This window comes from Dermacentor albipictus, unplaced genomic scaffold (assembly GCF_038994185.2).
Source record: "Dermacentor albipictus isolate Rhodes 1998 colony unplaced genomic scaffold, USDA_Dalb.pri_finalv2 scaffold_19, whole genome shotgun sequence".
NCBI lineage: Eukaryota > Metazoa > Arthropoda > Arachnida > Ixodida > Ixodidae > Dermacentor > Dermacentor albipictus.
The window spans coordinates 4,804,465-4,948,643 of NW_027225573.1; the positions used below are offsets into that span (position 1 = coordinate 4,804,465).

General features: G+C 45.7%; 1 protein-coding gene, 2 long non-coding RNA genes and 1 pseudogene across 13 annotated transcripts; 3 read left to right on the forward strand and 1 right to left on the reverse strand.

The window, feature by feature from the left end:
• The first annotated feature begins 4,011 nt into the window (after positions 1–4,011).
• On the forward strand, positions 4,012–40,688 carry LOC139052115 (uncharacterized). The gene is made up of 3 exons (XR_011509713.1): positions 4,012–4,124; positions 5,828–5,978; positions 32,905–40,688. It is a non-coding gene; the product is annotated as an uncharacterized lncRNA (long non-coding RNA).
• On the reverse strand, positions 28,407–77,933 carry LOC135901290 (uncharacterized). 11 transcript variants are annotated; one of them, XR_011509710.1, is made up of 8 exons: positions 77,760–77,932; positions 71,628–73,753; positions 71,222–71,315; positions 69,404–69,691; positions 54,100–54,161; positions 49,365–49,691; positions 42,659–42,721; positions 28,407–29,554 (listed from the first exon to the last, which is right to left on the reverse strand). It is a non-coding gene; the product is annotated as an uncharacterized lncRNA (long non-coding RNA). The 11 variants fall into 11 exon arrangements; XR_011509707.1 differs by lacking the exon at positions 28,407–29,554 and adding an exon at positions 31,018–31,883; XR_011509709.1 differs by lacking the exon at positions 28,407–29,554 and adding an exon at positions 40,773–40,910.
• Positions 77,934–79,340: 1,407 nt separating this feature from the next.
• Positions 79,341–87,268, forward strand: LOC135917084 (putative nuclease HARBI1). The gene is made up of 5 exons (XM_065450581.1): positions 79,341–79,612; positions 79,969–80,104; positions 81,143–81,284; positions 81,793–82,142; positions 87,185–87,268. Exons 1-5 carry the CDS (start codon positions 79,341–79,343, stop codon positions 87,266–87,268), a joined length of 984 nt encoding a protein of 327 aa, XP_065306653.1.
• A 47,339-nt stretch (positions 87,269–134,607) lies between these two features.
• Positions 134,608–135,988, forward strand: LOC135917083 (uncharacterized; annotated as a pseudogene).
• Positions 135,989–144,179: the final 8,191 nt, after the last annotated feature.

The window sequence follows — 144,179 nt, forward strand, 5'->3', positions numbered from 1 at the left end:
CTCACTCGGAGAGCACTTTGAGAGTGTATCAAGCTCAAATCATTATACGCAATCCTTCCTAAAATATAAACAAATAGAAGAACGTAAGCCACTAACAAGAAAAGGTGGAGAGAATGAGCCTTACAACCGTCCTTTCTGTATTGCCGAATTGAGAGCTGCCTTGAGCGCATGCAACAGCTCCGCACCAGGATCTGATAGAATCATGTATGAAATGCTCAAACACTTACACAATGACACGCTGGTTACGCTACTCACACTTTTCAACACCATTTGGGATGCAGGGTACCTTCCAGCTGCATGGAAGGAAGCCATTGTGATCCCTGTTTTGAAACTAGGCAAGGACCCTTCCTCAGTGGCAAGTTACCGCCCGATAGCCCTCACAAGTTGCATTTGTAAGGTGTTCGAAAAAATGATAAATCGGCGACTCATCTTTTTCCTTGAACAGAGCAAAATTCTTGACCCTTATCAGTGCGGCTTCCGAGAAGGACGCTCCACAACTGACCACCTTGTACGTGTAGAAGCAAATATCCGGGACGCATTTGTACACAAACAATTCTTCTTATCCATATTCCTCGATATGGAGAAGGCGTACGATACGACGTGGCGTTACGGAATCTTAAGAGACTTGTCAGAAATGGGCATCCACGGTAATATGCATAATATAATAGAAAGCTATCTGTCAAATCGTACCTTCCGAGTAAAAGTCGGCAATGTACTTTCACGCCCTTTTACGCAAGAAACGGGTGTACCCCAAGGAGGCGTGCTCAGCTGCACGCTCTTTATAGTGAAGATGAACACGCTTCGTGCTTCATTACCACCCGCCATCTTTTACTCTGTCTACGTGGACGACATTCAAATAGCTTTCAAATCTTGTAACCTCGCAGTCTGCGAGAGACAGGTACAGCATGGCCTGAATAAAGTCTCAGTGTGGGCAGACAAGAATGGATTTAAGATCAATCCTAACAAAAGCTCTTGCGTTCTTTTTACAAGAAAGAGAGGCCTGGTTCCGGATCCTTGCTTAGAACTGTGTGGACAACGAATACCTATCAGCAAAGAGCACAAATTCCTAGGTGTCATACTTGACTACAGACTCACTTTCGTCCCCCACATTAAATATCTAAAAGAAAAATGTCTGAAAACAATGAACATAATCAAACTTCTATCTCAGACTACATGGGGTAGTGACAGGAAGTGCTTAATGAATCTCTATAAAAGCCTCATTCGATCGCGACTAGACTATGGCGCCGTTATTTATCACTCTGCCGCCCCGAGCGCGCTAAAGATGCTAGATCCTGTTCACCATCTAGGTATCCGGTTAGCCACTGGTGCTTTCAGAACGAGCCCGATTCAAAGCTTATACGCGGAATCAAATGAATGGTCCCTCCATCTACAGAGAACTTATATCAACCTTACACATTTCCTTAAAATACAATCCAATCAACAACATCCATGTTTCAACACTGTTAACGATATGACCTGCACTACCCTTTTCCATAATCGCCCCTCTGTAAGAAAGCCTTTCTCGCTACGAGTGAGGGAGCTTAGTGAAGAAATGCACGTTCCACTCCTTGAGCTTCGCCTAATGCATCCAGCCAAGCTGCTACCTCCTTGGGAGTGGCAGCTCACACAATGTGATATATCTTTCGTGGAAGTGACAAAGCATGCTCCAGAGATTGAAATCAAGATGCATTTCCGGGAACTCCAGCACAAATACTCCTGCACGGAGTTCTACACCGACGCATCAAAGTCACACGACGGGGTGTCCTATGCAGCCGTCGGTCCATCCTTCTCGGAATCCGACGTACTGCACCCGGAAACTAGTATCTTTACGGCTGAGGCCTACGCACTGCTCTCGGCCGTAAAGCATATAAGCAAATCACAACTCCCGAAATCAGTTATATATACGGACTCCCTCAGTGTTGTGAAGGCCTTGATGTCTTTCTGTAATCACAAAAATCCAGTATTTGTTGAACTCTACTCCGCACTGTGCAAAGCATATATATCTAACCAACATGTGATCATATGCTGGGTGCCTGGACATAGGGGCATCGAGGGAAACGTTCTAGCAGACCAGATGGCCACATCAATCTCATCGCATGCAGCTAACTCTACTGCTTCGGTCCCTGTCACAGACCTGAAGCCTTTCTTAAGAAGGAAACTACGAAACCACTGGCAACGCATGTGGGACGAAGAAATAAATAATAAACTGCATGTAATAAAGCCACAATTAGGTTTCTGGCCTCCTGTAACAAAATCCCGCAGGACAGATGTCCTATTCTGCCGTCTAAGAATAGGACACACTTTTGGCACACACAACTTCTTACTCACGGGAAACGAGCCACCAACCTGTGGTAGATGCGGGGAGAGGCTGACCGTCCTCCACGTCCTACTGGAGTGTCGGGAAGCCGAACCCGAAAGAAAAAAACACTTTCTCTTAGCATACAGGCACCACATCCCCCTTCATCCTGTTATGTTACTTCGTCCAGAACCACTCTTTGACACCAACGCCGTCTTAGGTTTTTTGGAAGATGTTGTGTTTCATGTTATTAGCCCCACACGTTCGTAGCACTTCCTCTCTTCAGAGGATGCTGCTGCGATAATTATTTTGAATAAGCACATGCCTCTAAGCCCTTGTGGTTCAAGGGCTCTGGCGAGGCTGTAGTGCTGTAAGAAATTCAACGTCTCGCATGTTTTAAACAATGCATCATTCTTTTACGATGGATTTTAATCTTCACAGTCTTAGTCATTATTCATCGCCATAATTTTATAGTACATAGATTTTACGCATTTACAGCGACTATTTTTAGGCCACTTTACAGCCAAGTCACATCTTCCATAAGACGTCATTAACACTACCACCAGTCATGGCGCTCTTTGGCCAAACCTGGCCCTTGCGCCACAAAACAACACACATCATCATCATGAAGTTGTCTCTCTCTTAAAACGACCATGAAGCACAGGGACCACTGCTGTCGAAGTGTGTTGCTGCCGTACACTCTCTCGAGTTGAGCTGGAGGGCTGAGGGGAGGAACGTTGGAATGAAGGAGCGTGGAGAATACGGGGTAATGCTTACAGGTCATAATATTTCACCAGCTATCACGTCAAGGGTGAAACCCATTTTTTTGTGATGCGGTCTTAGCCGACTTGAGATGGATTTGGTGTATCTAGGATATCAGTATCTTAATAATAGTAATATATGGGGTTTTACGTGCCAAAACCACTTTCTGATTATGAGGCACGCCATAGTGGGGGAACTCCGGAAATTTTGACCACCTGGGGTTCTTTAACGTGCACCTAAATCTAAGCACACGGGTGTTTTCGCATTTCGCCCCCATCGAAATGCGGCCGCCGTGGCCGGGATTCGATCCCGCGACCTCGTGCTCAGCAGCCTAACACCATAGCCACTGAGCAACCGCGGCGGGTAAATATCAGTATCTTGCAACCACTTCTAGAAAGAAACGGTTGGTTAGGTCACCTGTAGATGTCGTATAAACATGACGATGGCAATAAATGGCACCTCTTTAAGCCGAGAATATTTAGCCTTAGTCAGCAGCTAAGCATATATAAAAAAACGATTGCATGTAGCCGTAAACGGAACGGGATAACAGTGTCTATGTCGTTGTTCCCTCGGCGGTGCCACCGACAAGTGCCATCTAACTGCCGCACCATCCGCCAGATGGTGTGGAGGGCCCTAGTTTGATACCGAGGTTTATTTTCCTTTTAAAATATAGGCAGGGCATTAGGCAAAATAATAAGAGCGTGGTGACGCAACCCACGACCCCGATTCAAAGAGGACACTCATAGCATCCATCGATCCATCATAGGGTGCCTTGCTGCGTGCTCGCCTCCGCACCCGGTGGTTCGACGAGACGGTCATTTGCGGAATCGCCAGCTGCGAGAGAGAAATTCTGGGGGCGTTTGCGCCCTAAGTTTCTCCCTTTGCCTAGGTACCACGGAGGAGAAGTTTCTATGCTCGTTTTGTATGCGTTTGTCCCTAGGCGAGCCGGCACTCTGCCGTGTGTCGGCTGGCGATTCCTTCACGTCAATGTCTGTGTTCTTGACGAAGCCGTGCGTGCCGTGCGTCGTCCACAAGTTCTCCTCCTGCGTCTCCGTGGATGTTGCTGGTAGGTTTGTTGCACTTTTTGTCGCAACGGTAACATGCGGAACGTGCGACGGGATCAGTGAATCATTGATCAGTGAACCTGTGATATCGAGGATCAATCGGACAACTTTAATGCCATAGCATTTCGCCGTGTCCATCATGCGTTGGTTGTCAGTGCATACTGTACCCTTCAAGAGATTCGCGTGAACATGCATGTCTGCATGTTGAAACATATTTAGCACCCTGTAGCTAGGAAAAGCGAAAGTCGTTATGCAATTTATGGTCGTAGACCACTCTAAAAGGTGATGGCGGCCGCAGTGTTCCGACTGGTGTTATAGAAGTGGCGGGGTGCTTTTTTCGTCCCGACGATATAATGGATTTTCACCAGTACTGCGATAGGACGGTATACGTCACCGGCAAACGGAGCCCTCACGAGAGCACCTGAGCTTACAATGACGATCTGTCTAAATGTACGTCCGATCCTGGCCACGGCGGCCGCATTTCGATGGGGGCGAAATGCGAAAACACCCGTGTGCTTAGATTTAGGTGCACGTTAAAGAACCCCAGGTGGTCGAAATCTACGGAGTCCTCCACTACGGCGTGCCTCATAATCAGAAAGTGGTTTTGGCGCGTAAAACCCCATAATTTAATTTAATTGTACGTCCGACTTGCCTGAGCACGAGGTCGCGGGATCGAATCCCGGCCACAACGGCCGCATTTCGATGGGGGCGAAATGCGAAAACACCTGTGTGCTTAGATTTAGGTGCACGTTAAAGAACCCCAGGTGGTCAAAATTTCCGGAGTCCTCCACTACGGCGTGCCTCATAATCAGAAAGTGGTTTTGGCACGTAAAACCCCGATTATTATTATCCGACTTGCCTGCTTTGCTTCCGTTTCGCTAGCTCTGCGGCTCCCGCTTACCGATTTATTGCACATGGTTTTGCTGAAGAACCTTTATTTATATCGAAGGGGACCATTCAAATATTCCATTTAAAAGTCAGAGAGCAGCGTACAAAAACCGTTGCACGAGCGAAGGTACTGCTCCAGGAGAGCATGCCTGGTCTACAGTATGGCCCCTACTCCTCGCCCGGGAAGAGACACAAGACATCTTTAATGAGACGAAAGATGGCTCATTAAATCAATAATCCGCCATCACCAACTCGGCACGAGCGCCGCACGGGCGAGAAAGTCTTTCCGACGTACACCCACTTTAGCAGTACATTTCAACTCGGCATAGGTCACAGATTTCCAGAAGCACAGGCTGGTACACTTGGCTCACTGTAGCCCAGTACTGCCCGGTACTGCCATTTTTATGAGACACCTGCTGCTGCTATCCCTTGCCACAACTGTGCGTTCACTTCCTTAACAGTGCCAGGACTGATGCTTGGCATCAGTAGCATTCGTGACAGCAAATGCTTGCTCTTTGGCAACTGATGACCCAATTAATTTGCTACTTTCTTCTGAAATTTGTGCTCATAAGTGCTGCTCTTGTTGTCACTGTCAAACTGATCTCCTTTGTGTGATCCCTTGTACTTTTTCTGTACCCTTCTCCCTGCACATGCTTGATCACTTTTTGTTGCTCTTCCCTGTCGCCATTCCTCTACAGTGGCACTGTCTTTTGCTATATGTGCCTGGCTGTCTATTGCTTATGCCGCATGTTCACTGTAATGATTTCCTTTGCCAGATACGTGAATTATTAATTGCTAAAAAAACTTTTATCTGCAGGGTCTCCTGGAAATTCATCCACAGCTGGAAACCAATATTGTGCTTCATCCCAGACCACAGCTTATCTCCACATCAAAGCCTTTACATCTCCAGTCTCACTCACGTTCGCTCTGAACAGAAAAAAAAAAGAACAGTTGCTGCACTTCACAAGGCAAGAATCCATCTCGTCATTTTCTCCTGCTGGGGGGGGGGGGGGTGGGGTGGGGGGGTATTCTGTAAGAGTACACCTAGTGGGCTGTCCATTTCGGCCACTGCTGATTGGATTCAGCTGTGAGAGGAGGAGACCAGCAGCCCTAGCCAATCAGTAGCGGCCAAAATGGACAGTCCACTAGGTCGGCTCTTACGGAATACTCCTCCCCACCCCCCTGCTCACCACATTTTGCCTGCTGGGTTTCTCTTGTCATGTATGACTTTGCACATACTTTTCGTTCATGTTCTCCTTTCTGCTTTGTCACTACACCTAAGCTTTTTTTGTCGTTGTTCAAGCAATAGCTCTTCATTGCCATTGCTATTTTCTCGGCCTTCACGTATTCTATTGCAGTCACTAGCGTCATACTTACTAATCAGTGTGGAAATAACGGAAGACACACAGAAGGGCACAGGACGAGGGCTTTCTAATAACTGAAATTTATTGAACACTAGCATCAAATGTCTCTTACCTTTGGTTGCTCCATATAACTTGCTAAAAATGCAATAGAAATTTTTATCATAGGGCATTCAATCTTGGAGCATATTTAAATTATAGCTATTTGCTTTGTGATGAAATATTGCTTTGGTAAAAAACAACTAATTAACTTGGCAAGTTGTTTCCAAAGACTGCATCCTTTGCATGTCCAAATGTCCACACCTTCCAAGTTCCTAAAGAACTTCACAGCTTCAAAGGCTTTTGCTTCATAATTTTGCAGCTTAATTTGGCATTTTATCCCCATTGTTCATCTCGTTAATGTGGCTGTTGTGTGACAGTACCGAGCTTATGACTTAGACCTTAGCATGAAGCAATGCTTAAAAACTGTTGTGCTCTTACACGCTTTATCAAATCACTGCTTTCTTTTAATGTTACTGGTGCTGTGGCTTTGGTGTTGGCTGCGAAACCCAAGGCCGTGGGATCAAATCCAAGCCCCTGCGGCCACATTTCGATCGGGGCAAAATGCAAAAAATGCTGTGCGCCGTGTATTGGGTGCACGTTAAACCCAGGTGCTCAGAATTAATCCAGAGTTTCTCACTATTGCATCCCTCATCATCATTTAGTGATTTTGGCATGTAAAACCACTGAGCTTAATTTTTAAGTATTGTCTTTGCCCAGTACAAATCTAGATTTTGGACGTCACTGCAAATGTAACCAATACACAAATTTAAATACTTTGTCATCTAAAGAAGAATGGGACACTATAAAATGCAATAATCACCATTATGTGCCTTGAAGCCAGAACAATATCGGCACGCTAGGAAGCACCATCGCTATTGCCTGTTGCTTGACGACTCCAATACACCTCCTCACGGTCAAACAGAACAGCTTTCACCTCCAACTTTTGTCCACTCTCCTTTGCCTGTTGTCTAATAATCTCGCCAAATTCTATGGTTGCTATCCTGCTCTCCAGCTGTGAATTGTGGTTGAACCACTTCAGACGTCTGTTGACTTGTTTATCTGAAACAGTGAAGTAAAAGTGTAGTGCAGTGATGTTGCAGTGATACTCTTGCCAGAATAACCTACTTTTCATGAAACCAGTGTAGTAGTCAGAAGACTGGCATTTATGCCAGCTGCATTGCCAAGCTCCTGCACAAGAGCAGCACTTAGCATCTGAGCATTCGCATCATTCTGAGTATTCTTGCATATCATTTGTGCTCGTTAAACCTTGCTACAAGACATTAATTTTCAGCAGCCAAGCCTGACAGTTCTGGTAAATTTTTTGTGCTCTGAGCTGGTTTGATGCAATACTTTTAATGGAATTTCTTTATTGCTGTTTATTATGTCGTCAGTGACAGGATTTTTTTTTATGCAAGAGTTAAATGGTTTCTTCAGTGAAAAAGCCGGCAGCATCTGTAGCAGCAAAACGGTGCCTAATTTCCCGTTGACTGTGACACCATGTGAGCACACGAGGCGCACTCATGACACTAGCTTGCACTTGCTGGCTCGTGTCTCAGCAGAGGAACGCGAGCAAAGGGGAACATCTGCTGCTGCGCTATTTCGCGAGGGGAGAGTGCATTGCTATGACAACACATCACCTTCCCTCTCGCAAGCCTGTGTTACCACCTGTTCCTTGTCTACTCAAGCTCTTGTGTGTGTTCTAACTGCGCCTCGGTAAGGCTAAATCAATATATGCCAAGCGTCTTAACGTGCCCGCTGGCCTGCGAGGAGTTCATATCTCGGCCTGCTCAGTGGCGTTCAGTTGGACATTAAAGTATTCACAACTCATAAGAAGTGCTTAGGTGTCCTCGGATTTTCTTCGTACTTAATGCACAAACTTTGAAGTCATTTTCCATGGCGAAATTAGTTAAATATCATCGTCCCTTGTCTGCTGTCCGTCCTTTGTGTGAGTCTTATACATCTTCGCAGCCACTCCTGTCATGCACAGTAATTTGTGTACTTGTGCTTGATTCTTCCATGGCATATGATTAATTAATGCATTTTATTTGCATGATCCAACTAAACATGATCTCAAAAAGCTTCACTTGACTGCTCACTTGTCCCTGTGGCTACATTGTGTGGATGTACTATCACCATCAAATGAAATGCAAACAGCACAGTGCGTGCCTGTAGCATCACTGAATGTATAGTGCACACACTTCAATCATCACCCTCACAGGCATGCACATCTGGTTTCACAACACTGTGCAATGATGTTCGCCCTATACTGAGATATTTTTCTTTCTGTTTTGCTTCTTGTTTTCTTAGATTTTTGGGTTTTTTTTGCTTTGAAATAAAAGGAAAGCATAACAGAAAGAAAATTTGACTGCATTCAATGTGTTAGAAAATGTTCACTTCAATTTTTTTTTCTCACACTTGAATCAAAAGCAGTGTGGCAACACTGAGTCTTGATGAAATGAATTGGCAGCCTCGGAAACTGTTCCCACTGGTAATCGAAGCTGATCTTGAAGGCCATGCTTTGGTCTACTGCAAAAACTGGAACTGATTTCAGGAGCTGGGAAATACGTTATGGCCCTCATTCATTGTTTTGCTTTTGCATCTTGGCAGTTTGCTGCTGCTATTTATAGCACAAGTGAAGGAATTGTAGCACAAGTAACACTTACACCTGTGCTGCCCTTTTTCGTGCCAGAGTGTGTGAAGGAAGGCTGCTATCTGGTCTTGAAATCCATCGAAGCAGCCTTATTCCCAGACATCACACAGCCTTGCCAAAATGGCGGTTGGCATGAAGGGTCTAGAGGCAGCGACTTCAAATAGAATTTTCGACTTGTCGTACCAGAAATGGTTTTATTTCCAACAAACTTTGTTGGCTGTCCTCCAGGCGAAAAGCTGCAACATACAGCTTTAATGTGCCTGAAGGCCCTCGCATGGCAGCAGTAAGTCTCCTATTGGCAAACATATAACATACGAAACATTAATCTATTAGGATATACATTTACAATGTAGCAAAAGAAATGTGTGAAATCTAAAGAAACATTCATCTTTTCAGATAATTATATAGTATTTATAAAATAAATTCTTAATGTGCAACAAAGCCAAGATGCATATTATATGTATTATATGTCCCAAAATATCACATTTCAAAAATAAGCACTACAGACAATATGTCTAGTATGTACACTTGCGCACAAAATATTACAGGGTGTGCGAACGTGTGGCAAAACGACCCTTCTCCCCTTCTAGCTGTGCACCCATGGTATCGAGTTTGCACGCATGCGCATCCCTCCGAGATTGCAAGCGTGCATGTTTCTGCACTTCCTCCTTGTGCGCTGGCAATATCCGAATGTAGCCGTGAGGTGCCTCTCTTGCGATGGGCGCGAAACTATGTGAAGCCTGAGCTTGCGTGTGCCGCTGCGGCTGCTTTTTGTCGAGTCACGAGCGCCGACGCATATGGCCCGGTGGCGAACCCAACAAGTAATTTTTTTTTTGAGCTGCACCATTTCGTGTCCAATCTTTGTTGTTTCTTTTTATGAATGGGGCATTCTCCCACAGAAGAGCGTGTCAGAAAATGCCCCTATAGAAGGAGACAGTGTCAACTCCCATTGAAGACCAGCAGTTAGGACACAGAGACAGAGAAGCTGCCGGATGGATCTGGGACAGCGACGCTGGCCTGTACTTTCCTATCGTCTCCATTATCCATGGCAACCTGGTATGAAGAGCATGTGTTAGCCATTTATGCTTGAACTACTTTTTCCTGGAAACAGTTAACAAAATGTTTTGCATGGAACAAAGAAGGTATGTTCACCTGCACAAGTATTGGCTCATAGGGAAGGCTGGCACATAGGCTGGAGGGATCAAGGTCGGGCATGTTGATCTGGACTGCACTTTTAACTCGAAGTCTATGGCAGCCTGAAAGCAAGAGTGCTTATGCTAATTTTCTGTTTGCCCTACGACATAGAATACACTGCCTACTTAAAGTACTCGGTAAAGCTGTTGAACAAGTCCATCTCAGGAGGAATTGTAGAAGCCCGGTAACCAGGGAAAGTTGGTATTATTTCACTGACTGACTGACTGAATAAACTTTATTGAAACCAGCAAGAGATGGTGACTGGGCCTAGGCCTCCCACGTGGGGACGTCGAGGTGTTGCCTCTTCGCCGCCTCGCAGGCCTGCTGGGTCGCCCAGAGTTGGTTGTCAAGGTTGGGGCTACGCAGGGCAGCGTGCCATCTCGACGAGAGGGTCGTGGTGTTAGTGTCGGGGTATTGGTGCCTACAGTCCCAAAGCATGTGTGGAAGTGTGGCTGGCTGTGTCTTGCAGATATGGCACGTGGGATTGGAGTAAATGTCTGGGTAAATCTTGTTATAAAGTTGTAATGAGGGGTAAGTATTGGTTTGTAGCAGGCGGAAAGTTGTAGCCTGCGCTCGGGATAGTTTGTTGTGTGGGCCGGGGAAGGTTCTACGCTCTAAGTAGAAGGACTTCACAAGATCATTGTAGCGTGTCAGGCGATCCCTACCGGTGGGGGCAGCCTCCCCTTCTCCCGCGCGGTCAACTAGGCCTCGCGCTAGGGAGTGGGTAACCTCGTTGAGGTTGGGGAGGTGCGGGTGGACGGTGCCTGCATGAGCCAGGAACCAGACGAGTGTAACCTGATGGTCGGTTGAGCGGGGCTCTTGTTGCAAGATGCGCAAGGCTTGGTGTGAAATACGGCCGTTGATATAGTTGATAACGGCGGAGCGGGAGTCAGAGACGATGGTATGGCATGTTGGGTCTAGGGTGGCTAGCGCGATGGCCACTTCTTCAGCTTCCTCAGCGTGTGGGGTTACTAGGCTGATAGCATGTTGGAGAGACCCTTCACGCGTGGTGACGGCTGCAAAGCGGGTACTGTGGGGATATTCGGCAGCGTCGACGAAACTCACACCGTCGTGGCGAGTAAGCGATTTGGTGAGAACCGTGGCACGTGCTGTGCGACGTGCGTGGTTGTATTTGGGGTGCATGTTTCTGGGGATAGGATCGGTGTGAATCCAAGCTCGTATGGTGGAGGGGATCTAGTGCTTATGGCCGTGTTGATGGTGGTAGGTGATGCCGTGCGAGGTGAGGATATGGCGACCCGTGGCTGTGAGAGTGAGTCTCTCCAGCTGAGAGCGACGTTGGGCCTCGATGAGCTCGTCCAGTGTGTTATGGACGCCTAGTTGAAGGAGGAGGTCAGTGCTGGTGCAACCGGGGAGGCCGAGGGCTTGTTTATAGACACCGCGTAGGAGGATGTTGAGCTTGGTTTGTTCAGCCTTGTACCAGTTTAGATACGCAGCAACGTAGGTGATGTGGCAAATTACGAAAGACTGGATTAACCGGAGCAGATTCTCCTCTTTCATACCCCCACGGCGGTTGGAGACCCGCTTAAAAAGTCTCATGGTGTTGGCTGTATTTCTCTTGATTTTGGCGAGGGCCATGCCATTCGCTCCGTTCGCCGCTATGAACAAGCCGAGCACACGGATATTGGTGACGAGGGGTATGGGGCTGCCATGCGTGAGATGAAGCGCAATGTCTTCGTAATGGCGTTTAGCGGTGGAGTATTTTGGACGGCGGCCACGGAGAGTAGGCCTGTAGAGAAGGAGTTCGGACTTTGCAGGGGAGCAGCGAAGCCCCGTGCCTTGGATATAGGTCTCGACTGTTTCAATGGCGGATTGTAGTGCCGTTTCTATTTCGCCGTCATTGCCTTTGTGGGCCCAGATGGTTATATCGTCAGCGTATATGGTGTGGGTGACACCGTCCACTTGCTGCAACTCCTTGGCAAGATCGATCATGACAAGATTAAAAAGCATTGGGGAGATAACGGAGCCCTGGGGGGTTCCCGCGCTGCCCAAAGTCTGGGCGTCGGAGCGGAGATCCCCCACCGAAAGGAAGGCCGTGCGATTAGAGAGAAAGTCTCTGACGTAATTATAAGCGCGCGCACCGATATTAAGGCGTGAGATGCGGTCAAGAATGGTGGAATGGGCTATGCTGTCAAATGCTTTTTCGAGGTCGAGGCCGAGTATAGCTTTAGTACTACGTGTTCTATCTTCTAGTATATGGTGCTTAAGTTGTAGCATGACGTCTTGGGTCGACAGGTGGGCCCGGAAACCAATGACAGAGTGAGGATACGCTGCAGTGTCTTCCAGATGGGTGTTGATTCGTGTGAGGAAGGCATGCTCCATAACCTTTCCCACGCATGAGGTTAGTGAGATGGGACGAAGATGATCGAGGCTAGAAGGTTTGCCAGGTTTGGGAATAAGGATGACCTTTGCTGTTTTCCAGGCCGGCGGAATGGCACCATTACGCCAGCAGTCATTGATATAATCTGTCAGGTGGGTGATGGTGGCATCATCCAGATTACGGAGGGCTTTGTTAGTGACCCCATCGGGCCCAGGGGCAGAACGGCTGTTTAATTTATGCAGGGTGGCTTGGATCTCAGCGACACTAAAGTCTTCGTCCAGTGGGGGGTTGGGGGCCCCGGTGTAGGAGCCGTGAGATTGCACTGGGCCCACGGGGAGATACTTGTTGGTGAGGTAGTCTAAGACTTGGGCGTGGCCCTGTTTCTTCCTTTCTGTATAGAGAAGTTTAGTGAGGCGATCTTGTTGGGAAGAGCGGGTGGCTTGACTATCGAGGAGGTGTTTGAGAAGCTTCCAAGAAGAGGGACAATGGATCTGTCCGTCAGCAGTATTGCACAGTTCAGTCCACTGCTGACGGCTCAGAGTGAGGCAATGGGCTTCGATTTCCTTATTGAGGAGGGCTATTTTAGCGCGGAGGCGCCTGTTGAGACGTTGCCCTTTCCAGCGGGATAGGATGGATGTTTTAGCCACGAGGAGATGGGCCAATCTACTGTCCATGCGCTCGACGGGGGCATCGGTTGTAACGGTGCGCGTGGCTACATTGGTATCGGAGTGGAGATTTCGGGTCCATGCATCAATGTCCTCTATGCGTTCCGCGTGCTGGTCAGCGGATCGATGCTTGCGAAATGCATCCCAGTCAACCCAAGTGAACTCACGGGGTTTGGCAGTAGCTGCAGCTATCCGAGGGATAAGTATGGCAATGATGGAATGGTCACTACTGAGATCATGTTGTGTGTTGCTCCATTGAGCGTTGGTGACGTTCTTGGTAAATGTCAGGTCGGGGGTCGTGTCGCGGGAAGTGGAGCTACCGAGGCGTGTGGGGAACGTGGGGTCTGTAATGAAAGTGAGGCCGAGGTCTTGGGAGTCTTTCCAAAGGTTTTGAGCCGCCGTCGTCGAGTAGCCATATCCCCATACCGTGTGGGGGAGATTGAAGTCTCCACCGATAACGAGGGGGTTGGTGCCAGCTACGTTAAGGGCCTTCTTGAAGAGGGTGAGAAAACGGCCTCGAACTTTGGCAGAGGGATGGCTGTACACGTTAAGGAGAAAAATACTTTCCTTACGTCTCCTGGTGGGGATAAGTTCAACGAGAAGGTGGTCGATGTTTCGGTCGTGGAGATTGTGTTCGATGGCGGTGATTCTCTTGTGGACGAAAGTGCAGAGGCGCGAGAAGCAGGTATCGGGATGAAAGGTTGGTAACCTGGGAGGGTGACCGAATCGATATGGGTTTCCTGAATCATGACGACGTCCGGTTGCCGGGTGAGGGTACGAAGGTGTTGACGGATGACTGGCTGTTTGCGGAGATAGCCTCGGCAGTTCCACTGCCAGATAAGTGTATCTCTGTTAGTGTGGGCCATGATGGGGATTGGGGGATGCCGTCAGGGGCAGTGCGGGGGGTTTGGAGGGTAGGATGAGCGGGCACGGGGAGAGTTTGTACGTGGGTTTCAATGTTTGTGACGCGCTGTGCCAGTGCGAGAACGGCGTGTTGCATGGATTTGACTGCGTTCTGGAGTGCGGTCATCGTGCTTTGAAGTGAGACTAGCATGTCCTTAACCTCTGAGCGCACTTGGCTCGTGGCTCCCTCTTGGAGGGCCCGCTTTTTGGGAGGTGGTGTCAGTGGAGCGTCGTGGCTAGAGGAGTGGGACGCTTTGGTGGGTGGTGTAGGAGCAGGTGTCTTGGATTGTTTAAGATCGCGAACCTCTTGCGAGAGCTTGTGAATTAGGTCGCGCATAATGGCATTTTCTTTTTTGAGGTGAGCTATTTCTGCGTTATCATTGGTGCTCGTGGACTGTGGAGAAGGTGTGTTGCGACCCTCTCGCGAGGTGCCCTTAAGGGCTTCTGCGAAGCTCACCTTGTTAGTAGGAGACTTGGCGGGTGGGGTATAGGTAGATCTGGATCGGGAACGGCGCTGTCTCGAACGTGAAGGGGTCCGGGAACAATGTTGCCTCGAGCGTGATGGAGTCCGAGATCTGGAGCGGGGCTTGGAGTTCAAGGGTGGGAAGTCGCTTTCTTGAAGGGTGGCTTGCATTGCAGCTCGGCGTTCCCAAATGCGCTTGCGAATAACGTATGGTGTCTTGCAGCGAGCCGTACGCGATTTGTCCGCTGTAAGATGAGGGCCGCCGCACAGTGAGCATTTGGGGTTACACGTGTGATCGGGAGGTGGGTTGCGGACTCCACAACCTCTGCAGATCTTGTTATTGGGAAAAGGGCAGACATCCATGCGGTGTCCGAGGCGGCCGCATTGGTAGCAAATTTCTATTTGCTTGCGGAATAACGAGCATGGGATTAAGGTAGCTCCGTAACAGACCAGATATGGCACGTCGGGGCCACTGAAGGCGATAACAACGGTGGTTGTTGTTCCAATGCATTTTGCGGCTAGTGCGAGGGGGTTGTGGGTATTGATGATATTGGCGTTGACTTGCTGTGGGGTATCGGAGAGGGGGATTCCGCGGATGACTCCCTTCGTGGTGTCCTCAGCGGCCGTCTCATACGCGTTAACATCGTGCGTGACCCCATTGACTTGAATTGATTTTATGCAGACATACCGGTCTGCGTTCTGCAGACTTGGCGTACTTACAAAGACAATGTTTTGTTGGGTGTTGGGGCACACCGTGTCTTGCTGAATATCTGCTGGGCTGAGCTGTGCGGCTTGGAGAACGGCTGTAGTCACGGTAGGACTACCAATTTTGGCAATGTTGAGGGCTCCCTTGGGGCGAATGATAATTTTGATTTGGTTGGAAGGTAGCGGAGGCATGCGTCCAGCCTTTAGAACTTGTGCCTTGACTGGTGGCTGGTCTTGGAACGAGAACGAGTGCTTGAGGTTTGGGTAGAGTCATTTTGGGGTGAAGAGTCGTCCCTCAGCTTCGCCGGTTGGCGAAGGCGAGTTGTTCGCCAGCCCGTCTCGGCGGCCACTTCGAGCTCCATGCTCGTTGCTGGGGCAGAGAAACTTGATCGGCGATACGGAGCTCGCTCGAGTGCGCGCCGCGCATCCGGTGCGCCCGGCGTGCACGCGCGGCGGCGGCGTGGGCGATTCACAAAAACGTTCGCAGCACAGGAAAATGTCCGTAGCACAGGGAAATCGAGTGTTCCACCTGAAAATGAGGCGTCTACGGAGTCCTGGTATCTTCACGGATCGACTGGTGTAAAAATTAGGCCACAATTCGCAAGAAAATGCTGCAAAATCATTTCACGAACACAGAGCCGACGCGAGCACGTCTACACTCCTCGGCAATCGCAGAGCCTCCCCTGATTTCACTGAGAGGGAAAATTAATTTGCACCCATTCAAATCTGAACTACTGGAGGCACCAGCACCTAAGCCAGAGAACCAGGGCTAGAGAGGCTAGCCAAGACTGCTTTCATCAAAACTCGTAGTAACATGATGGGAAGACGTCTGCCAGCCAATAACCGCTTCAACTAAAACTGTGCAGCATAATGTGGACAAAGCAAGACATAAAAGCTATAGAGACAAGCCCACGATAACTATGCTTATCCCTGTAATGTTGTTTTCCTTTTTCGACGATGCATGGCACAGTTTTACTTCAAACTCGTGTTTACAAAATGGCCTCATACTATGTTTTATTGCGGAGTAACTGTTTATAGTCACATAGTCAGCAAGATCATAGTCACATAGTCAGCGAGATCATTACAACAGTCAAGTGAAATGTTTACCTCTGCAAGCAGCAACAAGCTTTCAGCACAAGCTTGCATGGGCTGTGAATATGCACAGAGTAAGTGTACGACATGGCTTGTTGTGTCAGGTGTACTGTCACATTGGCCAACTGTATGAGGAAGCTGGGAGGTTCGAAGCTTGAGAGTACTAGTTATAATAATGGGAAGAATGTCATATAGCAATAATTCATTAGAATTGAACCTTGTTGTATGAAACAATTATAAATATAATTATTGCTTAAATAACAAGTGGTGAATCACCAAGAGAATTCCATGTATATGAAACTTCATACATCAAACTTGCTCAGACAGTAAATCGATATATTGAACTCCGCAGCATTGGACATTGGGACACATATTAAAGGCTTCACTGCAGTACATTGGCAGATCCTGGTGGCGCAAATAGGACCTACAAATTCTGCATGGGCTAAAGGGCAGAAAGCGCTGCTCTGAATGTATCTATGTAGTCAAAGCCTTGTTAACAAAGTGCTCGCACCTTCAAAATCCTTCGCTATGCAGGTCACTTTGTTTTAAAGGTTGCGCAGCTCACTGCTCACAATAGCTAAGCACTTTCAACAAAAGAAAATCTTTAACAAGAATTCAAGAGAGACTTAATGAAATAGACCGCTAATCTTTCTCTGCAAAATATCCTTGACAGCATGTTCTACTGTAGCCACGCTGTGCTCCATTGAGGTTCCCAGCTTGCTCTCCAAACAAATGCAGGAACCATGCAAAGCTAAGCCCCCGATTGTCTAGTGCCCCTAAGCCTCCCTTGCTACAAAATTTTTGGTTGCCTTCGTTGACATTGCCTATCCATGCATTCGTCAGCCGTTGGTCCGTTACAAGTAGCATATGAGGTGAGTGAATCCTGGGGCAGAGCAACAGAACTAGTAATATCAGCACGCTCTTCAAATACACTGCTGTTAGCGCTAGGGCACAGCTTACCCTGGTGACATCTTCGCGGGGCAGTGGCGGCACTGCTGCGGCATTCGTTTTATAAACATAAATAAGCCGCCAGGGACGCATAAGTTTCTTTGTTTTACAGGCAAATTAATTGTGGTCTTCATTGTAGAGCTGTTCGATTGTAATCTAGTGCTTATGCTGACGCTACTTGCTGCATGCAGCGGTTCGTTTTCCTCACGTGATAGTGTGTGACGCTGTTGTATCTCAGCTTTCGGACTTTAAAACCAGCAAGCATCTAAAATGTGCTGCATAATAGACAGTTTTAGTTTAGCGTACATCACTGCGCATGCGCAGAACGCTAAACGACCCATTGCATATAGCGTACACACACTATTTCTCAGATTTAGCATTAGCGTCTGTGTGGTTTGCGGAATTTGCGTGAAACATGGCGGCGGCCCCGGCTGCCAGCTTCAAATTGAATTTGGCGTTGCTTTTGTATATGGACTTCGTTCTTAGCAACTGACTGTGTAAATGGCTTTCGCTTAGTCTCAGGCTGCTACGATGACAGAGTATTATGGATAACCTTGTAGTGTTTTCGAGATCGCTTCTCGTTTCGAGTGAGTCGAAGCCTAACGAAAGAAACATCCGACATGTTAGCACCACCTATAGCTACAGTCGGGAGATAGCCGCAATGAAGGCACATGGCCTCTGAGATCTGAACATCTCACAGGCCAACTAAAACTAAAAAAAAAATGTGTGCTGATTAGCATACGCTATATATACTATGGCATACGCTACAGTTGCGTACGCTAAATTAAAGCTGTCTAATGTCGGACCCATAAGTTAGCTTCATCCCAATACAGTGGTGTTACGCATTCAACTATGCACTTAGCATTGTGATGAAGTATACCAACAGTGTGAAAGGGTCACAAACACTGGACATAGCAAGGTTACGCGGTCAAGCATACCATAGCGCTGAAGCATACTGAAAGTGGAAAAAGATAAAATTACATGCAGAGTATCCTGTCGGAGTTATCTAAATGATGCATAAGCATTTGCTACTGATCACCTACTGTTTTGTCATCATATGCTGCTGCGTTTCATATAATTGCGAGAAATGCCACGAAAAAATCATGAAATGGAGAAGCGCAGATGCAACACCAAAATGTTAAACCAAGACCAGCATGAGTATGAAGCAGAGGCCAGTAGTGGCACTGTTCACTCCTTTTATATCATGGTGCGTTTGGATGATGTTGCTGCTTCATGGAAGATGAGCACTGGCCAATGCGTGCTGTTCTACGTGACGTAATTGAACAGTGTCACGTTAGGTAGACGTCATACGTAGATGTGGTCAATGATGCTGCCTCCTCTCGATGCAAACCATTATCAACTGTACATCAGCGGCCGCTGCTTATGGCGCGGCTGCGCAGGCCCGATCTTACAATTCGCTCGCTCATGCCGGCCTTATCTTGAAAGCAATCATCTTACGTGACGGACAGGTTTCCTCGTTGGGTAAGCATAGAATCCTTTACGCATGTGTCTCTTCCTTTGACTTTCCCACTCCAGCTGCTAATGTCACACACGCCACGTCGGGAGGGGGGGGGGGGAGGGGGGGTGTTCAGAGTGTGTATATACATGACAGGCACAAGTAAGAGAGGAAAGGAGATGGGAGAAGCTTGTTTTCACCCCACTGCATCGAATGTGCACAATGCCCTCTGGAGCTCCCTGGCCGTTGTCACATTAGCCACCTGACAGCTGCAATTATCCGTGACTCCTTTCGGAAGCACTGAAGAAACTGCAGCGCTTACGTGCGAGGCGAGAGGGGACACAGATAGAACTGTAGAGAGAAGAGGGAGGAGAAGAGGCAGTTCCCGTATAAGATGGGGGAAGTGACATGAGAAGGCAAGGAAACTCCACTAACATACAACAGCGGTTGTGGGGTGCTTATGTTCAAGGCACAGTGCAATATGTTGCTGCTATTTCTGAAAAAATAAAGACCATGCAAATATGTCAAGCGGGCAACTCGCACAGGGCGTGCAGAAGCAGAGCCGCATTAATTAAAATGCACCGCAGCGTCCAGGAAACACTACAGAAGTGGTTGACCGTCAAATCAACACTTCTGTGCCTGCCGCATTAGCTCTGCTGCTATGGCATTGCGAGAGGTCATGGATTTGATCCCAATCGTGGGAGCCACATTTCGACGGGGGTGAAATAGAAAACCCATGTGCACTTAGATTTTGGGACACATTGAAGAACATCACGGTGTCAAAATTAATCTGGAGTCTGCCACTATGCCGTGCTTCATAATCTGAGTGTCGTTTTGGCACGTACAGCCCCATAATCCAATTCAAGTTTAATACTTCTGCCATAACGCGATGTGCCATATGAGGAAATGACAACACTCAACCCTCTCAGGGGTTATAAGATATGGCCCACTAAAATGCCTCATGCAAACACCTCTCCCTGTGTGTTCTGCCTATTACGCAGGCAAACAGCAGTGGTGCCCACAAGGTAACGTTTAACATCAATTCGCCAATCTCATGTTAGCCTAAACGTTGAAGAAATTAAGCTTTAGCCGTCAACACTGCTAATTATCATCAATCAGAGCATCCAGCATGGAAAGCTTCACTTACATCAATTCCCACAGGGTGTGGGATCTGCATAATTTTTCTCTTTTTCCTCATTTTTGTGTGCGTAGCATGAACAGGAAGATGTTCCAATGAGCTCAGTTTTGAAAATATACTATTATATGTGCAATCTCCGGTTACGGTAAAAGCACCGAGACCCTTAATAAGTGTACAGGCAGGGATTTAGAGCTATTTCCGGCAGGGTTGTGGTGATTTGGGTCCTTGCTTCGCCCATCTTGCAAGCTCCGTATACGAGACTGCAACACAGCCTTGCACATGTTCCCGACTATACATGCGCACATGTGCCGTCATCTGTCACAGTATGAGCACCGAGACATCTAATAACTCACCTGACACCCATTCAAAGCTGTTTCTGACGTTGCTGCAGTGATGGACCGCAATACATTACGGAAGCTCCAGTGCATAACACAACTGCATTGTGGTGAAGCTCAGTCTAGGGCATTGGCATTGAAACTTGTTTAAGCAATCACATTTCCTCAAGCCACAACCAGCATGCGTATTCGTGCTCTTAAACTGCACAAGGGCCATCCATATGCCGACGTGTCGGAATGTTAAGTCAGGTGTAGTTCCGACCAGAATGCACATAATGTTTGGTATGTCTAGAAAGTGTTCCTAAAGTCACCTCTGCCGCATTACAGTTGAGTTAAGCAAGGAAGCTTATGCAGTGTATTGCATTGAAGCATATTAAAAGCGAAAAATTGCAGTTTAATTGCTGTGGTGATTTAAGCCCCTTGTTTGGGGGGCCATGACCATGCCCCTCTGGAGGGCACAAAGGAGCGAGGAATCATGGTTGGAGAGCATGACACGAACCCTGGCGATGGAGAAACAGCTTTGATGACCTGCTCTACCGAAACTGCACTGCTTGTTCAGCAGGCGTTAATCAAGAAGCTAGAAAAATGAAACCTAGTAGTCCGGATATTTATTGACTACAGCAAGGCTTTTGACAATGCAACACAAGATTCTATTAACAGAGTTGACTGCCAACGGTGTACACGGAATGACACATTTTGTTGTGTTCGTATCTGCTTGATTGCAGGCAATACATTGTCATTGGAAATAGTATTTCCTCCGACAGGGCAATATTGTTAGGTGTCCCACAGGGCAGCATTTTAGGTCCCCTTCGACATTTACGTTAATGACATGATAGACATACGAGGGTTGATCCAGAAATAAGGTTCCCATCAGTTTTAGAAAAAGACAACATTGTTTATTCTCATAGAAATTTACATTATTGGAAAGATGAAACTTACATAATCGGCATCTTTTTCTACGCATTTTTGTATACAGTGCTCCAATTTCTGTATCCCAGTGTCATAGAAGTCTGCCGCCGACCCGTTGAGGAAGCATTTCACCTCTTCCGACTTCTTCATCGCTCCGGAAGCGTTGGCCACTCAAATGTTCCTTTAGCTTGGGGAACAAGTGATAATCACTAGGTGCGAGGTCCGGACTGTACGGTGGGTGGGGCATGACAGTCGACCCAAAGTTTGTCAAAAGTTCCTGGGTTTGACAGGAGATGTCAGGTCAAGCGTTGTCGTGAAGCAGTGTTACACTGGCTGCCAGTCGTCCTCGCCGGCAGTTCTGGATAGCTTGCCTGAGTTTTCATAGTGTTGCACAATAGCTCTCAGAGTTCATTGTTGTCCCACGTTCCATTAAATCGATCAGCAGTACCCCCTTATGATCCCAAAAAACAGTGGCCATGACTTTGCCAGCAGAAGGAGCTTGAACTTCTTTGCGACTGGTGACTCTGGGTGACGCCACTCTTTGGATTTTTATTTCATATTAGGAGTGAAATGAAACACCCACTTTTTGTCTACCATAAAAATGGAGTCCAACAATCCTTCCTTATCTTCTTGACAATTTTGAAGAAACTGGCGAGCACAGTCAAGGCGTTTCTCCTCGTAGTCTGATGTCAATAGCTGCGGTATCCATTGAGCACAACACTTCTGATACCCCAATACTTTAGTCAAAGCTCTTTCCACTGTACCGTAAGAACTTCCAGGAATTTGAGCAATAAGTTCACAGATGTTGATCCTCCTCGATTGAAGCATTTTGCGTTGGGCCATCTTGATAACCACCTTCGAAACTGACGGTCTTCCACTCTGTTCTTCATCGTGGACTTTCTTTCAACCAGCACTAAACTCCCTGAACCACTTTCGGACGTGTTGAACAGACATGCACTTGTCGCCATACACCTCTATCAACTGATGATGAATATCCACGGGTGGAGTCACTTTGGCGTGCAAAAAGCGAATTACGGAACGAATCTCGTACTTGGCGGGATCAACAATGGGAACCTCCATGTCGGACGGCTGCTGAGCCAAGAATGAGCGGTGCAGCGAAGCAAAGCGCAGCTGGGGGGAATGGAGAATGGGGGAACAGCTGCGTGCATGAGTGTTGCCGGACTTCACCTCGCACCTTCCTGTGGGGCTGGAGCTCTTTGGGAACCTTATTGCTCGATGAACCCTCGCAGAAACCGAGGCAACAACCATTCTATATGTGGATGATACCAGCCTGTTTGTCTCTGGTCTGGAGGCTTGCAATGTCATTCCTAAAGCGAACGCGCTCCTTTCCACTTCATTGGGATGGTCCAGCCACAACAGCCTTAAAAATATTATTTCTTTCCAGAACAGTTGAAATTACAAATTTACCCAGCACTATTTGCGTCTCACATTAACTACTGCATGCGTGTGTGGGGCACCACCGTGAACACTAACACAAGCTTTTTCTTCAGAAACGTGCTCGTCGGAATTATTGCTAACATTCCATACCTCCACACAACATCACCACTTTTCAAACTGCCAGATGTGAATGGCCTTCCTTTACTGTATTCATATTTTTTCCTCTAACAGTCTCTTCACTTGTAAAATTACTGTCGGGACTACAGCCAGGATAGATGGCTCGTGCCAAAAAGGCTAACAATTTATCTAATGCAATCGCTAACCTGTAATGTTCCTTAACTTCTTAATAAGTATGAAAACCAAGGCATTATTAATGTTCATGTCTTTATCCGGAAACGCGAAATAATTTTTGGTCTAGAATCATTCATTACATGATGCCTGCACGCGGGAACAAATGTATGGATATCTGTCACTGGAAGTTACTAATGTGCTGTTCTTTCTCTCTCTCTCTCTATATATATATATGTATATATATATATATATATACACACACAGACACACACACACACGAACATGACATAACATGAACACAGTGTATATATGTATATATATATTGTACACACAGTGTTCATGTTAGTTTCGGTTGGGACATACAGTTGCACTGTCCACCCCTCTTTACTATTTTATAACTGTGCAATTACCATTGTTAAGCACGAGCTAATATAGTATGTAGTATATCACTATATTGTCACGTGGTAGTGACGTTAAAGAACACAGCAGCAGTACTGTGAAAGACAAAACTAGCTTTTATTGGGCGAACCTGTGCACACAAAACAGGCTACACTTAAAGCACAATGATAGCAGCGAACACAGTCGGCAATCGTCGAAAATCTGATCAGCGGGTCCAGCGCGTCAGCTTTTATACAGTAGTCATCGAATGTTCCAGACTTGTTGGGGCTCGTGTGCCTTCCACAAAGTTCTACACCATTCGCGTCACGCGATGAAATCAGATAACACAAGGTTCGGCGACAACAGACAGCGGATAGAAGCATCGATAACTTTCCAGAAACTTCGGATACATGCAGGCGCGTGCCGCGCTGTGCGATAAGATTTGTTAGGCGGCGAAACGTGGTCGCCCGATAAATGTATGTATACACGTGTCAATATAGAATATATAATTATATGCGTGCTTTATTTTCTTCTACACTGACTGCTGTGCTGTCAAGCACTTTCAAGCTGTTTGCAACAGCTTCTCGCTTGAAGGACCCCAACAAATTGTAACGACTTCTTAGAAATAAAGTTCTGATTATTAGTTGTCTCCGTGCTCATACTGTGACAGAAAACTGGAATGCATGTGTATAATGAAGGAATTCGTGCTGTGTCCCCTCACAGTGGCCCCTTTGCATTCGTGGTATACTTCACCGCAGTGTATGATGGCAAAGTTGACTTTAAGGAACCGAAATTTGCAACGCTTCTAGACTCGTAGATTTTTTCATCGGTGCGTCTAGCCATAGCCACTATGGCCTAGTCCCAGGGAGCCCAAACAGAGGAAACGGAGGTAGAAATTAACGATAAAGGTAATCTAAAATGACGCAGGAACTAGGCAGCCACCGTACCTGCGGTTAATAAAACATTCAAATTTTGACACTTCACGTGCCAAAGCCAAGATCTGATGAGGCACACTGTAGCGGTGAACTGCGGATTAATTTTCACCTCGCGGGATTCGTTAACGTGCATTCAACGTACGGTACACGGGCATTGCATTTTTACCTCGTCGAACTCCGTCGAAATGTGGCCTCCACGACCGAGATGTGATCCCACAACCTCACTTTCGCAGCGCAACGCCAAAACCACTAATACAACATGGTGGGTCTACAAGCCATCAGGCTCTGGTAATGCTGGACCTTGCTGTTAAAGAACTCCTTTAATCAACCACAAGACGTCGGCTGTAATCGCAAACCAGACCTATGACAGCACCAATGTTAAACTATTTGTTGTCACCAATATGAGTTAAGCACATTTGTTTTAGAACTACACTGTACTATTTCTGTGTCAGTGATTACAGGGGAGTCCTTGTGTATCGTGTTAGACATAAAAGGATTTAAAGAGATGCCTACAGAGACATTGCGAAAGTACGTAGCTGGTATTAGTAGATTGCCCCAATGATTGGAACATCTTTTTGGAGCACATGGTATAAGCACATGTAATAAATAATGAACAGTGACACAATACATCCAGCGGTCAGATGCAAGTAGTACTGCTAAACATGACAACAGATCACTCTATTCACCACTGTCGGAGTGGCAAAGTTTAAAGTTCGTTTCCAAAAGCATTGCCTGCCTGGGTTACATGTCGTCATAACCTTCCTATGTTATGAATACGTAAAATTTATAGCAGGCCCATCCCAAAAATTTGGGGACGTCCAAAGCCAGTATATGAAAAAAATTCTTCTGTTTGATTCTACTCTAACCTTATAGTCCACCGATTTCAAGTGACTGGCCCAGCCAGTAATGCAGGTGGCATGCAGCTCTTAACAAGTGGGGCGGCTGGAATAGGAATACTTTATTGCAGCACTGGTGGCCTGAATTCAAAGCCTTTTCATTAAGTAACAAAGCTCAAAAAGAACAGTGCCACAGTTATTTTTGTCTTACTGAGACTTGGCTAATACAGCCCACACCCACAGTGGGTGGTGTGTCAGCATGCAGTGGTGGCCTAGCCAGTTAAGGATTTGGACTAGGAAATAAGTAGTCGTGGTGCATTTTGGAGCAGAAAAATTGGTCCTTTTGGAATAGTTGGAGTAGTACAGCAGTAATGTGTAGCCATTTGGTGCAGCTCATTATTACTGCGCACTCAGTAAATGCTGCTCAACAGCAAAGGAAGACACCAAGGCCAACAGCCAGCAGCAGCCAATTAGTACCACATCAGTATGTTGCAAATACTTTCCTTTGAATAGGTAAGAAACCTTCATAAACAATTGAAAAATTCATGCAGAAACTCCTCTGGGACTTAAGTACGCTTAAGCATTGTACCACTTGCTCATCTCCACGCAGCCGAATGTCATTATCAACCCCTTTTCAAGGATACGGCAGCCTGTAATGGAAAATTTCAGAAAGACATCCCAGGGAAAGTAAAAGACGTCCAAACGAATGTTACTGAACTTCTTTCCAAAATGGAAGGAACCTCTGGCGTCACAAGGTAATTCACATGCTTAAGGATATCCAGGACAAACTGGAAAGCATAAAATCAGGACAATTGCAACACGAGTTTGGTGGTAGACGACCTAAGTAACAGATTGCGTCACAACAACCTTATCTTTAAAGCAATTATTGAGCAAGACTCAGAGATGTGGCAGGAAAAGGAAGGGCTTGTAACTGAGTTGGTTTCTAAATATTTAGGCATTGCAGCTGGTGAAATTGAACGTGCCCATAGAATAGGACAGAAAATAGAAGGGCATACTTGGCTGATAATTGTGAAATTCCTAAACTTAAAAAAAAAAAACACATACTGAAAAATGCATTTAAACTAAAAAAGGTTTGAATCATCTCGTGTGGATTGATAAGGATTTTTCAATGAGGATGCAGTCCATTAGGAAGAAACTCCGAGATTTCGGACGTTCCAAACAAAAGCCCGCTGAAAGGTTCAAACTTCTGTTTGAGAAGCTTCTACTAGACAACACGATTTGTCTTTGACCATACCACTAATGAAGTAAGTGCCCTCCCGAAACGTCATGTCCTCGCAAAAACCCAGTGATGTAAAAATGAACGCTGTGATGCATATGTGTCAATTCTAGTGTCAAACTTCCGCAGCGTATTTCGTAAGCAAGATCACCTCTTGTTCTTATCTTGAATCCTGTTAAGTAGATGTTCTAGGCACCGAAACCTGGTTGTCATTCGATATTTTGGATCGTCCTCGTCTCGTCAGCCTTCATTATTTAGAAAACATAAAACTGAATCGAGAGGTGGCGGTGTGTTAATTGCAGTAAAATCTAGTTTGGAAGCTTGCGTTATTGAAACTAATTCCTGCCTCAAAATTTTAAGGGTTGCGCTCTGTCTGCCCACACATTCTACCTCTGTCATTGGAGTCTGCTATCGTCCACTTGATTCATCCCACTACTTTCCGGATCATCTAAACATGTGTAAGTTTTGTCCAGAACAAGTACCCGACATCACCAATATTTCTTGTCGGCGATTTCAACTATCCCAATATTGAATGGCATTGATGCCGACCCCTGTATGGCACAAGAAAAACGTCAATGCCTATGTTTTCCTGACATGCTCTCAACTTTCAAATTGCATCAAATTGTTTCTGTTCCCACTCATGGTGATTCACTCTGACCTCAGTACTAGCCACAGAACCAAATAATGTAACTGAAAATGTATTGGATGGTATCAGTGGCCACAATATCTTGCATTGTGAATTCATAGGTGCCCTGAAAAAACGTGAAAATAGAAAGAAAGTAATATTTGATTACACCCGCGTGTATGTCAGCAGGCTTGTTAGTGACCTTTCCACCTTTTCTGTCGACTTTTTTCAGTCATTCCCTCATTGCAACATAAACACAAACTGGGTACTTCGTGATGGGCTGATCACACTTAAAAGCAAAGCATATTCCAAAATTCAAAATAACAGCCTGCACAGAAAGCACTTGGTTTGTGACGCATGCGAAACCTTTATATTGCAGAGCTAAACTATGAGCATCTGTGGAAGATTGGAGGCCCTATCGTGAGCACGCACACTTATGCAGGACCGTAACAACAACAGCCAAAGATAAATTTTTCAACCATGACATTTCAGACATGCTTAGCAATGACACAAAAATTTAGGAAACCCAAATTATCGAACTTGACGGTACCGTTATCTAAGGATGGTAACATTCTTTCTCCGGCACGTGTTGCTATTGAATTCAAGTTTTTTTCATCTGTTTTCACAGATGAGACTGGTGTACCTAGAAGCTTTCAGGCCCCTATTTTGCATTCAAGCATGCACAACATTAATATCGCTTCTGAAGTAGTACAGTCCTGTATCGATTGTCTTCCAACTAACTCTGCTCCTGGTTGTGATGGCATCTGCCCTAAACTTCTGAAGATATCCAAACCTGCAATATGTCGCATTTTAGCCAAGCTTTTTCAGCAATGTATTGACACGGGATGCGTCCCAAATGATTGGAAAGCAGCTTGCATAATTCTCATATTTAAATCTGGTGATTCGTCTAACCCATCAAATTACAGACCAATTTCTTTACCAGCATGTGCTGCAAACTCATCATTTCATCTGCTCTAATGAAGTTTCTTACAGAACAAAACTTTTTCTTTATCAATCGGCATGGACTTTTACACGATTGATTATCTTTTTTATCGAATCAATGTAATATCTGTAGACTTTGCGAAGGCTTTTGGCAAGGTTCCTCAATTGTGGCTTATTCATAAACTGACAGATCTTAACATACATGTGAGAATAACTAGGTGGACTACCAACTTTTTAACTAACCGGTAGCAATCCGTTTTCATCAATGACCATTTGTCTCCATTAAATCATGTCAAATCTGGAGTACCGCAAGGTTCCATGCTCAGGCCTATTTTGTTTTTAGATTATATTAACGATATTAGTAATGGTAAGCGTTTATGATCATCGACTATTTGCTGATGATTGCGTGATCTAGTAACCCTGAGGATACCTGGTACCTTCTATCTTACCTAGACAATCTCTAAGTGGGGCAGTAAGCAAGCGGAAATCAACATTAATATTACAAAAGCTATCAGATTCAGGACTACAGCTAAACCCGTGTTATGTAATTACAAAATTATAAAACATGCCCATAGCCTTGGTATTCACAATATCTGGGTGTTCATTTGTCATTCAATCTGTCATGGAACATTTGCGTAGATGTGATTTTCACTAGAATGTTTTAGTTTAGTGTCTTTACAGTTCTCCCCGCTCCAAGTTGCCCCGCTTAGCCACATGGTGGAGTGGTGGGTGATTGTACGTTTTAGTTGTATGTCTAGCCTAGCGGAGCAGAGGGATGGATGGATAGGTGCTACGAGTGTCCCCTTTGGAAAGAGGTGTGGGTTGCGCCATGAAGCTCTTGTATTGCCTAATGTTCGACGTATGTTAACAAAGAAAAAAAAACCCACGATGACTTCCCATAACCAAACTTTCTGAACTTTGTCTTTGCAAGCCTCTGTTGTTTGTCGTTTCCCTACTTTTTGTCCACCAATCTTCCATTCGCTGCTTACCAATCTTTACTGCATACATTTTTACTTTCCCCCTGCTCTTGCTGAACCCAAGGGCTTCAAGCAGGCCAATGGTGTGTGTGTGTGTGTGAAAACTTTTATTGTAATGAGGTCCAGAGGCTTGACTTCTCAAGCCAAGGCGGGCCGCTCCCACGTTGGCACTGTCAGGCCAAGCCTTTCAGCGACATCATGGGCCCCCTGGACTGCCCTTAGTTGGTCCTGAAACAATGCGCTTTGTATCCTTCTCTCCCACTGTGTCCATTCTTCAACGAGGTTGGGGAGAGTCGCAGGACACCCCGCCAGCATATGTCTGATTCCAATGATGCCATTACAATCATTGCAGTCCATCTTAATCTCCCTCTCTGGATATATTTTATTAATGGTGTATAGGCCAGTGGTGCCTAAATCTACTGTTGGGGAGATATTTCACATTCTAGTAAAGCATGCTCTATTGTTTCCCTAGCTTTACCGCAGCAAGCACATGCTTCTTCCTTCTTATATCTTGCTGTATAAGTGCGTGTTCTAAGGCATCCTGAGCTCGTTTCAGAAAGTAATAAACTTCCCTTTGAGTTATAATAGATTGTTTCTTTCCCGATATCGTTATTTCCTCTTCAGTAGTTACTCGTAGCAGGTTTATTTTCCATTGCCGCCACCCACGAGATTATCTCGGCTTCTCTGGCTTTCCGCTTGATGTTCCTTTCGTATTTGCAGTGCCTTCTGGCCGAATTCAGGGTAATGAAACAAAATAAAAGCACCTATAAGTAAAACTTTTATAAGTAAAACGAATACATATAGCTTATTTGTCCATAAAGCATCTAAACATGAACTTGTAATGTGTTACGGGTCCATTTTATCCAGTGGAAAATAAAGCCCCATCTTGGGGAATGCCACGTGATAGCCAGCGAGCTTGCATTTTGCATACAATCTGATCCTTTCTGATGCTAACATGCTGCACAGCGTGCATCACATACTCCCGCGCTGCGAGGTTTTCAAATGGGTCAGCATGCGCACCTTCTAGCAGACATAAGTCTTCGTCTGTGCAAATCTATCTTGTAAAGAGCAAGGCAGGCAAGGTGCCTCGATGCACAAGCCAGAGTGGGTGTGTGCATCGACCACCTTGCTAGGAAAAAATGGCAGCAACCTTCTGTTCAGGCAGCTTGTAAGCGGACCGTGTTTCTGACTCCGCCAGCCCGCTTGCAGCTAAGCGGAGGGCGCATGTGCATTCGCACATCCGCTCCGCTCAGCTGCTTAGCAGAGTGTAAAAACGGCAAACTCTACTAAAGCAATCACATCTCTTGGCTTCATAAGGCACTATTTGCACTCGGCTAACTCCAAGACAAAATTTTTCGCTTACTTAATTGACTCTGACTCTAGTTTGTGTCTTAATTACTTAATTGACGCTGACTCTAGTTTGTGTCGAGGCCTACCTCGAGCACAAACTCGAGTCTTTTGCAAAATAAGGTTGCTCGCTTCATCACAAGAAACTACTTGCATACATCTAGAGTTACGGAAATCAAATATTAAATTAATTTAGCTCCTCTCAATATACGCAGGCTTCTGACACTATTGTCCTTCTTTCATTTACTCCAACCGGTTATCCCACGTTACTCTAAATATCAGACTAGCTTGTGACGTGTGTCTTGACGGCTTGATCACCAACTTAAAATCGCACCCATCTTCGCCCACACTAATCTGTTTTTCCACTCACCTCTCCTCCTCGCTATCTGACACGACTCATTTGTACATAATTTGAAGTTGTTCCTAGAAATCTGAACTACCTCTTACCTTGCTGTTCTGTTCCAGTTGCATTTCTTGATGTTCTTATTTAATATGCAATTTTGCTTTCCTGTTTAGTAATCTATACTTAAATTTTTTTCCATTGTTTTGTAATGTGAAACAGCTCATTGTGATAAGTATTTTAGGAACCTTGACCCTTGTCATTTCTATGTTTTTTTCACACATTGTATATACCCTGTAATAAGTCATTTTTTTGCACTAATTCATGTTGTTCCAATTCATATTTCTTGTTTAGTTGTGTACTTTTGGTATTTGTTGCTCCTTTCATTGTAATCCCTGTAAGAGTTGGTGTCTGCCATGAAAAGGGTACCTGGCCCATACCATTGTTCGACTCATTCATGCTAAGGATGTTGTTGAAGGGAGGAACTTGTTCTCATTAAGAATGAGGAGTAGGGGATTTATTTACAATATCTACATGAAGGGTGGAGAACATTACATCTGATCAGTCTAGCATGACTGAGATGCACACTGAACAGCCGAAAATGTCTGCTTAAACACTCTCTGTCCTTACTAGATCCCTAGGCCAGGAAAAGCTGCCATCCAACCTTCATCCAACCAAAGCGTCCAAAGTCGTCGAAGTACCCGCCTTTGAGGGCGAAGGTTCACACACTCTCTTGCACTTTTGTTTTACTGAACACACCAAAATAAGTGGGGCCTCATAGACAGGTGTTGTCACGCTTGACTCAAGCTGGCACGTCTTGGTTCCTGAGCTGACTCTGCAGTTAGCTGCTGAATCTGTCATGACTGTGACTTTTACCAGAGTACATGGGGGAACGCCATAGAACAAACATTTCCAGGAGTTTTCTTGCTCCAATTGGTCCCTGAAGGTGACAGCGAACCAGCTAACAATCCTGTCCGCCAAACGTGTCTAGCCTTACTGGCTCCGAAGGGGGCATGTTGTTGGCTTCACGAAGCGATTCATTGCAGCGAAGCCAGAAGGTCACTATCCCCGCTAGCCAATCGTAACATCCCCCACCCCTATGCCTCCTGGGCTCTTTAGAGTACTTGAACAAAAAAAAGTGTTATGGAAGTTAATATGACCGGTATAAACAGCAGCGTCGCAGCAACACGGACTGCTGCAGACGGCAGCGCCAGGTGTGCTGATGACGTTCTGATCATTATAAGCTGATACTGCTCTTTAGTGCCTTATCCATCTACGTCAAACCATTATGCGTTGCGTGAACCATATCTTGAACACCGTGTTCTCGTCGCTTTGCCTTGAAGAGCGGGCCCATATCTTGAAAGCGATCTGCGAAAGGGGCAGGGTGCGGTGTGTGCTGAGAGATTGCGAGCGATCTCGTGGTAGCGACAGGCAGAACAAAGGTAAAGCCACTCGCTGCTGCATGCTCTATCTATATTGTGTGCACTTTTCACTTTGTTTAGTGCTTGAAGGCTGTTCACCTCCGCCTTGGGTTGGCCCAGTATTGCACTATCTCTGGGATCGGCCCACATTTTTATCTTGCGTGATGGACGTTTGGTAAGCATAGAGATGCTTACACATTTAAGAAAATTTTAACACCCAGAACCAGCCAATTGGTACCATGCCAGTATGTTGCAAGTACTTTTATTTGAGTAGGTAGAAAGCCTTTGTAAATAGTTAAATAAAACTTTTGTGGGCTAATGAAAGCAGCTGAGTGAAAATTGCCATACAGTTCTGAACCACATGCAAGAATACATGTATGCAATGCAAACTGTGTGCCTTCCAGTGGTCAATGGGTCTTAGCGCATGCCATTGTGCTTGCTATGAATGCTGCTTTTGTCACCGTACCCTGTTAGCATTGCATATAGTAATTCCTTCGATTGGTGTTGACAGCCAGGACGAAACTTTTACTGAGAGAGGCATGCCTGATAATCAGATCGTGGTATTGGCATGTAAAAACGCAGATTTGTTTTGTGTTCTTGTTTAGAGACAAACCAAGTGCCCTTGAAATGCTGCATGCAATGCATTGACTTCGGGCAATCCATTGCATTACTGCAAATATTACTCAATATTTGAAAAGTCTAGTAGATGATCCATCTCAAACTGAATTACTTGCACGTTCACTATTTGTTTCCTATATTTAAGTCTCCTTCTCATACCTCTGCTGAAAACGCTGCGTTGCCCTGAAAGCGTGAAAATACCACACCTTTGCGCAGTTCACGTAGCCAGGTTTCAGGCAAGTTGAATAGTAGCTAAGTGGTGTAAATGGTGTAGTAGAACCACCATTAAGCATGTGTTGGAAGTCCAGTGCTTAAGTTAGAATAAACCACCCGGTTATCTTTTTCCACAGCTACAGTAAACAAAAGCCGAAGCGGCCTTCAAGTGTTAAGTGTGGAAAAAGATGTTTTGCGGCAATGGCTGTGACCGAAGACAACACAGGTATGTATGTGGTTTTCCAATTCAAGCACAGAGGCCACGACTTTGAACTGGGTTGTGTTTTTCTGTCCAAGTCGGAAAGAAACCGCTTTTGCTCTGCTTTATAATACATAAAGAGTGGTTGTTGAGTTTTCAACACCCCAAATACAAGGCAATACTCATGCCAGACCATGCAGTGAACTTGGAGCACATGTTAGTGCGCTTGAAATTCATGATTTCGACATCATTCGAGGCCACTTTTACTGACTGCAGGGCATTATAGTTAATGACATCATAAACATGTTTATCATTTTGCTAGATTGTATCAATGCCTGAAGAGTTCAGAGAGAGAGAGAAAAAAGGGAACTGTTCTCCTATTTCACAGTGCTAACAACTACCTTGGCACAGCCAGTGGCCTATATTTGACCTATATGGCTATTCTTATTGCAGGCAACGACTTTAGTTATACTTGTTTGCATCATTTCATGTACCAAGCAGGGAGGTGTAGTGCCTCCTGGTGCACTGTAGGCCACACAGCAGACTGTGGCTTTTTCTCTTTCTGCTTTATTTTTCAGGCTTGCAGTTAACTGGATTGGTATGACTTATGATCCTAGAGGGATTCAATGTCTCAAAATAGCAGTAAGCTGGAATAATTTCCACTTGGGATTACTTAAGGTGCATTGTACATAATTATGTCTGCCATTTTGCCGCAACTGATGTGCAAGTATTACAGACATCGATGAAACTGCAACCTCTCACCACTACTGTAGGTCATCCACAGCAGATGTGCTTTCCATGTGAAACTTTCATCAGCTCAAGTTGTATTTTACTCTACTATATGTAGGGCTCACAAACCATGTGCCGTACTTTCTGGACTATAATTTGAACTGTTGTACAAGTCACCCCCTTTCCCCCTCTTTTCACAACCTTCAAAGAAAAATTATGTGTATATAACTCATTGTATAAGATGCATCTATCTTAACTTTGGTCAGCATCGTGAAATGCGATTGTGCATGTTTATACACTTATCCTAATATGTCGTACTTACCTATTTCAGGGCACTAAACTTCAGTAAAAAAAAATTTCATGAGCCGCACATTCTAGCAGGTAAAATAAACTGCAAGTACATTGCTGGAGAAAAAGAGTGTCTCGTGTTGGTCTTGCATATATAAGTTACACTGTTGTATAATACGCTTGGACGAAAATGAAAAGAATAGTGGCACCTATGGTTTGGAAAATATGGTACCTAAATATTTTGAATGCTCATGAATCAGCTATGTGAATGAAACATGATTGGAACGATCACGATAATTAGGCTTATACCCGTCACACGGCAAACCTAATGTCATTTCCAACAAATGACATTTCTTGCGATTAATGTCATTATTGCAGCACGCTGCCACAAGGCGAAAACTGTCATTTGAAAATGATGACAATGATGATAGTAAAAAAAAAGACACGCCTCAAACTCACTTTTGTCCAATAATTATTTTCCAATATGCTAAATTCCACTAGAATACGTGATCGTTGCTTTCAAACCGTAGCGTTCGATCACGAACTTGTCGACATTGCCAACGAAGTCGAGTCGAGCTAAGGCAAGCAACAGGGCGAAGAGAATGATACGTGCGTCCGCTACATCTGCTAAAGTGGTAAGAGAAGGGCAGTTGCATGTCATCGCCGTTCTGATGTGCATGCGAGCTTCTAATATCCTCATTCTTGGCGCATGCCACAGGTAAACACGCGCACGCTTTTATGCCAAGTCAATTGAAGTGGCCGCGGCCGATGCTCCGGTGAGAACCAACACAACTGCTGCAGCGAAAGCTAAAGACGGCTGTCTTTTCACTGGACTGAGAGTAGTTTTCTGTATTTACGCACGTGATGGACTTTAATGTCGTTAAAGCAATAATTAGGTAATAAAATGGGTAGAATAACAGTGATTTTTTGTTAAAACAAAAAAGAAGCATGTACTGTTTGCAAAACACTGGTAAACTTGTGGTGTCGAGGATACACATTCAGTTCCAAACTAATGCAAATGAGTTTGGCGAACTCATTTGTTTGTAAATGTCATATACGAAAATGTCCTTACGTTTTACCGTGTGACACTAAAGAAATGGCATTATCAGCAAATGTCATTCGTTGTAAATGACATTAGATTTGCCGTGTGACAGGGGTATTCAGGGTGCCTACCAACTGGGAAAACTGGGAATTCTCAGGGATTTTGAGTAGTCTGGAAAAAGTCAGGGAAAACTCAGGGAATTTGGGCCTCTATCAGGGAAAATTAGCGGCAATTTTATTGAAAGGGTCGAAAGTCGCGGTAATGCTGGCTCGAATAGCAGACAGGAATCGTAATGACTCGTCGTTGGCAGGAGGAGTTGCCAGTGTACAGTCAACGAGCGACTTTCCAGATTCCTGATAATTTGGACGGCTTCGCGGCGCCACCTCGTACCCTATAGTGTCAACGTATCAGAACGTGTGAAATTTCCAACGCAAGAACTCCTTGCCGTCCGATTTTCCGGACGTTTTGCCGCGACCGCAGGTTCGAAACGGCATTAATCAAAGGCACCACCGCTGCCGTTTTCATTACTTCGCCGCCTCGAACCGGCACTCGCACGCAGATCCGCTGGCACCCGTTGCCACCACTGCGGCAACGCTAGGCCTAGCTGCTTCGACGTTCGCTACGAAGCTTCTTGCCATTGGGTGCCGAACTTTTTATTGAAAAAATTCGCTGCTGTCAGCAATGGCACGGACTCCACCTTTGTGGTCCTTGCGATTGGCTTAGAAACTTGGAAAACACGGTGCGTTGCATAATGCCGGTTCGTGAAAGTCAGCTTCGCCACTGTACAGAAATGTTACTCGGTAAAGCTTACGGAAAAGTATTGCAGTGAAGCATAACAAGCGTGGGAAGGGGCGCCACGGAATACAGTATGTATATCTTAATTATGCACGCGGGCACCCGGCATTTCCTGTCACAGTACGAGCACAGGTATGCCTAATATGTGTACCGACAGGCCTTCAGAGCGTTTTCGAACGTGCCTGTGGCGGTTTGAGCCCCTAAGGGCAGTAAATGACACGCATTTATTTTTTTCCAACTGGCCGATTTTTCGGACGTTTTCGTGGCCCCTAGGGAGCTCGAAAAATCGGTCGTGGACTGTGCAACTGATCAAGATGCTTCAAATGGTTCTTGGGGCGAACGAGTGGCGGAAGGCGGACAAGAACAGAAGTGACCTACGCATTGAGGAATAAATGAGAAAGGAAGCTTGTTGCCGCCGTTTTGAAAGAGCTTGAGCTCAAAAATTAAAGTTTTGGCTGATGCCGAGATGCAGGTGTCCCTCATCCAAACCAAAATACACTCTTTGAAGCAGTGCAACACAGCACTCTGGCGTCGTGCGTGGGCTGAGAGTATGTCAGGACTATTGAGGTTGACTTACGAGCTGTTGAGAGAGAATCTCAATTGTGACAGAGTTCAGGCCTCATGCCACTGAGGTTGCTATCAGTTGATAGAAATAGCTCATATTAGAAAATATTTGCCTTTGTATGCATCTCCTTTTTATTCGTATTTGATAATGTCCGACCTTATTTGCAATTGTTTTCGAAGACACTTTATTTGCTGTGCATTTTACTAACCCCTGCCGTCTATTCTCTCTTTGAATAACATAAACACTGCTCCTTAGTATTCAAATTGGATTAAGTTGCTTTTTTTTTTCATGTGCTTACTAGAGAGTGACAGCATCAGGCGATATGGTTTCAGCCCGTGTTGATATAAAACATAGTTCTGCATCACTCAGGGAAATTTGCAGTGGCACTCAGGGAAAACCTGGAAAACTTGGGGAATTTCGAAATGTCAACTTGGTAGACACCCTGGGTATTAGACGTGAACTCGTAAAACAGCTTCAAGTGTCCAGTCAGTACTCGACTGAAATAATACCTTTAACTCAAAAACCCACATGAGTGCATAGCCTTCAAAGCATACATTCACAGGTGTGTCTGCTCCGTAAATATGGATGAATGACTGATAAATCAACTATATAAATAATTGCTGAAAGCTTTGACAGTTTTTATATTGACATTAATCAAATTATGTCCATCAATGCAGTCAGTAACAGTGATGTTTATATTTAAGTTAATCTGGAAATGCTGCACGTTTTCGATTGCCGACTCTGTTTTGCTCTTCTATGGTGGCATGCCACTATGGAAGTGGCAATAACTTCTGCTATGGAATGTAATTGGAAAATGAAGTCCTAACTGAAGGATAGAAATTGTAAATAATGGCAATATTTAGTAAAGGAAATAAAAGTGGAAGACATTTTTGCCCTGGGTAGGATATGAACCACAATCTTCACGTGTCCAGTCCAGTGCAATGCTTTCACAATGCTTCAGTAATGTCTTTTGTGCGAACAAGGTTACCAACAGTGAAGGATGAAATTGGCAGCCCAGCTGTAAACTTGGTACACACAATAAATTTCTTCACTTACGTACCTGATAACACTGGTGCAGATAATCCCTATGATGGTTTATCAATGACACCAAACATTGAAACACTTAAATATGTAATCTTGCCTCTTCAAATGTAATGTAACCGTGTAGTGTAATTCAGAAATGTAATTTTGCCTCTTCAGCAGCTGAAGGCTGCATAGCACCATGTCCTTGCAAAGAGCTGGCCTAAAAAGAACAAAAATTGTGACAGCTTGAACTATTTAACACCCACCATTGCAAAAGGTTTTTGTAAGTCAATGTAACTCATTATTCAATTAAAGGAATTCTAAATAATGATATTAAAAAATGTTCATCAGTGCCCATTTGACTTCCTTGCGTGCTCGGTAATAGTTATTTATGCTTCAACTAATATACACTTTTTCTCTACTCTCTCAAGACAAGCTGCGAGAAGGCGTGTCCATTGATGCAGTACTGGATAATGTGCGGTCCAACGTGGATGAGACATTGCACCGCATCAACCTGTTAAGCAAGCAGGGTCTCCGCAACATAATGAGGGATGCCAGAGTCTCAAAGACCGAGCGGCTGCATGATAATGACTATGTGAGCGTGCAACTCTGGGTTGAGAGGATGCATAGTGAAAAGGAGAACCTATTGCTCTTCTTTAAAGGGAAGCTGAAGAGTCTGTCGAATTCAATAAGACGCTCATATACGGATGCGGGAACCTTATAAACCATGTAGGCCAAATTTGGGTTTTTTTTTTTCAAATAGGAGCGACGTAATCGTCGGTTGAAATTGCGCTGTAGCTCCGCCCCCCGTCGAATGCCGCGCGCTGCTGCTGACGCTGACGATGCGAGCGGAGACCGGAAACCGCGGTGTTGTGACGTCAACTTTAGTGTTTTGCTCCTTCGCAGCCTGCGCGACCGTGCCTGACCGTGCTTGTTTCTGCGTGCGTGCCGTCGTAATCTGCTTCGATCGACCCTGCATTTCTTTGTTGGTGCGTCTGTGTGTATGTAGAGTGGTGGTCAACGTGCGCAGCATCAACTGATGTGGTGGGCCGATCATGCCGTCTTTCTGTGCAGCCTACGGTTGCACGAACACCAGCGGCCGCGACGATGTTGTCTTCCATTGGTTCCCACAAGACAAGAAGCTTTTAAGGAAGTGGGAGGCTGCTGTAAAGCGAAAGAATTTCAAGCCCTCAAGAACAACACTGCTGTGCTCCAACCACTTCCGTGACGACGATTATCACCAGAATTTCCACTAGCAGGCTTTCTAAACGCAGCGCGAAAAGATCGGAGCAACGAAAACAAAGACGGCACGAGTGCGGACTGACTGATGATAACTGGTGTTGGAAGGCCTTATGAATACACGAACTCGCCCAAACCTGGATTTTGATTTACTGCGAGCTCCTTCATGTTAGTACGCTGAACGGAAGGTGCATGTTTATTTCCCGCCCTCGACGCAGGTTTCGTCGCAAAGCGCCGCGAATTTTCTATTTGCACGTGTGTTGTAAAACAGCCTGCACGCAGCTACCATAACGCAGTGCAAATGTAGAGTTTGCATGTGCTGGAAAGCCGGCGCACGCCAGGACGCTACGCTCCCCCCGTCTCTCGCGCACAGCGAGAAACCGACCGTCTCACGTAGCCGACGGAATTCGCCGCCTTTACGACTTCGGTTACGAGTAGTGTGCGGATGGCGCACAGATGAAGGTCACTACACGTACTGCATGAACCGGGAAGCTTTTCACGCGTTTGAACCGTATTTGTAGGTTGCCGACAGCTTTCGACAGCGCACAAATGCCGACGATCGCATCCCCGCTTACGTTCCACGAGGAGGCATGCAGGAACACAACACTGCAGTTGTTTGACCGGAAACGAGCTCACTAGATCGGCGAAAGATCGGCGAGATCACTAGATCGCTTTGCAAAAAACATACTCACCAAAGAGCATTTCCAACACGAGGAGATCCCAAGACTTTGCTTTCGTTCTCGTCGAAAGCACTGCTCGCACCAGCATCGTTTGCTTTTTCGAGAGGCCGGCTCTTTGCAATCGGCTCGTACATGTAGGGAGCAACGCCGAACTCTTCAGAAAAATGCAGTCTCTCTAAATTTTCTATTACCTCTGAAATTTCTATTGCGGCACCAAACTACCTGGCACCGCGCTTCATGTGGAGCGGCAGCGGCCGGTCGCTAAAGTTGACGTCACGGGTAGCCCGACCAATCACTGGCGGAAACGAGACGCGCGAGCTGGGCGTGTCCGCTGCTGCACTTTTCGTCGAAATAAAATATATTTGCGCTTTCTTTCGCTCAATTTCGATATGATATTCGAATTCGGGGGGTTGGAAACCATTATGTACACATGTTCACTCATTTTTTCCGGAAAACCTTTCAGCTTCCCTTTAAACACCAAAAAGTGACATTCTTTTAGAGAAAAAATGAGGACCTTTTGGATGACATATTTTATGCTAGTCATCATGACCACACCACAACAGGAGCTTTTCAAGAGGCTTGGAACTGATCGTGTATGTGTCGATGGAACACATGGAACAGCAGGTGAGCAGTACTATATAAATGCACTAATAATAAAAGCAAAAAAGAGGGAATGCTGTCTGAGAATAATTGCAATAGATATGATGAGTAGTATTCCTTCACACATGATTTTTCTCTTAATTTTTTAATTGATGCAGTTCTCGATTATCAGTAACAGAGAAAGAATGAATTCATCGCTCTGTACACTGGTGATATCATTCCATTGCTACTGTCCACATCGCTACATGCCCTGCATATCCTGTCTGTATTGGCACCACGCAGTTATGATAGGTCACATAATATAGCTCTTATCACATTTGTCTTGTGGGGATGCGCGACTGTCGCACGTCCCCTGATATGTTGTTTTTCCTGTATAGCTTCCGTCTCCTGCATTGCGGCTTCGCCGCGGGCCCCAGGCCATGCAAACGGCAGGGTTACTTGGGGGCGCAAGGGAGAACACGCTTCCTCTTTGGTTCGGGACGGCAAGCAGCGCGGACGTGCCAGGCGTGCGCCGATCCATGCTTCTGCAAGACCGTCTCGTGAGGCCTTATATGAAAGAGCCACCGTTCGCATGACCGTACACGCGAACAACCAGGCGTTGGGATCCAGCAAGGGGCGAACATATTCGCTCGCTATCCGGTCACGGTGAGTCGGACTTCCGCGATTTGTCGCGCGCCCATTGGCATGTTTTGTGGATAGCAACTTGGCTAGCAGGCATTGATCAATGAAAGGTGCAATAAATGCCTTTGTGATTGTTTGCACTACTGTATTGTCGTTCCTTTGACCCAAGAGTACGGGATGAGAATCCCACAGTCTAGGGTGCAGAAACAGTGCATTGCACTGTGTATTAGTGCCTTCTGTCAGAGGTACAGCTGTCTCGAGGCTGTTTGGCATACTGAACTGTTTGCCAATTAGGCGAATCACTGATTACTGCTACAGTCAAAGGTGCTTTTTCTTGGCGGCAAGGGGTGGTTCCCTGAGGACTGCAAAAACAAAACATTTAGAAAATCAGGCAGTCCAAAAAAAAATTAATGCATGCCTTTTACTGCCATTTAAAGGGAGGTGCTAGTCGAAAACATAAGAACCTAGAACTATGAAACCCCAGGTGTTTACATACTCTCTTAGGGTAATTTCAAATACTAAATAAACAAGTTTTATGGCAAGTTGCATAGGTTTCGTTCTGTACAACGACAATGTGTAAAACGTCGGCATTCTTGCCCCCACTTTTTTATCTCTAAACTTCCATAATTGCAGACCAGTGATGACGCATAATCCTCCAAATCAACTGCAGAATACTGAAATATGTTACCGAAATTAATACCAAAATCGTTATTCACTGTTATGTTTTAAGAAGTGTTAAATTAGAACCTGTGAAACCATTTCAAAATGTTTAGACAACCAGTAAGTGTTTCTTAAGATTTTATCTTACGTACGTAAGTGATGTTGAAGATCAACCCCTCAGTGGTGGTGGTCAAGACAGTTTAGGATTTCAAGCACAAAGTTGTCATTCTGGAGCAGTTTAGGAGCAGAATTTATTTTTCTACTTCGTGTTCCAAAAGTTTTTTTGGAACACTTGGAGTAGTACAGAAGTAATCTAGCCATTTGGTGGAGCTTGTTATTACTGTGCAGTCAGTAAGTGCTGCTCAAGAGTGAAGCAAGACACTCTTGAGACACTCTTAATCAGTGTACTGGCAGACCTTCAGAGCTTTTTTGGACGTGCCTGTGGCGATTTGGGCCCTTAAGGGCAGTAAAAGACATGCATTCATTTTTTTGGACATTGTAGCGGCCCTTAGGGACTCTGAAAAATCGGACTGTACAACTGACCAAAAGGATGCTTCAAATGGTCCATGGGGCGAACACACAGCGGAACGAGGACAAGAATAGGAAGGACCATTGCATTGACGAATGACTGGGAAAGGAACTGTGCCGCCGCCTCTTTGAAGGAGCTTGAGCTCAAAAAGCGAAGTGTTGGCTTACACTAAGATGCAGGTTACCCACATCCACACCAAAATAAACCCCTTAAAGCAGTGAAATGCAACACTGAAGCATTATGCGCAGTCTGAGAGTATCTCAGGACAGTTGAGGTTGACTTTCCAGTTGCTTGGAGAATCTGATATGTGACAAAGTTCGGGCATAATACCAATGAGCTTGCTATCAGTTGATACAAATAGCTCTATTTGCTTTTGTATGCATCTTTTTTTATTCGCATTTTAAAATGTTTGACTATTTGCCGTGAGCTAGACCACTTTTTTTTTTACAGTGAAGCTGTCTATTGCTAAGATCTGGCAGATCGCATCCGCGCATAGACCAACAATTTTTCATACGATGGGCCGATCCCGAAGAAAGTGCAATACCATGCCAACCCGAGGCAGAAGTAAAGCAAGCATTAAGCACTCCCCATATGTGGGCTAATCCCGAAGGTCATGAAATGCCAGTCCAACCTGCAGCGGAGATGAAGCAGGCTTTAAGCACTCCCCACACATGGGCCAATCCCATAGGTAGTGCAATACCAGGCTGACCCGCGGCAGAAGTGCAGTTCACCATTAAGGGGCCCACATACGCAGCTCCGCTGGTCAGCCTTCACAGATTAAAGGGCACCGAGTTTCTTTGGAAGATATTTTAGTAGCTGTGCATTTTACAAACCCCTTGTTTCAGTTTTCTATTTTGAATAAAATAAACACTACTCCTTACTGTTCAAACTGCATTGTTTTTATTTTTTTAACATGCTTACCAGAGAGTGACAGCATCAGGTGACATGGTGTCAGCCCATCTTGACGTGAAACTTGGTGAAAACCTGAAAAAAATCGGGGAATTTGAAAATGTCAACTTGGATACATTGTTCTTCTAAGCATGCAGTATGGCACATAAGCCTGGAGGTTAACTAAGAATCTCGAGAACACGTTAAGGACCGTACAAATAGCAATGCAATGATAAATGCGGTGTGAATCAGAGAGCAAATAGGGATGGTCGATATTCTAGTAGACATTAAGAGGAAAAAATGAAGCTGGGCAGGCCATGTAATGAATAGGGTAGATAACCAGAGGACCATTAGAGTTGCAGAATGGGCGCCAAGGGAAGGGAAGTTTCGCCAAGGATGACAGAAAACTAGGTGAGATGATGAAATTTGAAAGCACAAGTTCGCATCAGCTAGTGCAAGACAATGATAATTGCAGGGAGGCTCCTTCGTTCTGCATTGAACTTTAAGGTAGGATGATGATGATGGTGAACGCGTGCAACTCTTTAAAAAGAAATTTGGGCCGGAAATAGCTTGCACAGTTCACCAAGACACGAAACCAAATTCGTATGCTTTGCCACTAACACGGATGTATTCCAGCGAAGCTAACTTATGAAAAGCGGCCACCATTGTGTAATCATCTATTTAATTGTTGGAACAGCTTGCGAAACATAGCATGATGTGTTGGAAGGAGCCCCGTAACTTTTTTTTTTATAGCCGGCTATAATATGCACATGCTGAATTTTTTATAATTAATGCTATGTGATGTGCAAAGTAAGCAGCAATTTTATCCAGTATTAAAACGTACCTTAGTGTAACAGTACAATGAGAGACGTAATCAACAATTTGTATGTATGCACATCTGAGTGCGCATGCATGCGTGCTGTAATCCTTGAAACTGGTGCACTGGTCTTAGTGCAGCTTGGTAGCTCATAGTTTGTGAGGGGATTCGTAATGGCAGTGCTCCACCACGCCACAATGCAGCAGTCAACGCTGATGGTGTATCCACACGCCGGACGGCTCCGTGCAAATCTGTGCCGCGGACGCTTAATCCGCCGCCCGTCTTGCTGCGAAGCCCATCCAGACGACGGACGGACTGAGCATACGACCGCGCCGGAAAAATAAACATGGCGACACCACCCGAAGCGACTGCCGTCCGCCTCGAACCTGTCAAGTCGTCGTCGTCCACTGTGTGACCCGTAATTTTCAAACTGAGGCTTGTATTTGGTTTATATTTGTGCCCAGAAGCTTCGACAGCAATCTATTCGTGATGAGTGGGCACCGTTTCCGAAAGAGATACTCAGATTCTCTGCGTGTAGGCTTAGAGTGGCTGTATGGCTGAACATGGCCTCGACGATGTTGTGGTGGCCCGGGCGGATCTCAGTGGACGTAAGTTATTATGATTGCTTGTTTCTACTCACTCTAGATGGCGCCATCGGTGTAACAAAGACTTTGTCATACGTGTTTTTCACTCTGAATGAAAATGGCAATCGAAAGGAAACAACGGTTGGCCGCAATGGCTGTCGTTTTGTCCGAATTGGATGATGACGAGTGCTTGTTTCATCGAAAGAGGTCTTGTTACGCTCTCGTGTCCGCGTAATCGGTGAGAGCCATGTCCCACAACGCGGCGAACTGCTCCACGAGATGTAAGAACAAAGTTACCTCATCCACTCAGGTTCATTTCAGTCGCTCTTGTGCGAATCGCACGCTCGCGAACAGACACGAATGGTGTCAGCAGCGATGAAGCTGTTTCAGAAAGATCCCAAAGCCGCGCTTGTTGCCAGACTGTAGAGCATGCTAGGCTAAATCCGCAGCATTCGACTCCCAAAATCCGGATGCGAAAAATAGCACGGCATTTGTTGTCCGTGGGGGTCGCGGATGACGCGCGGACGGCACAAATTCGTGACGCGTAGTCACGTGATGCGCCGTCCGTTGTGTAGATCCACCATGAAGAGAGGAAATGCTAATCTTACCGACGCTGCACATTTATTTATTTATTTATTTATTTAGAAAACACCTTACAGGCCCTGTCGGGTATTGAGTAAGGGGGGCAATGTAACAAAGAACTGTTAAGTACAATGGAAACAACTCAAAAATAAACCTAAGACAACTGTACAGTGGCTGAACTAAAAACAAAACAAAGCACAGCATGATCAAGCATAGCAGATATATAAAAGGAAGGAGATTATGTAAAAAGCACGAACAGGCGTTCACGAAATATTTTACGATCAGTTATCGTGACGATATCATCGGGAAGACCATTCCAGTGGGATATGCCACGAGGTACAGCAGATAAATTGAAAGCAGTGGTTTTACCGAAAATGCGCTAGAAGCTAAAATGATTATGTAATCTTGAGGACGTACGGACGGGGGTTTCGAGGGGTAATATGCATGGCTTATCGGAATGAACATATTTGTGAAATAGACAGAGCAAAGCAATCTTCCGGCGGATGTCTAGGGGCTGTAAAGAAATATTGAGCTTGATCTGCGTTATACTTGACTTTCGATCAAAATTCCGAGTTATATGTCGGGCAGCTCTGTTCTGGATGCGTTCCAGCATGGTTATTGAATATTCTTGGTGTGGTGACCATACAGCTGATGCAAATTCTAATTGCGGGCGTACAAATGTCAGGTATGCTAATTTACGCACGTCAGCAGATGAATTTTGCAAGTTGCGCCTCAGAAAGCCAAGGGTTTTAGATGCAGTTGCGCAAATTGTAGTGATATGCGGAGACCAAGAAAGGTTACTAGTGAGGTTTACACAAGGTATTTGTAAGTAGTGGTACGTTACAGGTTCGTGTTATTTATGGTGTATGTAAATATGGAGCTAGTGCGCTTGCGTGAGAACGATATATTATTACATTTGTAAGGGTTAAGAGACATTTTCCATATATTACACCAGTCGGTAATAATGTGAAGGTCATGCTGCAAGGCAGTATGATCGTTAATAGAATTAATTTGTCGGTAAACAACGCAATCGTCGGCGAACAGTCGTATGCCGGAGGAAATGTTTGAAGGTAGGTCGTTAATAAATATTAGGAAAAGCAGAGGCCCTAACACACTCCCCTGTGGTACACCAGACGTGACCTCAGTGACAGGAGAAGGAGAAAAAGTTTCTAAGCCAAGAAAGGGTTAGTGAGTCGATACCTAGATGAGATATTTTAGAAATGAGCCAGCAATGGGCAACGCGATCAAATGCTTTTGAAAAGTCCAGGAAAATGGCGTCTATTTGTTGACTGTTGTTCATACTGCTATGTAGATCGGTGGTAAATTCTAGTAACTGTGTTTCACAAGATAGACCTTTCCTGAAGCCATGCTGTTTCTGAAAGAAAAAGTTATTTTTTTCTAGGTGCATGTAAATGTGCGAGGCGATTATGTGTTCAAATAGTTTGCATGACACAGATGTTAGCGATATTGGGCAATAGTTTTCAGGCCTATGTCTATCTCCAGTTTTAAAAATGGGGAAACCTTCGCAATCTTCCACTCAACGGGCAAGACACCAGACGACAAGGACTGCTTAAAGATATGATATAGGATGACACTTGAAGTAGATACTGTGTTTTTTAATAGCTTAGTGTTAATATTGTCAATACCACAAGCAGATGTGGTTTTAAGTCCGTTAATGAGGCTAACAATGCCTTCAGTTGAGATATTTATGGGTGCCATAAATGGGTAATCGTAATCCGGAACCACTGGAATATCGGAATGGTCTTCCCTTGTAAAAACAAAAGAAAAATATGCATTAAATAGTGATGAACATTCCCCGTCTGAAAGAGGTGGTTGTTTGTCGTCTAGCAGAGAAATATCAGAAGTGTGACCGGGTATTAACGGTTGCCAAAATTTTTGCGGATTAGTCTTCAGGAGAGAAGGTAAGTCGTGAGCGAAGTACTTGTCTTTAGAAGTGCGTAAGGCTAAAGTGTACTCACTAAGGAAATTTTTGTACTTGCTCCATGAGGACTCTCCCGATTTATAGCATTGCGGTACAGACGTTTTTTTTTTTTATTACGTAGTGTTCGAAGTTTTTTATTGAACCATGGTTTAGATTTGTCGTTCGCTGCCGAAACGTACGGAATATATTTGTCTTTGTAAAGTATCCAGTTTTCGTTAACGGAACGTTGGGAAAAAGACGGAAAGAATGAGTCACTGTTGATGAAAATGTAGTTAGCTTTGTTGTAATCCCGAATTTTTTTATGTTGGAACCCAGTGAATAACATGGGAATTCGGAGCGTCAGCTGAAGCAGCTTATGGTCACTGAAACCGTCAGAAATTAACACGGGACACACGGTTTCAGGTGCGGTAGTTAGTGCCAAATCTAAGAGGTTATTGTCACGGGTGGGTTGATTGATTACCTGAGAAAGATTTAAGTCCAAGGTTAATTCAATGAAATCGGTTGCGTGCTTGCACGACGATGACAAGCATGGCCAATTGATTTGGGGAAAATTGAAATCGCCAAGCAGATAAACATAACTACCGTATTTACTCACATAATGATCGCACTTTTTTTGTCAGAAAAATTGAAGCAAATTCAGGGGTGCGATCATTACGCGGGTTAAATTTCCCGGGGGAAAAAAAAATTTTTTTTTTCGTCCGCGTTTGCTGCGGGATGCGAGATTGCGGGTGCGGGACACCAAAACAAAAATGGCGGCTAGCGGAGCGAGCCGAACGCGATTTTTTTTTTTCTTCTCGTGAGTACATTACGTGCATTGAAACAGTTTCTTCCGTATTAGTGATGAATAATATCGTTAATATCGGCAAGTTTGCGGCAATAACGTAGCCATGTCCACTTTGAGGGGACAGAAATAGGTGGGCGCGCTTAGCTGCCAGTGACAGAAACACATGACGGGCATGCTGCGGAAACTGCGGCATCTGTCTTCACTACTTTCCGCTAATGGTGGGCGAATATCTTAGCTGTGTTACAAGCGTCGGCGTATGAATAGGGTACACTTTTAACGTATCAGAGTAAACGTGGCTACTATCATTGCCGCACGCGATTTGTTGCGTGCTCACGAGTGCAAAAGCAGATGAAAAGAATCGAAATGCGCCTTTACTGTTTTTGTTGACATCAGCCATTATAAAGCCAACCCATAATAAAGGCAAGTTTGGTTGTACCTCATTTTGTCATGGAAGTGCGGAAAGTGATGAAAGTAATGAAATGAGGCATCTACTTAAGAATGTTTAGTGCGTGCAGGCCGCTTGGCTTGTCTTGAAGAGTCGTTCGCGTAGCATTCGACAGGTGGTAAGCGCGATCATTATTCGCTAGACTTAGCACACGACATATCGCTGCGGCAAGTTCGGGGTGCGATCATTACGCGGGAAATAAAAAAAATCGAATTTTGACGACAAATTTTAGGGGTGCGATCATTACGCGAGTGCGATCATTATGCGAGTAAATACGGTAGTTGAACATTTCTGCATGGCAGTGACAATGCTTTCGCGTAGTTTATCAACAAATGGAAGGGACACTTCAGGTGGGCGGTAACAGACACCAACTAATATGTTTCCACAAATGGTTTGACAGGTAGCCCAGATAATCTCAAGTGATGATGAGGTGTCAACTTCATAAGAAGAAATCCTTTTATATATTGCAAGTAAGACACCACCGCCCTTTTTATCATTGTGGTCATGCCGATAAATGCTGAATATGTCACTTTCTATAAAAATTTCACTATCTGAAACATCGTGGTGTAGCCATGTTTCTGTTAGAGCTAGAACGTCGGGTTTGCTATCTTCTATAAAGGAACAAAATATATCGCGCTTATTTAGTATGCTGCGTATGTTAGTGTACGATATTGTGAGCAAACGAGATGATTCAGTAGAAGAGGGAAGTTTAGGGACCTGCGCCCCCGTAGATTTCTTTAGCTATCTGTTACATAATACGACGGTGTCTCTATCAACATCGTACATGTATTCCTTGTTGTTAATGCGCATCTTGTCAAGTGAAAGTTTGCAGGGTTTGTCCTGTGCTCTTGCATATTCTAACAGCTTTTTTCTTGCTAAGCGAGTGCTTGGCGCGAAATCCTCGCGGACAGATCAGCGGGAGCCTTTTAGCTTCCTTGCAGAAGCCAAAATATTCTGTTTGTCTTTAAATGTGACCAGCTTAGCGATTATTGGCCTGCATTTGTCATGAGCGAATCGACCAATTCTGTGCACTCGTTCAAACTGGTCGCTTGATAAAGTAAGCCCCAGCCTTTCAGCGCAGAGTTTGACGACGTTTTGCTCTGAAGTCGTCCAATCTTCACCGGACTCATCGCTGATGCCAAAAAACAGTAAATTTGATCTACGTAGTCTGTTTTCGGCGTCCTCGCACCTTGAAGCTATGGTTTTTAACTGGTGTGAAAATGACTGGATGCCGTCAGGTATGTCTGTCCCAAAGGTTTCACGTAGGCTAAGGGTGGACTTGAGAGTGGCGACTCTGTCCTTAAGGCATTTCACCTCAACGTCTGTGGCGTCCTGCTTCTCTTTTATCCCCTTAAGCTCCACCAAAATTGCAGTTTGGCCTGCTGCTATCCTGCGTACAATGTCTAAAACAGAATCTTCAGGTCCAGGATTAAGTTCGACATCCCCAGACAGCATCAACCGCAACAAGTCGCACAAAGCAGCAGAGTGCGCGTTTGACACTGTCATAGAGCTCAATCGGGCACGACACCGCTATTAGACAGCGATTATTGCACTTATAGCCACTGGTATTGTCCAGGTAACTAACCTGTAACAACAGAAGCGGGGAGCGTCCCATTGTCGTAGCGGCGTCGTGCCCAGCAGAGAGCAGTTGTGGCGGGCTTTTATATTGCGCGCCGGATCCGATGTTCATGCTGGTGCATTGCCCGCGTTGCCAGGTGATGATTCCGTCATCCGCCAAAGCTGGTGCCGCATGCCACGTAGGCGCTCCCTCGTTCTGCGGTAGATCGACGATACCATTGTTGACAGGGCTCGGCCAAGGGGACCACGCATGCGCGTCCAAGGTACGTGACACACCCATGGAGCCAAGTTCCAGAATGACGGGAGGCCGGCAGGTCAGCCCGAGCAGGAGGAACTGTTACAACAGAAGCGGTGAGCGTCCCATTGTCGTAGCGGCGTCGGCTCAACATGCTCAACAGGCCAATGAGAGTGCTGATACGCGAGCTTGAAGCTCGCCAGATCCATCTAACAATTTGTGCGTCGTACATGACAGCATAATCAACATTTAATCATCGATTTATTTCAACTACCATGTACGTCGACGTTGCTTCTTTAGTGCCGATATTTTGTTGACCCCCCCCCCCCCCCTTCTTCAAGGATACTTCTGACAGTGAAAAATAACACTGAATGTCCACATCAACAGGAACGGGCATAAGATGCAACCATTTGCGACCTTTTTAACAGAAGCTTGTATTGCCTCACTGGTGTCGGTGTTACCGTGCGAAAAAACCCAAGCTGCGCAAAAATAGAAATTGCTTATCAGGCTGCGGATTCGAACCACCGACCTCCGGATCGCGAGACCACCACGCTAACAGATTCAGCCACTGTCAGTTCATCAAACGCTGCCTTTAAGATGGGTAAGTAGAAGCAGCACAAGGCATGAGCCAATCACGGGCATCCCCTTCTTCCGGAGGAGGGAAAGGGTGTGTTCGCGTGTTTGCTCGCCCGACACCCGCAGTTTCCCACACCAGTTCAGGCCCAGCAGTCAGATGGGGAGGCCGCGTTTGGTCTGTTCTGCCAAAGAGCAGGCTGCATTGAAGGAATGGCAGTGGGAGCAGGCCACGTGTTGTGCGTTTGGCCAAAGAACAGGCAGTGTTTGATTGATGCCACCGGGAACTCATTCTAGATGGGGTCGACGTTGACGTGCCGCCCTCGCCGTGAGGCGTTACAAAGAGCCTCAGATCCCAAGCTTCGCTTGCACCCCGCTTCACAGCAGTGGAAGGGCAGTAACTTTTTTGGCCTCCATCCTTGTGTCATAGTCCAAGCATGCTCTTGCTAAATAGAATCATTCTTGGCAACTAAAGGTTAGTGTTTAAGTGCAATTAAAGCTCCTCATTGGAACAGTCTCCAGGACTTCAGAATTTCACAATAAGTAGAATACCATTTTGTTGGTAAGTACCACGGCAGAGATAGTGACCTATAGGTAGATACTGAAAGAGCCAGTATTCAGTAAAAACTTATAAATGTAAAAAAAATTTGGCCTAGTCTAATTTAGAGTAATTGGCAAAGATACCTGTTTTTGCAGTCTTATACTAGTGAAGGTTTAGCACTACAGGACTGTGCCAGTTCCATTCCAACTACATCTGCCCAATTGATGCCATTATAGATTAACATTACTGAATATATTCTGCAATCACATTATTTATTCATAAATTACACTTGCGCAGGTAACATGCATGTACTGTCAAGAAGAGTAGATATGAGAGATTATACAGCTCGCAACGCACTGCAAAAATGAAAGGTCACAAAGCAAATATGTTCTCGTTAAAGAAGCATAACATTATCTGCAATGTTGTTAGAACTTCAAAAATAAGTTTTTTGTTCAAAGGCACAACTAGTAAACAACTATAGTAAGAATTTCATTTAAAGTTGGAGAAATAGTACAACTCTTGGCATTCTGGGGAGTTAAAAAGAGTGGAATTAAGAAATCTCAACTTTGTCAAGTAGGAATGAAATGGAGGGCCCGCCCCATTTTGCAACTTTACTGTGGACCAGTGTATGCCAACATGGGAAGTAAGAAAAGAAATTTGGGTATTTCATGGTGCGTGTAGATCCATAGACTTTTGTTCCCAACGGTATCTTTTGATGACATGCCCAGGCTTTTTTTTCTCTAGTCACTTGTTGCACTTTAATGCGATAAAATCTACTTGAACCTCTTGTTGTCACAAGATCTGCAGGCGAGCTCGTTCCCTCAATCGGTTGCCACCACCCAGTCTCTACTCAACCATATCTTGTGAACAATATATACATCTTTTTTTTTTTGCCTCCTAGCATTTTGGGTGATATCCTGAGTGATGAAAACAAGCACTCCATAAAATTAGCAACATCTATCATTACAACAGATTCATAACAATAGTGCAGCCACTACATTGTTTTAGCTTTCCATACTAAATAAACTCACTGGGTCTGCGTTAGTGTGGGCAGGGGTAAGCTTGTACACGTAAGTTTTTGGTAACATTCATAACAAAGCAAACAAGCTTTCAGGACTATAAACCTTTGAGTCACATCAGCTACGTGGGAGCAAAATATACATTCAAAAAACAGGAAAAATAGGCACACTGTTATGTGCCACTAATCCTTTCCTAAAAAGCTGCAAGAATTTAGGCGGTTTTGATAGAACTATAGCATGGCACAAAACTGATGGTGCTGTGCATTTGGTCACTGCAAGCAGCTGTACATTGTTAACCTCTCTGGCCAATCATGTCTGCTGCAGAAGCATCCCTAGTATGTCTCCCAATTTCAAGATACTTGATTTAGTGCAGTATCACTCTTTGTTGACCTTTTTATCGGACTGACGCAGAAGTGGGAGCACTGTACACTGTTCACATTTTCTTTGTGCGCAAAAGATAAGTATGCGTTGCATTCACCACTAAGAGAATGTATTTAATGCTGTTCTTAAGTTTACAGCCTTACAGCACATGACACAGGTATTCATGACAAATCTGTGCATGTCATACAGACAGCTGAAACTTCAAATGAAACACCACTTTCCTCCCTCTTGAGAAAGCGCCACACCCAGCCAGAGTCAAGGCAACACAAACAAACAGTGCAATGCAAAACACAGTCTTAAAAGTGTCGCTCGCCATGATGCATTACTTCGGCAAATCGCCCAATTCAGGATGCGCAATGCCACGGTGGAAAATGTGCCACGCAACAAAACTGGATAAGAAAAAAAAAGCGGGTGGTGCTAGTCACGTGAACCCGATGTGGTTCTTCGGCTCAAGTATGTGACAAGGTGAGGAAAGAACGTCGCTCGCAGAGGCTACTCAAGGCAGAGGGAGAGTGTCTCTCTGTTGGCAGTTACGCTCACCTCATGGTGGTGTGGTAAGAGGGCATTCAATTTCTGCTGTCTCCTCTAATAACAAACCAGTTTAAAAGATTATTTCGATAAAGAAATGCCAGAAGTCTGAAGTCGTTACTCCAAACATTCATCGTGGATATGAAGTCTAATGCATGCGGAACTGTCGAAAGTGGTTCACTCATATTCTTCTCATCTACTTTCAAGAAATTTCACACTAAATTGATGTAGACCTCTGCATTGTCACAAACAGCAGGAAGCAACCTTGAAGTATGTTTTGAATTCCTCATTAATGCATGAAAAATCCAGGATGCAGCAGCCAAGTAACAGTCTACTACACATAACTCCATCTTCACCTCTGCGTTCAGGCAATGAAATGCAGTTTTTACCATAGCGAGCATGAGATGTTTACTTGGAGATGCAGCTCTTAGCCTGTCTACGTATGACTGTGATATTTAAAAAAGGTGCCAGTTATTTAAAACTATGTTATTAAAAAAACATCTTTCATGTTTGAAACATGCCTGGAGGCAATAATAACCAGCTTGAAAAGTAATTATGTCCCATGGCTGTATTCGGGTCTCAAGAAGCTTTAAATTGCAGTGTAAACTAATAGCGTCCTCGATCACCCGCACCGGGGCGCCTTGGTGCGCACTTTCATCCTCGATCACCGGAAGCACACCCCTGTTGGAGCGGTTTTCCATTGCCCCGTCTCACACCGAGAAAAATCGGCGGTGCGCCGGGGTGCAATCCCCCAGCAAGCACTGCGGGACGCGCGCGCGCACTGCCGACTGCAGAACCGTGGATGCTCTGGCCCGATAGCTGCGGTTGCAACGGAGTTAGCCAGTGGAGATGTCGGCAATGAGAAAGGAAGCGCTGCTAATTGCCGCAATCGATGAGCTTTTTTTTCAAGTTCTTCTGACAGCGAAGACGGCATGCTTATCAACCTCGTCCAAAAACAATGTGGTGAAGAGCGGCCGAAAGTGGACAGGTTCGTTGAAAGGGTCGTCAGGAACGGGTAGTCAGGATTAATTATAAGATCCATTGGTGTTTGCTTGCAACCAGGTATGTCAGAGCACGCAGTTTGACAAGGTTCGAGCGCTTGCCACAGATGCTCAGCACCTGCAAACAACAAAACGTGCGCGCGTGCGTGTTCGCGCACGTCTTGCGCGCCAGGGGCAAAAATAGCGCTGCATGCAAGCACCCTGCAATGGGTGCAGTTTTGTCCTCGATGTTGACCCTTTGCAGTGCGCCACCACAGCGGTGCAAGGCGCATCATTCTGGTTTCGGGGCAACCCCGGGGCAAGGTGATTGAGGACGCTATAAAACTTGCTAGGGGGCCTGATGTATAAGGCCCTCAAAAAAATAGGCCAAACAGGGGGCTAAATGTTTCTTCAATAGGATAGAAAGTTTTGCGCTGGAAAGTTAACACCAAATATAAATGAAAAATATATTACTTCAGACTTACCACCAGACTTTCACTATTCGAGTCTTGTTCTCCAAGGTGCATTGCCATTCCAACTTGTCCAGCTAGCGAGAAATGCAGTTCGTATTGCCTTCGCCAATGTGTTGCACATGCACATGTGATGAACTCTACAAACTGAGAGCAGCATTGAAGATAAACTGAGCAGCTGAAAGCGCACGCACTGTTGCTTCTACGCACAATATGGAAACTAAACAGCAGAGGTAAATTTCGTTAAAAGAACTGCGTAACACTTCATTCCCGTTCACATTGAAACATAAGTCGACTCTGAATATAAGACAACCCCCTACTTACAAGACATCGCATTACAGTCCCCCTTTATAATGGAAAACTACATGTTCTATAAAAAATTGGGCACTGAAAGCACCATGCCCCGCTCTGCTTCAATTGTTTCGCTTAAATCTTTTGTGTACCCAGCAGAAATTCTAGATTCTAAGCTTTTGTTTTTAAATGTAACAAACCTCGTCAAATTTGGTGCAGTGGTTGCCGAGAAAAACGAATACTCCGTTTACATGTATTTAGATTGGAACACCCGAGCTAAAACTTCCTCTTAAACGCGCCCGCCACGCGGAGGCATTGCCGAGCCCAAACCGAAGGAGCAGTACGGGATCCACATTTTTCTCTGCTGGAGGCACCGCCAAATTATACTGAACAAAGAAACGTTGCGTACCCTTAGTACACGTACAAATTTTCCTCTTTATAGCGACAATGTAGGGGACTGCGGCTTGCACTGGCAGTCGGCTTTACCTATGCGCCGCCAGTCTGGTTCCTCAGACGTGTAACGATTGCGACAGTGTACGCGGCGCAAAAAGCACCTGGGACTCCTGCAAGACCAGACAAAACCTTGCCTATGTGCATTATCTAACTCCTTCTCATTACCGTTAAACAAAACTCGAGAACGCAGTCAAGAATTTCGTATTGAGCTGAGAGTACGCTGCACAAGGTCTACTGAAAGACGGAACTTTTAACGACAGCTTCTAGGCTAACTTCCAAGATGCATCGATAAGTAACTGTTCAATAACTGTAGAATAAATACGTCCACTTGCCTGTCTGTTCACGCCAATACCGCAAGCACTTTTCAGAAGCACGAGACGGGCGCTGAACAGCGTCGAGACATTTCATTCGGCGAAATTAACCGCTTGCATTTCCAATGCAGCGAAAAATCAAGTGAACGATTAGAGTGTATTAACGACTTCGACGATGCAATCGGCCATTTTTGGGAAGCTTTAGGCATGGATCGGCTTGGCTATTAGCCCCGAGAACGAACACGAGCGGCGCTGCGAGCGCCGCTCGCGTGACGTCAGGGCACGGACTCGCGCCTGTCGTCTGCTACAGTTCGGGCGTTGTCCGGGCGCTTTCTGCGGTGTTTTCGTTTGTTCACCCTCGTTCTCTCTGCTTGTATACTTATGGTGGTCGTCTCAAATATATTTTTTACGACGTCTTTCTTTGCGAACATTTTATTCAAAGAGCTAAGTTCTTAGACAACAATGCAGCTCTCGAAGGCAACGCTACAGTGCCAGCCGAAGCGACGCAGACCAGCCCATTGCGGGTTTTTTCATACGCGGATAGACAATCACAAAAGCATAGCCTATAGGAATCCAGTTATGATACCATACCTGCCGCGGTGCAACAAGTATGTCACAAAGCTGGCTATATATGACTTCTACAGCAGTCACGTTGATTTTATTCCGCTAAAACAGGTTTGCTCACGACGAGTAGTTCATAGTATAATATCGAATTTTTTGCATTTCCTCACAGAAACGCTCGGCAGTAGCACGGGGACTTAACTAATACTGGAGCTTAGATTCTACACGCCTCACTTGCTTCTTTAACTGCTTGTCAACATTAGGCGGTTCTTCACATGTTTATTTTTTTTTTTAAGCGGTGGAAACTTGAAGTAAAGTTAATGAAGGCTTACAGCTATTTACAGAGTACAAATAGGAATGTACCAATATATATTCCCTTTTTCCGTGCTACACGTTCAACTCGCCTCTTTAGAGCGCGTTTGCTAATGATTAATAATGTATGTTATGTTCCTCTTTTTTTGTCTATGTTACCTAGTGTATATCATTTATTTATTTCAATGCCACAGTGTGTTTTGCATTGTTATTGTGGAAATATTTTTACTGTTCTTTCATATATTGTATAACTGCAATGTTTTATGGCCACTATATAAATGCAATTTATATGGCGCTTGATGTGTTACCCCATGCAGCCATATTGTACCTAAGGGGGTGAGGTTACCTCAAGCCACGTCTGTGCGGCTTTTTTCCCTCATCCACCTCCATCTACCACTCCTCTGTACATGTGTGTGTGTAAATGGAAATTAATAAATCAAATCAAATCAAACTCACTTGAGAAATTTACTGGTGCTTGTTGCTTGAGGAATATACATGACGAATCTGTTTGGCGAACTGACACAGGCTGCTCGGCCCAATTTTTTTTAGTGAAGCATGCCTGCTGGACCGCATAGCTGCAGCCAGAAAGACGTCGAAGCGTCAATGACTAGTAGTATGGGACATATTCAAGATATCGAAATTCCCCCCGGTGGAGGGTCAGAAATCAAGTGAAAGTATATGCAAGGCTTGTGGTGCTTTCTTTATGAATGTTTGCGATTGGATTGGAGCAAACTTAATTTAGCCTTAATTTATGTACCGACGAAGCGAATTGTTATCTGTTTGTATAATTAAATAACGCTGGATCGAGACATTGTGAGACAGAAGGTGCTTGAATTTTCCTTTTGTAGGCAATCTAAGCTGCGGTGTAGTAGCTCGAGAATACTTTAGCCATTCTAGTTGGCGCTGTAAAAAAATGCTTTATGGTTTTAATTCGAAGTTGTAGTGAACTGATGGGTTTCGCGAACATAGCGTGCCTCGCCATACGGACAGTCGATTGCTACCGTTACGTGATCAGGGGTGTGCCATATTGTCGATAAAGGCTACTGAGGGCCACTATGAAACATTTCGTCACTTTCAATTGAGTGGCTCTCGATCTTAACAACGAAACTTATCTCTCAGGTGATTGCTACTATGGTGTTTGTGAATTAACTATGTAAATACTCTACATGACGCGCCGTCGTGTTAGCAGCCATGAGCAATTCGTTTTTTGGAGGCCTGTTTCAGAGGGGGATGAAAGTAGCAGCAAACTTTTTCATAAGAAATGCGCGCCTAACTATTTTTTTACGCAACAATGAATGGCCATATTTGAATAGAACAACACACCAGAGTAATAGGAATCGTGATGACAGCTTCGCTTGGCAGTGTCTTTCTAACATCGGATAACATGTTGACGCCAATTACCAAATTTTTCTTATCTCATAGCTAAATACTAAATGATTGTTAAGTGTTTAGCGAAGCATCATACACAACTTCGCGCGTTGAATTTGCAGATATTCTTTTTTTAGTCAAAATTTACCGATACACACGGCGCATATATGCATTGCAAAACCTAGTAGACCCCTTTAACGCTACTTAGCTTGCGATATCCAAGCCGCAAAGTTTCTCGACTCACACGCCTTTGAAGAGGAAACTGTGGTTAAGGTATGGCAGCTGAAAGAAGCCGACGTATTCTTCAATACGTACGGCTCGAGCCACCCATATCTCAAGCATACACGAAGGGAACGAGCGCGCGCGGCAGCCGAGCGAGCCGGAGCGAGCGGCGTCTTGGCCGTGACGTCACTCGCGAGAGGGCGCCACTCCTAATTCTCGCCGCTAATAGATGCGCACAATCTTTGGAAGCAACTTTCTTCTTCTTTTTTTTTTGTTGCCAGACAAAAATCGCTGTGTTAAACTTTTTTTTTTTTTTACAGAGAAGATATGTTTATATTAAGGGTATGGTGGCTAGCATACACTCTTACGCATAATTACACCCTCTTGCCACACAACGATAATCGTCATCTGCTTGTCCGCATTTCCTTTCTTTAACGCGGCGAGTCCGGTACTTTCCAGTAACGAACGGCATGCGCATTATCATTCCCGACAGGAAAGTAACAGGCAATGCTATCATGCTGATAACGCGTGTGCCGTTCGTTACTGTAAACGCCGCCAGAAGTGAGGAACAATTCCCTGTGTCTTGAATGACGCTTGTACAGTTATCAGTCAAACCGCCTAATGTTGCCACTTCTCTGCTGTGCTTATGTGGGCTTTTTTCTAACCTTTCACAGTGGGTGCAGCATGTCCAGAACCACAGCGTCCTGCGGTCTATCCTGTTGCACGGGACTGGTGGCCACGCATCGTTACACAACTTCCCAAATAACAATAAGAGTCAGTTTGGCACTTAGTAGAGCAGTATACGAGGGATAAAAAAAAAATGTGATTGTTCCGCAAATATGTTCCGCAAATATATATTTCTCTATCATTCTTCTAGAGGTAATTCAAAAAACGAAACTATAGTCGGATGCAACTTAAGTATGCAGCGAAGCCCCGCCCACGGCCTCATAACCGCCAGCCACTGTTCCTCTGCGAGGCTGCAAATAATTCATACTTCAAACTTTTCCTGTTAGGCAAATAAGGCGGTGACCACAAAAATAAAATTATTAGCGCAAAATTTTATACATTTTCCCTCCCTTATTAAAGTATAATGGCGAAAGTCGAATTCTTTTCAAACTGAAAATTATAAAATGCTTGCTTTGCTGCAACTATTTGTTTTCAAGTTTCAGTGCAGTTGGCAGTGAAGTTCCATGAGTAAAACGGGTTCAGCAGTGAAATGAACTGTACCGCAGACTTTTGAAGAGTGAAATGCTCAGACTCCATACACTTTGTCCATGCCTGTTGCACACCTCACTGCTTCCGCCGATGAAAAGGCTCTTCAAGAACAGCAGACTCTCCGGATCTATCAAGTAGGATGCATTGTTGAAAAGGCCACATGACGATGATTTTGTTTGCTTTTGTGATTGGCTGGCTAAGCAACACAACCCCACGCGGTTCACGTGCCATGCTTGCTATGTATTCTACTATAGAAATCTTTAATTTACATTTTCACTTGTTTACTTGTTCTTGGTAGAGTTCTTCCTGCAGTTCTTTCCAGCGTGAGTCCATTTGATGTGGTTCCTTGTTTGCCATGTAAAGGAGAGGTGCATCTCACAGGCCTTATGTGTCTTTATGGTGAATGGTGGGCATTATTCATATTTGTATAATAAAGGTACCCTTCCCCTAATTTGCATAGGAAGGAGACCTAAGGTTGCCCCCCCCTCGAAAAAAATTACAGCGTACGCGCCTGCCCTGTTGCCATTGATGAAACGACACAGAGGAATGCATAGAGCAAACTTTAGAGTCGGAAGGCTCGCATCGATGTCACTGGTTGTCCTTTCCCATTGTGCACCATTAAAAGCACTCATTGGAGTTAAAACAATGTTTGACTAGTTGCTAACATATTTCATAGTTTCCTTCCAGCGCAGACCCTCACTCCAGAATGCTGCAGGTCACACTGAACATTAATTTCCAAGTTTCAGTGCACTTCCTGAACCACCCCCACTGCCAGATCCATCGACAGTAATTTTGGGTAGTTATTCCCATAAAACTTCTGGGTTCCTTGCCTTGGCACTCAACCTCAGTACACTGTAGCTACTAGTATAGGTGAGAAAATTATGCCGTATAAACAGAATGAAAGGCAATTTCCTAAACATGCAAAAGCATGCAAGTTCCTTCAACGCGCAAAAAGCATGGATAGCAGGCATATTTCTAATTTAGTGTGTTCACTGTGTGAAAGCTTACATTTACATATATGGAAGCATAGAACGAATGTTTCAAAGCATTAATTACATCCTTGAGCTTAATAATTAACATTAAAAATTCCGTATAATTTGGGCAATTTAATCTTACACATAAAACCAATTCATTCAGTTTTGCAGACACTAAGTGGGATCACAAGTTTCACTATGTCTTTTGGAAGAACGACACAGGAACATGTTTTCTGCTGCAAAATGTTTTCCTGTAAAACATCTAATTGGGAAGAAAAGCATTCTAAAACAATACAAGGTTTTCAACTTACTTATCCCAAATGAAATATGCAGTAATCTTTGCCAGTCTGTCTTTTATAGTTCTTTTAACAAAGAAATTATTGCCATGTGATGCTTTGTGCACTACACACAAAATTCAGTGAATGACAATGCCATTCATGCTTAAAATAAAAAAGAACACTGCTTCCCCAAGTGTTGCTAGCGGCTACTTCCTAATATAGGTTATAGGCACTCAAAGTTCAAAATTTTCAAGTGGAAATGAGAGTGAAGAAAGGCAAATAAGGAGGTTAAAGTGAAAACACTGTATTAGGCACACCTGCAACTAATAGACGATGCAACTAATAGAGAAGAAAACTCAACTAACAACTCCATGGAGGTAATAGCAGAAGTGTCAAAGTATGGAAGAAAATAAACGAAGCACTAAATCGGAAGTCAGTCGATACACAAACAAATACGTTGAACATTGATTGCACTTTTGTAGGTGGTACAGAACTTGCAGACCATTTTAACAATTTTTTTGTTAAAGTAGGATGCATAGATCACGACATTCAAGATACAATGCATGCCACTTCATTAAGAGAATCTTTATTCCTAAAGCCTACTAGCATCCCTGAGATGATTACAACATTTCCATCCTTGAAGAATAGCCATAGTCGATACGTCGATGATTTAGAAATTAGGCCAATTAAGTACGTCGTAGACTTACTTGCAACTGCAGTAATGCACATTTTTAATATTTTCCTGTCAACCGGAGTTTTCCTGCGTAATATGCAGGTAGCGAGAGTAATAGTTCACAAAGGAGGTGACAAAAATAATATGGGCAATTATCGGCCAGTATCTATACTTCCTGTGCTATCAAAGGGACTCGAAAAAATTTTTAACTTTCATATTGATAATTTTTCGCAAAAACATAGCCTGCTAACCGACTGTCAACACGGGTTTAAGAAAAAGCGGTCTACGGAAACTGCTTTAAGTATACAGAAGAAGCTTATTCTAGAGAACACTGAAAAAAATTTTCTGACTTTAGGGTTATACGTAGACTTCAGCAAAGCCTTTGATAGGGTCAACCAGAAATTGCTGCTGATAAAGCTGGAAAAATATGGCTTCCGAGGAATAACACTTGAACTTATCTGATCTTATTTAGAAAGCCGACGTCAGTTTGCTGAAATTAATGAGAACAGATCGCAGATAAAATCTTTGAGAGCGGGTGTGCCCCAAGGTAGCATTCTTGGCCTGATACTTTTCCTGTATTACATTAGTGATATTGTACAAGTGAGCGATATGTGTAAATTTGTCACATATGCAGATGATTGCTCTGTTTTCTTTACAGGTAAAGATTTAAAAGAAATAACACCTATAGCAAGCTCCGTTTGTTATGGACTTCGAGCATGGTCTAAGGCAAACGGCCTCATCCTCAATGAAACCAAAACAAAATGCGTTGTTTTTCATGCTCTGGGAAGTTCTACTACATTGCCAGATAATATTGTGTGGGGTCTGTATAAAATTAACATTACGTCATCCATAAAAACCCTAGGCATAATACTCACAGAGCATATGTCCTGGAATGAACACGTTAGTCATATTTGCTCAAAGGTATGAAAAGTTGTAGGTGTGTTAAATTGCAATTGAAGTGCATTACCTTTTCAAGTTAAGCGTCTCATTTATCATGCTCTTCTCCATCCACACCTCAGTTACTGTTCACTTATATAGGGTAACACTACAGCGCAAAATATTCAAATGCTGGAAATACTTCATGAGAAAGCAATTCGGGTGATAGCGAACGTTTGTTTTTTCGAGCATACGCAAGAGCTTTTCCAACAAAACAGAATAATCAGAGCCCGTGACATATATAAATTCAAAACATTACTAAGCTATAGAAATACTATGCTGGGAAAACTCGATTCATTCCTAGCCCCGGCAACTCTACAACAAAATAGAAGTGCATATTCATATCGTCACCAGGCACCATGGCAGATCCCTTTTTCACATACTAAATATGGCTGCCAATGCCTTAAACATACACTACCTTCCCTACTTAACTATTTTAACCAACATGTTGATGTGTTATCTCTAAACATAACTAAAATATTGGATTTGTTCTTATAAATGTGTATTGTCAACTGCTCCAACAGTTCCGTAGAACTTGTCATATATTCTCATTTTGTTTATACGTTCACACTAGTAACTACTATTCCTAGAATCCAGGTTTCCACTGCAGTGATTGTGCCCGAACCACGTGGCAGGGTTTCGTGTCGTGAACTGGATGCTGCAAAGGGCGTCTTCACGTTTGTTAAAATTCAAGGATGTGACGACGCCCTGGGCTACATTGCCGAGATGTCTGTCGCGAAAGCAGCAGCCTATATGCAGATTTTTCTTTTTTTATGTTTTTTAACATAGATGCACATATATATTTGCAAGTATGTAAAATAATTTATTAAAAAAAAGAACGTTTCCTGATGGTAACTTGTGTTTATTGTAAACTTCTGTGAAATTTGTTATATATATATATGTATGTGTGTGTATGTATATGTGTATATATGTATACATATATTGTTTTTGCATTCTTATTTATTTATTTATTTTACAATACTGCAGGCCATCGTCGGGCCCATGCAGGAGTGGTTACAACATGGAATACAGTACAAAAAAAAAGAATAAACTTAAACTAGTGTATCCAAAACAAAGAGCATTAGCACACACAAAAATGAACATACTCAATAAATATATACACTGTTTAAATGAGCCGTCCGGGAAGCAGGCGAAACAGCGTTTACCATAAGAATGCATCTACAGAGGCTGCATATGAAATACAGGCAATATCACCATTCGAATTCCAGATTCTCAATACTGTCAATAATTGCGTTGGCAGATGGGCAATTTACGGCTCTAGAGGGTACTATGTTCCAATGGGAAATGGCGTGTGGGAATAAAGAGTACTTGCGAGTGTTATTATGGCTGGGATGGTGTCGTATTGATTTATTATGGTTGGTTCAGGCAGAAAGTCTGAATGGCGCTTGAATGTATGTTGCTTGTGGTACTCAATAGGAGCCGTGATAAAGTAAGCATAGAAATTTTAATCTGGAAATCATTCTACGTTGAGCCAGTGATTGAACGTTAGCCTTGACGCGCAGGTTTGTAATGCTCGTTTGACGTGAATATTGTGAATATATAAATCTCAATACTAAGTTCTGTATGCGTTCTAGTTTCTCGGTTAAATACTTCTGGTGTGGGGCCCAAATAATGTCAGCATACTCTAAAGAGGGTCTAATGAGGGTTCTGTGTGCATTTAACACTAGGAGGTGTGTTTCTAACTTTTCTTCTCAAGAAATGTAGTTTACCTAGGGCCTTGTCATACACATTATTTATATGAGTTTCCCAATCTAATTTCATTGTAGGAGTGACCCCGAGATATGTGACCTCCTCGTATTTTCTTAGTGATATATTGTTTATTGTGTATGTAAACTGAAGCGCATTTTTCTTGTGAGTGAAGGAGATACTGGTAGTTTTTGATGCATTCAGTTTCATCCCCCTGTAAGGGGGGTTTATTCGGCTCGTAGAGCAGCAGCGACAAACTCAGCACCAGCAGGTAGGGCGCAGCCAGCGAACGAACTGGGTACGTGCCACGCGGTGGCAACGGGGCTTTTCAGCCTGCCGATCTTCTTCGTCACAATCACCCCCGGAATTGAAGAGTAGCCATCCTGGCGACCTAGGAAGAGGTGGGCGGATCGTAATACTGCTTCAGCCGGTCAATGTGCACAGTCTCTCGCCCCCGACGACGCAGATCGGAAGATGGCTATACGGGTTCGACCACGTAGTTCATTGGTGATGTTTGTGCAACTACGCAGTAGGGCCCGTGGTACTTCGGGAGGAGCTTGGACGAAAAGCCAGGAGCAGCAACAGGCGGGACCCAAAGCCACACGAGTGAGTCGACGGGGAAGGGGTGAGGGGGAGGATTGAGGTCATGGCATTCTTTTTGGCGGCACTGTTGAGCAGACGTCAACGAACGGGCTAGTTGGTGGCATTTCTCGGCGTGCTGAGCAACCGTAGAAACAGGTGAGCATTCAGCAGGGTCCGGCCGGTACGGGAGAACCGTATCAATGGTGCTGGAGGGATGGCGGCCGGCCGTAAAGCAGAAAAAATGGTGAGAATCCGGTGGTGGCTTGAGAGGCAGTGTTATATGCGTAAGTGACGAACGGAAGTACAAGGTCCCAGTTGGAGTGGTCAGATGCAACATAAATTGATAGCATGTCACCAAGAGTTCTGTTGAATCGTTCTGTTAAGCCATTGGTCTGTGGATGATAAGCAGTAGTAGTGCGGTGAATAATTTGGCATTCAGATAAGAGTGACTGCAGGACATCTGAGAGGAATACGCAGCCCCGATCGCTCAACAGTTCACATGGTGTGCCATGGCGGAGAACGAAGTTGTTTATAATGAACGAGGCGATGTTTTTTGCTGATGCGGCAGGCAAGGCGGCGGTTTCAGCATACCGTGTCAAATGATCCACGGCGACAACAATCCATCAGTTGCCCGCGCCAGTAGATGGAAGAGGCCCATAGATATCAATGCCGACACGGTCAAATGGCTGAGCTGGGCAGGGAAGTGGTTGGAGAGATGCGGTGGAGAGATGCGGTGGAGAGATGCGGGACACATTGGCATTGCTGGCAGGCAATGCAGGAGCGTAAATATTTGTGGACGAAGGTGTACATCCCTCGCTAATAATATTGTAGGCAAAGCCGTGTGCAAGTTTTTGACACTCCGCCGTGACCACACTGTGGGTCAGAATGAAAAGCGGAGCAGAACTCTTGTCGTAGGTGGCGAGGTACTACTAAAAGCCATTTGCGGCCGTCATTGTGGTAGTTGCGGCGGTATAAAAGTCCATCCTGGATTGTGAAATGCTGCACCTGTCGGCGTAGCACTCGAGGTGCCGAAGTTGCCGGAGGATTTGACAAAAAGTCGAACACCATGACGATCCATGGGTCTTTTTGTTGCTCCGATGCCATGTCCAGGATGTCAAGTGGTGAGATGTCATGTCTGTCGGTAGAAGTGCTGCTGTCTGAAGTCACTGGGGAGCGCGAGAGGGCATCGGCGTCAGCGTGTTTGCGTCCAGAGCGATAAACGACACGGATATCATATTCCTGGATTCGGAGGGCCCACCAAGCGAGGCGGCCCGATGGGTCTTTTAGGTTGGACAACCAGCTAAGAGTGTGATAATCCGTCACCACATCAAAGCATCGACCGTAGACATATGGACGAAATTTTTGAAGAGCCCATACGATAGCCAGGCACTCTTTTTCTGTTACTGAGGAATTGGCCTCAGGTTTCGTGAGGGCACGACTGGCATAGGTGACTACGTATTCGGCATTAGTGTTCTTGCGTTGTGCGAGCACGGCACCAAGGCCGACACCACTGGCGTCAGCGTGAAGTTCTGTAGGTGCGCTGCGATCAAAATGCCACAAGATTGGCGGAGACGTGAGTAGGTGATTGTGACGAAGAAGATCGGCAGGCTGAAAAGCCCCGTTGCCATCGCGTGGCACGTACCCAGCACCTCCACCAATTGTAAAGGGGGTTTATTCGGCTCGTAGAGCAGCAGCGACAAACTCAGCACCAGCAGGTAGGGCGCAGCCAGCGAACGAACTGGGTACGTGCCATGCGATGGCAACGGGACTTTTCAGCCTGCCGATCTTCTTCGTCACACCACAAATGTTGCACCAATTTTGTACAGCAGCTAACGAATCATTTAGTTTTACCTGATCCTCTCTGGTATTTGTAGCCAGGCCAGCAGCTGGGCGAACAACAACTTTATTGCGGTTGCGCAAGTTACATATATAGTGAAGCCTACGTGACGTAACAGATCACGGGATCACTGGTGCGTCCCCAAATTCACGGTTCTTCGCTAACACACGCAGTTCTGTTAGCCACTCGTTAAACATCTCGCCTTCTTTTTGGTTCCTTGAACCGAAACGGAATTCTTGGAATGTTAAGTTCGTTGCAGGCTTGTAATGATCCTCAAATTTCTTAATCAGAACTTCAACGTCATTCCTGTCTTCCGCTTCATCGAACTTGAAGGTACTATACGACTTCCTAGCCTCTTCGCCTATGGTAACTAGCAACGTGGCTGCTTGAACGTCTTTTGGCTGCTTGTTCAATTGCGTAACAATGGAAAACAGCAGAAACTCACTTTTCCAAGTTTTCCAGGCAATCCAAGGGTCGTGCGACGGATCCATAGGCTTCGGGGGCGGTAGTAGCGCGGACGCCATCGACATATGGGCTGGGTTTCGCTGCCACCGCTGCTACCATGTAGCCAGGCCAGCAGTTGGGTGAGCAACAACCTTATTGCGGTTGCGCAAGTTACATATATAGTGAAGCCTACGTGACGTAACAGATCACGGGATTACTGGTGCACCGTGATGACTGCAGATTCAGCCGTGCTACAGTATTCACTGTTGTGTACACTACACGTTAATCGGCGAATAGGCGCATTTGAATAGGCGGCTGAACGCATGAACGAATATCATTGATGTAGATCAGAAATAGGAGGGGCGCAAGAACCGAGCGTTGCGGAACACCAGAAAAAAAACGTTGATGTAATCAGATGTAATATCATTCACAGCTACGCATTGCTTTCGGTTTTCGAGATAGTTCTTGATCCACGATACTGTTTTCTCGTGTACACCAATGGCAATTAGTTTAGTAATAAGATCTGGATGAGGAATAACATCAAAGGCCTTTGAAATATCTAAGAAAATGGCATCTATTTGGCTTCTGTTATTTATTGATGTAGCTACATCATGGGTTAACTCAGCTGAGTAATAGTACTTAGACTTGAACAGAATCCATGTTGCCGGCTGTATTGTAGGTTATTATTCTCCAAGTGCAATATTATGGCCTTATAAATAATATGTTCGAACAATTTACTGGATGTACATGTTAATGAAACAGGTCTATAGTTACGTCGAGTTTAGAGCCAGATTTGTGCACAGGTATTACTTTGGCCCTTCGCCAGTCATCAGGTATCACTGAAGTTTCCAAAGATCGCCTGTAAATTACGTGTAAGTATTTTGACGTCCAAACTGCATGTTTTTGCAAAAAAGCATTTGATATAAGATCAGAGCCACAGGGATTCTTTACATCCAGTTTTTGTAAGAGTAAAAAAATTCCTTTAGGTCAATATCTATTTCAGGCATTGGATTCTCGAACTGATACTGTGGAGAGGGACCGTTAAAGGTAGTTCTGTTAAATACAGATTGAAAAAATTCATTAAATTTGCTTGCTATGACGTCAGGCTGAACAACTGTCTCGTTCGAAACAGTAATCTGCGATACGGTGTGCCGCTCCCTCGATAGGTAGCGCCAGAATTTTTGTGGTTTATTCGTCAGGTAAGAAGGCAGAGTAACAGTGAAAAAACGCTCCTTGGCCATATGGATCTTATATTGTAGTAAGCGTATGAGATCTTGAAGGTCACGTGTGGTTTTCTTTCTGCGCTTCCTCTTAATTTTTCGTTTTAAATATATTACTTCGCGCGATACCCAAGGATGTTCTCTGTTCACTCGTTTCTTTCTGGAGGGAATGTAGTTTTCTTCACAAAAGTGCACAATATGCTTAAAACATAACCATAATTAATTTATGTCATGAAGTAATGAAAACTGCAGAAAGCAGGCGTTTAAATATTCTGAGATAGCATTGTCATCCGCTCTTCAGTAATCCCTGATAACAGCAATCGATGGCTTAACGCGTTCACGGTTTCCTAAAATTGGACAGGAGAATACAATCATTTTATGGTCCGAAATGCTATTTTCAACGTTTAATGTGTTATTTTGAGATAGACTGCTTACGAACATCAGATTAAGCACAGAACATGACGGACCAGCTATTCTAGTCGGTTCGGAAACTAGCTGGTCTAGAGAAAAGGTAAATGACATGAACAACAGAGATTCAGCACTTTTTGCGTCACAGCTGTTGTGCGAAAGATTAGACCAGTTGATTCCTGGTAAATTGAAATCACCTGTGATGATAATATTGGAACGTGAATTAGTGTGTTGTGCAATGTAATTGTGCATAACGTCTAGGTATACAGGGGGCGCATTCGGAGGTCGATATAGGCCACCCAGAAATATGCTTTTTCCATTAAATGTAAGTTTACACCATACGCTTTCATGGTCAGGTATGCTGTTTAAAACTGTGAATTTTATGTTAGATTTAATTGCGACAGCAACACCTCCCCCCCGCGATTCTCTGTCTTTCCGTATGAGCCGATAAGGCGGAAACACTTCGGAATCCTGGACGCTTTCGTGAAGCCAGGTTTCCGTGATGACTATAACGTGTGGGTGATGGGCTGCAACTATGCTTTCAGGTAGGCTGAAGTTATTGACTACGCTGCGCGCATTCAGTGATAACACTCTGATACATTTCGTACATTGTTGTCACTTGCAATCGCGAGCTGCTGAGCCAGCATGTGCAGAAGTTATCGGTTTAGATAGTTCAATTCTTCTGTCCTCACACTCATTCCATATGAAGGTTTTGCCATTTATTTTTAGTTTATCAAATGCCAGAGATACCTTTGCCCCTTTCGCCTTGTCACTTACTGCAGAACGCCATAATTTAGCAAGTGTGTCGCATACTTTCTTTGAGAAATCTTCGGATATTGAAATCTGGGTGTTTTTCAGCTTGAAGCAGCTTGATAATATTTTGTTTTTCTCAGCGAAGTTGAATAGCCTGATAATAACAGGGCGTGTCCTTTGGCTTTGCTTTGTACCAATTTTGTGAAGTCGTTCTATTGAGTTAACTTCTATTCCTAGGATCTTCCTAAATATACCGTCTCGCACTTCTTCTTCAAGTGTTTTAACATCTTCAGCAGAGCTCTCTCTTAATCCATAAATTACTAGGTTATTCCGCCTACTTCTATTTTCTAGATCATCGACCTTCGATGCCAGAAATTCTACTTGCGTCATGGTAGATTTACAAGATTCCTCGCAGTGTACTATCTTGTCTTCGCATTCTTTCCATAATCCCCTTTCATTCTCAATAACTGTCATTCTTTCTTGCAAATCTGCAACTATTGTCTCCACGTGCTTGATATTTGAAGACAGTTGTTTCAGTGTTTTGTTCGTTTCCTTTTGTTCTCTTAGAATGCGTTTCATTAGTTCCCGCTGCGAACATTCATCTGAATCAGAGCCAGGACCTGGATTTTGTTCAATGTCTCCGAATGTTAGTAACATTAAGCAGACAACATTAAAACAATCTTGCAAAATAGCAACACAGCATTGTGGACTTGGGAGCACCATTAACGTTACGTCATTGTCTCTAGTTGAAGAGACTAAATGCTGGTCACTAACCTGCGCGATCAGAAAAAATTCGATCAGCATCCGTACTCGTTCAGTGCTTCCAAGTCCACTGAAGGTAACGTCGAAAAGGCTGCTGCTTTTATCCGGGTGCCATGGTGTCTCTGTCGACGTCACCGTGCTGGTCAGGTGGTCCCAGTGCAGTGCACGTGGTACAGCTTCCTGCGACTTGTTTCATCCGATGAAGCCAGCAGGGCAGACAGCCAGAGGTAGCAGTAGATAGGCCTGATGCAGCGCATGCTCAGACCCTGCGTCGACGAATCCAGTCCTCGACAGCACGATCTGTGCGATCAGAAAAAATTTGATCAGCATCCGCGCTCGTTTGGTGCTTCCAAGTCCACTATGATATATGCAACTGAGCCTGTGTTAAATAATAATATGCAAGATAACAGATTATAATTGTATACTGGGAGTCATTTGACACAACTGTATTACAACTAGTTTCCATGTAATAACATGAAAATTTCTATATGTATTTGCGCTTAAAAACTCTTATATCCACACTTTATCCGTAATTGTATTGCTACACCAGCTGCTTCCGTGCCTGTCTGGGAGACCGGAACTTTGTCAAGCCGAAGAGAATTCGGCTTTTTTTCCGGCTCTCCCTTTTTCACCTTGTATCCAGTGGTGAAAATAAAAATTATGATGATGATGATGATGTAGCAGAATATGTTCACAGAAGTGAAATGCCACTGTACTGAATTTTGTTAAACTGAAAGGCATTTGCATTGGGTTGAATGGCGTTTCGATGGGGGATATAAAAAAGTTCGTACAGCTGAATAATTTGTTCAAGTGACGTTCAAGTGGTAGTTTACTGTATATTGGTTTTCTTGGATAAAAAATTTAGTTGGAAACAGTGCCTTGTATGTCCTCATTTTTTCTTAAACATTGCTCGATGAACAAGAGGTGCAAAAAGACACCTTTCTATTTTGTCTCTTCTGACCTAACTGGCATTTGGCAAATACCTCTTGCGTGCGGGAGAAAGTAAGGAGGGGGAGGGGGGGGAGTTATATTGGAAAAAGTTTGGCAGTGTTTGGCTCCTCCTGGGGTGGTGTTAGAGGTGTGTATGAACCACTGCTTAGATAAATCGAACTCAGTACCTTTTTCTCAGTACAAGCATTCGTGAATGTTAACTTGTTATTCCAGTAGTTTAAAAATGCCTGCATAGGCCCTATATCACAATATGTCCCAAGCCTCCTATTTTTTTTTTAATTAAAAGGACTTGAAAGAATTCGAACTTCACTGTTAATGAAAAGAATGTTACAACTTTCAATAGCAAGGGATTGCTGTTATCAAGACTCCACAAAATGATGCAAAAAGAGCTGTTCTGCCATGAACAATTTTCAATATTGTAATTCTGAGAAGCGGTTATTAAGTTTTGAGGAGAAAGTTTGTTGAATGTATGTTCCAGCTTGTAAACCGCGCACAAACTATTTGAGGGCGGTAAGATTTTTTATTGTTTAATATCAAGAGTTGACGAACAGCCACAGTTCAGCAATGTCGTGTTTTCTCATTTTGAAGAGCAAAAATTATTTCAACATATCTGAGCTATCAACCCTACAATAGTCATGACATTAGCCATTAATCAAGTGGGGGACCAAGATTACAATTTTTATCCTGTGGACATTTAGTTGGTCTAATAGGGCGATGGTTCATCTCAATATCCCCGCTCACCAGAGGGCTACAGGATTGGGACACCACCTGGGCATATGTAGGAATAAAATTAAGGCACCGACTATGTGGGCAATGAAGCTATGAAGCAATGAAGGGATGGTCAGAACATATGCAGTAAGCATTATCATGGTACCACACCTATTGGTGCTGCTGCTGCCTTGCCCGCTGAAGAGGGGCAATCCAATGGTGATTTTTGAAGACAGTGCCATCGACATCATGATGATTGAAAAGTCTGAAATGGTATCATTGTGTACATTATTCACATAGCCCAGTGGGTCACTGGACAAACTATGACTGTTTCCCAAACAGAAGATAAATCAGTCCATGCTTGCATGGAGGAAAAATTGCACAAGCTTAGCAAGAGTCAATGACACGAATGCAGGAAAGTGAAACACTGTGGCAACAACAAGGCAAAGAAAAAGAACTGCACGAAGCACAGAGATCTAAGCATCGTGCCAGTGCTGCTAGAGGATTGCTCACTCAATATGAAAGTTCAGTTCCAATCATGCATACTACCTCTTGGTTTAGCTTAAGGATTGCTTACCTCAACAAAATAATGCCTCTTGTCACTCTCAGTTGTCCCTATGAGTTTAAAGCAGTCTTTCACAACCTAGGCTGAGAACACTCCCAAGAAATGTTGTATCCTGTACACAAGCCATGCAAGTTCCTGTAATATTTGAAGGATCCACATCTCACAGTATAACACAAGGTTGTGAAGAAGACAAAGGCATATTGAAATGAGCATGACAGCTCAATGCCTACTGGCAAAGGCTTTGCAAAATTTTTACAGCAATAATGCATTGTGGTGCCTCAGAACCACTGGGATTAGCAAGATTCCACTGTAACTGGAATGAGAAAATACTGCGTTCTAATTGACTTACAGTGCGGTGTTAAGCACGACAGCAGCACTGCATTAAAGCATCAATGTTCTAATCGATTTTCCTCAAACATGTTATGGTACGACTTTTAGTGACTAAGCAGCATTTGTACAAAGGCACCAAGCTGGTTTGCTTCAAGAAGTGTCTTCTGATCTATACTTTGAGCAAAAATGTTGCACTTATTGCTGGTTCTTTGGCATGCAAGTCTTAAAAAAAATGGGATTAGCATGCATCTTACTCAGTAACAGAAACTTAGCAAGTGGACCTACTTGGCTTGGACCTTCAGGGTTACAGATACATGGGCATTGACATGTACAGTCAAAGACATAAGAAAGTGCCTGGGAACTCCAAAATCGTTCGTAATACTGGTCACTTCGTTGTAAAGATTGTACACCACACCGCCGCTAACAATTGAGCAGGCTGGACATGTTAAAGAAGAGAGAACCCTTATTCTATGAATTAAGGGGCACTTAGTGAAATAGGTCACTAGTATTTTTGTTTATAGTTTGTGTGGCTGAATGTGCGACTAACATGTCACTAACCTTGCTCAAGTTTAATGTTATTGACGCATGCGCAGCAGGAGTTGAACGACAATGACTCGCCTTGCCTTTCTTCTTTTACTCTCTTTATGCCCATTGCGAATTGTATATATTTGTGCACACTTCAATAAAGGTGTTGTCGGCAGTCAGTGCTCGTTCTGTGTCCTTCCTTGTCCGTGTATTTTGGTGCTGTTTTAAATATGAAACATCTTCAGTGGCTTTCTTGATGACCGACGCCGGAGTTCTACGGCAGACATCCGTTATCCTTGCCTTGAACTAATCTGACTCTATCTCAATTACGTAAGCAAGATCATTCACATAAATAACCCCAAAGAAAGAAATCGAGTGGAGAGAGGTCACATGACCTAGCGGGCCAATTCACAGGCCTGTGCCTTCCAATCTATTGCGCATTGAAAGTCACATCCAACCAGTTTCGTGCTTGGCTGCTGCTGTGTGCGGGTGCCCTATCTTGCTGATACCACAGAAGCGGAAGAGGTGACAGCGGGACTTCACAGAGAAACTCATCCACCACTCCTTCAAGGATTTTGTTGATGTAACACTGTCCAGTGAGTATGTGATCAAAGAAGATGGGACCGATTATAGCACCAGCATAAATTCTGAATCACAATTTGGGCAACTACTGGTACTGGTGCCTATTGCACTTCACACAGCGTGCATTGGAGTCCCTCCACTAGTGCGCATTATGCAAATGTACCTAGGCGTTTCGGCGAAAATTGGCTTCATCTGTGCACATGATGTTGCTCAAAAGGTATGACTCATGGGCTTTTGCGAGAAATTTAAACGATTCTACGGGTCCCTATCTTCCAAGCATTGTTGCTGGTTAAGGTGGGACGGGTGAAAGGCTGTCATTTAGAATTCTCCAAACTGACTTGGAAATTGGTACCTGGGCGGCCACGTTCCGCATGCTAGCATGAGGATTTGAGGCCATAAATGCTAGAACATCCCTGCGTAGGCTAGGACTCAAACGTGGAGTCTTCAGCCGGTTTGTTGAAGCTGCCGGTTTGTCTCAGGTTTTCACAACTTCTGATGATAGTCGATGCATTTGGTCTACCGCCACACTTCCATTAGTGATATACATATTTGCAGTCTTCCTCTTGTTGCCATTTGCAGATGCCAAGGCGAGGATCATGCTTACTGGGTGCTCATTAGAGAAACACATGGCAAATGGGATGGAACAAAACGTACCTTTAAATCTTTGCACTGACGTCAATTCACTTTTGTGGTGACAGGTTCTGCAGCAAAAAAAAAAAAATCCGTGCACTTTATCTACGCTAAAACAACAGCTATCACAACTTTTTTCCAGGTAACACCAAACGAGACGTGTTACTTCAGCAGGGATGCGGCAGATGAGGCATTAGGTCGATCACAATATTTTTCTTTATTTCCTTTATTTCATCCTGGATTACTCAGAGGGAGCATGTTCGAGGGCGCTGCTTTATGATGCGAGTGGGAGCACAGTCATGTGGTATTCTCCATATTTCACAGGGTTTATTTATCTATCATAAAAAATTAGTACGCAATTAGTACGTCGCTGAAAATATCGCAGTTAGATGTCCCTTGGCTGTGCCTTTAGATGCCTCATTTATAATTTGATAATTAGGATAGTACATGTCGACTTAGATAATTAATTAAATGATCAAATTAAATCTGTAACGAAAAAATTACTAGCAGCTACTGCAATGTACTGTAAACAATATTCGCTAGGTTTTCTTCGAGTAAAGCATTGCTCTCTTTTTAAATCTTGGTGCATTATAATTAATTGGGACACTCTATATATTTACGTTTGCATGTAAGTGATGATGTTACCATCCGTAATAAATGTTGTAAGTTATTAGAAATGTTCTTTTTTTCATGAGTCGTTGACATTACTTACTGTAAAAAGAAGCAACACCGAGACACACAACATTCACGTGCATTTCATACGCCGTTGATAAAAGAGTCTGCTGACGGAGTCAGTGAAGTTTATAGGTTTCATTCATGATCAAAAAAGCACGCAAAACAATTTGAAGCGTCGTGAGCATACAACAACATATTCATTCTCTAGACATAGGCTATCCATACCGTTATAAATAATTCTTGATTGGCTGCCTCCATCTCTTTCAAAAATATTATAAACTTTGTCCTGTGTGTATATTTAAATATATTGCATATGTGCATGGTGTTTACAGTGGAAATTTAAAATAATGTTGAAGTGAGAAAGTATGGATAAGGCAGCCACCGCGAGTGCTTCTGATGGCCGTGTCCCCCTATTGTCAGGATTTGAAGAAATAAAGTGACCCGCCATGGTTGCTTTGTGGCTATGGTGTTAAGCTCCAGATCGCGAGATCTCGAGCTTAACAGCCATGTTATCTCGTGTTAAGCTCGAGATAATATGGCTGCTAAGCTCGATATCGCCACATCTAATCCCGGCCACGACGGCCGCATTTCGATGGGGGCGAAATGTGAAAACACCAATGTACTTAGATTTATGTACATGTTAAAGAGCCCCCCGTGGTCCAAGTTTCCGGAGTCCCCCACTATGCGGTGCCTCACAATGAGATCGTGGTTTCGGCAAATAAAACCGCATAATTTAACATTCTTTTTTGCAGAAATAATCGAAAATATTAATTAAAAGCCGTTCAAGTCTGCGCCAACAAGGATGCAGTAAGCTATTAGCCTCAGTAAAATTTCAAGGGAAAAAGTCGAGGAAAGTGAAAAGAAACCTCAAATGATGTGGGTGACAAAGCACTGGTATTGGCACTTTAGGTGTGTGTGTGGGGGGGAAGGGGGAGGGAGGCTTCGGCTTCGCCTAGGGTGGGGGGCTCAGCCCCCCCCTCCCCCGGGAAATCTCCGGAGGGGGCTCGGGCCCCAGAGCCCCCCACATAGTCTCCGCCTATGCTGCTATGTTAATATGGATGGTATTATATGTGCATTTCTCAAGTGAATAAATTAAACAAAGTACAAGTAGTTCATTTTCAGGGGAAGCAACACTGAAGCAATCAATTTTGCGTCCTTCCATTTTAAGGTGAAAGCCTTAGATGCCTATGCTTCAAGGTCTCATTGTGAGGTACAGAAAATATCATGTGACCCAAGGAAGGCCAGAAGCGAACGAAAACATGTCCAGCCATGTATAAGACATGATTAATGATTATCGAAGTTATCACTATGTGGTACCTGTTTCCAAGTTCCTGTGATGATGTCAAAGGTTATTTCAGATGCACTGCTTCATCACTATCATTATATACAGTTCTTTCATATGTGAATGCATTGCTTGTAGAAGACAGGTAGGTAGAACCATAACGCAGAATGGACCATTTGTTAAAGAATTGGTTTTCTTCAAATGACGATCCATCTAGTATAAGATTTTTATAATGAGTGGGACATTGCACCAAACTGGTAGCCCATGACGGTGAGGTGCTCATTGTTACCAACCTTCTAGTGAAAAAAATATACTTTCAAAGAACTACCAAGAAAAGAAATGTATAGATATTGTTTTATGATGGCCCTTGAGAGTGCGCTTTATGCTTGAGAGGGTGAATGTTGCAAGTTTACAGAGATGCTGAGTGCATAATTGAATCATAGCGTCCGTAATTATGTATGTTGATGCTAGTTTTTCATGACAGATATACAATGGAGCAAAAGTGCTTAATAGCTAGTGCTGTGGGTAGCTGAACAGTGAGAGAGAGAGAGAGAGAAGGGAAGACGGAAAGGCAGGGAGGTTAACCAGACTGAGTCCAGTTTGCTACCCTACATGTGGGGAGGGGAATGGGGAGTGAAAGAGAGAGAACTTAGGTGTAGGATGTCTATAGTCGGGCACTCAAGTCTGTTCAGCGCTTTTTCACTGAACAGTGAAATGCACATTATTGCAAGGACCTGAACTTTAATCAAAGTGGTGACAATAGTGGTCAAAGTTTTCTTATTATTTGTACCAATGCAATGTGAAGTTGGGGATCACGATCCTGGCAACGAAAAATGAAAATTAATATGACAGCGGCCATTGTCAGCTTAAAGAACTGGGTGGACAGACAGACATGGGAAACCAGCACTTAAGTGGTGTCGGAGCAAAGCTGGAACTTATGGCTGAGCCAAATAACTTATAAGGGCTGTGGCGCACACGATAGCTGCGCGCGGGTATGATATACTAGAAATTATCAAGCAGTATTTGCCACATGGTGTTAGCACATGCTGCCTGCACTGATAGATGTCCCACCGAGCTCCTACATCTATACGAATACACAGCTACAAAATACATGCCGAGATGCAGGATCCGTCCAGTAAAGAGAACAAATTCACCAGTCGCTTAATATGACATTGACCGACACCTACAGAAGTCGCTTAATCATTTAAATAATTAGGTGAGAATGACTTGGTTCGACAGGCAAGGTTCTGACTGGTGTTGTATAAGTATAAGTCGCAGGTCGCTTTTTAAGTCGCGACGATAGATTGGATTTTTTACAAGCACTGCTCCAGGAGGGCACATGCAACCGGAGGCCTCAGGAGAGGACCTGAGGTTATAATAAAGCAGGCGGCGCAGGATCCCCAGGGCACCCAAGGGGTAGTGGGGAGATCAAAGCTGGAAGCAGGATAGTCCGTAGATTGGAGTGGCGGAGGCCTAAGCGTGCTGGACTTAAAATAAATATTATTACGTCCAGCCGCCAACTTGTGACGCCAAGACTTCTGCAACAGCAGTCAGAAGTTTGCCGTTTGACATACTAAGGCAGCAGCGGAAGCGGACGAAGACACAGAAACGTGAAAAAAAGGACCCCACGCTACAAGTTAGTAGTATTTTAAAGTTTAAATTATGGCAATTGAATAACGCGCAACTGAGCCCTCTCGAAGCGTTCGACGCATGGAAAAATTCGCGAGGACGGTAAGATACCAGTGTGACAGAGGCACAAGCAAGGAACGAAAACGCGCACACAGGGCAAACTGTAAAGATGCTATATATTTTGCTATATATGTAATATATGCTATATCTATCAAGTGACTAGTGCCATGCTCTAATCTTCAAAGGTCGCAATGCTTTCGCAATGAAATTGTTGACAGTGTGCGCTGTGAGTGTATCTTGTGTTCTGGCTCACCGCTGATCGCGATCACGCCCGATCCTGATCGAATTTCGCGGTCGTGATTGCCTCCTTTGGACAAAATGAGCGAGAGACCCAATCACAGTCGAGAATTTCGATCCGGATCGGTGCCGATCGCGATCAGAAGTATACGTGTGACACTGGTAGTGACAGGGCAACGCCATATCATACTCGCCTTCACGGGAGACCACTGACCAAACGACAACAATCGTTCGCGCCAGTGCACTGTGCCAGCAACACCCAAGGAGACGCACGAGGAAAACTTGTACACGACGCACGGATCGCCAGCCGACACATGGCAAAATGCATGCACGCCAAGGCACGCCTAGGGACAGAACGAGCAAAGAAACTGCTCCGCCGTGGTACCTAGGTAAAGGGAGAAATTTAAGGCGCAAAACGCCCCCAGATTTTCTCTCTCGCACCCGCTGAAACGACTGGCCAATCCCGTGAACTGGCGATTCCGCAAATGACCGTCTCGTGGTGGTTCGGAGAAGCCCGTATGAGTGCGCATGCGCGCTGTCATCGTTGAGCGCGCGCAACAGTGAAAGCGGTGCGGTGGCCCCACTGATATCTACCTTCGTACCACGGTGGAAAAACCGATAACGTCGTTGAACGTCGCCGTTTGTCTGCAGGGAGCTGATAACTCCGTTCGGGCTGCATCCCTTTTCCGGTAGGAGCGCTGCAGTGTTGGGGGGGCTTAGTGTTCCTGTATATGCTCCCGCAGGGAGCAGAGTTGCGCGTAACTTTTCCGGCGCCGCTCGCCCCGCTATTGGCCGAGCACGAAAAATGACGTCAAATGATCAACCGCGCCGCTGCGAAGCTAACATTACGGGCGCATCGCCGACTCATGCGAACTCGTCGTTTCCGTCAGTGCCATCGCCATTGCAATCAGCGGACCGTCGATCGTACGGTCAGAGGCGAAGCCAAGGTCGATTCAAATAGGTCGCGAAGCTTCGGGCGAAAGGCGGTTCAGGGGTGCTATACTCGACACGCATGGCGGCTGCACGGCCGCCATTGTCCGCCATGTTTACTCTCTGATTGGCTGTGGAGAGCTTACGTGCCATAAAGTTTGTGCCCGGAAACGGAAGTCTTGCGAAATGTCATTTTGCGTTTTCATCAAGATTACGAAACGTGACGTGGAGCTGCAAATTTTATGGACTAATACATTTTTTGGGTCCTTGGCAGATATATTGTGATGTTAGCGCTTCAAAAAGAATGTGTGCGGTAGCGTGCAGAAGCCAGTGCAGTGCATCTGCAATTGCGCGAATATGTGGTGGTGATCCAAGATATGCGCCATGCCAGCTTGCTGATTTGCTGAAGGAATATCTCATGAGGAGCGTCACGGGAAGGGCTGTTTCGTAAACGTCATTTTGACGATGCGTGACGTTGCGCTGGGCCGCCATTGCTGAGATTTTCCGCCATATTTTTTGCTGCGACGAGCCGCGCGAATTATGGTAATGAGCGGCCATATGCAATGGCGGTGGCAACGCTGAATAGGCGGCTGCTGCGTCGCCGCATTGGAGCATGCATATATTTATGCAAACAATACGAAGGGCAAATTAACTTATTTTTTGTTTATTAAGAGCACCCAAACAAAAGTTTTTATGTGAGTGCATTTACAAGACGATTTTTGTTATTACTCTAATGCGAACTCACGCTGGTGTAACGAGGGGGCTCTACGTACCTTCCAGAAGGCACCCCGTAGTTACAGCCGTAGACCGCGGCCGCCTCTCGTAGATTTTAGGACTCAGAAACAATGGCGGTACCTTTTATTGTTCAGTGGCTGGAGTTGCAGGAAGAGCGGCAGTTTTGTGAGCATCGCGATGCGTTCCAGATGCCCGAGGAAATGTTCCGGTCTCGGTATCGACTGAGTAAGGACTTGGCACGGTGGTTGTGTGAAGAGCTTCGTCCGGTGCTTGTGCAGGAGCGAGTGAACACTCGCACAGCGTTGACTGTAGAAGTTCAAGTTCTGTGCGCACTTCGCTTCCTTGCCACAGGCGCATTTCAAGGTGCTATTGCCAGTGACGAGTACTTGACTACAAGTCAATCTAGTGCTGAGCACGAGGTCGCGGGATCGAATCCCGGCCACGGCGGCCGCATTTCGATGGGGGCGAAATGCGAAAACACCCGTGTACTTAGATTTAGGTGCACGTTAAAGAACCCCAGGTGGTCAAAATTTCCGGAGTCCCCCACTACGGCGTGCCTCATAATCAGAAAGTGGTTTTGGCACGTAAAACCCCATATATTATATTAAGTCAATCTAGTGTTAGCCATTCGGTTCACGCAGTAATCGAGGCTATCGTGGATTGCATCGGCGACGCATGGATCTCGTTTCCAAACGACACAGCAGCATTGAGTGCTGCATCCTAAGGGTTCGTGCGCAGAGACTGTAGGTTCCAGGGCTGCGTCGGAGCTGTGGACGGCACATTTGTGTGCATTCGCGCACTATCGGAGAGGGACGATGCCAACAAGGCGGCTTACTTCTGCCGGAAAGGCTATTACGCCTTGAACGTCGTGGTGGTGAGTTTTTATTAACGCTGCGTCAAAAGGGGCAAGGTTCTGACCGGTACACTTCTGATCGCTATCGGTACCAATCCGGATCAAAATCCTCGGCTGCGATTTGCTCTCTCGCACATTTTGTGCAAAGGAGCCAATCACGACCGAGCAATTCGATCCGGATCGGGCTTGATCGCGACCAAAAGTGCGCCGTATAACACCCGCATAAGTCGTGGGCCGCTTTTTCCGTCGCGACGATAGATTGGATTTTTTACAAGCACTGCTCCAGGAGGGCACATGTAACTAGCAAACGGAGGCCTCAGGAGAACACCTGAGATTATAATAAATCTATCGCGGACAGCCGATCTTATACATCCCTGGTATGGGCAGGCCTCTGCGAGCCCCAACCTGCGGACCAGTCCAGGTTCTAGCTTGGATGTCCTGGAGGCGCCGCCAATAATGCGAAATAACGATACGTTGTTACAATTAGTAAAAATAAACGATTATTTCGATATAATTACGTCCAGCCGCCAACTTGTTACGCGCTCAGCACTACCGCGCCCCGCGACTTCTGCGACCCCTGTCAAAACTTTGCCTCGAAAGGCACGTTCGGCGCACCTTTAGCTTCTGGGATTTTGCGTACGTCTGACGTACCGTTAGTCACTTTATTCAACGAAACTGGGTCGAACGATATCGAGATGGAAAGTGTCCCTGTGACATCAACATAAATGTGACGCCCCATTGACATAGAGAAACACACTTAAAGAACACAGTTCAGAGACAGGCGTTTTATTTTGGATGCGCATGATCGGTCTAAAAAAAATGTTTCGGTAAATGAAACGATGCACACGATCGTTGTAAGAAATATTTAGTTAAATAAAAAGCAAATTGAAAGGGCTCGGGCATTCTAAAAAAAGCAGCAGAAAAATATCACTGTGTAGGTGGCATAAATAAATTTGACCAGATGAATATTGTACTGTGTCATTGGCTAGTCTTTCATGAACATGATATTTACTGTGCAAAGCACTCGGTGATATGTAACTAACACACAATTTTTTGCAGGTGTGTGATGCGAACCTCAGAATAACTGCCCTCGAAACCTCATACCCAGGATCTGTGCACGACTCTTTTGTGTGGAAAGCATCAAGCCTCTACGCAGAGCGCCGATCTGGGAGCCTGCTTCATGGTGGTGAATACCTGCTTGGTATGTGACTTGTAATGAACGAAATACAATTGTGAGCAGTGGTGGTAACACTAGTGTGGAAAGAGTTTTCATGAAAGTGGCACAATTAAAGTTACTTAAGGGCTGCTCTCCAGATTTTTCTGTTGGTCTAAGATTCCTGCAAATGTCACACACATTTGGCAAATTTATGAACATTCCTAATTATCACTCACATTTTGCGAACGAAAGCTACAGTAATGTTGTACAATTTAACGTGAAAGCGCAGTTACTGTAACTTGTAAAACTGAAACAATATGAAATTAGTTGTGCACATATGTTGACATGCTGTCAAATAAACAACGGTGACTGAAAATAAATCTAATTGTCAAGGCAATACTCCATACCTTAATTGAATTTTTTACATGCTCAGCTCATTGAAATAACATGTGCTATAAGTGTATTCTCTGAGCTACGAAAAGGTTACTTGTTGTCTCATGTCTTCAAATGAGGTATTTATTTAGTGTTAAATGCATTTTTAAATAATGTGCAGGTGACAGCGCCTATCCGCTCCAGCCATGGCTTGTCACACCTGTTCCTGGGAGCCACATTTCTGGTAGCCCCGCAGCCATAATTAACGCTGCCCACTCATCACTGCGCTCACTTGTGGAACGCAGTATTGGGGTCCTCAAGATGCGCTTCAGGTGTCTGCAACGGCACCGCGCGCTCTACCGTGGGCCAGTGTTCACGTCAAAAATCACTGAAGCTTGCGCAGTGCTGCACAACTTGTGCGTGCGCGCTGAGCTTCCAGAGCCAGATTGCACCTCTGGGATCGACGACTTTGACGGAGACGTGAACGCATACGATGACAGCGAAGATGTGACGGTGGCAACACTCTACAGGGTGGGCAGGCAGAAACGCGAAAGGATGCTGCAAATGTTCTGAGCAGGCCAGCAGTTCAGCATATCCAAGTAGCCACCCTGCAAATGACAGCCATTGAAATAGTAACTGTAGTCCCTGCAAGCGCAGTGCTTTTTTTTTCTTGTTGAAGTTTTTATTTTTATCTATGGTATTTTTTTGTTTTTGTTGCAGAAAGCAACAGACAGCTGGAAGACGCAGCATATTTTAGTAGCTAGTCCATAAGCGTGTCATTGGCAGGTAGTCAAAGATACTTATTATTTTCTTGGTGCAAGTATAGCGTGAAATGTCATGTACCCTTCAGTTCTCATAGAGGACGACAGGGATTACTTTCTTTTTATGTGCCACAAGATTTCATGTGCCATTGCACGTTCTAATAGCGGCAAACAATGAGAAACCTCCAGTAAGCTCCATTTATGTTCAGTATTAATGCAAGAGGACAGACCTTTGTTGGTTTAATTTTCCACATGCCGCAAAATTGTGCTCGTGGTAGCATACTCATTTAACATTTCTGGCCCTATGTGCGGAGCCTATGCCCTAGCCCTAGCCCTATGTGCTGAGAAGGTGAGAACGTTCATCAGCAGAGTGAGTACACCTTGGACTACCATCACAGCACCTTGTTTTACCATCCCGGTGAAGAATAATCGGCCACATGATGGGAGCATGGGAGAATCCAAATGTAATACCAAGAAGGCAGTCTGCCTAGTCAATGGAAAAGCTGTGACCCTGACCAGCAGCTAGCAATGTTACCTTCCCTGAAACATTGACTTCTATACCACAAGACCTGCAGCACAGTCAATCTGGCAGCAGTTGGCGTGCAGGATGCATATCCTCCAGTGTGATCCCTGGGTGTATTGTTTAAGTGTGCTGTGTGTATGCTGGCTTAGGTAGTTTTTTTTTTTTCACGTGCCACACGAACATGTTCTCCATATGAGATGTGCTACTTGTGCCTGGTAATGAGGCTACAGTGTGATGCTCTGGTGCGCATAAGCAGTGTTATCCCAAGACAATGTGGTTTTCATGTGCAAGAAGAACAAGTGCTTTATTTATTGGTGCACTGGGCATGCAGGATGAGTCTGCAGTGTGTGCTTTGTGTAGCTTGGTATATTGCCTGAGGGCGCTCTTTTATGTCTTAGCAATTCATGCTTGCTCTTAACCTTGTTCCTTTATGTAGACTTCAGTACTGAGATGTAAGTAAGCCAGTGTCTGTGGAGAATATCTTGCTATGTGCTCCTCCCCTTATAATGGAGGATAAGGTGTGACTGTTGATGCGCACACTGCAGCAAAGAATATGTTTGCCTGCGTGGGAATAAATCATGATAGTCCCAGATATTCTTGTGGGAGCGACAGTGATGAAATAGGTACAGCGGCACTACAAAGTCGACACGTTTCTATTGGACGGCATGTTTAATAATTTCGTCCTCTCTCTGTCCACATTCATTGGCCTTGTTTTAATGCGAAAGAATTGAGTGGCTCATGAGGCAGGAAACGCAGTGTTGGCGGCATGACCACACGATAATGCATGAAGCCTACGAACCCTTGACCTTTGGTGGAAGTCGAACCCACGACCTTGTGTTGCGCACACCTTGTAACGAACACCACTGGTCACATGATGTCGCCACGCTTCTGCTGACATGGCTGCACTGCTTTCGCATTCATCGACGTGGCGACAACTAAGTGCCATTCTTGAATGCTGGCATCGTAGCGGTGATGTGGATGATTTGTACGTGTCTAATTTGCTACGCATTAAATAAAATGTCATCGCACAAGCTTTCACAGCCACATGGTTACCAGCACTGCTCGAGTTATGCATTAATTAAAGTGAAAAGGAAAAAAATGTTTTCCCATGCTGCAGCACTGCAAAGTTTATCTAATTTCCAAGTGGTGCCAAATTACATCACAAGGGCTCCCCAGTTTACTTTTGGCAACAGTCGCCTTGGACTGCTCATAAAAACACAACCATGTCTCATTGTTCAGCGCAGTGGTCAGCATGCACTGTCTGTATTCAGGGAAGTATGGTTGCAAAGCAGCTTATTCGGAGAAAACCGTGCATCCATTTCTTATGCACTGCCTTTCATAGCTTTTATGTGCTCGCAAGGAAACCAATGCCCAACTCACCTGACAGTTAGTTTTGCCTTTGCAAAGTTGCAAGCATTTGCTGCAGGGTGGTGACTAATTGCTGAAGTGATTGGGTCTGCTCCACCTGTTGTGCTGCGATCTGTTGAAAGCAACGGCAATGAAACTGTATTCTCTAGGATGCATGTGAAACCAAATTATTTAGTATAGTACCGTTGCCATGCTCTGGTCGATTCGCTGCATGAAGCCTGTCTGCAGCTGCAGGTGTTGCTCCTGCACCTCTAGCAGGCGACGCTGGTCTGCTGCCAGAGTGGCGGCGCTGCTGTGCATCCTTTGCACTGCAGTCATCCGGCCGTGTGGTTGTAGGGGTGGAAGGGTTCGGTGTACTTGGGGAGCATACAGGCGGTGTCCTGCTGTGATGACTGCATACATTTTAATGGGATTTTAAGGATGTGTTTTCATCTGCAAACAATCATTTCATTTGCAAAAGAGATGACCATGGCCAAAAACGCATGTACTAGTTATTTCAAGCTCTGTTTTGATTCACTTGTTCTATATTTCTTTTGCAGTGTGTTTTTCATGAACATGCGTATTACCAATGCAGTTTACGCATTTGCTATACATTCATATTTAACTAGAGGATAACAGCCTGCTGCAGCAGATGCATTCCAGTGGCTTGCAGGTGGGCTTGGAGACATGCATTGACTTTGTATCTTCAGTGAACACTAAAGATTGCTGAGAGTCCTGACAATTTAGGTCTAGCCCTCCCCTGTGGCACCTCTGACAGTGAAATTGTTTTTGGATGAGAACAATTAACTCTTTCGTTACCGCGCAGAAATTGATTGATATGATTGACAGTTTTGCCTTAAACATTTCTGTGTGAATTCTGCTAACATCATCATGCACCATAAGATATGACGACTGAATTTTAACTATTGGGCAGATTGCGCAGATGAAAAGTCTGATAAAATAAAACTTCGACTGGAGGTATCGTCGAAAGTAGCCTCCAATGCTTCAACCGCTTCTTCAATAAGAAGGCCCAAAACTTGCACTGTTGTCCACCCGGCAACACAACTTTTCAATGACAGCAGCTGCGAAGATGGGCTGTCAGTTTTCTGTTCTGATGTCTAGGCTATCTTAACAATGTCTCATGAAACGGTGAATGCTCATGAGTGTGTGTTAGTTCGATAACTGTGTTTGACTAACAAAGTACAATCTTGTGTTCCCCCATGAGTTGCCTTTATCCATGAGCACTTCAACTCATGTACAGATTATTGTGTACGATCCTTCCCATTGTGTAGCACATTTATAGTGGTAATTAAAGAATTAATATCTTGAGGCAGTGTATATGCATTTGTGCACACAGAGCTAATGCATCAAAGGCCCAACTGATGAAAATCATTATTTTTGTACTGTGTCACATACATCTTAAAACACTTCAAGTTGTACCTGCTGTGCAAGTTTGAAGGATCTGCGTAAGATGTTTCAGCTAAATATGTTCAAAGGCTGATTGTTTGCTCTCACCATCAGCATGTCATGTGCATTGGCGTTTCTTCTTTCATTGTTTCTTGCACAAGGTTTTCATTCACTATATATGTTTAGTTGCTAAATGGGTGTTTCGCAAGTAAGCTAGACATTAAATAGTTTATGTATTCATATGTGACAGTCCTGTAGAGAGCTGTAGTTTGGTGCACGCATTCTGTAAACTTAAGAAAGCTCACTGAAGTACAGTACATTTTTATATTCAGTATGCTTTTTAGCAGAATGCTCTGCACAAAGTACAAACAAGTGTTTCAAAGCTATATTTTCACAGGTCAGAAAAAATGTGTTTATCTTTTTTTCTCCACATTTATGACAATTTATTTCATGGTGACTATGTCCCAACTAGGACAACAATAGCCTTACAAAAGGAGGCAGTGCCTTCTCTGTTTGTATAAGAAGTTGAACAAGAAGTAAGAAATATGCATTTAACCTCATATTTAATTACGCAACACTTCCTAGCATACTCTCCAATGCAATGTTTGTGCCATGCATTTAACATAATGCTGTATTCACACTGCAGGAACAGAGACTAGTGTCTGCACTTATTGTTCCTCTGTATGAAGGTTTGTGTAACTGTTTGTATAACTCACAACGTATTTGCCACGAGCCCATGCTTACATCTTCATTGTGATCAAGGGACCCATATGGGGCCCAAAACGTCACATTCTTTATTTTTCTTTTATTCTTGCAAGTGCACATTTCTTTGGCACTGGCATCGCAATGTATTTTATAAAGTACAAGGGTCTCATTCTTTTAACAGCACCGCATGAGCGTCGGCTAGCCCGTCGATGAGTGCCGTTTAATGGCGCAAAGTGGTGACATCCGCAAGGTATTGCTGATCTCTCTTGCTCATCTTGTCACTTTGCGCTCTTAGAAAGCACTGACTGACTCGCCAGTCTACGCTTCTGCAGTACCATTGAACAATCGTTTGACTGTACAGGCAGTTTGACTGTAAGTGCAACACTCGGTTGCTGCATTAATTCTCACTTTTTTTTCTCGTATAGGTGCTTATGGTTATGACTTATGCTTGTGCATAACAAATGTCTATAGAAAATTGGGGCCAGACAGACAGACAATGAACTTTTAATAAATTAAAATTGGGGCCACGTTTCAGTTTTTCCAGGTATCATGAAGCATGTAAAAGTACTATTAAGCATGAAAAGAGGACCACTCCGCTCACAGCTGCTTATTGTCACGAGATAAATACATGCATGCCTATTTTGGATGCCCGCATGGAAAAATAAGCGTTCATTTGTGTTACATTGCTTATTCAGCATTAGTGTATGCACTGGTAAGGAATACCAACTCCCCATCACTAGTTTGTCACATGATACCTTCATGTACCAAGTTCTTTATCGGGACCATCACTAACCTGGCACTGTCGCAGAAGCATAATCATGCTCTTGCAGTGCCGCGATACTTATGCTGCCCGCAACGTCTCCACACTCCTGCGGCACTGGCTCAAGCTGGGGGCTTGCATGGGCAGTCTGTGATGCGAGGCTTGCACGTGTAATCTGAGATATAATGGGATTTGGCCAAGAAAGGATGGCAAGCACACAGTGCAAAATTCAAGAATTTGTTTCAGTTTAATGCAACCTCTGTGGAGTTGACCTGTAGTGTTGTGTTGCAATGACAATATTTAATTTCATTTCATGTTCCAGCACTGCACTATGGCAGAAGGTGGGTCCTCGCCTATGACAGAAGACATACGCGGGGGCCCAGCTTTATTTCAGGGACCTTAATATGTCGAGTGCACACCTATACTCAGGTGTGCATAGATATTTGTATACCTTCATATGATTTTCTAGGAATTTCCACATATCAACCCCATCTGTATGATAAAGCATTCTGCACTATTCTGTACGGAATGTAAAGTGTTTTCACTTCTGGTGACTCTACTCTGAAAGTTAAGTGACATAAAACTGCAACTGTGATTATTTTGTATGCAATCTACACACTGACACCTACACTTGGGGTGCTGTGTTAACTGTTTTTTATTTTCATATTATGCAGTGTTGTGATGCTGCTTTTACTGTTGTTTGGTAATAAACAGCGTTAAAAATTTTGCACATCATTCATTTGTTGTTTTTATATAGCGCATCTTGCAGCTTGTCGTTCCACTCATTTCATTAACAGGCATGTCTGTACCGTCCTTTGTGTAGATGCAAAAAGCGGTCGCATTTGAAATGGAGATGCATATATGCAAATATATGTACTTTATCTCCATTCTGCTTGAGGTCTTCGTCGTACTACTTTATAATATTCTTGTAATTGCGTGTCTGCTAGGCAGCGATATGGTACTCCGCAAAGTCATTGACACGGATAAGGGGCATGAGCATGGTTTCTCACTTGGCTGCTAACAGGGGACCTTAATCGGCACCTGGGGAAGGAGGGGCCGCTACAGCCTAAGGCGGAGCCAACGCCAACGATATTGAGTACGTCGGGCGTCGTCTTCCCCCAGCGAAGCAGCCAAATTTGGCGGCCCTCCGCCGGTACCTGTGTAATGTTAAAGCGCACCTTCGTAAAGGCACGAACCCTTCGCATTGAACCGATCGCTAACCTGATTTCAGCCGCCTGTTCTGCAGCTTTCGCCCGCGCAGCTGCCACACGTGCCTGCCATAGGCGTTGCCACTCTTGTGGCGAATGGCTCGCAGGGCCTACCTCGTTGAGCTCATTTGTGAGCTCTAGCCCCGTTTGTTGGTGCAAGTCGGCACGCAGATTGGAGGCTACTCGACCCATTGCCGAGTTAGAGGTTATGTAGTTTAGCATGAGTTGCCACTGTTCGGCGCTCATGCGCGGCGAGTACGGGCGGCGGTTCAACGACATGCTTCGATTCGCGGCGGCCATAGTTTCACTTGTAGCAGACGACGTCATCACGTGGATCGTATCTTAACACCTTCAATGTTAACATTCTCACTTCACTTATAATTTTTTACGCTGCCTATCTTGTGGTGTATGTTTATAATAAATAATAATGGGGTTTTACGTGCCAAAACCACTTTCTGATTATGAGGCACGCCGTAGTGGAGGACTCCGGAAATTTAGACCACCTGGGGTTCTTTAACGTGCACCTAAATCTAAGCACACGGGTGTTTTCGCATTTCGCCCCCATCGAAATGCGGCCGCCGTGGGGTGTATGTTTATAATACACTAACATATTTGCTCTATAAAACGATAGCTTTCACGTAGGAGACGACGGAAGAGACGTTTTTGATACGGAATAATCGTACCTCTTCAGCTAGCTGCTTTAGTTTTACTGTAGAGTAAAACTGTTTTGATTTATCTAGAACCTTACGTTCAGTGCCTTCATTTCAGTTTCTTAGGCGAAACGTCAAGTTGGCGTCACGTTACGTAAGCAAAACTGGGCCCCCAGCGCCATTTTGTTTGCGTCGCGCCTACGTCACGCACCGAAGAAAATGGCGGAATGTCCAGAATAGCGCCCCAGTACAGGGGCGCTATTCTGGACATTCCGCCATTTTCTTCGATGCGTGACGTAGGCGCGACGCAAACAAAATGGCGCTGGTGGCCCGGTTTTGTTTACGTAACGTGACGCCAACTCGACGTTTCGCCTAAGAAACTGAAATGAAGGCACTGAATGTAGCGTTATCGGTAAAGCAAAACAGTTTTCCTCCGCAGTAAAAATAAAGCAGCTATCTCAAAGCGTATGATTATTCTGTCGAAAACTCTTCTCGCTTCCGTCGTCTGCTGCGTACAAGCCGTCGTCTGCTTCAGTAGCTCGGATGCGTGTCCCTGGAAAATGGAATGAGTCATCGCATGTTGGCGCCAACGCGCTTGTTTTCTTTCTTGAGACAACATACGCGACCTACCAGTGGTGATGCGCGCACGTTCTAGGCCACGTTATGGCTATTTCGTGAAACGCAAGTGACTCAGTCCGACTCGGCTGGCTTAGAAACGGCCGAATATCACCGATTGCGTTGCGCGCGCCAGAGATATCCACTAGAGCGACGCAAGCGCCGGCGCTGCCATCTCTTGTTCATTCCGCTGGTTACTCGCACCGCGGGAGGGAACTTCAAGGCGCCGCCTTGCGTACATTTCTTTTTGTAAGTTAGAAAAAGGCCGTTGTAATAACTTTTGATTGTGCGAAAAGGCATTAATCTCGATTACAATACAAATGCTGCAGTGAAAAGTGGACAACATTGCTGAAAGTTTGCTATATTCAACCAATATTATTTCGTATAAACGCGTTCTTTTAAAAAACGATGGCCCAAAACACAAATGCCAACACCACCCGAGAGCGATGCAAATACTATGAGCACGCGTTATGAACAAAAGATTTTCGTGGCGCCAAACGAGGGGGAAAATGTGGCGATACGCATTCCTCTCGGCTGCCATTGCATATGGCTGCCCATTAGCATAATTCGCGCGGCTCGTCGCAGCGAAAATTATGGCAGAAAATCTCAGCAATGGCGGCCCTGCGAAACGTCACGCGTCGTCAAAATGACGTTTACGAAACAGCCCTTCCTGTGACGCTCCTCATGAGATATTCCTTCAGCCAATCAGCAAGCTGGCATGGCGCATATCTTGAATCGCCACCACATATTCGCGCAATTGCAGATGCATTGCACTGGCTTCTGCACGCTACCGCTCACATTCTTTTTGAAGCGCTAACATCACAATATATCTGCCAAGGACCAAAAAAATGTATTAGTCCATAACATTTGCAGCTCCACGTCACGTTTCGTCATCTTGATGAAAACGCAAAATTGCATTTTGCAATACTTCCGCTTCCCGGCACAAATTTCAAAACACGTGACCTCTCGACAGCCAATCAGAGAGTAAACATGGCGGATAATGGCGGCCGTGCAGCCACCATGCGTGTCCAGAATAGAGCCCCAGATTGTCACCAACGTCAGCAAGGGGGGTTATGGGAGCAGCGATCGAAGCGCGACTATTTTTGTAGGGAACAAGCATTGGGAAAGAAAAACGCGTTTTTAATTCAAACGAGACACAGTTAGATCCATTCAACGAAAATAACATTCCTAGTCAATTTTATATATTCGTTACGAGTTCAGAAAATACAAGTTTAGTTTTATTATTATTAATAAATGCATTTCTTTTCAGCGCCCATCGCTACAGGGGGCGTTGACGCCACTATCACTCGCAATGCAATGCACGTTTTGGAATGGGCAGAAAGGCGCACTCGTAAAGTTCACCTGCTGAAATACGCCCCCCTCACAGTTTATGCTTCCTTGCTTGTCGAAGTTTGTCTGAATTTGGTGACGTGGGTAGCTTCATCGCTTCTTAATCTGTTCAGTTAAAGGAGTGGGTTACGACTGCCAGATGATTGTGTAGTTGTTTTCGTGCGACTGCGCTGGCCGACGGGCTTGGCATCTGACAATAGGATCAGCACTCTACACCTAAAGCTTTCGTCAGCCTCCAAAGAAAGTATGTCCTGTGCAGGGATGCGATTTCGACAACCATACGGCTGGCCTTTTCCTGCATCGCTTTCCACGCTGAAAGCTCGAAACGCCCATCAAGTCGAATGGCGGGGCATTTGAATATATAGCTCCAAAGGAAGGGCAACAAAACAAATTTCGCGCCTTCGAAAACAAAATGACGTCTCTTGTGCTTTTAACGGACATGGCGTCACATTATTTTTTCTTCCACCGGAAGTGTTCCCACCACATACAGATGGCGCTAAGCCCCATGAACCGCCGATGGACCACCATGTTTTGAACGTATGGGCTCCTATGGAAGCTTCGCTACCAGGTATATTTACCTTGGCGCAGCTGCGGGTTTCAGGTATGGTATTAGACGGTGTGAAGTCAAGGACCTTGGTGAAGTGATACGAAAGACATCGTACTGGCACTTGTATTCCAGTATGACGGGGTGCAGCACACCACACTGCACAAACCGCACGGAAGGTGGTAAAGCGCTCTACGCGGTGCCGTGCGGACGGATAGACGCGCGCCGGCGACTCGTGTGGCTTCTGCGTATGGGTTGAGAACAGCCGGCTCCAAAATGTACGAGGATATGCAAGGAGAGTTCGCCTTGGGTACACCTAAATCAACATTTTTCTCGAATAACAACTCTGTTAACGCTGAGATGCGTACGCCTGGCATAAGGGGTGGCTCACTTGTAAGATTTCTGGCGCACACGTGCAGTGCGACACTCACGCGGCACGCATACGCCAAGAATGTTAAGCGGAAGCTTTAGCTCGGGCCCAACTCCTACTCGCCCTATTCAAATGCATCTAAAACGCCAAACTCCATTCCGTGATCACCCCTGGACCTATTTTCATAAGTTTTGATGCATTTGAGAGAGAAAGGTAAATTTTGTAGCTGTTCGAAGCGTAATTTTGATTTAGGGCCTGCATTTTGTTAAAAGAAATTTCGAAAGTTCCAAAAAAGAAGCACGAAGTTTACAAGTTATTAGCTCTGCATCAAGCACAGATATCGCGTTTCTGTAAACGGCATCCCCTACTAGGTCATATAAAGCGGGCCAATTTGATATGTCACTTTATATCTTACATGAATTCATTACATTGTGTACAGGGGTTCTGCAAAAGCGCTATTTCTATGTTACTAAATTTTTAGATTCATGTGTGGCATACAAATTTTGTCTGCTTTAGATGTACTATGAGATGTAATATTGTGACATCATTTTTAATTGCGAATTAGAAAGCGGGCAATTTGATAGTTTCGTTTTCTGGAAATTTTAGACTTTTGCTAATTTTTAATAAATTGGCAAAAGTTGACAACCTAACTCAAAAATTCGAAACCAACAGTCGCTATATTTTCACTTTCTTTTAAATGCAGCAAATCTCATTACATTTGGTGCTGTGGTTGCCAAAAAAAAAGAATTGTCCTATTACATGTATTTAGATAGGAGCACCCAAGCTTAAGCATAACCTTCCAGCTCGCTCAATTCCCTGTGTTGCTTGTACGGTTGTTGGCTATGCGGGTCTAGAACAGTGCGTTCAAAACGGAGTAAATACTAGCAGGTACAATTTGCCCGTTGCACTGTGGTTTTTCTCCTGTTTTTTTATTTTTTGTTCGCCTTTTTATTTTCCATGTAACGTCGATTGATGCTCCCGCTAATGAGACAGCTGTGATAGCTCAGTGCAGGCATTTACTGCCCGCAATACTGCATTTACTGCCCGAAATATCTTGCTTGTCCGATCAGCCTTAATCAAAATGAGGTATGTGATATTATTCCTGTATATTTAATAAGCGCTGTGTTATAGTAAATTGGCAATAATGCCTTACAGCCTCATGTTAGGATGGAGGGTCATGTGTAGACATACAAATGGTTGTCATCTGCACAACTTCGTTCTGTATATACAAGACTCACGGGTGTATGCTAAGTATTAGACAGGCACAGCTGTTGAATATTGCACATGTTTCTATGGTTGTGCTTATTTCTAACTGAAATTACTTTTATGCAGGACCACTTCACAAAAGATCAGATTGAGCATGGACTGCAAGAAAGGAAACGTTTGAGGCCAGATGCGGTCCCAAGCATCTTTTCCTGTGAGTTCTCACCACATAGCCACTTCTATTCGCTTGTTAGTGCTCTTGTAGTGTGGGATGAAAAAAAAAACAGCCTTGGTGGACCTCCAGGCCCTCCAGCGTTTGCAGGAACCGATAATGCACTTACGCCATCACTTTACTAAGATTACTTTCTCAACATCTTTTTCTTTGAGATATTAACTTAGTAGCGATATGGTGTGCACTCTATGCAGGCACACCAGTGAGTTTAATAGCAAAGCTATAAAATAGCCTCCAGCAGCCCATTGTATACGTGGGCGATCAGCACTTTAAATTAGGCTTATTAGTACAGAGTCGCCTTTATTTGGCACAAAGTAGGAGAGCAGTCACTTTAGTGTTATCACTTGCTCAGCCTAAGCACAATAACTTGTTTCTTGTAGTGATTTGTCTATGCAAAATGCTGTGCATTGTCTGCAGGTTCGCCAGCACCAGCAGTAGTGGAAAATTCCCCTGCCACATCACCTTCGTCAGCTCAAGGTAGGGAAAGCTGGGGCTAACACACTGGAGACACCATGAAAACGGTCACTTCACTATAGATTACTTGCGTAGCACTAGTACATATTTTTGCTGTCACAATTATACTAAAGTATGGCACAAAATATGGGGTGCATTGTATGCAGAACCACCAGCATTTTCAGAAGTTTATCGGACCAATATTGTATCAGTGGCAGTAACACAATATAGGAGCACTAACCACATTTTCAAAATGAGTGCAGTTCATAGCTATCCCAATAGTTATGAAGGATATGCCGTTTTGGTCACTAAATGATTTTACACTTTGCAGGCCTCGAGACAAGAAAACTTAAAGCATGTGCTTCACCTGCTGTTCAGAAATTTCGGAAAACATCACTTGGTAAGGAATGCTTTTTTCACCTACAGTAACAAAAAGCTGATAAAAGTGCCTCGAACGTTCTTATATTATTTCTGCAGACCTGACACTAGAATGGCCCGGCATACCTGCAGAAAGGGCGGGCATGGCCTTCTCAAAGCAGCATTGTCTTTTCATTATCAGGTGAGAAAAGTGTCCACACTACTTAGTGTAGCTGTGGAGTGTGCCTAGTGCTCTAGAAAAACTTGCATCTCTTTTTGTTCGTAACTCCACTCATTATCATGCTGATACCTTAAGCTGCAGTCTACATCTACTTCATATCTGTGTAAGTGTGGCACTGCTAATACAATTCGGACGTGCTCTTGAACGTTGTAAGAACGTGCAGGTTTGAAATCATCAGAGCTGTGTCTTCCTTGGATTATCTGCCAACGCTAGCACATGGCAGCTTTACCTTGGACTTTTGACCAGCTGGTGAAGTCGCAAAGCTTTACCTCCCTCCCGTATAGGCTTCACTACTCCTCAGGCGGGCGTCTCATCTCAGTAATACTTGAATATTTGTCCACCACAGATTTGCTATCCAACATGAATATTTTATTGATGTACACTATATATGGTCTCATAAATATGGATGGCACATGTGCACATTGCAAAGCAGAGTAGTGTTCATCTACCAATGTAATTGCTGTGATATATTATAGGAGCCAATAACTGTACCATGCTCAAGCTGAGTTCCAGAAATCTTCAACATCCAGCTAAAGACGCTCAGTGTAAAATTTGTGTCAGTGCATGGGCAATATGGACATGGCTTTGTGTAAATAAAGTAGTTATTTAGTTCAGGAACTTCCAGCAGCTAATGCGGAATAAAATATCTGTGCAGGAAGTACCGGAGCTTTCAAATCTAACCGAGAGAGAGAGAGATAGTAAAACTTTATTAATATAAATAAAACAAGGCACGATGGTTGGAGCCCCTATTCCAGGGCCCCACTGGCACGAGCGGCTCGCTGGGCTTGGTCCAGAAGAGCCAACTGGCTCTCCCGACCCTCGTCCGCAAGCCATGCCTCCCACTGCCTATTCCTCATTAGTGGATGTTCGTGTAATATGGGACTGTCTATGTGCGGAGGCCTCCTGGGACACTCCCATGTGATCAGTGGCGTAGCCAGAAATTTTGTTCGGGGGGGGCTACGTCACTGGCCCCATTATATATATATATATATATATATATATATATATATATATATATATATATATATATATATATATATATATATATATATATATATATATAATGGGGCCAGTGGCGTAGCCAGAAATTTTGTTCGAGGAAGCTTTAGGTCAGGTGCTCCTATTTAAATACATGTAGAAGGGGAATTTGTTTTTCCCTGCAACCACTTCACCAAATTTGAGGAGGTTTGTTGCATGTAAAAGAAAAAGTTTAATTCTAGTGACTACTGGTATTGAATTTTTCATTTAGGTGGTCAATTATTTATAAAAAATTGGCCAAATCAAAAATTTTCAGAAAACGCAACTAAATATAAACGAAATATAAACATATACTCCGTGACTCAACAATGAAACATGATATCACAATTCTGTGAATTGCACCTAATAGTACATCTACAGCGGACAAAATAGATATGTTACACATCAATCTAAAAAAAAATTAGTATTGTAGAAATACGGCTTGTGCAGAACCCTTGTACACAACGTAACCAATTCACGTAAGATACAAATTGACATAGCAAACTTGTCCGCTTTGACTGTTATAGTAGATGCCGTTTACAGAACCACAATGTCTGTTCTTCGTGCATAGCTATGAGTTTGTAAACGTCGTGCTTCTATTTTTTCAAACTTTCGAATTTTTCAAAATATTTTAAACAAAATTCAGGCCCTAAATCGAAGTTGTGCTTCCAACAGAACTAGGATTTAACTTTCTCTCTTGAATGCAACCAATTTCAATAAAAGCGATTAGCAGGATTATCTAAGAAAAGCGTTTCTGCGTTTTACAAGTATTTGAATAGGCCGCATCGGATTGGGCCCGAGCTAAAGCTACTTCTTAAACAATTTATCAAGGGATCAAATCCACGAATAATAACTGCATTGTCATTGCCAAAGATGCTGCAAACGAATTCTTGAACCCTACGCACAGTCAAAACAATAAAATATGTATTTTTTCATAAAAGAATATACTCGTATGTGCCAAAAATTTTGCCCAAAATAACTGATATCAATGCTTCCATATTTTTGTCTATTTATTAAGTAAAGAAAATATCACACGAACTTTAGAACTATATCAGTTCGAAACCAGGAATGCAGTGCATGCCGCTGACATGAAAAATTAAAAGGCAATGAACTGAACAAGTTGAGGACAAATATGTTAATGAAACTTGGTCATTCAACAACCGTGCTTACATTCTTGTATATATGCAATGGCCAGTGAAAAATCTCAATGACGCTGTAATTTGTTTTAATGTATTACGCAGGAGCAGCTGTCACCGGTAGTGTATCCTGAGTAATTGCACCGAAATTATAGTCGCAACAGAGGGCACGTATAAAAAGCAGGAATTCTGCAAGATATACGAGGGCAAGTCAAATGAATGTGAGCCAACAACGGGGTACATTATTTAAAAGTAGTCTTCATGAGAATTTAGACATTTGTCCCATTGACTAACGAGTCGCGTGATTTCCGTCTTATAAAACTCCTTGGGTTGCTGCTTCAAAGAGTCTGTATCTGGTTCCCTTGAGCTGTTTTTTCGGTTGCCCCAAAATGTAGAAGTCGCAAGGTGACAGGTCTCAGCTGTATGGCGGATGCTGCAGCATTTCCCACTTGAACTTTGCCAGTTTTGTATTAATCACAAAAGCGACGTGGGGACAGGCATTGTCGTGGAACAAGATGACCCCATTTGTCAATTTTCCACGTTGTTCGTTCTTGATTGCGACACGCTGCCGTTCTGGCGTTTCACAATATCGGAAACAATTGATAGCATCTCAAGATTTAGCAAATTTTATCAGTAATGGACCCTGACGACCGAAAAACAGTCAACAACACCTTTCCAGAGGAAATGATGGCCTTTGCGTTCTTTGGGCGTGGTAAATTCGAATGTTTCCACTGTAAGCATTGCCGTCGTGTTTCAGGCTCGTAGTAGTGGCACCAAGGTTCGTCCCCGATCACAATTGCATCCTCATTGTGATACCCGATCAGATGAGTCAAGGCAGCGCGAAACTTCTCCGTCTTCTCGCGATGGATCAAAATCATGGGGATCCATTGCGCACCAAAGAGCCGATAACTGAGAAGCTCATGAATTATGGCGTGAACCGAACCGTGACTGATGTTCAGACCATCTGCCAGTTCATCGATGCTTATCCTCCGTTCTTGTTTTATCAACTCATCAACCTTTGAAATTGTGTGGGGGGGTGATTGCACGATGGTTTTGGCCCGGTCTTGGAATGTCTTTACAACGTCCTTTAAACCGTTTGCTCCAACGCTTCACATTGGTGAATGAAATGCCGTGTTCAACGTAAACGGCAGCCATACGGCGATTAATTTCTGTTTTGGAAACACCTTTAGCTGTCAAAAACTTCGTGAATCCGAGCTGTTCAACATTTGAAATGTCCATTATGTGACGCAACCATATTCAACCCAGTGTATGAGAGCATTAAAGAACATTTATCTTCACACCTGCGTGTCACTTTTGTAAATGAGACATGCCGTTCTCCTACGCGCATGCCTCGCAGATAATGAACCGAACCATTATTGCACGGTTAGGGTGGGCTCACTTTCATTTGACTCGCCCTCGTACATTAGAAATGCAAAGATACAATGGGATATGCAAATGCGAAAATACGGCTTGATAAAGGACAAAAAAGTGTCACTGGAAACAAAGTTCACTGCATGTATACACAAATCCTCGCAACAAGATATTTAAGTATACGTATAAGTCTCCAATGAGTCTATGCATGTAAGAAGAAGTAACTGTATATAATGCGTCAAACAAGGCAAATAAACATGTTGCACAATCATACATTCACAGAATCCTAGATTCCGCCCCCATTCCATCCACTCCCCCCGGTGTATTGCGCGCGACGGAAGACGGCGCGCTTGCTCCTCGCTTTTCTCCTTTGCGCACACAAGACTGAGCCACCATCGTAGGCTCACCCATTCCACCTCCACGCCTACGCTTTCACTCGCACATACAGCATGCAGCGCGTGGTCACGATGTTATCACCCTTGGACTTTATACGAAACATGAGGGTGACGGCGACGGCAAGAATGCGCCTGGAGTGTCCATATAATTGCTTTCGCAATAATATAATAAAGGTATCCGGCAACTGAAGCGTCCTGTCGCCCATTACTTTCCGCAAAAGAAGTATCAAAAGCGAACTTTCACCATGCGACAATTCGCTGCGCCGCAACATTGTATTTTTTTTTCTGTGGAGCAGAGGCACCGAAATGAAAAAAAAAAACGCATAGGAAAGTATGTTGGCCAGAATCGAATGCCTACATCGGGCACCTAATGGGGCTACGGAATTAATACCGAAGAAAACATGAGACGCTTGGCCCACTGAGAACCATACGCATACTGCTCAGTATCCTACACCGGCGAAACGAGACTTTGCGGAAAGGTTCCGCTCAAGGAACGCGGTGCAATCCTTCGAGTCCCCAGGGTGATGGCGGCGAGCGACCATTCTTTCTTTTTTCTCGTCTGCTAGCCAGAAAGCTTCCAAAACTCTGTCAGGTGAAAATCCACTCGGCCAGAGCAAACCGAACGCCCACCGAAGTGCACCGCGCGGTGGTCGGGGCCATACTAGAAAAACATATGCGCTTTGGCTCGCTCTGGCAGCCCGCGGGTAGGGTAGCGAGAACAACAAAAAATTGAAGAGGCTTAATGTGTCCTCGGCGAATAAAAGTCAAAGTAGAAAAAATAAATAAGAACGTAGTTACTTTGGCTGGCTTTAGTGTCTTGACATAGATGTTCTGGCGTAGGTTGAAAACAATGTTGATATTTTTTTATGTGACATGACGGCACAAATGAACCACCCCAACGCATCGTCTCATTGGACCTCGCTGCGTGCTTTGTCAACTCGTCTGCTAGTGTGTTGATTTGGCTTGTCTCGTTGTATGTTCCGATGTAAGACTTTAGAAAAGTCAATGGACCTTTGGCGTAAAATGTTTATAACAACATTAAACCCACAAAGTTCCCCAATTCAAAATTTAAAGCACAACTTTGGAAATGTCAATGCATGTTTCGCATCAAGAACTTATGAGATTTATACCCATAAAGTTTCGCAATTGATATCCATGCGCTCCATAGATTCCGTGGCCTAAGTGAGATGCCGCGGCAAGCCTGCTCACCATCAAAGCGCCCTTGAAACTTTGTGCTCGGATGGCACTGCTTGGCACTATGTGACTGCCGGTGTACGGGCGTTGCCACGAAATCCAGCACGAGTTCGCAATCTTCGCGGTTAAATGTCTTTTCGAGTGTCAAAAAGACATTCTAGACAAAATCCAGAGTCATTTCCGGCGCCGGGGGTCGCTTTGGTCGGCGGTGCATGGACAGCACGAAAAAAAAAAAAATTTCGGGGGGGGCTGAAGCCCCATAAGCCCCCCCCACCCCTGGCTACGCCCCTGAGGTCCACGGCTGCAATATGTCGTCATCAAGACGGCTACTAGGCTTTTGAATCGTCCGTCGAAGACATCTTTTCGCTATCAAATAGCTGCTTACCTGTTTCTAGGGGAAGAACCCGCCAGACAGCATCTGCATCTCGAAGAGATAGTCGATAGTCGGCGACGCGCGGCTTATGCCGCAGGGCTAATTTCCAAATAAAAAAAAACAAGAAAAACGGGCAGATGCAAGACCATGTCGGAATCTAAATGATTCTTAGCTTGTTTTTGTTAGCAAAGCAGCAGGCAGTAGCATATGGCAAACAAGGCAATACATCGTGCTTGTCGAAGGAAGAATGTTGATGAGTGCTATATGCACATGAAGGGCGACACACACGACATACACGTGACTTTACAGCCTTTGTGTGACAGTTGCACATCCGTTCTGGGGAGTTGTCCAGGAATGTTCGCATAGCCACTGGCACGGTTGTCTACTCGGCAAGAGAGCGCCCAGCAGCAGATCGTCTATTCGGGTACATATCCAGTGGCCCAACTTCCCTATATATATGCACAAATAAATCCACGGCCAACGAAACGACGTCGAACGCCGAACTAAGGAGAATATGCAAGGAAAGCTTCGCTATAAAGCGACCGGAATGGAGCAACGAAGAGCGTGCCGGCGTGTTTCGAAGAAGAGAAAGCTGAGGCGGTATCAAGACCACGAGCGCGCGTGCCCTCTGGCCCCGTTCCGATGGGACTGGATCTTGGGACGCGTGATCTAGGCACGAGCTGCGCGCCCTGCTCGCGGTGAAATAGTTCCACGTCTGCCGTCGGAATCTGGCTGCCAGAAGCAAGGTTCCCGGAGTTTTCGCCTATGCTGCACGTCACAGCCCTGACCAGCTTCAAGACATGCCGACCGTCTCTGCTCCGAATCGCCACAGGAGGAGGAAGTTGGAGTCGAAGCTGTCGTTCTTGGGTCCGGGGCGCATCAATTCCAGCACCTCGTCGTCCGACATGCAGGCAAACCTTCCGGAACTCTTCGCCCTTCTCACGACGCAGCAGGAGGCCAACGAAAACGAGCGTCGGTACGGCCTTGCCGGAAACGCGACAGAACCACCCGTCACCCGGAGCTTTTCGAACGGTGAGCTTCCGGCTACTCCAGGAATGACGACGACTCTCAAGTGCGAAGCTCGGCCATCATCGGACAGCGCCAAGCCTTCGGACAGGAAGGAATGCGAAGCAAGCGTATCCGATGTCGTCGAGAATGAAACCAGCTACATTGAAGAGGATGAAGTCACCGTCAATGAAGAGCCAGAGCCGAAGGTTCTCACCGAGTCCGGCGTGGTCGGGAGAATGGTGCGAGACACCTTGGAGGGAGGCTTGGCCGAAGAGGTTGACCAACTGGAGAACCGGCTGGCCACTTTTCCAGCTCGTATAATAATCGACGGCCCGCTGACTGCCTTCCTGGACCGGCGGCCGCACTTGTACTCGTCCATCTATCACCAGGACCTCGAAGACGAAGAACGCGGCATCTCATCCCTCGAGCAGCGCGGAGCTACCGCCAGGTCGCGTCTGCGATGTCCCAACGACAGCGAACGCCAGTACGTGGTGGCTGGTGACGGCAGACCTCGGCTCGCACGTGCCAGTTTCACGAGCAGGCCATCTTGCGAGTCCGCCGTGGACGGAGAGGACAAGGAACAAGAAAAGCGCACAATTATGGACGGCTGCAGCCACGTGAGTTCATTACCCCGTCGTCAGTGGCGAGACCTGCAGGCGGTGCAGGAAACGTGCGATGCCGACGCGCCAGACTTATGGGTGGGAGCCTGCCCGGTGGTTCAACACCCCAGTAACTCTCCGAGGGAGGCGCATGGCCGCGAGGTGCATCAGCTTCGCGTCAAGATCGGGAAGCCACTCGGAGACACCGCCAGCACCACCGCGGATTGGGGCGGAGGTAAAGAACAACCGCACTGCCCTGGGAGAGCAGAAACACACCGCCGCGAACGGGACAGGCATGCGGGCCTCGAGGGTGCATGCCCTCGTGCCCTGACCCGATGCGGCCTGACTGCATTCGCTGACTCGATCTTCGAATGCGCGGTCCGGGCTCGAGCTGCGCGCCCTGCTCGCGGTGAAATCGTTGCACGTCAGCCGTCGGAGCCTGGCTGCCCAGTACCAACGCTCCCGGAGCTTTAGCAAGTACTCAATCACAACCCTGGCCTGCTTCAAGACATGTCGAGCGCCGCTGCTCCGAATCCTAACAGGAAGAGGAAGTCCAAGCTGAAGACGTGGTTCTTCGGACCAACGAGCATCGGTTCCAGCAGCTCGCCATCCAACACGCAAGCAAACCTTTCAGAACTCTTCGCCCTTCTCACGACGCAGCAGGAGGCTAACGAAGGCGAGCGTCGGTGCGACGTTGCCGGAAACGGGACAGGCCCACGGGTCTCTCGACGCTTTTCGAGCGGTGAGCTTTTGACCGCTCCAGGAACGACGCCGACTGGCAAGGCTCAGCCATCATCGGACAACGCCAAGCCTCCGGTCTGGAAGGAATGCCATTCGAGCGCGTCCGACGCCGTCGAGAATGATGCCAGCTTCGCCGCAGAGGGCCAAGTCATCGTGCGTGAAAAGCCAGAGTCGGAGACCCTCACCGTGCCTGACGTGGTCGTCAGGAAGGGGCGAGAGTTCCTGCAGGAGAAAGGCCCGGATGAGGTGGGCGTTCTTCCGGAGGCAGGGCAGTGCCCCCCTTCGCAGGCTCGTCTCATTCTCGAAGGCTCGCTGTGTTCCGGGACCGGCAGCCGGGATTTAGAGCGCTGCGCGAGCACTTGTACTCATTCGTCTGCTACCTGGACCTCGAAGACTTTTTTGTTGGTCGAATTTTTTGTTGGTCGTTATGCGCATTTAATTTTTATCTGGCAAACCAACAAGTAATGATCTCCAATAAGTTGAACGTGTCATAAAACTCATGTACGTATAAACAAGCGCACACACACCCTCTGTCTTGCTGTCTCTCTCTCTCCCTTTCTCAGCGGAGTCAACTCCAAGATACGACGGATTTATGGGCTTATTGGTATATGTCGTCATACAGAGCCAGACAAATCTTTAGGTAGGTCATGCGAGCCACACCTCTCCAGCTTTACAGCGCCTTTCGACGGAGAGTATTATTACATATATTATTATTATTATTATTATTATATCATTATATTAAATTATTATTACATATATAGTTTCCATTTTCCGTTCTATGTTCATTCCCTGCTGCCCACATAGTTACTAATTTTTCATTGTTACCAACTTTACGCCCCTTACATTTTGTATTAATGTATTCACTCACTATTTTACGTGTTCAGGAATAATTTAGATACGTCATAAACCTTACTGTGCTGCTATGTCTGCTCCTATGTTGCACTGCCATGATTGAACTTTTTTTTTGTCTCCAATGCTGATCCATTTTGTTTGTTTACTAATCATTTGTGGCCTTTTTCTGGCTTTCTTTGTAAATATTTGATCCATGCTTATATCTGTACGGCCACACCGCGAAAATCCCGCACTGTGATTGCAGTATCAATAACTAAATAAACCATTATTATTATTGTTATGTATGGAAACATACAGACACACAAAAGAAACAGGGAGGGAGCAAGCTGACAACCGCCACGGGGAGGGACATCACGCCTGCTTACTGTAACTGTTCAATCCTGTTCAGTTTAGAAATGCTTTAGTGAACTACGTGTAAATCATGAAACTTGCGTTCAATATATCATGTGACTTGTTATTGTATAAGTGCTATTTTTTTCAAATTAACTATGTGTGTATTTACCTATCATTCCCAACCTGTATATTGAAGTGTATGATGAGTTTTCTATGGTGAACTACGACTAGTATTTTTTGTACAAATTATTGAGCTAGTATAATTTTCTATTTTTACTTATACTGTGCCTTTCCTGTATATCATTTTTTACTTCCTTTATGAAGCCTCTCCCCTCTATAATGTATATATTTACTCTGAGGCTACTGTAAATAAATAAATAAATAAAAAAAAATCCGCCAAATTCGCACAGACAGGTCGGTATGCTCTTGGTGACTCCCTACAGGCCTTCCTGGATTCTCAAAGAAAGTAACTGTGCCTTCACTCCATTTCTTCGGGAATTATCGGAGACTGAGCGCCGTTATGAGTGATCCGTTAGATTGCTCCCGTCCTAAGGCGCCACTGTACAGAATGTCGGGGCTCGCGCGAGCCAGCTGAAGATTTGGCCGACCGTGAAGCGTGCACTGTAGAACAATTTACACTAAAAAAATGAATAGAAGCGCAAATCGGTCTATAACTCACACCCTTACACACCTGAAAATGGTGCAAGTCATAGACCCATTTGCACCTTTAATAACTTTTATGGGCGTAAATTATTTAAACTTTTGTACACTGTAGCGCGACTGGGACAACAACAGCAGCTGCTAATAGCCTTTAGGAATAGCACGCGCAGGAACAGGAACAGGAACATAAAAGAGCACAGAAATGAACACGCGTGGCGTCATTCGTGTCCTCTTTGGTCCCCTATATTGCGTTGATGGGCTGTGTCCCTAAAAAAAGTCGTAAGTGTGAACCCGCAATAAGCCCATTTTGCTGCACTGATTAACCACTGCCACAGTGGGTGGTGCGAAATCGTCTATGAACCATCTACAAATCGTCTATGAATCTTCTATGAATCGTTAATCAAATAATTGCGGTCTCGAAATTGGCACCGCATACGACAAGAACCAAATCAAATTTTAATAGCACGAGATCAAACAAAAAACCGGAAGTAAAATTGTAGCTGGCTTTGCAGTGCCCCTGAAGTAGTCGCAGCATGCGAATCTCTCTCGTCTATTTTTCGGGACGCGCTGTCTCCGCAAACTCGGACTGCCTTCGGTCCCGGCTTCAGTCGACCGATCGGTGCCACGAGGCGTTTAAGGTAATCCGCGAAAAGCCGTCAACGTGACTGGCGCAAGTGGTCCGTTCCGCCTGCGGAACCACCACGGTCAGTGTGGTCGGGCCTTCTTCGCCGTCTGCGCTATCATCGGCATCCGCTGCTCTGGCTTGTTCTTCGCAGGTGAGCCTCCGTGGCTGGACCATATGGTCTCAACGTCTGAGCGCGGAGCAGCAGCCTGCCTAATATGACCGGGCACTTGATGGAGCACCGGCAGTCACTTCGAACGACCCCGTCAACTCTTTTGTCAGCACTGGCTGGTGCATCGGTACGATGGATTGCATGCGCGACTCCTTCTCGTGCTTGCTTAGCACGAGGTGGTGGAGACCGCTGGGGCCGCACTGGCCACGGCTGGGACGACCGCGCGCCGTCCTCCATGCCTGTCCCGTTCGCGGCAGTGTGTTTCTGCTCTCCCAGGGCAGTGTGGTTGTTCTTTACCTCCGCCCCAATCCGCGGTGGTGCTGGCGGTGTCTCCGAGTGGCTTCCCGATCTTGACGCGAAGCTGATGCACCTCGCGGCCATGCGCCTCCCTCGGAGAGTTACTGGGGTGTTGAACCACCGGGCAGGCTCCCACCCATAAGTCTGGCGCGTCGGCATCGCACGTTTCCTGCACCGCCTGCAGGTCTCGCCACTGACGACGGGGTAATCAACTCACGTGGCTGCAGCCGTCCATAATTGTGCGCTTTTCTTGTTCCTTGTCCTCTCCGTCCACGGCGGACTCGCAAGATGGCCTGCTCGTGAAACTGGCACGTGCGAGCCGAGGTCTGCCGTCACCAGCCACCACGTACTGGCGTTCGCTGTCGTTGGGACATCGCAGACGCGACCTGGCGGTAGCTCCGCGCTGCTCGAGGGATGAGATGCCGCGTTCTTCGTCTTCGAGGTCCTGGTGATAGATGGACGAGTACAAGTGCGGCCGCCGGTCCAGGAAGGCAGTCAGCGGGCCGTCGATTATTATACGAGCTGGAAAAGTGGCCAGCCGGTTCTCCAGTTGGTAAACCTCTTCGGCCAAGCCTCCCTCCAAGGTGTCTCGCACCATTCTCCCGACCACGCCGGACTCGGTGAGAGCCTTCGGCTCTGGCTCTTCATTGACGGTGACTTCATCCTCTTCAATGTAGCTGGTTTCATTCTCGACGACATCGGATACGCTTGCTTCGCACTCCTTCCTGTCCGAAGGCTTGGCGCTGTCCGCTGATGGCCGAGCTTCGCACTTGAGAGTCGTCGTCATTCCTGGAGTAGCCGGAAGCTCACCGTTCGAAAAGCTCTGGGTGACGGGTGGTTCTGTCGCGTTTCCGGCAAGGCCGCACCGACGCTCGTTTTCGTTGGCCTCCTGCTGCGTCGTGAGAAGGGCGAAGAGTTCCGGTAGGTTTGCCTGCATGTCGGACGACGAGGTGCTGGATATGAAAATGATAAAATACTAGTCGTAGTTCACCATAGAAAACTCATCATACACTTCAATATACAGGTTGGGAATGATAGGTAAATACACACATAGTTAATTTGAAAAAAATAGCACTTATACAATAACAAGTCACATGATATATTGAACGCAAGTTTCATGATTTACACGTAGTTCACTAAAGCATTTCTAAATTGAACAGGATTGAACAGTTACAGTAAGCAGGCGTGATGTCCCTCCCCGTGGCGGTTGTCAGCGTGCTCCCTCCCTGTTTCTTTTGTGTGTCTGTATGTTTCCATACATAACAATAATAATAATGGTTTATTTAGTTATTGATACTGCAATCACAGTGCGGGATTTTCGCGGCGTGGCCGTACAGATATAAGCATGGATCAAATATTTACAAAGAAAGCCAGAAAAAGGCCACAAATGATTAGTAAACAAACAAAATGGATCAGCATTGGAGACAAAAAAAAAGTTCAATCATGGCAGTGCAACATAGGAGCAGACATAGCAGCACAGTAAGGTTTATGACGTATCTAAATTATTCCTGAACACGTAAAATAGTGAGTGAATACATTAATACAAAATGTAAGGGGCGTAAAGTTGGTAACAATGAAAAATTAGTAACTATGTGGGCAGCAGGGAATGAACATAGAACGGAAAATGGAAACTATATATGTAATAATAATTTAATATAATGATATAATAATAATAATAATAATATATGTAATAATACTCTCCGTCGAAAGGCGCTGTAAAGCTGGAGAGGTGTGGCTCGCATGACCTACCTAAAGATTTGTCTGGCTCTGTATGACGACATATACCAATAAGCCCATAACTCCGTCGTATCTTGCAGTTGACTCCGCTGAGAAAGGGAGAGAGAGAGACAGCAAGACAGAGGGTGTGTGTGCGCTTGTTTATACGTACATGAGTTTTATGACACGTTCAACTTATTGGAGATCATTACTTGTTGGTTTGCCAGATAAAAATTAAATGCGCATAACGACCAACAAAAAATTACGTACCATATATTTAGAGCTACATTAAACTCACCGAGAAATTTAAAAAAACACGTATATTTCCAGTATAGGTCGACGCAGTCTTTTGGGAGAAACGGTAGAATTTCGAAAATTACTCACACGATCGTTTACCGTGAGCCCGGCTACTGTGGTCTCCCTAGTCGATGGCACCAGCTGCATCCTCGTCGGAGCCGCCAGAGAAGCGTTCCTCCTGGGATGCTTTGCAAGGCGTCCTCGGTTCCCCAAACCACTAAAGGGCGTCGCCCTTGGTGCCACCGAACGCGGTTGATGTCGAGCTTTAGAAAAGCCAGTATCGATAATCTCCAAACTGGCTTTACCGCGGGCGTGACGGAGGAAATCCATTACCTCGGTACTTTTGCTAAATTTGTTTACGCATAGTAAGGCGATGTTTTTTTTTTTTGGTCGTGGACGTACGTCGATAACTCATTTTGGGCATCATTTCCGGAAGAAAAAGAAACTTTCGCCCTGTATTAGAATACGTATGATATGTGTAGTATTTTATCATTGCTTGTTTCTGGAATAGTTGGTTCGTACCTATCACGGTGTTACATTACACGAAACATTTGTCAGTAACACGGAAAATTGCGTCAACGGGTCGACGTTTTGTGCTTCGCCGAACTGCACGCGTATTGTTGTTACGAGCGTCGTGGTCATTTTTCGATGCACTATCGCTCTCCTTGGTGTAACTGGTGTAACAGACTCTGTTTCCCATCCTGATCTTAATTCGCGTTGTTTTGCGTCCTATCACGTCGAAACATCTTACGTGTTCTCTAATTTAGGGCAATAACTATTGATAAGTTGCTCACGGCTCCATATGAAAATATTTATCTGTCTATCTCGTTTTTGTGGATTTCGAACTCGGGCGGTTCGTTTCTTCTACAGTGGATCCTCCTTTTCGATTTCGCCGTCACGGATTTCTCTGTCTTGTGGCAGCCAACTTCTCCGAAAAACGCTGTTGCCTCTTCAACTTTTCTTATTTTTTCTTTTATTTTACGCCAATCTTCCACGTACGCGTCCACAGTCCGCAGTGACAATACATTAGCTTCCGCAAAACGGGCGTTCCCACTTGGTGCGGTTTCCTGCGGTCAGCGCCGCCAGGCCGAGAAACTTAAATCGGCAGCGGGATGAGTTTCTCTCTGGAGCGTTTACAAATGACCCACTTTGTATGCACGGGTTTCATTACGCCGTGGACGACAGTTTGTGTTTGGAAAATAACTTCCAATCAGCGGCGCAAGAAGAAGGATGACGTTTCCTGAAACCACATGTGTCAACGGGCGCTCTGCGATTTGCAGGGACAACAACAACAACTTACAATCGACCTACATTTTAGCATGAATATCAACAAACAATCCGATTGTATTTTCCTTGATTACTCAAAAACCTTTGACTTTGTCGCTCATTGTCATCTAATCTCGAAATAATCTTCACTCAGGCTTGATTCGCTAACCCTTTCTTGGCTGCGGAATTTTTTGTCACTTCGCCAGCAGTTCACAGTTGTTAACAGTCCGTATTCACCCCATTCCTATGTCGCTTCCGGTGTTCCACAAGGCGGCGTTTTAGGACCCTTACTATTTCTGATATACATCAACGACCTTCCTACTAACATATCATATTCCATCCATCGTTTTGCTGACGATTGCATAATTTACCGTACCATTAATTCTATCGACGACCACAATGCACTTCAAAATCACCTAAAAAATGTTTCTCATTCGTGTAGTACCTGGCAAATACACCTTAACGAATCTAAATGCAACGTTATCACTTTCAGCCGTAAGCATGTCAATTCTAAGTTCATCTACTTTCTTAACTACTCTCAGGTCACGAAAGCATCTTCATATAAATATCTCGGAAGTCACCTCGCTCCTAACCTGCCCTGGGCATCCCACGTCACCGCCATTTTCGCCAAAGCCTCACGAACTTTGGAGTATTTACAAAGAAACTTAACAAACGCCCCAACCAGCATCCGGAAGCTTGCATATGTAACATTTGTCTGGCCTCAACTAGAATTTGCAAGCCCTGTGTTGTCGCCTCATCAAAAATATCTACTCAGTATGCTAGAAGCCGTGCAGAACAGAGTATCACGTTTCATTTCGTGCTATTATAACTATTCTCATAGCGTAACTGAGACTAACTGAATCATGACATCATTTAACTTGAAACTCGCCGTTGCATCACAATTCTCTGTTTATTCCAAAAGTACGGTTATGGTAATAGGCTGTCTCCACTACCGCTCGAAAGGCCTTTGCGCATGTCAAAACGCCTGCATAACAATTTCAGTTACTCGCGCGTCTTCGGTCACACATTAACCTTCAAAAAGCTCTGCGCTTCCACGTGCCATTTCACTGTGGAACGATTTGCCAGATACTATCGCTTCCCTAACAAACCATCATTCCTTCTGTAACCAAGTCAGCAGTCATCTTTCAATAACACCCTTTTAATTTGTTCACCGACCGAATGCTTTTCATTGTTATTTCTCAGTTGCGTTCTAGTTTGTACTGCGCATAAGTTACATTTGGAAAGTATGCTGCATCTCTTGTGTTTGAATGCTTTGTATTAGAAATGTATAAGTGTATAAGTGTCACTTGCTACATGACATGTTTACTAGCTCTTCAAGTACTGTTTCCTTTTATACCCCCCTTACGTCATGCTCCTACGGGGGCCTGTAAGGTCTTTGTAAATAAATAAATAAATGACACCAACAAAAATAAGAATAACAACAATAACAATAATAATAGCATTAATGATAATAACAGAACAATAGTAAATTACACGATATATCCGCTGTTATTCATTGTACCCTTCAGAAACATTCAGAATGCCAGATAGGAAAACGTTATATCCAAGATTATCCCACCAATCTGCGGTTTATACGTGGAGTTGTCTTTGAGTTAAAGATGATTTTCATCCTTTTCACGAATTTTAACGCGACAGCGTTAAGGCCCCGTGCCTCAGAAAATGCGCTGTCGGCGTCCGCGTCGGCGTTGTCCGTGAGCGAAAATGTTCGCATATATATATTAGGTAAAGGCATATGCCATGCATTGCTGTGCGACATGCGGTATATGCGGGTTATATTGCCACGCCATTCTACGACTAAAGGTGCTCATACATTTGTCTTACATTCTTGAAAGAAATTATCCCTAGAAATTTTCACGACAGCCCACAAACAAATGTAACAAAAACACACCGACAGCGCATGCCTTTTATGCTCAATCTTCTCAGACTGTAATATTAAAAGTGCTAAACAATGACAGAAACCTGAAAATGATGCAATCTATATTGTGTGCCTGTGCACTACCTCCGGGACTTGCTCACGCAAGAGGCCGCGTTTCTAACAGAGAGCTCCCTTCAGGCATAGCGTTCGCCGCCAGTGTTTCCCCGTAAACATTACGGTTACATAAGCCGCAGTTGCCGGCAAACGTAAGAAACAGGCAGGGATCTTTGAATGCTGTCGCGTTCCATTCTTAAGAGGAAGCTTTAGCTCGGGCGCAACTCCGATGCCGCCTACTCAAATACACGTAAAACTCAGATACGCTTTTATGTGATAACCACTGGACCGATTTTAATAACATAAGCTGCATTTGGGAGAGAAAGTTAGATTCTCGTGACTGCTGGAAGCGGAATTTCGATTTGGGGGCTGAATATTTCAAAAAGAATTTTCAAAACATAGTAAGTTTGAAAAGAATATTGAAGCACGAAGTTTACAATTCCGTAGCTCTGGATCAAGAACAGGTATCGCAGGTCTGTAAAATGCACTCGTTAGAGCACCCAAAGCGGACAAATTTGATGTGTCGATTTGTAACTTACGTGAATTTGTGACATTGTTTACAGGGATGATGCAAAATTTCTACTCACGTATTAGAGCCTTGCTTGATATCCATGTATAATAAATTTTGTCCGGTTTAGATGTACTGTTGAAGTCAGTTTACAGAATCGTTATATCGTTTTTGGTTGTTGAGTTACAAAGTTCCAAACTTGATAGTTTCATTTTCTGAAAATTTGAGACTTTTGCTAATGTCTATTTTTAAGAAAATGACGGCATACATCGGAAATTCGCAGCCGACGGCCACTAGATCTTAACTCTCGCTTTTAGATGCAACAGACCTAATCAATTTGGTGCACTGGTTGCCGAGATAAACGATTTTTCATTTCCCATGCATTTTGATGCGAGCCTTCCAGCTGAAGCTTCCTCTTAAAGACGAAGCTTACGCGTCCTCTAAATTTTCCTCCACCATTTCGGGCTTTCACAGAGCTTATTTGCTTGATATGGTGCTGCTGTACCTGAAGTTGTCGACTTATTTGGTTCTGCGCTGTAGCCTCCCGGTTAGCTCCTCAGATGTTAGAACAACCGCCTCCTAGAAGCGTTGGTCCTTACGGAATACTGTACGTAGCGGAACGCTACGTATAGCGGCGAAACTACCGCGGAGTGACTGAGGAGTGACCATTTGTAATTGGGAGATCTGTGGCTGATTATGTGATTTATTTTTTTTTCAGTGTCGGTACGGTGGAGCAATTGCCGGCAGCAACTACAAGGCTAATCCCACCAGTAGCCTACAACCACTCAACTCAACTCAACTCAACTACAGCGGCGTCTGCCACAGAAACGCGAACAGATTTGCCAAATACTGTATTTCTAGGAATGAGCGCTATACAGGGGAACAAAGAATCGGGAAGAAGAGAGTAGAAAGGAACGGAAAAAAATCCTTACTTCCAGACTCTTTCTTTCCTTGTAGCACCAATATGCATGGCTCAGTAATCAGCCAACTCTCCCAGCAACTCATTTTTCACTGAATTATAAACTGAATCAATGGGCAGCTCCTTAGCTTCCTTTTAACGTTTTCAGTGTAGGTTTCTTTTTTCCTTCTCGCATTTGGCGCAGAGCCAGCGTCGTTTCTGTCTCCGGATATTATAAAAAGAACGCAGCGGTTTATTTGTGGTTATGCAGAAATTGTTTTTAAAAAAAAATGTTATGGATAATGGCTAATGCTTTCCCATGAATCGATCAATCAGTCAATGAATCAATCAGTGAATCTATCTATCTATCTATCTATCTATCTATCTATCTATCTATCTATCTATCTATCTATCTATCTACCTATCTATCTATCTATCTATCTATCTATCTATCTATCTATCTATCTATCTATCTATCTATCTATCGGTCTGTCTGTCTGTCTGTCTGTCTGTCTGTCTGTCTGTCTGTCTGTCTGGCTGGCTGGCTGGCTGGCTGGCTGGCTGGCCAGCTAGCCAATGATCGATCGATCGGTTGATTGATTGATTGATTGATTGATTGATTGATTGATTGATTGATTGATTGATTGATTGATTGATTGATTGATTGATTGATTGATTGATTGATAGGGGCGGTCCTCACGTTATTAACAGGAATGTCAAAAGGAAAACGGGGCGAGAGAAAGGCGGAAACGTACCGGTACGTCGGTGACGCTGCACGGAAGGGTCAAGTCGACCGGCCAAGCGTGCAAACTCGACTTTTCTTTTGCGTCAACATGCAACAAAACCGCACACACCACACGTACGCATGCACTCGAGAGCTCGCTGCAGCGTCGCCACTTCAGCGGAGAAGTCGCGAGCGCAGAACTCCATTCACGCGAGAGGTAATTTCCCCGGGACGGGGGGCGAGCCTTTTCAGTGAGTCGCGAGCGGCGTTCTTTTTTTTTTTGTGCGTGTGTGTGGCGGACCAGGCCCGGGTGCGCGCAGTTAATTGACCGCGATCATGTAGCGATGGAAACATTCAACGCGCCCGAGGAAACTGCGTGGCGCCCCCCGGAGTCCCCCATCCTAAGCTTTATGGAACGGGCCTCTCGAGGGATCGTGGCGACGTGGGCTGGTCAAGCGAAAGAAAAGCAAAGGTTCCTTTTTTTTAGGGAACAGGGAACGAAAATACATACGTGCCGTATCAATTCGAATCTAGGCAGACGGCTTAAAGAAGAAAGAAACGAGTTACGAACTCCCGAGTCGGCTTAAATTCGGGGATTTCGTTAGGAGCCGTCGGAAGTGGGTGAAAGAAAAATGGCACGCCGTAACGCCAGCGCGAAAAGATAGCAACGCAGCCATCACTATCACTACCACCGCGACACAGTAGGTACTATGTGGTGGGTACTACAGCGCACTGTAACGGTAGGCATTTCGACAACTTTGAACGCGGTATAGTGTGAACACAGTCGTTTTTTCTTTCTTTCTTTTTTTTGCGAGGTCCGCTTTCGGCGAGGCGCTGGCACCTAGTACGCGTTGTCCGTGTATACGTACAATTGGTCAGCAGTAAACGGGGGCAAGCGTGCGGGCTGAGCGCTGGTCATCCATAAATAAAATGTTTCTTGCTTTTCTTTCTCTTATTTTATTGCGATAGCAATTATATGGACACTCCAGGCGAACTTCTGCCGTCGCCGTCGCCGTGAGGTTTCGTATAAAGTCTAGGGGCGATAATAGACAGTTTTAGTTACACGTACGTAGAGGGTTCACGTACGCAAGCGTGAAAAGCCTACGTACCTTACATGCACGCCATCTGAAACGCTTTTAGCTACACGTACGCGACGCACGCCAAAAGGGACCCCGTAGCTCCAATCGGGAAATGTGAACACGGCGGTAGCCAATTCAATTCTGTCGCCGTGTTTCGATGCGAGCCGTTCTGCGCACGCGCGGCCTGCTGTCGCTTGTTGGTGATCTTGCGGAACTCCCGCGCGAAGCTGTCTACGTGCGCAAGAAACGTACGCAAAGAAATGAATCTCACGTACGTCCGTGAGACCAGCGCGCGGCCCCTACGTTTTACGCATGCGCACTGCTGACGCGTAGAAGCTCTACGTAGGCAAAGCCTCTACGTACGTGTAACTAAAACTGTCTAATATCGTCGCATCGCGCCGTATACGCTGTTTGCGCGAGCGAAAGCTTGCAACGGTGAGCCAGCGATCGCTGCTCCATCTCGCGCACGCGACAGAGGAAACCGGGGAAGAAGCGCGCCGTCTTCCGTCGAGAGTAAGGCTCCGGGAAGGGGGGGGGGGGGGGCGGGGAGGGGGCGCTCTACTCCGGGCGTCCGCGCGCGTCCGCCAGGGCCGCTGTATCTCGAAAGCCATTTACGACGGGTACACAGTCCGCCGCGCGCTGTGCTCTCGCGGCTTTGTTCGCGTTGATGCGAGCGGCAGCGCGAAGGTGGATTCGCTCGCTGCAGCTGCCGCGCTTCCTTACTCCAGCGTTCCGACAGCGATTTTCCGCGGTCATCGAGTGAGATGTGTTCCTGTTTGCTTGTGCGCGCGTGACACCGCGCTTGTTAATTTAGTGCCTGTGTTTACAAGTTATTCCGGCCGATAAGACTGTTGTCCTTGCTTCGTGTAGCTTCCCGCTAATTTTGCTGTCGCAATCTATGCTTCGCCTTTCGGGACGAAACCGCGACATTCTTCTTCTTTAATGAGACAGTCGTCGTTAACTGTATTATCTGGGCCACGACTTTAATTCTAGAAGATACATTTTTTTTTCTTAAGCCTACATAATTTGACGGCTCAGCTCAGAAGCGCGACAGGTTACTATAGTTGGTGACTATCTTTCGTACACGAGGGTATACGACTCAATAGTTGGACACGGGGCACGGATAGACGTGCTGAGTACAAGCGACGAGGACAAAGCTGCCGCATTCGCATACCCGTGTTCCTGCGCCGGTACCATGCTGCGTTACTCCCCGAGCGGCGGCCTTTAGAGTCTAGGCGCGCCTAGATTAGGAGTAAATACGGCATATGAAGGGAACGCGAAGCCCACACGCACGTACAAGAGGTGGTGGTACCGGGAGGCAGCCTAGATTACATGCCAGCAACAAGTCTTTCGAAGTGGCTCGCTTCACCCGCTGAGTGGGAGCAAAAAGGGGTGGAGGGTGCGTGGGGAAGGTGGGTCGAGGGAAAGAGGGGGAGTGACTTGCGCGTCGGCATCTGATTTATCGATCGAGCTGATATCGATCTGCGCGGTGGTGGCGGGGGGGGGAGTGGGGGAAGAGATGGGGAAACGGGGAGGAGGCGCTTTCCGACGGAGCGGCATGGAATTCATCGAGAGCGAGGGCTCATTTACGCTCGCGGCACCTCGTGTTCTCCGTCGTCCTTCATTCTGTTCTCTGCACGGTGTCCCCTTCATCCGTCGTTCTATCGCACCAGCGTCGACCACCGCCCGAAGGAAATCGAACGGCGCAAAATTAAGCGGGGACGACAGACACAGCGCTGGCTGTACCAACCAGTCTTCATTGTACTTCAACTGCAACACGTAGGAAATGCGATCTGCACGGAAAACGTATAGTGCGCCTCTTTACCTACAGTCTTTTGTGCGCCGTTATTGAAAAAAAGAAATGCTGGCCTCCGGTCCTAGGTCACGGCAAAGGAAGCTTCGCCGTAAAACGGTCGCAACAGAGCAACGAATAGCACGCCCGTGGACGAAGAGAAAGCTGAGCCAGCATTGGGGGCCTCGTGCCTTCATAACCTGCCCCGATGCTGCCTGGCTGCATTCGCTGACTCGATCTTTGGATTCGCGGTCCGGCCTCGAGCTGCGCGCCCTGCTCGCGCTGAAATCGTTCCACGTCTACCGTCGGAATCTGGCTGCCAGTGGCAACGCTCCCGGAGCTTCCGCATGTATACTACATCACAACCCCGACCAGCTTCAAGTCATGTCGAGCGCCACTGCTCCGAAGCGCCACGGCAAAAGGCAGTTCAAGTTGACGATGTGGTTCTTCGGACCTAGGAGCGTCGGTTCCAGCAGCTCGCCTACCAACACGCAAGCAAACCTTCCAGAACGCTTCGCCCTTCTCACGACGCAGCAGGAGGCTAACGAAGACGAGCGTCGGTGCGACGTTGCCGGGAACGCGACAGGAGCACCGTTCTCCCGGCGCCTTTCATACGGTGAGCTCCCGACGACTCCAGAAACGACGTCGGCTGAGAAGTGCAAAGATCGGCCGTCATCGGCCGTCAGCGTCAAGCCTCCGGTCCGGAAGGAATGCGTTTTGAGTGCGTCCGAGGGTGTCGAGAATGACGCCAGCTTCGTGGGAGAGGGTCAAGTCATCGTGCGTGAAAAGCCAGAGCAGGCTCTCACCGTGTCTGACGTGGGGATGTGGAAGGGGTGAGAGTTCCTGCAGGAGAATGGCCCGGGTAAGGTGGGCGTTCTGCCGGAGGCACTCCAGTGCCACCCTTCCCATTCTCGTCTGATGCCCGAAGGCGCGCTGCGTTCCGGGACCGGCAACCGGGATTTAGAATGCTTCACGAGGACTTGTGCTCGTTCATCTGCTACCAGGTCCTCGAAGACGAGAAGGACAAACGGTGCTGCTCATTCCTCGTCCAGGGACGGAGCTACATCCGGGTCATATGTCTGGCTTCTTCCAACAATAGTGGACGCCAGTGCGCGGTGACTTATGAGGACGGATCTCGGCGTGCCGTGAGTGTTCTTCGTTCAGCGTTTCTTGCGAGCCTCCCACCGCGAATAGCAAGGAACGAGAGCAAGAAAAGCGCCGAATGAAGGACGGCTGCAGACACACGTTGTCTCGCGTCAGGTGCACTGAACTGGCCGCCCTTAATTAACAGGATGCCGCCTTGTTCTTATACGCTGGGTCCACCATGTGGTCGAGCCACGGAGGATCACACACGAAGAAAAAGTTGCTGCAGAGAGTGAAGCAGCAGCGCCCTGACTACACCAATCGGGAAATCCGTACGGTCGGCGCACTGCACGCGTTGGTGACGGGGCGGCTTCTCACACATGACCTTGAACTCCATCGCGTCATTGACGAGTGGCCGCCTCAAAGCCGAACGCCCGGGAACTCGTGCGACCGCGAGTGTGTGCGTGCAAGTTCACGCGTGCGTGGACAGCGGTTCCCGAAAACTAAGTCTGCGCTCTATAAGTTCTTCCGACGCACTGCAAGCGGGCAACGGCTTTTTGTTCGTAATTTACATTTGCTTTTAGGCTGTCGTCAATTAAAAAGTTGCTTTACTTAGTTGTTGTCCCTGTGTTTCATGGCGCATGAGAAGCCGGGAAAACGGTCCTCGTAGCGTTCTGGATATTTGGCAGTGGGCTCAGTTTATTGCCGATAAGATGGGGCTGCGTCGTGCTTGCTGCGACCGTCATGCCACTGAATCATCATCATCATCATCAGCAGCAGCAGCAGCATCAGCATCATTATTATTATTATTATTATTATTATTATTATTATTATCATCATCAGCGCAGCGGAGGCTCCAGCGCGGTGTAGCCTGGTGTAGGCGGTGTAGGCCTTCCGCTGAGGAGGCGACGCAGTCTCCGGCCATCGTTTGTCTTTCGCGTCGGATTAGCCTGTGGCGGCTCGTCGTCTACAAAGCGCAGCTTCAACATGCATTAGCAGTATTTACACGCCGCCTACTGCTTCGACTGCAATGGCACCAACCACGAAAACGGATGCGCTAAGCGGCGCAGAAAGGCGGCGGCGTCGACGGGCGAATCTCGCTTTGGTCCGGCGAGAGACACGCTAGGCGTGAAGCAGAACGCCTTCGCACGTTCACGGCGGACGCTGCGAAGTCTGCCACTCGCATTCCTGAAGCTGAGTGCGCCGTAACTCGACTGACTGCTCGAGGCACTACGGAGTCGGACCAAAATGTTCGTACCTTCAAAAGCGACTCGGTACCAGGACGCCGCTCCCCAACGGGACATCGCGCGCCAAGCAAACCCGCAACCCGGTAACCGGCCCACAAATCGTGCGGCTTTCGCTGCAGCGGGCCCCTCAGTTCACGAAGCAAACGTGCCACAGCTTCTGTCATGACACGTTTCGCTTTCGTGTTCAATCTATTTCTATCACATACACACATATGCACAGATTAGTTTCGTAAAAGCAGCGCAGTAGGTAACCGTAGCAAAGTCCACAGATCCAGTGCTAAATGTCAGTGAGGAGGGGGGAGAAGGCGTCCTGGGGCTACCATAAGTATGTGGTTATGCGATGAATTCGGAAAGGAGTAATGTCACCCGCGCTTTGTTGGGAAATATCATTCTGTGCTTAATTAAAGTCAGACGTCTTGTCGATGTTGTAAGTTGACAAAAAGACGGCTGAATTAGAATTGCAGGGCCGTTGTGTAATCACAAATGAGGTAGCGCAGGGCGTCATGGGTTAGGCCTCTCTTGAAATCGGAGAAGCGCCGAGGAAGATTAGTTTTGAAGAAAGAGTCTGGAAGCTGGATGAAAATACCGACTAAAGTGCACAAGTAACTCTGCCTCTGAAGCGTGGACACAGAATGGGGTTAGAGGTCAGGAAAGTTGGCAACCCTGTGCTGGGGTAAATGTACTGGGTCAGTGTAAGTGTAGACAACCAGGAGTCATGAAACGGAAAGTCTGAGAAACAGAGACAGTAAACCGATTGTCTAGATGGAAGCGAAAAAAAAGAAAGAAAGAAAGAAACCTAGGGACTTACTAGCATGGAAAGAGGGAAATTAGAGAGGAAAATCTATAAGACAACATACTTGAGGCACGAGCTGGTTGCCTCAGGGGAAAAAACATTTACTAGAGAAAATATTCGCAACAGGACGAGGCACGTGCGAACGGGAGCAAAAAGTGCCGATGCAACTGAGCACGTCCGAATGGAACGCGAAGGTATTCACCAAGCGAGACCCGCAGGAAACCTCAACCTTCCGGAAGCGCTGGGATTTAAAGTGGATGGAAACATTAACCGATCAGCAATCGACATAAGCAAGAGGTGCTGAGAGAATTCGCTGGGAAAAAAATTACCGACGATTACGTTACTTCCTAATGCGAAATTTGAGCGCAGCAAATAAGCTGTTTCACCTTTTCGATAGATTGAGGCAAAGAAATCGAGCAACACATGTATGCGCTATCACAGAATTTTTTTTTTATTTTTCACACGTATTCCTTTAACAAAGACTCCACTAACAGTTCTTGACAGTCATGAAGGAAGCTTTGTGGTCGGAGAAATAGACTGATATATGTTCGACTTGGTACACCAATGCTTGATTCTCAAAGACGAGATCTATACAAGTGCCTCGCGAGGTTGTCACAGCCGTGGGACGCGTTACGAGCGAGAGGAACGGGATGTTCTCCCGCATAAGTGTTAGGAAATTGCTGTTTGTCTTTATGTCAACATTAAAGTCCCCCACTACTAACATCGGTGTGGATCGATGGACGGTTAATGCGAGTTGCAGGAAGTGCACGACGTCTTTCGTGAGTGCGGTAGCGGACTCACGAAAGCGGTATCAGTCGGTCGCTGCTAGCGCTGGGGGGATGAAAGGGGGGCGGAGCTGGTTACGAGGCCGACGACAACGCCGACGCGAAACCCAGGAACGGACGAGCCATTTGTGTAGCCAGCCCTCCTCCACAGTCTCTCCTCCTCCCTTCCATCATCCTCCCTCGCCCGGAGAGCCGACAGCGCGCATGCGCGGCGGTGGAGCAGATTCGTCGGCGAGCTGGTTACGAGGCCGACGACAACGCCGACGACAACGCCGACGACGACGCGAAACCCAGGAACGGACGCCAAAGAGCTGCGCTCTAAAAAAGCAGGGAAGAAATTGACAGGACCGGATCCATTACAGATATATGTAGAATGTGTCAAGATGTTTATTGTCAGGGTGTGCGAGGAACGAGAGGTTGAAAACTCCGTGCCAAGCAATCACCCTTCGAGCAGCCGGAACTGGGCACGTACTACGTAGACGCTAATGATGCGCCTGACTTACCAACGGCTCTTCGTTGCATTTCCAAGGTAGATGTGAAGGTTTCGAGGAAGAGAGAAAATATTAGGAGGTGTAGCCAAAATGGTAGACTGGTAAGCGTGTGTGTAGGTTCCAGTACGCCAGGTGCCTATTTGTCACTGCCCACTTTCGAAGGGGCTGTCGATAAATTATCATCACTAACATCATGTGGCATGGAAGTACGCAAAGGCGAACTTCATGAAGTGCGGGGAAATTCAAGAAATTGCTGTAGATCCGCAACTCAGGAGAAATACCGTAATTACCCTATAACTGTGAAGTAGGACGTCCATGCAACGCCGCCCGCTAGAGAACTTACCTGATAGTTAATCACGCACCGAATCAGTGCGGTGATTTACTGTCGGGAGCTAACTCTACGAAGCTGAAAAAAAGAAAACGAAGGAAAAGACCAAAACGAAAGTTCAAGCGCAATATCATTCTATGCTAACAACAACCTCAAAAAGAATGGTGGCTCACGCCTTTCTCTAAAACGCAATAACCTGTTAATACAATGAGGCATGATATTCAACGAAGTCTTCGACTTATTTCACCTCGAATCATTGATTCGGTATGCGACGCAGGCCGTGTGCCAGCTATTGGCCAATCCTCAAGAATGGGTATGTGAAACTGTGATCAAGTAGTATACACAGAATCCTGGCATGTGTTCTTGATATGACCAGTGGCAAGACGGTCGCAGCAAGCATGCACGACGCGGCCCCATCTTATCGGCAATAAAGTGAGCACGGCGCTCCATCTCGAGATCCGTCTTCCCGGTTTCTCATGCACCATGAAATACAGGGACAACAACTAAGTAGCGCAACTTTTATGCGAAGCATATTACGAGAGCTCAACCCAGCTCCTCAGGCGCGGCGGTGTCGCCTTCAATGACCTTTGACCCCATGCCATACCACGTGACACCGTGACGTCACGACAGAGGAGAAGCGGGGCTCCAACTCGCGCCGTCACTCGCGGCGTCGCTCAACTCTCGCAAGATGGGCTGGGTGGGAATCGAACCAGGGTCTCCGGAGTGTGAGACGGAGACGCTACCACTGAGCCACGAGTACGATGCTTCAAAGCGGTACAAAAGCGCCTCTGGTGAATGCGGTGTTGCCTTAGAAACGAGCTGTTTCTAAGGCTCAGGCGTGCGTCGCTTGCTCAGGCGCACATTTCGTTGCCGCGCCGAACGCTGCGTTGCTCGACGCTCACCGCGTCCAATGCGGGGCGCGTAGTCGCTGGCGGGTCGACGGGAACGCTGTCGCGTTCCACTCTTGAAGGCGAAGCAGAGTAACGCATGAGTTGCTTCTTCGTCTAGCCGAACCAAATATAGCCAAGCAACAGCAGTTCACCAGGCTAAACAGTGGTTCAACAACTAAAATAAAGGCTAGTATGCTTCGCATCCTGGGCTTAACCTTAGCTAAGCCACAGCCATTTTTTTTAATTGACGACAGGATAAAAGCAAACGTAAATTAAGAACAAAAAGCCGCAGCCGGGTTGCAGTGCGTCGGAAGTTCCTGTAGAGCGCGTATTTATTTTTCGGGAGCCGCTGTCCTCACACGCGTGCACTTGCACGCGCACACTTGCGCGCGCAAGCGTTCTTGGGGTTCGGCTTCGAGGCGGCCACTCGTCGGCGACGCGATGGTGTTCAAGGTCATGTGTGAGAAGCCGCCCCGTGGTCTACGCATGCAGTCCGCCGACCGTACGGATCTACTGATTGGTGTAGTCAGTACGCTGCTGTTTCATCCTCTGCACCAACGTGTTCTTCGTGTGTGATCCTCCGTGGCTCGACCACGTGGTGGACCCAGCGTATAAGAGCCAGGCAGCATCCTGTTAAGAGCAGCTAGTTCAGTGCACCTGGCGCGAGCCCACGTGCGTGCAGCCGTCCTTCATTCGACGCTTTTTCTTGCTCTTCTTCCTTGCCATCCGGAGCGGAGGCTCGCAAGAAATGCTGAACGAAGAACCCGGATAGCACGCCGAGATCCGCCTTCACGAGCCACTGCGTACTGGCGTCCATTATTGTTGGAAGGAGCCAGACATATGACCCGCAGGTAGCTCTGTCCTAGATGAGGGCTGAGCAGCCGCATTCTTCGCCTTTGTCTTCGAGGTCCAGGTAGCAGACGAATGAGTACAAGTGCTCGCGCAGCGCTCTAAATCCCGGCTGCCGGTCCCGGAACACAGCGGGCCTTCGAGAATGAGACGAGCCTGCGAAGGGGGGCACTGCCCTGCCTCCGGAAGAACGCCCACCTCATCCGGGCCTTTCTCCTGCAGGAACTCTCGCCCCTTCCTGACGACCACGTCAGGCACGGTGAGGGTCTCCGACTCTGGCTTTTCACGCACGATGACTTGGCCCTCTGCGGCGAAGCTGGCATCATTCTCGACGGCGTCGGACGCGCTCGAATGGCATTCCTTCCAGACCGGAGGCTTGGCGTTGTCCGATGATGGCTGAGCCTTGCCAGTCGGCGTCGTTCCTGGAGCGGTCAAAAGCTCACCGCTCGAAAAGCGTCGAGAGACCCGTGGGCCTGTCCCGTTTCCGGCAACGTCGCACCGACGCTCGCCTTCGTTAGCCTCCTGCTGCGTCGTGAGAAGGGCGAAGAGTTCTGAAAGGTTTGCTTGCGTGTTGGATGGCGAGCTGCTGGAACCGATGCTCGTTGGTCCGAAGAACCACGTCTTCAGCTTGGACTTCCTCTTCCTGTTAGGATTCGGAGCAGCGGCGCTCGACATGTCTTGAAGCAGGCCAGGGTTGTGATTGAGTACTTGCTAAAGCTCCGGGAGCGTTGGTACTGGGCAGCCAGGCTCCGACGGCTGACGTGCAACGATTTCACCGCGAGCAGGGCGCGCAGCTCGAGCCCGGACCGCGCATTCGAAGATCGAGTCAGCGAATGCAGTCAGGCCGCATCGGGTCAGGGCACGAGGGCATGCACCCTCGAGGCCCGCAATGCTGCCTCAGCTTTCTCTTCTTCCACGGACGCGGGCGCGCTATTCGTTGCTCCGTTCTGGCCATTTTACTGCGAAGAGAGAGAGAGAAGGGAAGACGGAAAGCCAGGGAGGTTAACCAGACTGAGTCCAGTTTGCTACCCTGCACGTGGGGAGGGGAATGGGGGAATGAAAGAGAGAGAGAGAGAACTTAGGTGTAGGATGTCTATAGTCGGGCACTCAAGTCTGTTGCCCTCAGGTAGCGAAAAAGCGCTTGAACTGCTTTCTGGGCCAATGAACTGTGAGGCCAGGCTCCCAAGATCTTCGCTTCCGTAAATGGCCTGTCATCCAGTCTATTTAAGGCACACTGGAGAGGCACTGGAAACGAAGCTTACGGCGAAGCTTCTTTGCAGCGTCCTAGGCCTGGAGGCCAGTATTCGGTTTCCAAAATAAAGGCGGGTTTCACAACGACCCCCGGTTTTCCGTCATTGAAGTTCGTCGTCGTTCCCTCGCCGGATATATTTGCGGATATGTGGTGCGCTCGCGGGTAGCTTTTTATGGTGCGAAAGGAGAACTGCGGAGGCAAAGGGCGCACAATTAAGAGCTCTTTTCAATGTAGTCGCGCATTCTCAGGCGCAATAATTTAACCTTGGGAAGCGAAAAAAACAGGAAGATGTTATTTACGACACCAAAATAGGACAGAATGCAGCCGCCGAGTTTTAAATGTGGCTCATTTTTTTGCCGTACTTGGTTCTTTTTCTTTTTGCTCTGCGTGTGTGGGCCAGCGCGATACTGTTGCACATGCAAGCTACGCTGATTCAGTGTCTGTTCGAGAGCTGCCGGTCTACTTTTCGCAATAAGGCATGGGTATAAGCTCCGCCCCTGGTATCCTCCCCTTCGTTCCCAAAGAAAGTTATGCGACGAAAGGAGTCACACACACACACACACGTACGCACACACACACACACACACACACACATGTGTGTATATATATATATATATATATATATATATATATATATATATATATATATATATATATATATATATATATATATATAAATATATATATATATATATATATATATATATATATATATTATTTTCTCTCCACTGCAGCTGAACTGCTGGGAAAACAGGCGCTCTGTTTTGCCAGGCCACTAGGCTCGGGCAATAGTCTTGCAGATTCACTGGTGTGTGCTGTTATTTGCACAGCGTAGGGCTCAGCACTTGCCTAGTTTAGGACTCTATCACAGGGAAGCCGCATAGGTCCGCCGGTACGTGAAATCGCATGCGCGCTGATGAGAGAAATTTTGACGACCGGAGAGGTTAGCCGAGTGAAAGGCAGTTGGCACGCTATATACTGTAAATTTAATGCGTCATAAGAGATCAGAGAAGTAGAAACAAGAACAACAAAAGGCCACACACACACACACCCGCATACCAACTCGGAAATGTAGGCACCAGTTACCACAAGGAAGTAAACGAAGGGGAAAGCTGAGTTTATGGCACCGTCAACAAACAAAATTGTAACCATCTGTGTCCCTTTAGCATCACCAGTGTGGACCCTGTTCTTGAAAGAAAAAGAGAGAAAAGAAGGTGCAACGAATACATTAGAAACGACCATAGATTACTTATTTTTCACGGGAATCACGATATATCTTTTTTTTCACTAGAGTTTCCCCGCGGAGGAATTGTCATTTAGTGCGTAGCAATCTTTGCATTTTCAGTGCATCTAGTATTTGCAATGCGCTTTGAACTGACGGTGCCTGTAGCTTGTTCGGTAGCATAGGTATCGTATTCATTAGTGATCTAACCATTGCAATCACTTGCCGGTCCCGTTCTGTCAACTCTCTCACAGAATATGACCGGGGTGGTCTACTTCCATCGCCGCGTAGTGATTCTGCTGGTGGCCACCGTTCCGGCAACGCAGGTCAGGCTTCGGTGTCCGTATTCTTCCCAGCGCCCTTGTTCATTGTAGACCGTTCCGACGTACATGGCCTGATTGGCAGCGAAGGATGTGAGTTTGGACCTGGCATTGGCGTCACCGACGCAGAGGCTCTCTTTGAAGGACGTCACCGATGGGAGCGTCGCTTCCCGGTTTTAGCCGTGGGTTCTAGATGAGAGCAATCGCCTCTTGCCATCTACTCTGAGATAGCCATTTCTTTCATAAACTTTGGGCAGTCCTTCGGCGAAGCCTCTTGATATCCGTGGTAGTTTGGACATTTCACGTCAGTGGGCAGCACACTTATCCTCGGCGTGCGTCTCAGCGCAGCGGGGGCACGCTGTGTCGTTCTCAAAGACACTGGTCACGTTTCCCAGCTTCGTGCAGTGGCGGCATCGGAGAGGCTTCGGAGCGAAAGACTTGGACAGAATGCCCCAAAGTGGCATACGTTAACGTGCGACTAACCCGCCGTGGTTTCTCAGTGGCTATGGTGTTGGGATGCTGAGCACGAGGTCGCGGGATCGAATACCGACCACGGCGGCCGCATTCCGGAGGGAGCGAAATGCGAAAACACCCGTGTGCTTAGATTTAGGTGCACGTTAAAGAACCCCAGGTGGTCAAAATTTCCGGAGTCCTCCACTACGGTGCGCCTCATAATCAGAAAGTGGTTTTGGCACGTAAAACCCCAGTTATTATTATTATAATTAACGTGCGACTGGAGGCAGGTGCTTTTTGGAACACAATCGTCACGCAACGGGATTGGCCGAAGCGGTAAACATCGACGACGACGTCAGTGTCATTTGCGGCTTTAACCAGAATCGGCAAGTCTTCACTGAGGATGGCCCAGTGCACCTCGTATATTACGCCGGTGATTACGTGAGGTCCCAGCTGGATGTGAGAGAGCACCTGCATGAAACCAAGGTCCGTTTCTTTGCGTAGAGCGCTAAGAGTACCCGCATGCAGAACATCAACCGAGAGTACATTTCTTACGGGTGTTCACTCTCCGATGTCCGTGATTTTGCTTTGCAACACGGCGTCCAGCCGCATCGAGACAAATGGCCTCTTAAAGCCGCTTCATATTCCATGCGCTACAGTTGGGTAGCATATGCATAAACAGGGAGGCGTTGGCGTCGGGACTTCGCGTGGGTCGAACAGTTCGTGTACTAGGGGACGAATAGGCCTTTCTGTTCCTTCTCTTCGGTTTGCGGCTGCGCGCAAGATCGAAGTCGTCGTCTCGAAAATGTCCTCGCTGCTGATCGACTTGCCACGAGTGACTTCGCCGTCGCAGCCAGTCTGCAGCCCGGCTGTTTTCTGGGGGCGTCCGTCGTTGACGCCGTCGTTTCCGGCAGACGCCCGGGGCGATCCGCTTCCATCGCCACCGAACAAGGTGCGCCGACGGATAGATACACCGGAGATTTCACAGAAAGAGCGAGAGCTAGTGAAAAGAAGACTCCGCCAAGAAACACATTGCGGTCTTCAACTTCCGATAGAGTTATCGCATCATGGCGGTTTCTCTCCCTGGCGTGGATATGCGGTTATGTAAACTTTTGGAACATGATTTCTTTTTAATATGTGATCGAGTTTCTGCTCCGGACAAAGTGTGACCATCCGTAGTTCTTTGTCGCTCACCCAAAGCGTGTTAGCCGGGCGCTTTTGGATACCGCCCACGTGATATTGGGACCGACGGAGCTGGGAAGCGAACCGTGAATTCGTTTTCGGTAGCGCAGCGCGGTTGCCACCGAGTCTCAGCGGCTGGCACGTCGCGTGTTCGCTGCGCAATCCACGCAACCTCGGCTGCTCGGCCGAAACGCGTCGCCAATGAATGAACGCTTGTAAATCGCCTACGCTCTTTTATCTTATCGCCGAACCGGAAGATTGCTGTAGCGCTCGAGATCCGCATAGTGTATACGGGCACGACGTCCGCATAATCTCGCGCGTCGCTTGCCACGATTACGGAGGGACGCTCTTGTTTAATCAGCCAACTCCCGCGTGCACAGTTTCAAAGCGAGCAACTTTCTTTGGCTTTTATGCGAAGCATATTACTAGAGCTCAACCCAGCTCCTCAGGCGCGGCGGTGTCGCCTTCAATACCACGTGACACCATGACGTCACAACAGAGGAGAAACGGGGCTCCAACTCGCGCCGTCGCTCGCGGCGTCACCTTCAAGGCTGAGCACGTGACACCGTGACGTCACGACAGAGGAGAAACGGGGCTCCAACTCGCGCCGTCGCTCGCGGCGTCGCGGCGGTATATAAGCAGCTGCGCTTGCCTCTGCTAGACACTCACGAGGTGAGATGCCTCCTGGAGACAGAGCTGCTCGTTGGAATGAGAAGCGAAGGTTGCGGCGTGCTACAGAGATTGTTTCTAGGTGGCTTTGCTACGGCGCAGCGACTACGCGCCCCGCATTGGACGCGGTGAGCGTCGAGCAACGCAGCGTTCGGCGCGACAACGAAATGTGCGCCTGAGCAAGCGCCGCACGCCTGAGCCGACGCCGACACCGGCTTTTCTGCGACACGAGCTCCTTAACGCTGTCGCGTTAAAATAAAGGCTAGTATGCTTCGCATCCTGGGCGTAACCTTAGTTAAGCCACAGCCAGTTTTTTTTCATCCGTTTTCGTGCTCGGCGGCGGGCTTTCAACCGCCTCTCGCGCAACCCGAGCCCTCGCGCAACCAGGTCTCTCGCCAACACCACCTAGATAGCACAAGGCCTTTTCACTCCGATCCATGACGTCATGCTACCTGGCCCGACTGCCATATAGAATCTAATGGGGATGCTCCCGAGTAGGCAACAGTGATTTTGACGTAACCGCTTTCATCACGCCAGCCTTGTCAATGGAAATTTCGGGTCAGGTAGCGGGACGTCATGGATCGGAGTAAACAGGCCTTGTGCTATCTAGGTGGTGTTGGCTAATCGCGCAACCGAGTCGCGCGTCGCGTTTGTCGCCGGGCGCGAACTGTTACAGCCAATCACACATCTTTGAGACGCACGCGCTGCCTCTCGCGAGAGAGAGTTTCGGGGCACCTGAAAGTGGAGATATACTGCGCTGCACCGTTGTAATGGAAAAGGAAAGTATACAATCAGTGCATTTCACCAGTGCTGACATATGGGCCAGAGACTTGGAGACTGACAAAGAAGCTTGAGAACAAGTTAAGGACCGCGCAAAGAGCGATGGAACAAAGAATTCTAGGCACAGCGTTTAGAGACAGAAAGAGAGCGGTTTGCATGAGAGAACAAACGGGTATAGCCGATGTTCTAATTGACATAAAGGGAAAGAAATGGCGCTGGGCAGCTCATGTGATGCGCAGGTTAGATAACCGTTGGACCATTAGGGTGACAGAATGGGTACTAAGAAGGGAGGCGCAGTAGAGGACGGCAGAAGACTGGATGGTGCGACGAAATTCAGAAATTTTCTGGTGCTAGTTGGAATCGGCTGGCGCAGGACAGGGTAATTGGAGATCGCAGGGAAAGGCCTTCGTCCTGCAGTGAACATAAATAGGCTGCTGCTGCTGATGATGTGCTGCGAAAGATCGGAAAGATGAGAAAGGCCAGTGGCCTGACGTCAGCGTTCTATGCCGGCGCTCGCGCATGCACCAGAGGCGACGTATAGAGATATTCGAGTCGGCGTGTAAGCACAACCACCTGCACCGCAGTGGAGCAGGTTAATGGATGTTTCCTCTACAGAAGTGTGCAATGGAACAACAAGCCCTACCTAAATATTCTCGCTGCAACAAATGTGCGCCTGCACGCGCGTCATTACTTTGACAAAGCAGAGAAATCGTTCGAGCTATTCGCTTACGTTGACAATCGCCGAGGATAGGTTTATACGCATTTTGTTCTATAATGCGTGAGTATTGGGAGTGTCAAAGTGGGGGAAAATCTCTACAGAGAGTGAGAATTCTCCACTAGTGCGTATGCATTCTTTGGATCGGCTCTCTTTTCGATTTTGCTTGCTTGCTTTTCCTAGCTTATGCATGACTACCTATTGGTTTTCCGGTGACGAATAAATTAAATCCGCGTACTGTACGGTGTGGAGATGAGTTGCCAGGAAGCGGCATGGCCCTATCAAGGGCTTGACAAAGACGGGATTCGTCGTGGCCGCGGTTGCCGCATTTCGACGGGGGCAAAATGAAGAAATGAATAATAAAAAAACGCTGGTGTACTTAAATCTAGCCTGCACGTTAAAGACCCAGTGTGGTAGAAATCGCAGGAGTTTGCCCGACTGGCATCTGGTAGGTGCATGTCAAAGGAGATCGATCAGCACAAATTTAGGCACGTAATCAAGGAGTGACGACAGACACACCGTCAACTAGCAACTAGTCTTTATTGCACTTCAACTGCAATACATAGGAAACACGATCTGCGCAGAAAAGCTATTCTCACTTTATATACCTCCAGTCTTTCGCGCGCTGTTGGATTCCTTTTAAAAATGATCAAAAATCAATCCGGTGTTCCCTCACTACGACACTCCTCGTAATCAGATCGTAGTTTCGGCAGGTGTCACTCGCAAGGTGACAGGTCTCAGCTGTATGGCGGATGCTGCAGCGTTTCCCACTTGAACTTTGCCAGTTTTGTATTAACCACATAAGCGACGTGGGGACAGGCATTGTCGTGGAACAAGATGACCCCATTTGTCAATTTTCCACGTTGTTCGTTCTTGATTGCGACACGCTGCCGTTCTGGCGTTTCACAATATCGGAAACAATTGATAGCATCTCAAGATTTAGCAAATTTTATCAGTAATGGACCCTGACGACCAAAAAACAGTCAACAACACCTTTCCAGAGGAAATGATGGCCTTTGCGTTCTTTGGGCGTGGTAAATTCGTATGTTTCCACTGTAAGCATTGCCGTCGTGTTTCAGGCTCGTAGTAGTGGCACCAAGGTTCGTCCCCGATCACAATTGCATCCTCATTGTGATACCCGATCAGATGAGTCAAGGCAGCGCGAAACTTCTCCGTCTTCTCGCGATGGATCAAAATCATGGGGATCCATTGCGCACCAAAGAGCCGATAACCGAGAAGCTCATGAATTATGGCGTGAACCGAACCGTGACTGATGTTCAGACCATCTGCCAGTTCATCGATGCTTATCCTCCGTTCTTGTTTTATCAACTCATCAACCTTTGAAATTGTGTGGGGGGGGGGGGGTGATTGCACGATGGTTTTGGCCCGGTCTTGGAATGTCTTTACAACGTCCTTTAAACCGTTTGCTCCAACGCTTCACATTGGTGAATGAAATGCCGTGTTCAACGTAAACGGCAGCATTACGGCGATTAATTTCTGTTTTGGAAACACCTTTAGCTGTCAAAAACTTCGTGAATCCGAGCTGTTCAACATTTGAAATGTCCATTATGTGACGCAACCATATTCAACCCAGTGTATGAGAGCATTAAAGAACATTTATCTTCACACCTGCGTGTCACTTTTGTAAATGAGACATGCCGTTCTCCTACGCGCATGCCTCGCAGATAATGAACCGAACCATTATTGCACGGTTAGGGTGGGCTCACTTTCATTCGACTCGCCCTCGTACATTAGAAATGCAAAGATACAATGGGATATGCAAATGCGAAAATACGGCTTGATAAAGGACAAAAAAGTGTCACTGGAAACAAAGTTCACTGCATGTATACACAAAACCTCGCAACAAGATATTTAAGTATACGTATAAGTCTCCAATGAGTCTATGTATGTAAGAAGAAGTAACTGTATATAATGCGTCAAACAAGGCAAATAAACATGTTGCACAATCATACATTCACAGAATCCTAGATTCCGCCCCCATTCCATCCACTCCCCCCGGTGTATTGCGCGCGACGGAAGACGGCGCGCTTGCTCCTCGCTTTTCTCCTTTGCGCACACAAGACTGAGCCACCATCGTAGGCTCACCCATTCCACCTCCACGCCTACGCTTTCACTCGCACATACAGCATGCAGCGCGTGGTCACGATGTTATCACCCTTGGACTTTATACGAAACATGAGGGTGACGGCGACGGCAAGAATGCGCCTGGAGTGTCCATATAATTGCTTTCGCAATAATATAATAAAGGTATCCGGCAACTGAAGCGTCCTGTCGCCCATTACTTTCCGCAAAAGAAGTATCAAAATCGAACTTTCACCATGCGACAATTCGCTGCGCCGCAACATTGTATTTTTTTTTTCTGTGGAGCAGAGGCACCGAAATGAAAAAAAAAACGCATAGGAAAGTATGTTGGCCAGAATCGAATGCCTACATCGGGCACCTAATGGGGCTACGGAATTAATACCGAAGAAAACATGAGACGCTTGGCCCACTGAGAACCATACGCATACTGCTCAGTATCCTACACCGGCGAAACGAGACTTTGCGGAAAGGTTCCGCTCAAGGAACGCGGTGCAATCCTTCGAGTCCCCACAGTGATGGCGGCGAGCGACCATTCTTTTTTTTTCTCGTCTGCTAGCCAGAAAGCTTCCAAAACTCTGTCAGGTGAAAATCCACTCGGCCAGAGCAAACCGAACGCCCACCGAAGTGCACCGCGAGGTGGTCGGGGCCATACTAGAAAAACATATGCGCTTTGGCTCGCTCTGGCAGCCCGCGGGTAGGGTAGCGAGAACAACAAAAAATTGAAGAGGCTTAATGTGTCCTCGGCGAATAAAAGTCAAAGTAGAAAAAATAAATAAGAACGTAGTTACTTTGGCTGGCTTTAGTGTCTTGACATAGATGTTCTGGCGTAGGTTGAAAACAATGTTGATATTTTTTTATGTGACATGACGGCACAAATGAACCACCCCAACGCATCGTCTCATTGGACCTCGCTGCGTGCTTTGTCAACTCGTCTGCTAGTGTGTTGATTTGGCTTGTCTCGTTGTATGTTCCGATGTAAGACTTTGGAAAAGTCAATGGACCTTTGGCGTAAAATGTTTATAACAACATTAAACCCACAAAGTTCCCCAATTCAAAATTTAAAGCACAGCTTTGGAAATGTCAATGCATGTTTCGCATCAAGAACTTATGAGATTTATACCCATAAAGTTTCGCAATTAATATCCATGCGCTCCATAGATTCCGTGGCCTAAGTGAGATGCCGCGGCGAGCCTGCTCACCATCAAAGCGCCCTTGAAACTTTGTGCTCGGATGGCACTGCTTGGCATTATGTGACTGCCGGTGTACGGGCGTTGCCACGAAATCCAGCCCGAGTTCGCAATCTTCGCGGTTAAATGTCTTTTCGAGTGTCAAAAAGACATTCTAGACAAAATCCAGAGTCATTTCCGGCGCCGGGGGTCGCTTTGGTCGGCGGTGCATGGACAGCACGAAAAAATTTCGGGGGGGGCTGAAGCCCCATAAGCCCCCCCCCCCTGGCTACGCCCCTGCATGTGATGTGTTTTAGTGTGGGTGTGTCTGTGCACCACGGGCACTCGTCAGTGAACCTCGTGGCGTGTATTCTGTGTAGGTGGTGCAGGTTGGGGTATGTATTCGTCTGAATACGACGCCAGTCCCTCTCCTGTTGGCTGTTTAAATCGGAGTGAGGATGTCCAAAACGTCTCCGCTCCTGCCTTTGCTGTAGGAGGATGTCACGAGAATTCGGTGGAAGGTCATCGCTAGGCCATGCCGTTGCTTGGACGTTCAAACCTCGAGCAGTACGGTCTGCCCTAGCGTTTCCTGCCAGTCGCTCGTGTGCCGGAGTGGCACTTAGAAAGAAAGCTGGACTTGGAACAAAAGCGACAGCGCAAGGCAGAGAAGGAGAGAGATGAACTGCGCAAGTCACTCAGTAGTGTCCTTTCTGTGGAGCAGGTTAGAACCTTAGAGAGAAAAACAATGGAGGGAATTGTATGGTCACCAGGCACATTTTTGAAAGCCCTTAACGCAAAAGTTGCTTGTGGCAGCAAGGGCTACAACTTTGTCATGGAAAACATTGTTCCCTTACGAGCCGCAAGGACACTACAGAAGCACCCTGAGCACATCAAGCTCAGACCTGGTAAGCTTCACTGTGTGGCGGCTGTAAGCATGTGCTGTTTTTTTTATCATGTATTTATAAGAGAAAACTGCTTGTGCAGGTATTCTGGACGAAGTTTTCGTTGCCCTAATGGGGAAAGTGGCTGAAATGATTCCCAGTGAGAGACACGCTTGTGTTTCGATGGATGAAATGCAAATTTCACTTGGGCTATATTATAATGCTGCCATTGGCAGCATCATCGGTAAAGAAGTTTTTTAAGAACCTAAGACTAGCAGTCTTATTTCAGTATATCAACGTGTGAGGCCATGTTGAGAAAATAATATATGGGAAAAGAAAAATGTGTGTACTCTTTCGCAGTGGAGTATTCACGCTTATAGAGCACACCTTTTTAGGAAACGTGTTTGGGAATGCGAAAGGTCTTGAATGTTTGTTTTTACAGCAAGGTTAACAAACAAGACTCAGTGCAACCAGTTATTGGCTTACAACAAAGTTCGGGCAGTCACATGTTTAATCTAAAAATGAATTAATAATAATCAGTTAAAACATTTATGCGAGTACAAGTAATTAAATAACAAGAACATGCTGTTCTAATAGGTATGCTTTGCTGTCAAATGAAACGATGTCAAAAGCTGTGCAAGAGTTTCATGAACAGAAATGGCATCATTAGGAAAAGAGCTATTGTTGCTATATGACAGAACTGCAAAAAAAAGCAGTTCTTATAAAATCAACAAAACGATTTTGTATACGTGAAATACACAATAAAAGCCTTTATTCAAGAATAAGATTATCGATTTGTTGCACATCTTCTTACTTCGTCTAGTTTAACATGTGGCAACTCAGTTATCTCTTTCTAGCTTGATTTTCATCGGGAAACAGCATAAAGTTTAAGGTTGCTGTCTGTAAATAAAGCCAAGCATTGCAGTACACTGTTTCTTTATGTCTAAACAACACGTTTACATGTGCTGTCGTGTGCAAATAATGTTGAAACTTCTCATTATAAGTTTGAGGAACCTTATTTTTCAGATCAGATGTGATGATATAAAGGAACTGGTCATATTTGTTGTTCCGTAATCTTATTCGTTGGACGCTGCTAACATACAACTGCAAATAATCTTATAGCAGTGCAAGGAATCAGGTCACCTAAGGTGGACGTCTTTGTCGCTATCAAGTAGACCATGAATACATTATATCAGTTGTGAAGCATACCATGTGCAGCGGTTTTATGACTCTGTCATCGGAATGTGAGGCCATCAATAGCACTGCACTTATAAAGTTGTTCGAATTCTTGGATATTGCAGGGCAACCAACTATTGGCCCGTCGAATCCAGCCTTGAAGCACGAGCTTGCATCTCATGCAATGGTTTTCATGCTTGGGGGCTTAACAAGCAGGTGGAAGCGAGCAGTTGCTTATCATTTCACGAGTACATAATGGATGTCCAATAACGCTAGCCGCACAATTTGTTACATCTCAACATACACTGTGTTGTACAAGCTGCCTACTTGATGTGCATTATTGCTCGCCATGGCTTCAGTTGACATGGTATATATTAGTGGAAGCCCTCTGGTAACCTTTTATTATGACAAAATTCCAACCTGGTCGACATAGCTTGTTGTACAGTTATCTGTTTCAAATTAGTGTTTTTCTAAGTGCTATGCAGATGCTGCATATGGTCCATTAATTTAGCGCGAAGTCTGGAATAGTTGCAATATCTCACTTTTTTTCTGACAAACTAGGCAAGCAACACATTTAATTCGATGTGGAATGATGTAGGCCAAAATATATTATTTTGCACGTTAAATTTGGTTACTAACATAGGAGTGGTAAGCGCAAAAATTTTTCTGTGCTTACTTTGTGTCAGAGAATCTCAACCATATTTAGCACTTTTAAACTGCTGTAATTGCCTGTTTATCCTCATGCAGGCTCGTTTTTCGATACTCGGCAAGTTAAGGATTGCCTGTTTGAAGTCATACAGCATGCAGAGGCAGCTGGGATGACCATTGATGCAGTTGTAACAGACATGAGCCCAGGGAACATGGCCATCTGGCGTCTGTGCAACCTTCAGTCAACAAAATATGGGAAACCAAACGTGTCATGCCCCCACCCCTAAGGCCACAACAGGCAACTGTACTTTATTGCAGATGCACTACACCTACTAAAAAACTTAAGAGGACATCTTGTTCGAGGACAGGACATAATTCTTGATCCAGCTACTGTGGCTAAGCATACCCTGCCATGCAACAAAGTAAGGCTAATGAATTATTTCTTAGGTCGTAATGCATTCTTATCGATGGAGCATGTCCCTTAAAAAGAGTATTAAATATATTTATTTGGCTTTCAGCACATCAATGCAACAAAGCCAACACAGTTTGAGTTGGTTGGATTAGCAGAGTTCTAAATGTTAGTGTCACTCAATTTTTCGTTGAAAAAGCTAGCTCATTTTCACATAGAACATTTCACAGTAATTTGGCAAGCCTTACTTGATTTGCTCTTCATCTTTCTTCAGCATTTAAAAAATGTAGTTATTTTTTGTTTTTAGTGCAAAAGTGACAAAGGCTATGATAAAAATATAGCCGCAATTAACGAATAAAAATGCACTGTCATGATATGTGACGCACGAAGGCATAAAGAAAATTTAGAAGCACAGCGTTGTGGGCTGCAAGGTTATTTATAGGGGTGAGATAATCGAGAAGAGGTAGTGTAAGAAATGTTGAAGTATGACTGTTCTTTCTAATTCGAAGTTTATTTATCATTTATTTAGCACTACCCCTTATTCCCTGAATAATTTCATGTAAGGAATACAAGAACATCCAAAACAGTGTTCTATGCACAAAAATGTAAATTTTTTACTTGTTCGTATTCTAACCTTTAAAGAACGTGCAAACATAACATGGTCAATGTATCTGACTTTGCCATATGCAATTGCCTTTTGATAAATAGGTAAACAACATTAAATCAAATGTTTTTCTTATATGGGCACAATGATGGGACGTGCTTTTTGCATGTGTCTCTACATCAAGTGAGGAAGGCCTGCGAAATTGATGCGGGCATAAACTAAAATTTCTACCTCTCCCCAGACTGCGAGATTTGGACCTGAACCACTATGAAAAGATGAATGCAGCATCCGCACATGCCCTTCTGCACCATGCCACTGCCGCAGCCTTACGGTACCTTGTGGAAAAGGGTCACTTATCGAAGGAAGCACTCATAACAGCATTTTTCTTCGGTGAAGTTTTTAAGTGGTTTACAATCATGACTTCTAGGACCAAAAAAACAGCCCTAAGTGACCTCAATGCAACAAAAGTGGACGAAGCAAAAACATTCCTGGAAGGTTTGTTGTCATGTTCACTGGCTTGAATATTATTGACAAAACAGGAAAATCATCTTGGAAGCCTGTCTAGACAGGAGCTGTACTGTCAACGCTATGCGCCCTAAAATTAAGGCAGTATTGCGTTGTTGAGAAAAAGTTCAAATTTCTGTTGTTGAGCAGGCTCAGCCAGGATGCACTGGACAACTTATTTAGTACAATTCGGCTAAAAACACCTGTTCCACGTGCTAGGGAGTTTAAGACCACTTTCAGAATAATTGCGCTTGCACAGTTTTCGCAGCCCAACCGAAATGGCTCTTATAAAATCGATGAGTCACACGATCTGTTAACTTTACTTAAACAAAAGAAAGAACTTGTACCAGATTCAACAATCGATGATGTTGTGAAGACAAGCTTTGAAGAGGTCATCGAACTTTGCCAAGAAGATGAGGATAGCCTAGAATATTTCGCTGGGTATGTTGCGTACGCTCTTAAGCACAAGTACACCCTTTGCAGGCTCTGTCACAGCAGCATTATTGACGATAACAAGCAAGTTCCTGAACTCGTAGCACTGATGTCCTATGTGACATAAGGAACGAACCCATTAAAGGTCCCTTCAGACAGCCTTCTTGAGCTACTTCATTTCTGTGAGCAACTGTTTCGCATCAATGAGACCCGCCTCCTAGACTCTAAACGCCCACTGGAGAGTTTAAAGAAGACTTCTGAAGAAAGATGTGATTCATTTTTTGAAATACCCATCATGTCACAGTGTTGCTGAAAAGGCGGTGCGACACTACTTTCCTTGCGGGCTTCGCTTTGCTTTAAAGCGAAGAAAAATACTCGCCTTACTTCAAAGATGCGTCAAGCTGGCAAATGTACTTCTAAGAGCATTGGAATGCGCATTCTGAGCGAAAATGTCACTTGATCTTTTCATTATTATTCTGACATATTCGCGCTATTGTGTGCATAACATTGGAAGAGTTCTAGTTTGTCAACCATTATTTCACTATAGGCTTTTTGTTTGCCCATGTGCAGTTTCACAGGAAGAAGCTGTTAGCCAGTAACAAGTTCAATTTAATCTGATTATCTTGTATGTGAAAACTGTTAAAACAAATAATTGTCAATGCACTGACCAAGGAGATAGAAAATGAAAGCACTTCATAAAGTCGTAAGGGTAGAAAAGTGCACCTCAACAGGGTAAGTAAGCTTGATGCATATTACAGCTTTTTACTGCGACTGAAACAGTGGACTGAAAAGACTGAAACAGTGCCTTATACTTACAGCTCACTTTGTGGGGCTCATGAGACTAGTATAGATACAAATATTGTGATAGGCAGCACAGGATTAGCTTGAATAAGAACTTAACAGTGGGCAACTGCATTTTCTAGCGCCTAAGTAAATACGTGAATGGCTAGGCTTTTCCGGTAAAGTGAAATAACAAAACGATGCTTAAAATAGGCTTGTGATTGCTTTCCTAAATGCAAATTGAGCACATTGTAAGGGGAAAATAGGACAGAGCACAATGTTGTTTGACAGCTGGCTATTACTGTGATTTCATTATTTGACCGCGCGATTGCGGAGCGAGTGCCCAAGCTCAAGGGTTTCTTTTCGTCTTCCTTACGCTATGCAGACTTGTCCTAGGCCAATGAAATATGTGCTAACTAGGTTACTGGCTATCAAAAGTGATAGTTTCTCTAAAGTGTGTTAAACATTTCTTACAGCGATGCTTGTCATAACTTATTGTCATGAATGTGCCTACCCAGCGTTATTAAAACCTTTTGTCAGTGAACAAATTGTCATGCAAGCTGGCATATGATCTTTTTAATTCAGCCATAGGAGTAAATGCTTCAGCCAAGCAAACTAGCTGGAGGCACACTGATACTATCCTGAGAGTGTTGTTGCTAACAAGTCTGGACTTCTTGACTTTGAATGCACCCTTCAGAGTTTAAAATTGAAATGAATAATATGTACCTCTCTCGTCAACCGCAATTTCGGAAGAGCTAGGACATCTTTGCAGAAAGCACAGAATGGAACAAGCACAAAACGGGTGCAAAATTGACATATGCATATTTAGCTCTCTAGCTGTGATAATTGCGACATATTCCTTCTCCGTGTGAAGTTTTGAGAACAGTAAAATTGATTCTAGTCAATTTATTGTCTTGAAGAGCATAGGCTTATTTATTTTGTTAACTAATTGTTGCCATAGAAGCTAAGCCGGAATTGTATGTGTGCTAGCTTGTGAGCATCATGTATCAGCCAGTGGAACAAAAACTTGTCGTTCAATTAAACACGCTGGAAATCTACGTTGTGCTTTGGTGAATGCTGTCTCCTGTGGGCGGGAGTGGAGTGAATGCACTGTTGAATGACGTAAAATTTCCTTGCCTCTGATGCGATAGGTCACAAAGCTTTGTAACCTGGCTTTTTGGCCAAACCCTGCTTCAGTGATTTCACTGACTTGATACAGTGTCTTCAACTACTGGCTCTTCTATGAGTGGTAAGAGATCAAGAAAAATCTGTTGTCATATTACAGTCTGCACTGTGTGAATAATTACTGTGCAAGTTTGCCATTTTGATGAGATTAGTGCAATAAAAATAACTTGTTGTTACTCTTAATAGCTTGTTGCCTTTCCAGTTGCTTTGAATTCTGCCCCCCCAAGGTTTCAAGAACCAGCACACTTGGCCCGTTGCCAGCAGCCGTTCATGCATTCCTTTGTATGAAATAAATTTGATCTAGAAGTTCTTGAATCTTCTTCTACTTGCAGATTTGCTGCTACTAAATAGCTGATTAGTCTGCGATATGAATGAATCGTAAAAGTAAGCTTCGCTTAAAATGTGCGCATGTGAACATTTGAAATGCGCTAAAATCAGTGTCTGCACCTCATGTATCGAAAACCTGCAGCTGTTGCGAAGGATGGTTATTGATAAATAACACTTTGTTAACGGTCACGGACAGAAATGCAGGCACGATAGCTCTCTTGGCGACGTTCATTATTCGGCTGGTTTCGGCAGCCTTCAATGCGCTAAGTGTCCACCTTGCGTTTGTGAAGTTTTCTTTAAACACTCTTTAAAACATTTCTTGCCTTCTGACCATGATAAGACAACTTCATATGCATGCTGAAAATCATTGCGCCGCTTTTCGTGGCAACGTACTGCGCGTTTGCAAGCAAACCTTTGAGCTGTTCGAGCCACGGGAGTATTTTATTTTGGGGAATCGAAGGCGGTCCTACCCCCTATTTGTACGTTCGTGTGTGTGTTTGTATATGCGTGTTTACATAGGTACATGCAAAGCTTCGGTTGGTTGGAAGACAACCCACTCCGGCTGCACGAATGACTCGTTCGAGCGTAGCCTGTACTAAGAAGTGTCATTTGCTAAGCGCCTGCGAACGTTTGGCGCTTTTAGCTCGCGACCGCTAGAGAAAAAGGCGGAACACCGCGCGGCATTTGGCTCCTGCGCGCGCGAGGAGTGGCTTTGCTGCAGAGCTGGAGCACGACGGCGGACCTATGCGCAACTCTGCCACCTGCGGAAGCATATACAGGAACACTTGGGGGGCTCATCATTTCCTGTCATCTGCTACCTCGGCAAGTCACGCGAAAAGTGTAATGCCTTGTACTTGCGCGAAAATGCGTACTTAGCGAAGTTGGAACGTTCAATCATTATAACAGTGCAAATGTAGGTGATAAGTAGCTTTATACCAATAAGGAACAATCGAAATCAAAATAAATATTGATAAGCTCTAACACCCATAGGGATACTAAGGTTCCATAGAAAATACATGTATAAGCCTATATAGTAGGGGTATGGTATTGTATGGCAAAACTTTATTGAAGTCCTGCTGCAGATCGTGAGTGTTCACGAAGCGGGCCGCTCCCACGTAGGAACCGAGAGGCCGAGCCTCTCGGCCGCATCGTAGGCCTGCTGGACAGCCCAGAGTTGGTCAGCCAGAAGGGGGCTGCGGAGAACCGCTTCCCATCTGGCCGGGCTGTTATCGATGATAGAGCGTGACCGGGCACACCGCCAGAGCGTGTGTTCTAACGTAGCTATTTCTCCACAATCGCGGCAAGTACCATTGGTGCAAGTACAGATTCAGCATACAGAGTCTTTCGTTTTCAGAATACGGGAAGTACTTTTATTTTAACGCTTATAGTACAGACTCAGCATACAAAGTCTTCCGTTTTCTGAATACGGGAGGCACCTGTACTTTAGCGGTTATAGTACAGATTCAGCATACAGAGTGTTTCGTTTTTGAATACGAGAAGCACCTGTATTTTAACGGTTATAGTAGAGATTCAGCATACAGAGTCTTCTGTTTTTTAGATGCAAAAGCACACACTTCTTATATTACGGTGTCTCTTTTACAGTTGCACGTTCTACGGAAATGACCGTTCTTTATTTACGAAAAAGCGTTCGGTCGCAGATTACGAGCAGATTTGCCGTAAAACGAGGGAATTTTTTTTATAGTGTAGGCTAAATCACTTTGCGAGAAGTTCAACACAACCTAAATTGTTCTATACCACATGTGTTTAATGCGACCGAAGCTTCTATTACGAGCAGCCTGCATTGTTAAAAATTTGGCCATACCTGATCTCCGGGAACCTGCTCCCTTGATTTCAGTCTGGTTTTGCTTGCAAAGGACATTGTTTTTACTTCGAGTGCCTATGGTCTTTAGTTGTTTTGCTGTTCTGTCTAGCATTGCTGATACGCATGAATGAAGTGATCCTTGTTTTTCTGCTCTATTCTGGCTTTTCTTTTGTACAATCCCCGATACAGTAAAAGCTCGTTAATTCGAACCGCAAGGGGAAGCCGCTTCAGTTCAAATTAACGAAAGTTCGAACTAACGAAAGTGAAGGAGGGCAACAGTACACTGCGATTTGGAAGCAGTAGGGCATGCCAGAAATTTGGCGTGTCAGAAAGTGATGGCGTGTGCCGCGGGCACACGCCATCTTCAAGTCAAAGCTCTGGGTCCGACTGTGTCATACCACCGATGTCCACCGATACGAACGTAAGCCGAGGCTTAACACCATCACAATGAATCGCGACGGCCGATACCTCCTAAGCTGAAAATAGAGGTGCACAACCGATGAATACTGCCGAGACAAAGACGCTGAACATGTGAAGGTGGCGAAGGCCCTGATTCTTTGGTTCTTGATTGCAAGCGCAGCTGCGACGTACTTGATTCGCTGTGTTCTGGAGCTTGCCGTGCCATCTCCGCACAACATTAGCAGCTGTACAAGATTTGCAAAGCCTCCGAGATTCGCAACGGGCAAGAAGTCTCGGAGGTTACGTAGAACGGAGAGGCGGCAGCCGCCACTGCCTTCTGGCTGACCCCGCGTCGGTTAGATTTTTTTCCGATTTTGCCTTCTCTCGCCGTTCTCTCCGTTTCGGAGGCAATACAGCCTTGTGTGTAGGCAGTAGGCGCGCTTCTCTGTCGTGTGCCAGGCGAGCGTAGTTCGAATTATCCGTGAGAGAACCTTCTCGCGTTCGAATTAACGGACTTTTTTATGCATGGACTTCTCTGGAGCTTGGCCGGACCAAATCGTACAGTTCGAATTATCCATAAATTCGAATTATTGAAGTTCGAATTAACGAGCTTTCACTGTATACGTTAATAAGGGTTTTTAATGGTTCGTTTGCCTGTTCCTGGTGACAATACGACAAAAAGACGGTTAGTAAAGATGCGTCGTTTATGAAAATAGCATTTGCTCGCGGTGGAAATATTCCGTTTCGCGATGTTCAACATCAGCGCTTTATGTCGGCTGACTATAGCGTGAATGACAATTACCGGCCGATCACGCCAGACTTCACCTAGTACCTCATCTGAGGTCCCACCTGCTGCAGCTTGCGAGAGCCTTTAATAATGAAAGTAAGCATGATTTCAATAGTGCGCGCTTATAATTGTTCTATATATGAGCCTCCAAGTTGTGTGCCTAAGCTGAAGGCATTCGAAGCTACGTCCATCCCACGGTTGTTAGCAGTGTTGGCAAATCGCTAGCACCCCACGTAGGAATGCTCTTTACGTTGTGTGGCAGCAAGCCTCGGTGGATCGAGTCTGGCACACACGTAAGCAGTTGCCTGGAGATTCGTAGCGACACAGAATTACCCGTATTTAGCCGAGTGCCCGCCTGTGGGGCATTATCGTGTCTGTGTGGCGATGTAACCCCCCCCCCCCCCCCCCAGTTACGTCCCCTTCTAGAATAAACCCAAGCCCGTTCCTTCACTCGAACGGATGTCTATACTACTGAAGACTGCCCAAGTTATGGCGCCATTTCGAAGACCCATGGAGCGGTATCTCAAGCCCAATGCATGTGCGTGGGTCGGAGATTTTAGATCAGGTGGCGGGGAAAATACTTGTCTAATCATTGTCGTTGCGCTCACTGGCAAGTGCGCATGCCGAGGCCATCGTTCCGCAGAATATGTGGCTGTGTAAGATGTGCACCAGTCAAGTTTACCTTTTCCCTTCACTGGACCTCAAAACTGTGCACACGATGACTTCCAGCGGAAAGCACAAGTAAATTAAGTCTTGATTGTTTTGGCTTAGCAGTATATGACTCTAATGCTTCAGAAAGGGTGGACACCTATGCAAACACAGGTGTATGTTGTTTGTTGAAGCCTGGCACACGTATCCAAGTGTCGTGATAGGTGGGCTGTCATTTAGACAGACTAAAATAAACTGTACTGTTATTAGCCGAAAAGTTAGTGTGAACAGTAATTTGGCAATAAACATGCACACACAGTAGGTGTGCCCTAGACTTCTTAGTAGACCGATTTTTCATTTGACTGTTGTTTTTTGTATTTCGGTCCAGTTAATTGCAACATGAAGTTATATTTATATGCGTTGAGAACACGTTTCCCTTACGTTAACCCACTATGGTTCGCGTAAGAAGACGCAATGAGTAGATACGGTTGGCTACTTCGGTTGAAAAAGTCATGTGAAAGAATTTGAAATTTTGAGTAAGCTCTAACTAAGAAAGCGACGAATGATAATTGAGTCTCAACACGACAGTGCGGCTGCCCCACGGCACTTATTTGGTATCAAAACCTTGATAGCATAAAGCTTCATACAAGTGCAATTTCAAGCGTCAAGATGTGCACGCACTATACAGGTATTGTTGAACACTTCTATTTCTACTAGGCATAGCTCAAATATCACCTACATAACGCCAGGATCTCTGCGCAACAAATGACAAAGATAACGCGCTGAATGAGAATTTAATTGTTTGTAGTGTATACGGCGTATATCTGTGCGTCAGTAATTACACAAATTGATAATGCAGATGTAATATGCTGCAAGAAAGAAAGTGTCCCAAGGAAGTGTTGCAAGTTTCTGACGTAGAACATGACGTAGTACATATAACTAAGCTGATATTACTCACCGTGTACTGACACAGCGAGACGCGTTTATGCGACTAGCGCCAGCCGCTTGAACCCACAACTCATCACGACAAAGAGTAATCGACAAGGCGCACTTTTTTTTTCAGAGGCCAATAGAGAGAGGACAAAGTTGCAGGCCAAACCCACATAAAATAGTCTTGCATGAAAACCGAAGCAGTTCCTTTCACTCAATCAGCTTTTTTACATAAAATTAAATCCTGGCATAACCACAATATCATTACAAAGCATGTTGTAGTGGGGGGCTCCAGATTGATTTTCACCACCTGCAGGGTTCCTTAACGGGCACTCAATTCACAGTACGTGGACGCTATTTCCATTTCGCCCCCATCGAAATACGGCCGCCGCCAGCGGGGTTTGGTCACGCTTAGAAGCGGAACGCCACGGCCACCACGGCAGGTGTCAGCTCATTTCGCTAGGATATAAATAGGAGAGCAAGTAAGCATACAGCTATACAACCGCAACACTGGGCAACTTGTCGAAATTTCTTGACCGAAGCACCCACGCGTTCTCGCACATCACAACGCACGGGCATGATTAACATACTATAACAACCCCGGAACGTTCGCAAAGACATCTCGCCTTGCTCCGCTGCTTGAAATAGCCATAGCCTCATTAATTCCTCGCAGTCTGTCGTGGTAAAAAAAATGACGTACGAAATTTTCCTAATCATTTTGACGTTCAATTGAAAGCCTTGCAGTTGACGTGCGCACGGCGAAGTAAGGCTGGAAGCCATGTCAACATGGCGGACGGCCATTGGCTGCGCTAACTCTTCCCCACTGTCCCCAGCAGTTTTATTATACCTTTCGAAGATATCGCATTCCCCCATCGCATGCAATGCATCACAATTTAATAATAACAATAATGCGAAGAATTCGCCATGCGTCGTGCAGCCTGT

Bases quoted from the DNA above. Each gene is read 5' to 3' on its own strand.
- LOC135917084 (XM_065450581.1), top strand. From the start codon at position 79,341: ATGGCGGTACCTTTTATTGTTCAGTGGCTGGAGTTGCAGGAAGAGCGG. The intron at 79,613-79,968 runs GTACTTGACTAC...GTTCGTGCGCAG, and splicing joins GGTGCTATTGCCAGTGACGA to AGACTGTAGGTTCCAGGGCT. The intron at 82,143-87,184 runs GTGGGCAGGCAG...ATGCTCTTGCAG, and splicing joins CGGTGGCAACACTCTACAGG to TGCCGCGATACTTATGCTGC.